The sequence below is a fragment of the Ictalurus furcatus genome, chromosome 25 (assembly GCF_023375685.1).
Source record: "Ictalurus furcatus strain D&B chromosome 25, Billie_1.0, whole genome shotgun sequence".
Lineage (NCBI taxonomy): Eukaryota > Metazoa > Chordata > Actinopteri > Siluriformes > Ictaluridae > Ictalurus > Ictalurus furcatus.
Genome location: NC_071279.1, coordinates 9275128 through 9419306, shown reverse-complemented (window position 1 = coordinate 9419306; position 144179 = coordinate 9275128). Strand labels below are relative to the sequence as shown.

Genomic DNA, 144179 nt, shown 5'->3' with positions numbered 1-144179 from the left:
CGGCTGCAGCTTCTGGAAGGGAGAGAGTGAGAGATGTGTTAGTGGTTACAGTGACAGAGAACATGCTCCCCTTCATATGCTGGTTGCACCCTTTCATATCCTCCTGGCTCCTGCAGGAGTGTGAAGAGTGGCTGCTCCACTCATTTGCTGCCAGCCGTGTGCACGTGCTGCAGGTCCGCCATCACAGTACACATAGAGAATATGTGTATATCTGAATATTTGGAGCCCTAAACAGATAAACATACAGACAATGGCACTGAATTACACCCTTAGTGTATATGCATGCATATGTAATCCATAAGGATGTCTGAGCTCTGAATTTGTAATCCAGCCTTCCTCCAGTCATTAGACAGATTATCAACCACGCAGCCTCCCTTTAATCTGTCGTTGCTGGTGCGCTATAATTTATCATCACCAAATTCAGCGCATTTATAGATCATAAACAAATATATCTACTTCACCCACCCACATAACCAGATCCATCATTCTCCTGACACTTTAACTACAGCCATAAATGAGCTGTATAATTACTTTCAAAATTAACGATACATGTTAGATATTTATTATAGGCTCAATGAGGTCTGCTAGACAAACTGTAGATCAGCAACCAGTACACTGGGACTCAGTGGTTGTAGTATTCTTTTCTCACCTCCAAGTCAAAATGGAGCTTTGGTTGTAAGGTAGTAATAAGTAAACATATTTACATATTTAACATAATGGTAATAATATTACAGTGTGTGTGTGTGTGTGTGTGTGTGTGTGTGTGTGTGTGTGTGAAAGAAATGAAGAGAGAAAGAGAAAGTTTGGCAAAAACAAAGATAACTCTCCCTCTCTCTCTCTTCATGTGCATGTGTGTGTGTGTGTGTGTGTGTGTGTGTGTGTGTGTTTTAATGACAGCCTAATAGCAGCCTAATGGCAGTCTAATAACAGCCTAACGAAGTTTAATGAGATACTATTGCAGCCACACTGGTGAAGCCATGCTGGTCATAACTGCATTCCTCGGGGAACAATTAAAGAAATGCAGTGGACAGTTTTTTTTAACTGTAACGGAAGATGCAGCAGAAGTAATCTTGTTTGAAACCCTATGAGAATGCAATTTGGTCTCGATATTCGACTTGTAAATGGCTCTATTCAGCCACTACAGGCTGGTTTATTTTCTGTAAGACCATACAAAGCCCTTTCACCTTTCACTTTGGTAACACACAAGAGGCTCTGCATGTACTTGCTTCTGTTAATTAAGGGCTTTTCAAGAATAATACAGAAAAGAGGCAGAACAAATGAAAACATAGGAAGACTGAAATGTCTGAGGTGAAAACATGACCTTAAATAAGTAGCAGGCCAACCTGGCAAAAAACAGTACTCAGAACACTGGGAAATATGAACAGACAAACAGAACAAAATTAATGTTAATAAACACGTCAAAATTTTGGCAAAAATGACAAAAATGTCAGCACCGGATTCAGTGCCATACTCCATTTCCCAGAACACACTGCAGCCTACAAATTTTGCCTATTCTGTGTTGCTTGCTGATCACCTGACTCTCTGCCTGTTACTGACCTTGACCTTGTTTCACGTTTTGGATTGTTTGTTTCATATTAATAAATTTCACCTGCAAATGCAACTGTGTCTGCCACCTGACAGGGAGCGACAGAAACTATATAGTACTGTGCAAAAGTCTTAGGCACATGTAAAGAACTTCTGTGAAGCAAAGATGCCTTCATACATAATAAAATAAAATCAATATTTGGTGTGACCACCTTCGCCTTTAAAACTGGATCAGTTCCCTTGGTTGACGTGTTGTGTAGTTTTATAAGGAAATCCAACACTGCTCACCCTGAGAACATCATCCCTGCTGTAAAGCATGGTGGTGATAGAATCATGTTGAGGGGATGTTTTTCATTGGTAGGGACAAGAAAACTGGTCATAGGTGAGGGCAAGATGGGTAGAGCCAAATAATCATAGAATAAAAATTGGTCCAATTTTTTTTTGTTTGTTTCTTTTAGAATTTTCAGAATTCTAAAACAATTTGTTTGTTTCCATTTTTTTTAATTCAATGTGGTGTACTTTTGGACCCCGCTGTATATGTATGTATATGGTGAGGTCCATGGTGGAGTCCATTTAAATTTCAGGCAGTAAGGCTGGCCAAACACTTGAAGATTTTAATCCCGAGTTGCACCCTCCCCAATGATGGGGAGGGGGAGGGGGGGGGGGTGTGGCCCGGATCAAGGTTTGTCGCTACAGACTTTTTATCCAAAAAATCCTCAATTGTGTGGTGTCATTACGATTATTTTACTGCTCTGGATCGAGTCTGGGCCTCCCTGATCATAAATATCAAACTGGGGCTTCCGTAGGCAGGATACCCGCAATAGCCAATGAGAACGAGCAAGCGTCACCACCCGGGTGTTACGTGCTTTTATAATGGAATCATTGCAACCACAAACATGCCACAAACGTGGAGTATGGTTTCACAACAGAGACAATTGAAAATTTTTTAATAGTATGTTGAGCCTAGGACACTGCACTCTTTGGTTCTTGAGAGAGAAAGAGAGAGAGAGTGAGAGAGAGAGAGAGAGAAAGAGAGAGAGATTTGTTAAATAACTTTCTGCTGTGTGAATGAGGTAGCTGATATGCGGCTAATAAACAAAATGAAGTGTGAGTGATATTGTCTTCTAAAGTCACGTTTGCTAAAACGCGAGTTTCTGTGAGATCTCGTGTCTGTGAAATCATTACTACAATCGACAGGGGTGTGGTCTCACGACAGGTGTGCGGTCTTGCGCTCTGGCCGAATCGTCTAGTGTGTGCGTTCGAAGGATTATAATGCTAAAAATCGGTTGAATCTGCCGTTATGTCTGTGCTCTCCCACGGTTTTAAAATCGGTTAAGATATATATATATATATATATATATATATATATATATATATATAAATCGTCTAGTGTGTCCCTGGCATTACTCAACAAAAATTCAAAGATTTAACAAAAATTCAAGGGAGTTAATATTTAAGCCATTGTATGTCTATATATTTGGGTTGACCAGACATTTACCTTTTTTCCCGACATATCCTCTTAATAATGCCCTTAATAAGCCCTTAAATAATGGTTCAGGCCATATTTATAATACACCTAACACACTATGCAGCTAGGAGGAATTTGTTTAAAGAAAAGCTTGCCTGACAGTTTGACACAGCGAGCTTGGAGGATGGAGCAGAGGTGCACCAGAGTTGACAGATAAGCACAAAAAATTGCCTAACTGAATTACAGATTAACATGAGTTAAAACATAAACCTCAAATGGTATTGCAGTGTGTGTCTCTCCTATGCCACTCCTTTTTTGATGCGTTTTTGTCCTCTGTCAAATGTTTGCCCTATACAAGTCAGTACCATCTTAGATCATTATATACAGTATATAGACAGTTATTCATTATCTTACTATTATGTAATCAGAAAAACAAGCATTATAATGCTGGTTCTAATGCATTTCTCATTTAGTGTGTGTGCTTTCCCCTTGAGCATTGCATTTAGCCATCAGACACTGCAGCATGGCAGTGGTTGACATCTGACCTTGTGCATTTACTGAACATAAATAAATGAAAGAAATGTGTGTGCAGCCTGTCAGTATCCTACAGTGTGTGTATAAACAGTCAGCAGAGAAAAGACAGATAAGACAGTCTGTGTATTTCCTCCCATGAGCTGTGTATCATGAGCATCTGCCGTATAGTGGACACAACCGGATAGGCCTTCACGCTACCTGACTCACGGTTATTCATTTAACCACTGCTGCCTCAGACATTTAATCAGTGTGTCATTACCATATTCTGTAGTGCTGTAATAGGTAGAAACATAACATACGCTGCCAGTCTTTGTGTCATTGAATTGGGTTTATGAATATGTGCAGTCTGTTTCATTAGCCCATAATGCTAGGCGGCGCAGGTCCCATTAGCACAGCCTGTCATGCAATAATAGAGAAAATATTCCAACCATTAGCATGCTCTTTTCTAACAGTGCCCAAGAATCATTCAGGCAGGAAATATACAATGTTAGCTAACAAAAACATTCGATTTGTTCAAACAAACAAAAGCATCTATCCATAGAAATCAGGGCTTAATTCAGGACCTTAAAATCAAGAAAAAAGATTTAAACCAGTTAGAAATTGACCTCTTCCTCAGCAACAAATGATAAAATAAATTTAAAGCATAAAGGCAGATCCACTGTTTGTACAGAGTGCTCTCTGACTAATGCATCATTCTATCTCTGGGAGCTGCATTTAAAATATGTCTTAAGATATGTTTTGTAATTATCATTTCTCATAAATAATTGTCCATGCTCCTAAAGTGGTCTTATGGAAATCTGATTTAAAAGAGGAAGACAACCTGGCGTCTGAGGCCTTTAGAGACACTGAGAATGTCAACGGAATTACGACCTTGTTATCCATCTTAGCCTTAACACAATCATGTGAAGCATTGAAGCAAAACAGAGACAAAAGCTCATTAGGATACAAACAGAAGTATACAGCCACTCCTCTTTTTCATGTGAGGCCACTCAGCCTACAGGATAAATGAGAGGCTGCAGAAGGATTACTGCATCTTTAAGACATGAAGAAAATGCTGCTTGTCCTTGTCTACTGTCACAGAAAACCATTGCCAAGTATTGTTTTTCTTTTTTCCCCATCTAAACTTATTTGGCTCTTTTAAATCCATATCTTTATCTCTGTGCACATGTACGGAATGTGCAGGAAGTGGAGGGTTATGTTTCCTTTTAATGGGCAGAATAAAGATAAAAGGTTGGACTCATACACTGATTCAGAGGGGAAAAATTGAGGCTGCTTGTGTGCACTGAAAGTGCTGTATTTGGTGGGTTACATCAGAGAATTACTCCTTATTATTACAGCTGCTTTCAATTCTTAACATTATTGTTTCTAAGAGAGAAGGAAGATGGGAAGGTGATAGGGAGGGGAAAGCATGTGGAAGAGAGTAAAAGTAAGTGAAAAAGTACAATTATCTCTGTAAACATTGGTGTAGATCTGTATAAAATAAACTGTGACTCCACTGTACACTCAGTGTTCACTTTAATAGGAACACATGTACACCTTTTCTTTTATGCAGTTATCCAATCAGAAAAAATCGTGTGGCAGCAGCACAATGCATACAACTGAAACCAAAACTGGACAGTCTGGTCTTTTTCTCAGCTTCATCTGTTCAGTTTGGGTGAATCTTTGCCCATGATAGCCTTAGATTCTTGTTCTTGGCTGACAGTAGTGAAACCCACTGTGGTCCTCTGCTGTTGTAGCCCATTCACCTCATGGTTTTATGTTTTGTGTATGCTGAGATGCTTTTCTGCTCATCACGGTTGTAGAGAGTGACTATATGAGTTATTATATCCTTCCTGGCAGTTCAAATCAATCACTTTTATTTATTTCCCAAAAGAAATATTCTGTTGTCCATTTTTCTTGGAATATACAGCATTCAGAATCCACCTTCCATTTCTTTGGAAGAGACATTTTTCACATACCCACGTTTTCACATTACGTTGGAAATACCCAAAGATTACAAGTAACCATTAGCAACAGTAGGCACATATAGCCTAAGGATGCAGACAAGAGGACCTCTAGGGAATATATAAGTAACTGCATCTGTGTGTGGATAATTCTTTACATTTCCATTACATTACTGCATTACATTTCCGTTACTTGGCCTACGGGCCGCATGGAATCATCATAACCCGCAGGCCGTATGCACTGCTGTCATAAAGCTTTTGTAGTTTCAACGGGGACATGAGATGGAGCCAGTTTCGCAAAATAAGAAGCTTGTCAATATTTTCATTGCATTTCATTGCATCATTGCAGTTCACTTTGCAGGCAGCAGATTGTTCTAAACACTGCAAACCAATTCTTTTAATTCAGTTAGAATTAATACAGAGTGCCAAAGTGTTTAGAGAGACAAACAAATTAACTTTCTTCTGTTCCCATCATGCAACTCAACATACACACAACACTACCAACCACATTATCAAATAAATGCATAACACACTTTGTTAAAGGGTGAGATATGGTTGTACTTATATTTGTATGTGTGTTCGGTGTACAATTGAATATTTTGGCACAGCTACCAGGCTAACTCATCTACTTGCCTTAGCAGTCTAGATCCAAGTTAGCATGTTGAATGATTGGACTGATGCTTGCTACAGGCTGCTTTGGGGGTACATGAAAGCATGCAGTGGTTTGAGAGTTTCTTTTTTTAAAATGACAAGGTGGTAGGGATGTCACGAGAACCGATACTTCGGTACCAAGTCGGTACCAACATTCTTAAAACGTAATGGTACTTGTTTTTCTGCAGTAACGCAGGTATCGTTGGTAATGAAGGTACCCAGGTTTGATGGGGGCAGCAAATACGCGTAAGTATTTTAGTCGGTCCACAAGTGGTAAAGAAGAAGAAGAAGAATGCCTACAAGCACACGGGAAAAACTACAGAAGATGGTGACAAGTTTAGCTCCGCCCCGACTCGTTGAGAGGAAAGGTTGTATGGGATATGGAAATACTTTGCATTTGACAACAAACATATAATTGATGCTCTGAAGCCGGTGTGCAACCAATGCTATCGTTCAATTCAAACAAAGCGAGGAAACACCTTGAATTTGGCGAAGCACCTGAAAGAAGGACCTGAAAGTCTTATGTTTGTTTGAGGCAGCTGGCATTGTGGCCGTGAAACCAGCTAACATTATGGTCTATGTAATGTTTGCGATAGCCAGTTATTTGTTGACGACACTAATGCATTGCAATGTTATAAACTACCTCCTAATGGGCCACCATGCATCGCCATTCAGCCCGTGTCCTGTCAGCAAAATGTAGCCTAATGTCACTAATAATTATTCAAATGTTCATGCTTTTAATAAATCTTTTTGGCTTGCCACCATATCAGTGAATTTAAACTAATGCTTGCATTCAGAGTATAAGGGGTGTGCATGTGTGTGCATGTGTGTGTGCTCACATGCGTGCGCGTTTAGGTGTGCACCTTAGCGCTCGTAGCGTCCGCTGTTTTATTAGTCATTGTCAGACAGTGTTTGATAACTAAAAGCGCTCTCTCTCTCTCTCGCTCTCTCTCTCTCTCTCTCTCTCTCTGCTAGTATCAGCCAGAGGAGGATGTCCTTCAGGAGAGTTTTTAATTACATTTTTTAAATTTTATTTTTATACCACACCGTGGTATCGACACTGGTATCGAGTATCGTGTACTTTTGGTGGTATCAATACCGACTACTAGATTTTTGGTATCGTGACATCCCTACACGGTGGTGCATTAAGGTTTCTCTCTTTTTCTCTTACCCCTTTTCTTTTTCTGCTGTTTTGCTCGTTATATGTTTAGAAGGAGTTCCTTTTCCCCACAGCGTCATCAATTATCATATACAACACACCAGTGGAAATGCAGCAGTCCAAAGGGGTAGGACAACTTCAGGTAATTTTTTATGAATTTTGGTTCATGTACCTTTGCTGCATAGCTCATGTACCCTTGCTGCCTACCGGCTTATCTAATAATAAGCAGGCATAAAAGAGTGCCTTGGTCCTATAACCACAATGTGTGTGTGTGTGTGTGTGTGTGTGTGTGTGTGTGTGTGTGTGTGTGTCCTCCTACCCTTAGGGAGACAATCTCTCCCCTGGAAATGAAAAATATTCGAAATGTGCTTTATTGCCATCATCCCTGCTCCCCTCAGCACTTGAATCTAATGTATTTCCATTGAGCATAGCAATAATTTACCACATACACCCCCTCCTAGCTTGTTTTGTGTTTATTTTCTTTGGCAAGTACAATAACAACCAAAAAAAGCATTCTTGGAAGAACCATTATAAAGAGGCTTAATCAGTTTTCCCTTTTACCTGCATCGGACAACATGGATATCAGTACCATTTACTTCCCTTGTAAGCATATATATTTTGTGTATATGTTTGGGTTCTGTGGACAAATCAACAAGTCTGAAAGGAAATTTAATATTGGGGAATGTACTGTAATGGTGAGTGTATGGATTGCCTGTATTCATTAGTATCTTACTAGTAATAGAGATAAGAATTAAATACTGCTAAGTGCTAAGTCACTTCGCATAAAAACATATGCCAATGAATGTTTCTAAATAAAATAGAGGAACTTTCTGTAATAAAGTACATATTCAAGGATGACCCATCTGTAAAGAATTGTTCATACCCAGTGGAACAACAATGGTTCCCAGTGGGTGTGAATAATTCTTTACAGATGGGTCATCCTTGAGTATGTATTTGATTACACAAAGTTCCTTGCTTGTCAGTGATTTAGGCGTAATACCCACCGAAGCAAATTGCCCTCAAATAAGAAATATTGACCAGTTGAGCGCTGTGGGATGGGGTGCAGTGTAGGACTCAGACAAACTGTATGATAGAGAAATATTGAGTTTGTTTCCCCAGATTACCTGTCAGGTTAGTCTGTGGCATTTCTCTCCTCTGCTCTGTGGCATTACATTATGTTCCTAGCAAGCACCCATCAAGCACCTGACAACCCAATCTTTCCCAAAAGAAAACAAACAATAAAAAGCCCTGAAGAAAAATGCTTTTCAGAGACCCCATTCAAAGAGAGTAGTGAACTAAACAACATGACTAAAGCCCTTTACCTGGACTTGGGGCCAGCCATTTGATTTGTCTTTATGGAACTCATTCTCCATCTCCATACTCGCTTGCCTCCCTTTCCACCTTTTCTACCTGCTCTTGTAAAAGTTAAAAGGCCAGTATGTATGAAAGAAAAGGCACTTCATGCTGTAAATCTTCCCACAAACAGCAACACTCTGGGTGGATGTCCTTCTGGCTTCGTGAGGTCCAAGAGTAGATATAACTGTTTTAGTTCCTTACAGGACCTCCTTATTTGTCATCAAATCTCCAAATGATCCCCTTGTTTTGCCTGCGTTAACATTGAGAAATGGTCCACTGGAAGATTGCAGCCTGGTCCACAAATCTAACTCCAGAGGCACTATTCAGAAGAAATTCAGATGCATGTAAAAGTTTCTCTATCCCAATTATCAAGTAGATAAACTGCATAACCAACATTTCCAGCCAAGGCCTAGTACCTTGTCTTACTTTTCTTTATGGCTTAAGACCCATTATGGCACAGACGTGCAATGGGTAGCATTTCCATTTCACAGCTCCAGGGTCCCCAGTTTGACCATGAGTTTTATGTGCTCTCCTGGTGTCTGCATTTGTTTCCTCCAGATTCTCATTTTTCCTCCCTGGGAGTACGTGTGAATGAGTGTGTGAATGCGTGAATAGATGATGCCCTGCAATGGACTGGCATCCGTGTGGTCCTGCCTCGTTCCCAGTGTTCTACTATTACTCTGACCAGGAACAAGAGGTAAGTGAAAATTAATGTATGAATGAAGGCCTATTAATGAGTTGAACCTATGGAATTACCATTTTGTTGATGCATGTTGTTGATGGATGTCTGGCCCACATGGTAAAGGCTTTCCTGAACCCTCACCTTGAATCTTCACTCATATTTGTCTGTAGAGCTGTATCCAGATACCATACAGTATATACAGTATATTGCCAAAAGTTTGTGAATGACTGACCATCACACTCATATGTTCATTTTGAACATCAAGTTCCAAATTTAGTCCCCTTTGCTGTTATAATTACCTACATTCTTCTGGGTAAGGCTTTCCACTAGATTTTGGAGCGTGGCTGTGGGGATTTGTGTTCATTCAGCCACAAGAGCATCAGTGCGGTTAAGCACCGATGTTGGGTGGGGAGACCTGGTGCACAGTCTCCATTCCAGTTCATCCCAAAGGTGTTCAGTGGGCTGAGGTCAGGGCTCTATGTAGAACATTCGAGTTCTTCTACTACAACATTGGCAAACTATGTCTTCATGGAGCTCCCTTTGTGCACAGGTGCATTGTCATGCTGGAACAGGTTTGAGCCTCTTAGTTCCACTGAAGGGAAATTTTAATGGTACAGCATACAAAGACATTCTATACAATTGTATATTTTCAGTGTTTTGGAAACAGTTTGGGGAAGACCCAGATATGTGTCTGAATGTCAGGTGTTCACAAACCTCTGGCCATATAGTGTACCATCATATTGGACTATATAAAAGTGCTAATACTTAGTAATTTGAATTATGAAGACTTTAGTCATTCATGGATTTAATTTTTGAAGACAAAATGAATGCTGAAAGGATAATAAATTGTTTTGACCCCTAACCTTTTTCTACACTACAACATCCACATATTATAGCAGCTGTCCTTCATGTAGCTCAGAAGGCATGTCAAATATCTGAGAAATATGAACTAATTAATCCATAACAAGAGATGGATGCGCAGTGGGAGCAGCTCTATTCATCATCTCAGTAAGACTTAATTAATATGTCTGGCTTAAGGTACACACAAAAGCTCAGCCTTCACAATTATAGGCCTGGCACACTGAGACTGACTTGAGGAAACCAAGTAGGCAAAGAGGACAACAAGAGTCAACCATTTATGCTTACATACATTCTCTATGATTACAGAGGAGCACACAATACAAGACTTTCAAAGACTGAGAATATCTGATGCTACATGACACACACTACATGACTTTAATTTCGTGCGATCAGTTGACTGGTGAATGTAGGGGTGGGCAAACTACACAAGCAATCACATGATGCTGACACACTACACAAACTTTCACCTGGCAAGGGCAAGTGTGTCTGATCCCCAAATCCCTTTTTCACATGAAAATATAATATGCTTTTGTGTTATTGTCACTATTTTGTTCATAAACAAACAAACAAAAAAAGAATTGGGAAGAATGATGAGGAAATATTAGGTGGTAGAGATGCAAGCAGCAAAGATTGTCTGCTCTGAAAAGACAACTGGAGGTGTAGTGCAAAATACGTAGCTATTTTTTACACTGCACGCCACCAGTCATCATGTCACATTAGTTTTTATTTTTGCTGTTCCTAACAACCATTTGGATATGACATGCCAAATTAGTTCGTATAGAAGCAATATGCCCTCCCACACAATTAAATGGAATTACTGGAATGTGTTCCAGTAATTTGTTAGCAATTTGATTTACTTTTGGACTCTGATTGGCTGTTTCTCAGTGCTGTTCTTGCTTCTAGTTGCAGAGAGGTTCACACTACACAATTCATCACCAAGAATATCAAGCATGCATGAAAATATTGGCACCTCTGTGATTGCAGACTGAGAAAACCGTGTCACTGAACAGTGGACAGTACACAAGCAATTGCCACGGGTTCATGCAGCAAGTAGTCTCAAAATTAGTCAGTGAGAGGTAAATCGGGGTTAAAATCATGTTGTGTACACTAGGCCTAATTTCCCTAGACTCTGTGGGGGTTGTCTCACAGAGTGAACTTGGAGAGGAAGTTCTTGAATTACACAGTGCAATGCTATTCATCAGATGCACCTAGATAAGGTCAGACTCACAGAAGATATTCAGAGATGTGGACCCAGTTTGTGACAGATATCAGCAAGCACTGGCTACACATATAGACGCACATGATTTTGGTCCTGTCCATATTTACACCTTTTTTGGACAGAACACATTCTAACATTGTCAGAGATCTAGGAAATTAATTGAACTATATTCTGTGGTAGCTTAGTTCAATGTCACCCCTCCTATATTATCAATATCATCTTCAGAGTTTGACATAATTGCATTTGTCACTCTGTTGGCCAGATGTCTAATTCTGTTAAAATGTAAATCTTTAAGACCATCTTCCCACAATTTTCATGTTATCAGTTATATGAAACTTGAGAAACTCAGACTTGCAATTGAAGGTTCAACTAATGGTTTAATAAAATGTGGACTCCATTTCTTAAAGTAGTGGGAAAGCAGCATGAGTATACATTACCTATCTTATAATCTATATTTATTTTGTTCTACAGGGTGCCCCAGAAGTTTCCATACACAGCGGAAATTAACACTATTTTTAGCAAAATGTAAATTTATTTTAAAAACATCCTCTTCATAATTACTATTTCTTTGTAAACACACATAGTATTCTTTGACATTCTTTGTCTCTCCCACTCATGATGCTAACTCATGTTAGTACATCTGGTGTTATGCATGTAATTGCATGTCCATCACAACCTTGCGTCAGCTTCCAGATCCAGCCATGAGGATGATTTCAATATGTTCTTCTTTTGTCAAAGGTATTTTTAAAGGCTATCTGAAATAAAACAAATATAATTTGAACTAAGTATGAAGAATTTTGGGAAACATTTTGCTAAAAGTTTCCCTATGTATGGAGACTTTTGGGACACCCTGTACTCTATACATTACATATGATTCAGCACTGTATAATTTTATGTATTCTACATTATACTATTTAAAATTCCATATGCCACTAGAATGGTTGGTTAATGGGAAATAGGATATTTATTGTCTGTGGAGTGCTGTGAAAAAGTTCAAACAGTGCACAGTAAATGAGGTGTACTGCTATTTACATATTGTCTTATCAGTATTGTTTCTGTGTCGTATTGTCTGGCCCATAATTTTCCACCAACAGAAACTGTTGTTTTGGTGTTTGTTTGTGAATATTTTATTGGGGGAAAACAATGAACAGAGCTTGAGGGGGAAGAGAACAGCAAAAAAAGGAGTACAGAGGGCATATGACCACAGAAGAGACCAGAGTAATAATGAGAAATAAGGAAGCCAACGCTGACAAGGTCTGGTACAACAATGATCTGGAACTCAGTTCACGTCAGAGTCTGAAGCCAATAAAAGCGGGAGCCATCTTGAGAAATCTTCTAGGATCTCACACACCTGGTTCTTCCTCTGTTAGGGGTTGCCATGGCAACTCTTTCTACCAACAATGTGAAAAGTCTGAGTAATCTGAGAGCCCACAATAAGAAGCAGAGTATAAAATATGCAGAGAGATGAAAAGAAAAGTTTGTCCTTTGTGCTAGCACTTGTAATTACAAAACAGTCCCCCAATCAAAAATGTGTTGGTCTGATACGGCATTAAATTCAGCCATCATTCTAGAGAGACAGAGAGAGGCAGACAGAGAGACAGGGAGAGACAGACAGGAAGGGAGAAGAAGAAGAAGGTAGGAAGGAAGGAAGGAAGGACTTATTTCTAAGGGACCTGAGGACTAATGCATTACAGTTCCCTTTACTCATTGCCAGAGTTAATAATTATTATAATTCTGACACAGAATACAAGACTGATATGTATATACAAGTTTAAATGTATGTACTGTGCAAAAATCTTCGCCATCCTAATTATTTTAATACTAATTTTGTCTTAGATTGTTATTTTATTTTATGACTTCTGTATTTTGGCTTAATAAAATAAAAAAGAAGATGTCCAAACATTACTTTTCCAACCAAAATTAAATGTTACAGACATTTTTTGTATGTCACTAAAGATGGTAACACTTTTCAGACAAAAAATAAAATGAATACTGGCTGTCAGGAATTACCTGCAAAAACAGAAGCAAGCGCGCCAAAGTCAGAAAAAAACTGTCAGGTTCTCCAAAATGCTAAGAAAAACTTCCCAGTCAATTTTCTCATAAAACTGCACAAAATGTACCTTAGACAACCGATGTGTTAAAGACAAACGGTTGTCATGCCAGTATTGAATTTGTTGAGTTTTGTGCTGTTTACTACCTTTCATCTACTTATCTATCCATCTACTAATGATATTTAATTGCATTATTTTTGAAGGCATCTTTGCTTTACGGCATTTTTTTTTTTTTAATGTGTTAAGACTTTTGCTCAATGCTGCATGCACTGTATATATTGTATATTAACTTATAGTCTATGCATACTGAACAGAAATTTGAATATCATGGAAAAGTAATTTTTTCCGTAATTTAATTAAAAAAGTAGAATTTTCATATATTCTAGATTCATTACACATAAAGTGAAATATTTAAAAAAAAAAAAAAAAATCCAGTATCTCAAAATATTAGAATAAAGAAATACAGAAATGTTGAGCTTCTGTTTTTGCATGAATTACTGCATCAGTGCAGCGGGGCATGGAGATAATCAGCCTGTGGCACTGCTGAGGTGTTATGGAAGCCCAGGTTGCTTTGATAGCGGCCTTCAGCTCATCTGTATTGTTGGGTCTGGTGTCTCTCATAGATTCTCTATGGGGTTCAGGTCAGGCGAGTCAGCTGGCCAATCAAGCACAGTAATACTACGGTCAGTAAACCAGTTACTAGCAGTTTTGGCACTGTGGGCAGGTGCCAAGTCCTGCTGGAAAAGGAAATCAGCATCTCCATAAAGCTTGTCAGCAGATGGAAGTATGAAGTGCTCTAAAATCTCCTGGTAGACACTGCATTGACTCTCGACTTCAGAAAACACTCTGGACTAACACCAGCAGATGACATGGCACCACAAATCATTACTGACTGTGGAAACTTCACACTGGACTTCAACAACTTGGATTCTGTTCCTCTCCACTCTTCCTCCAGACTCTGGGACCTTGATTTCCAAATGAAATACAAAATTTACTTTCATCTTCCCCGTGATTGTGGTTATGTGTACTGAACCAGACTGAGAGATTAAAGGCTCAGGAAACCTTTGCAGGTGTTTTGAGTTAATTAGCTGATTAGAGCTCTTCTCAGGTTAACATTTCTGTATTATAAATTCTTTATTCTAACATTTTGATATACTGAATTTTTTATTTCCATGAGCTGTAAGCCGTAATCATCACGATTAAAACAAAAAAGAGGCTTGAAATATTTCACTTTATGTGTAATGAATCTAGAGTATACGAAAGTTCCACTTTTTAAATTAAATTATGGAAAAAATGAACTTTTCCACAATATTCAAATTTTTTGAGATGCACCTATATATATATATATATATATATATATATATATATATATATATATATATATATATATATATTAATTAACTTTTTATATAAAGCCCCACATCTAATGGTCAATTCCATCTTGTACAGTGAAGCACGGTAGTGGCAGGATCATGATGTGGGGATGTTTTTCAGTAACAGTGACTGGGAAGCAGAATCAAGGGAAAGATAAACAGATGAAAGTGTAGAGACATTGTTAAGGAAAGCCTGCTTAAGAATGCACATGACCTTAGACATGACAACTACCTGCAATAGACAACCAAGACAATGCAGGATTGTGTCTATGTCCTTGAATGGCCCAACCAGAGGCCACATTTGAACCCCAATTGTGAAGAGGCTTAAAAACAGTGGTACAGCAATGTTCAATATCCAACCTGACCAGAGCTTGAGACTTCCCACACAGAAGATTGGAACAAGACACCTGGACTTAGGGGACATCATCCCTTATGGCAGCATTACATCCATTACAACCATAAGTTTTCTTTTTACTTTTTTTTCTTCCTTTTAAAAGAAAATTTAAAATTTAAGGCTGTAATCTCTGCTGTGTTTCAACTAGCATTGAGTAAAAGTAAAAATACTTGTGTAAATGTGATATTTCAGTTTTGTATTTTTTTTATTTACAAAGCTTTGTGTAAAATGTACTGTTTGTTTATGCATTTGTTTGTTTGTTTGTTAGAATCCAGTAAGTCACTGCAATATATGTATGTCAGTACAGAAAGTGGACGTAGTTACATGTTAGTGTAGTATACAAAGTTTCTGAAGACACAGGTCAGATGAATGTCCTTCATCAGCTGTGCAAAGTGCTTAAGTCCTCTTAAGAAAATACAAAACATTGTATTATAATTAATTAATTTATTCATTTATTTAGGTATTTATTTTGCGCCAGCAGCACATTATAATTTATTTTGATACAATTGCATTTGGGGAGTTTTGTATTATGTTGTTATAGTATGTTGAAGAGCTGATAGGAGGCTCTGCAAGTGATCTGAATTTTGTACACATTTAGAGGACAGAATGTCTAATCTTTCAAAAGGTTATTTTTTATAATCATGCTGTAATTCACAGATATGAATGAAGCACTTCAGTGTTATCTGTTATCAACAGAAGCGGATACAGACACACATGGAGAACGACCACCAAGCCTTGACAGAAAGAGAATATGACAAATGTACCGGATGTCACATAGTGACTACGCAGCTGTTCTGATTTGGTAACTTCTGCAGTTCTTAAGTCAAACCCCTTTACATATATATATATATATATATATATATATATATATATATATATATATATATATATATATATTTGCTGCACTCCAGTCATGCAACAGTTCTGCCATCAGTCTTTGCAAGTGTTTTCATTGTCTCTCTCTCTCACACATTCCAGTCCATCTCACATCTAAGGTTCCATTAACAGTCCATGATTTAAAGGTGTCTGGCTGTGTTTATCTTCTTTCCTTTTCTATGCAAGTAGAACTCAAATGAATAACACACACACACACACACACACACACACACACACACACACAAATGCATAGCCTCAAAATTCTTTTGCAGATGCTCTGAATGCAGATGTTCCTTCTGCTCCTGACAACCCACATTCCATATAAGGGTTTCTATACTAACTTCATCTCATCTTCCAAGTACAATTTTAGCCTAAGCATGGTGTATTAATAAAAATAATAAGAATGCATAATGACATAAACCTTAACTACATTGTCAAAAGGAATAAGGAATAATATTAACAGAAGTCTTATTGATAGTTCCTGTTTCATCAGAAATAGTTTTGAACTTTGCAATAGTTTTGATACTCTGGTTTGTTCATTTTAACTAGATTCCTCACAAGGATTTGCTTTCAGCATGTGGTATCTTTAAGAACATACGTTCAACCCAAGGAGTCACTGAATAAAATATGAAGTCCTGTTTTTGCATCTTTCATCTTTAAAATCCTCAGCTGGAAGCTGGAGCTGCTCTACTCTCCCTCCTGACTGTGTTAACACATCACATGGCCATCATCACAACAAATTCTCTGCATGGAATTCTACCAAATTAGCTAATGCAGGCACAAATCCTTGCACAAATCTGTAGTTCTTGTTTTACAGGCCACTCATCCTTACTCTCCTACATCTATTTAACCTACAACTAATTGTTACAAAACAAATGAGTTGCAATGAGCAGGGTTGGCAGAGAACTTCAGTAACAACTAATCTCCATTTTCACATGTTTAGGTCTCAATAAGCAGTAGCAGCCCCAGGCTCTCAGTCTCATAATTACACCAAGCTTGTGTAATGTAGCACTGTTGGGAAATGATCATTTTTAATTATTATATCAAACACCAATTATCATCCCATTACCTACAATGCTGCCATACATTCCCACACAAGGTGAACCTAAAGTCCTAAAAATTAGCTTTTCTTATTTAAGAAAATGACTTGAGCTGCCTAAATCCATGTTGAGATGGATTAGTCTCACTCCATAAAATGGAAGTTTCCAAAAGCCTTGAAATCCTAAAAGCCAATGACAATTATCTCAATTTTCTGACAATACAACCAAGGAAGAAAGTTTGAAAAGCTTTTATAAAAGGGTCAGAGTAAGTACCTACATTGCTCCTATCCTGCGGCACCCCCTACTTTTTTTTTCACGCTTCATGAGTTTTGGGAGAGGCCCATTTATTCTGCTCCTCAAATCACTCACTCATCTGGTAACCATGGTTTCAACTGAGTATCCTTCATTTAAGGCCAGAGATAGTCCATCACTGTTATGATGGCCTGTCAGAGGAAGAATATGGAAGCGTATGTCTCAAATTGAAATAATAATAATGCCTGTCAATCATCATCAGCCTCCTGATGAGCATCAGCGGTTTCTGGATTTCGGTATCCCACAGTGCTTCTCGGTTACACTTCCTTCAGAATTCTTCCTGAACAAACTCTGTCTGACTACATGAGATCAAATGCAAACATCAAACATTCTCTGATTACCTTGTGTATATGACCTTTCATTTTAAGACTTCTACATTATCAAATCAGTACAAAAACATTTTATATTTATATAACATTACTTTTCCAGTACAAAATTAAATGTTACAGAAAAATGCTTGTATGTCAGTAAAGAAAGCAACACATTATATAAGAGACCACTTTTCAGACAAAAACATAATGAAGGCTGCTAGGTTTTGCTGAAAAAATAAGAAGCAAGTGTGACAGTCAAAATCTTCAGAAGAACTGTGACTGGTTCTGCAAGATGCTCAATAAAACTTAAGATCATTTCCTTATAAAACTGTAGAAAGTGTACCTGAGACTACTTTTTTTTTTTTTTTTTTTTAAAAAGCAGAGTCGTCAAACTAAATAGTGGCTTTGCTTCATTTATGACTGCACTTTATAGTATTTTTAAAAAATGTAGAAACATTTCATTTCTTTATTTATGAAGGCATCTTTGCTGTACAGCATATGCCTAAGACTTTTGTACAGTACTGTAGATTATATTTACCTGGATCTAAGACCCTTGTGAACATACACAAAAAACCTTTGGAGACTTTTCTCATACATGTGTACCATAAATGCTTGAAATGGGACAACAGTTGTTCAGACTGAATGAATAAATGATAATCTGCTCAAAATGCAATGCACATTTCCACTGGATCTTAATATGCTGGCTTTGGTAGCCGCTGCACTATAAGTCGTGTTTAACGTGTCTATTACAGGTACATGTTCGAGACGGAGCTGAGAGCTCTACTGTTTATACTGAATATGTGTCCTGGTCCAAGCACTTGCCCTGTAGGCGAGCCTCAGGGAGGCAACGTGTGAGGCAGAGAGCATGTACCTTCCGGTGTTCTCACACATGCATTAAACATCAGCTGCCACTCAAACTTTAACTGCAGGTTCACAGTGTAATTGCTTTCTATTTTAGTGGGACCAATGCCAACTGCATAGCAATGAGACAACAGCTGCAGACACACATTTTGACAAATAGACACACATATATGTATACATACACACACACACACACACACACACACACACACACACATTGAAATGTTAGTGCACTCATATGAAGGATCACTCTCTCTCTCACTCTCTCTCTCTCTCTCTCTCTCTCTCTCATGTACACTCAACTTATAATTAGAGTGTACTTTCATTAAATTTGATTAATGTAATTCATCTGCTACTCTCAGAGTGGGGATATTGCTGTCAGGCATACAGATGGACACATAAGACATAAATGGTTTATTGTAACCAATCAGGACAATCTTTTTTTCCATGCCAGCAGTTTCTCAACTACATTCTAGCAAACTGATCCTCTGGGTTAATGCGAAAGTAAACACTAAAGCTGATGTAATATCTATTATAATATTAATAATTTATCTAGTATTATGTTCAATAAAATGCCTTTTTAAAATTTTAATTTAATACATTTATACAGTATTACACATTTTACAGGCTTTACTTTTTAAAAGTTCACTTATTAAAGATGGGCACTTTATGTTAAAATACAGTATTTCAAAAAGTGTCCAATCAATAAAATAGGTGCTCAGAGGAGAAACTGTGGGAATCACAGACTCTGAAAATGGGAGGAACAAACAAATAATTAAGATCAGGAACATCCCAGCAATCAGGATAAAAGGGGTTCTCATCTCATCTATCAATAGTGTTGCCATTCAATTCCAATAGCAACCCCACTACCAGTGCATTAGCAAACAGGAGTGTGACATGTTTTCAGGGTTTAACTGCGGAACTGTAGTACACTACATGGCCAAAGGTTTATGGACACCCCATCATAACACCCATATGTGTTTTTTGAATACCCCATTCCAGAATTAGTCCCTCCTTTGCTGTTACAATATTCTCCATTCTTCTGGGTAGGTTTTCCACTAGATTTTGGTAGGTGTTCAATGGGACTCAGGTCAGGACACGAGTTCTTCCACTCCAACCTTGGCACACCATGTTTTCATGGATCTCACTTTGTGCACAGGGGCATTGTCATGCTGGAACAGGTTTGGACCTCTTAGTTCCAGTGAAGGAAAATCTTAATGTTACAGCATACAACGGCATTCTATACAATTGTGTGCTTCAAACATTGTGGCAAAAGTTTGGTGAAGAACCACATATGGGTGTGATGGTCAGATGTCCACATACATTTGACCATATAGTGTATTTCCAGTTTGTTTTCCTAGTCCTTACATGTTCTTAATTGTTTCATGTATTTCTCATTTCCTATTTGTCACTATTCTTGTTATTTCTTATTTTTTCTCTTGTGTTAAGATCTTTATTACAGTTGTGCCCAAACGTTTGCATACATTTACATTTACATTTACATTTGCATTTATTCATTTAGCAGACGCTTTTATCCAAAGTGACTTACAAATGAGGAATACCCCTTGCAGAATCTGACAAATCTTAATACTGTTAACAAAATAAGAGGGATCATGAAAATCCCATGTTGTTTTTTACTTAGTTCTGTCCTGAATAAGCTATTTCACATAACAGATGTTTACATATAGTCCACAAGACAAGATAATAGCTGAATTTATAAAAATTACCCTGTTCAAAAGTTTACATACCTTGATTCTTGATTCTTAATACTGTGTGTCGTTACCTGGATGATCAACGACTGTGTTTATGTTTATGTGATAGTTGTTCATGAGTCCCTTGTTGGTCCTGAGCAGTTAAACTGCCCACTGTTCTTCAGAAAAATCCTCCAGGTCCTGCACATTCTTTGCTTTTCCAGCATCTTCTGCATATTTGACCCCTTTCCAACAGCGACTATATGATGTTGAGAGCCATCTTTTCACACTGAGGACACCTGAGGGACTCGTACACGACTGTTACAAAAGGTGCAAACATTCACTGATGCTCAAGAAGGCAACACGATAAATTAAGAGCCAGGGGGTGTAAACTTTTGAACAGGATGTTCAGTGTAGATTGTTATTATTTTGTTTAAGATCTTTTATTTAATGAGTCTTTATTGATCATATATACATTACAGCGAAATTATTTTCTTTGCATACCCCAGCATGTCAGGGGGTTGGGGTCAGAGCACAAGGTCAGCCTGATACAGCACCCCTGAAGAGAGGGTTAGGGGCCTTGCTCAAGGGCCCAACAGTGGCAGCTTGGCAGTGGGCTTGAACCACTGATCTGCTGCTCAGTAACCCAGAGCCTTAACCACTAAACCACCACTGCCCCGTTATTTAGTACTGATCATCCTGTTTATTAATTTTTCAATATTTAAGCAAAACTATATAAAGGAAAAAAATTGTATTTTGAGTAGTTTGTACGTCCGACGCCATATTCCTCTTATACTGCAGCAATTTGCCTACGATTACAAGTTTTAATTAACTAATGAAAGATACATTGCTTGTTTATTGTTTACAGTTACATATAATATCATTTAATGTTACGGATTGTCTGCCAGATTGTCTGTCTTCAAGACAGAGGAGTTTGCACTTTCTGGTACCTTTGAGAAATAAGAAGAGAAAAGAGGCTGGTAAGGGAACAACTGTACTGTATATAGCTGCTGTTATAGAAGATTAATCACTAAAACACTTTCTGATTTGAGGACCGCATGTGGTATAATTGTAATCAACACATCTTTGTTAAAAGTAAAAAGATTTGACTGTCATTGGGGTGTGACTTCATAGCTCACACCACATGTGTGCTACTTAATATTTCAGCACAACCAAGGTAAAATGCCTTCCTGTGTCCCTGAAGTGAGCAAATTTGTGAGCTTTCTAATTCATTAAAATTAGCTAAATTAACCTGTATTTAATGAGATAATTTGGGGGTGATAAATGCTAGCTAACATTAGATATCAAATTTGAATGATTTTGGATAAGCATATCGCTTCTAGTCTGTAAGCCTCGTAACCACAGATCAGGTTTATGGTTTATGTTTTCACATTTTTGCTTGTTTGATTGTGCTTTACTTAATTAATCATCTGGACTTGTATCCACCTCCTTCTACCAATTTGTGGGTGTGTTACATAATGTTATCTATCCCTATGTTTATTGGGACCAGTTCGTGCATAATGTAAATTATACACAGATATATATTATCTCTAATTACTTTACAGACTTTCTCTCAGTCGTGATGCGTTCTGTCTCTTGGTGGTGACTGACTGAGAATTTCAGCGGCTTTGTGTTCTATCCAGTAATGTTGCAGCAACAATAAAAGCGTTTGGGTAATATAAGAAATTTGAAACAAATCAAATAGGAGTGAAGGAAACCACTTTTGTGTAGATTATGTGAATATTTAATGGATAAAAAAAACCTTCTAGATAGAGATATGTGCCAGGCTGTGCTTCAAAAGCATCAAAAGCTTTCAGGGGGGTTTAAGAAAAATTAAATCGACTTAAAATAATAATAATAATAATAATAATAATAATAACAATATAGATAGTAGGTGAGAAATGGATTGTCTTTTAAGCAAATGTATGTGTGTGTGCGTGTGTGTGTGTGTGTGTGTGTGTGTGCGTGTGTGCGCGTTTTAGAAAGATGCGTCAGCATGGCAGGCAGGCTGTCAATAAAGCAAATGAGGAGTTGATGCTATTTAATTTCTGTTGTGATAGAAGTCTCCATTATCTGTTCAAAATGCCTTGACACATTGTTATCAAGATGGTGCAATGAGCCTATTTAATCCATTATAGTAAAAGGGGTCTGTTCTGCTGCTCTCTCATGAAGTGAATTATTACAGGATGTTAGCACAGCAGAGGAACCAAACTCTTAAAGATGCAAATGGAACTCATGGATCACTCATGGAATTTATCTATCTATCTACACTATAATGCCAAAGGTATGTAGACACCTGACCATTACACCTACAGCATGTGGGCCTTCCCCAAATTGTTGCTACAAAACACTTGTTCCAGTATGACAATGACCTTGCGCACAAAGCAAGGTCTGTGAAGATGTGATTTGTCATGATTGGAGTGAAAGAACTCAAATGGCCTGCACCGATCCCTGACCTCAACCACACTGATCACTTTTGATCACTCCATGCCCAAGATGGTTAAGGCAGTGCTGGAAAATAATGGTAGCCACACAAAATATTGACACTTTGGGTCCAATTTGGACATTTTCACTTAGGGGTGTACTCCCTTTTGTTGACAGCAGTTTAGATATTAATGGCTGTGTGTTGAGTTATTTTGAGGGCACAGCAAATTTACACTGTTACACAAGCTGTACACTCACTACTTTACATTGTAGCAAAGTGTCATTTCTTCAGTGTTGTCACGTTAAAAGATATAATCAAATATTTACAAAAACGTGAGGGTGGCTTAGCGGTTAAGGCTATGGGTTAATGATAGGCAGGTTGGGGGTTCAAGCCCCAGCACTGCCAAGCTGCCACTGTTGGGCCCTTGAGCAAGGCCCTTAACTCTCTCTGCTCCAGGGGCACCATATGGCTGACCCTGTGCTCTTACCCCAACTTCCTGACATGCTGGGGTATGTGAAGAAAACAATTTCACTGTGCTCTAATGTATATGTGAACAGTAAAGACTCATTATAATTATCATTATTCCTGGTCTCCTCCAATATGGTAGGGGGGTGCCACATGATGGAGGAAGCTTGGGGAGGGCTTTAGTTACAAAAGGTTGAGAACCTCTGCTGTACATAGTCCAAATTTCCAAATACTCCAGAGCTCTCCAATTCCGATGGTATCTGCTGAGCTTTCTTCAAACCATTCTACAGGTTTTTGATAGGATTTAGATTTGGGCTCTGACAGGACTTTTCCAAAACTTTGAACTTCTTCTTCTGAAGCCATTTCTTTTCTTGACTTGGATTTGTGCTTTGGGTCATTATTGTGCTAGAAGGTGAAACTCTTGAATCTTCAGGTGTCCAACAGAGGCTGCAGGTTTGCCAAAATAGATTGGTATTTGGTGCAATCTATGGTTCCCTCTATCTTAACCAGAGACTCAGTCCCAGTGCTCTCCACACTAATGCAACCAGTTTATTGTATGTTTTTTTCTTTCCTTCCCTCTATGTTGCTCTTCACTTGAATTTTGTTGGTTTCTAGATAACATTAAAGCTGGAAAAGGATCCAACATGATTTATCTTGGTTCATTTTTTTCCATCACAAAAACCTGAAATTTTAACATTGTCATGTATCAGAGAAGGAACTCTGGACTTCAGTTCCCAGCAGCCACTGCACCTTACTCATCAGTCACATGACCACCTGCACCTGAATCACTTTCTTGTTAACGAGCACTCATCTGTATATAGCCACAGTTTGCACTGCTTTCTTTGTGTCACGTTAGTCTTTCTATGCCTTGTCTGTGTTATGGTGTTTTGTTTCTTTAGTTTAAGTTAATCTTGCCACGGTGTTTTTGCCTCATAGTCTTAGTGTCTTTTGTATTTGTGTGTTGTTCTTTATTAAATGTTTGAAATTCTGCACCTGCATCCATCTCTCAACTTCATAACATGACAAACAGGGGTGTGTAGATCTTTTATATTGACTGTATCTAGGCAGTTTGTATTCTGACAGCATGCTATTAGCAAGCTAATTAATTTATATTATCAGAATTATGATGCTAGCTAATGTTTGAGAGCTACGGATAGCTATTGTTAGTTATCTTTAAATAATATTTGCCCACATACTTCTTGGCAAGAGGCAAACTAATTTATGATCAGTAGCTAAGGTGGGATTTAATTATATTTGTATAAGAATAAACTTGTGTGACTCTTTCTTGTACTATTATTATTATTATTATTATTATTATATATTTTTTCATACTAAATTTAAGTAATTGTGAGCTTGTGTTAATGTTTTTTGTTTGTTTGTTTGTTTTTAAAAAAAGTTCTCCCAGGGCATTTATACATTAATATTTGTACTTTTACCTGAGTAAGGAATTGGAATTAAGAAATTATGTCACTGGTAAATGTTTACACATGCACTGCACCACATGTTTACTGTGAGTACCTTCAACGTGAATTATATTTCATTTCTAGATTTAGGAACAAATAATTTTATCGTCTATAACTGGTTTCAATGAACAATATTTTATATTATTTGTAATATTATATTATTTGTAGTCTTATCACGCTGCAGTCTCCATCAGTCTATTCTGCATTCTGTTCTGAGAATTTGACTGTGAAGGAATTTATGCTGAATCTGCTTTTGAAAAAGTTTGAGCAATTGGGTATTCCAAACCTAGATAGAGCATGGAGTAAACAGACACACAGAACACATAAAGCCAACAATAGTTTTACATATGCATGTGCATTTGGCACGCATTCCAACACATTCTGCAAGACAACATATTCAACAACTGCTGTAAAAGCATTAGATATGGACTGAAAGAGAGGTGGGGGAGGCTGAGAGGTCAGAAAGCATTCATTCCAATTCTATACAGTTTGTAGTGTGTGGTGGTTTTAATTTTAAGTAAAATGTTTAGGGAGTGGATGATGAAAATGCTCTTTACTTTGGCCCTGTGTCTTTTGAACGGCATGTCTCCTGTCAGATAGACATGTGAGATAGCTTTTGTGGTGTCAGGCAGAATGACATTTTAATTGTCTTCAACATTATTAATAGCAAAATAGTATGTGTTCACAAACATCTGATCAAAGATGTTTCTTCATGAGATGTCTTTTTGTGCCAGCTGAATTAATTCAAAGCCCTGAAACAAGCAATTGAAATTAATATAGCCTGGCAGGTTTTGCTTTCATTTCATATGAATGGATTTTTATTACATGTTTGTCATGTGAAGATAATGTTTTAATTGATATATTCCTCTATTAGAAACAGGTTATACAATGCAATTTAGTAAATAGTATTACTTGACATTAGTTTTCTTTTGTTATTTGCCTAGCTGTAACGAGGGAATTTCCCCAGTGTGGGATCAATAAAGGTTATCTTATCTCATCTTAGCAGTAGCTGTGAATTCTGAGGCTTTTTGGTTATTGATTGTTAATTTTGCACTTCTTCGATATACTGTAAAATGTCTGTAACCATAAAACCTCAATATCATATCTGATCTGAGTCGATAAGACAGCCCTATTTACACCTTGTATTTTGTATGTTTAGAATGTCTCAAGTAACCACCCATGATACACTTGACTCCATGATACTTTGATGTTGTTAAGCAGAATGCATTAGCATCCACTCTACAAGTGTTTTGCGTTAATTTAATGCTGTCCACTTGAGACAGTAGGGCTAATCTTCTGCACCAAATGAACACAACTAATTGATTCTGAATTAGTTTTTGCTTAAATTAAAAATGAATGACCTCATTTAACTGTAATGACAGTCTGACATATTCCAGGCATCCTTTATAAGTAATGTTGCTTATGCTGTTTTTACTGATGGGATGTGTGACTTTCAATATACATCTTGTACATATTGTACTGGTTGTTACACATTGACATTATATATGGTATTATACAGCAGTTACTACACTTACTATGAGCTGTCAGTCAGTCTGTGGGCTGCATGGCAACGCAATGCTCTATCCAGCTGTGGCTTCTTTTTTTTTTTTTACTGTATTTGTTCTTGGAGCAAAAATGAGCAAAATATTTGGCGATATTGTGTCTGAAATGTCAGGATCTCAATATTCATTTCTTGTTTACAGAATTGTTGTATATAAGCAATATTACACTTGCAATCATGCTGTTATACTGCATATAAGCACATGCTGATATTCAGTACAACTGCACTCTTGCTTTCCAATAACTACTGGTTTCACCACTAGCACATCAACATTTTGCTTTACACATTTGTCTGAAATGTTATATAGTAGCAATGTAACATAATGGCATAATCTGTATCTGTTTATTGCTCAAAATATTTGTATTCATTGTTGTATGCAGATTGCAATTGTTGAATGCAATTAAGCATTGTCTGTAATGGGAATACTATGTACTATGCCAAGAAACATGGAAAACACTGGAGAAACAGGGCTTTTAACAACAAATATCAATTTGCAAAATATGTCTGCATTCAATTTGTCCGATAACAGTCATGGACACAAGTGCATGTACTGAATGGTTTTAATAAATTTTGCAAATAGAACAATGATGTAATCCAAGACTGTTGTCAGAAAAACTGGCATGGTTCATCCATCCATCTTCTACCACTTACTCCTTTTCAGGGTCACGGGGAACTTGGAGCCTATTCCAGGGAGCATCGGGCACAAGGCGGGGTACACCCTGGACAGGGTGGCAGTCCATCACAGGACACAATCACATACACAGTCACACACTACACACACTTTAGACACACCAATCAGCCTACCATGCATGTCTTTGGACTGGGGGAGTACCCGGAGGGAACCCCCGCAGCACAGGGAAAACATGCAAACTCCGCACACAGAGGGCCACAGCAGGACTCGAACCCTGGCCCCTGGAGGTGTGAGGTGAACATGCTAACCACTAAGCCACCGTGCGCCCCTAGCATGCGTCAGGTGATGAACAAACAACATAAACTAGGCCAGGCAAGATCAAAAACAACCAAAAACAAAGAGGTCAAAACCAAAATATCACACAATATACAAAATGGCTTGATATTGACTGGTACAAGGAGACGCAGAGTGTATACAGTGCCCTCCACTAATATTGGCACCCTTGGTAAATATGAGCAAAGAAGGCTGTGAAAAATTGTCTTTATTGTTTAATCTTTTGATCTTTTGTTAAAAAAAAAAAATCACAAAAATACTATGGATATCAAAATGCTGTCATAGATATCAAACAATTGCAAACACAACACAGGTTTATCAAAAAAAAAATTGTTAAATATAGGTGTGCAACATTTATTGCCACCACTATGAATTCATATGAGAAAAATATATTTGAAGTATATTCCCATTGATATTAAAAAACAAATTTTGTACACCTGGGTGACTAGGAACAGGAAATTGTTCAACCATGACTTCCTGTTTCACAGGGGTATAAATATGAGGTAACACATAGGCCAAATTCCCTTAGTCATTCATAACAACGGGTAAGACCAAGGAATATAGCTGTGATGTGCAGCAAAAGGTTGTTGAGCTTCACAAAATGGGAAGTGGCTATAAAAAAATAGCACAAGCATTGACAATGCCCATTTCCACCATCAGGGCAATAATTAAGAAGTTCCAGTCAACTGGAAATGTTATGAATCAACCTGTAATTGGACACGTGTCTATATTGGCTCAGTGCACTGTGAAGAGGATGATTCGAGTGGCCAAAAAATCTCCAGGGATCACAGCTGGAGAATTGCAGATGTTAGTTGCATCTTCGGGACAGAAAGTCTCCAAAACTACAATCTGAAGTCACCTACATCACCACAAGTTGTTTGGAAGGGTTTCAAGAAAAAAGCCTCTACTCCCATCCAAATACAAACTCAAGCTTCTTCAGTTTTCCAGACAGTACTGGAACTTCAAATGGGATCGCGTTCGATGGTCAGATGACACCAAAATAGAGCTTTTGGCAATAAACACCAGAGGTGGTTTTGGCGCACACAGAGAGGTAGCCATATGGAAAAGTACCCCATGCCCACGCTTAAATATGGCGGTGGCTCTTTAATGTTTTGGGGCTGTTTTTCTGCCAGAGTACCTGGACATTTTGTTAGGATACATGGCATCATGGACTATCAAATATCAGATATTAAATGAAAACCTGACTGCTTCTGCCAGAAAGCTTCAAATGGGCTGTGGTTGGATCTTCCAGCAGGACAATGATCCAAAACATACATCATAATCAACACAAAAATGGTTTACTAACCACACAATTAAGGTCCTGCCATGGCCATCCCAGTCCTCTGACTTGAAACCCATAGAAAACCTGTGTGGTGAACTGAAGAGGAGAGTCCAACAGCGTGGACCTTGAAATTTGAAGGATCTGGAGAGATTCTGTATGGAGGAATGGTCTCAGATCCCTTGCCATGTATTCTCCAACCTCATCAGGTGTTATAGGAGAAGACTCTGAGCTGTTATCTGGGCAAAGGGAGGTAGCACAAAGTATAGACTAACCTGTGTTTTGTTTGCAATTGTTTGACAACCATGAGAGTATTTTTGTGCATTTTTTTAACAAAAAATAAAAATGTTAAACAATGAAGATATTTTTTTTTCCACAACCATCTTTGCTCATATTTCCCAAAGTTGCTAATATTAGTGGAGAGCACTGTACATCACACTGAGTGAGTGAACTGAATGTCCTTATATACTGTGAGTGTGGTGGGATGTGATTGAGTCCAGGTGTGTGTGATCAGTAATCAGGTGAGTGTGAATGTGAACGTGTTTGGGGGTTGTAGTCCTTACCGGCAATTTCTGTAGGCTATGCTGTGTATCATGAAGTGTAGCGGGATGCCAATTCTGGCGTTGACATGACACAACTCCTTAACCTAATGCGCTATGTACCTTTCTATCTTATATCTAATGTAAGCATGCTAACTGTGTTTAAAAAAAAAAAAAACTTGGGAAATGTCTTTCCCAAATCAGGGAACTGTTATTTAAGCTACAGCTGACAGAAATAGCCATTTAATAATATTTTATCAGATTGAAAAAAAATTTTTGTTACATTCCAGAAATAACAAATCGTTGGCTCGACATACTATCAAAATCTATTTATCTATTTACAGTGCTGTTGTAAGTCAAATGTGCTCATATGATTTTCTGCAAACATTTCTTTTAATAACATTGAAGAACGATAGTTTAAGAATGACAGAAAAACAGATGCAATCAACGTACAAGTTTCACAATTTTAATTCATTAAATGATTATTTTTGGTGAGAGTTCCGCAGAGATATGTTGCCTTGTGTGACAGTGTACAACCTGTGTTCTTTTGTTTGTACAGATATATGGTAGAAATATGGCTACTACAATTCAGGAAGAACTGTCTACAGACCACAGGTGAGCCCTCCAAGGGACAGACATTCTAAAGCGTTATGCTGACTTAAAAGATGTATTTAGTAAAAGCAAAGCCAAGCATTGTCCTGGACTATACCGTAGAGCCATGTGAGGGCATAACACCTACTTTGGAACTGAATTTACCCAAGAGGCTCAAAGATATCTAAGAGGCACTCACACAAGGTTTCATTTCCCTTTTTGTTCACTGTGACAATTGATTCTGGCACAAGTTTTATGCCGGATGCCCTGACGCAACCCTCCCCATTTTCCATACTTGGGACCGGCACTGGGTTCCCTGACAAACCCTGGCCACAGTGATTTGAGAGCACAGAGAGCACTGCATGCTAGCCACTAGTCCACAAGGAAATCAGGAATCGAACCCCGGCCACGGCGATGAGAGCACCAGGTGGCCAGGCCTCGGCTGAGAGAGGAAATCTGCGACAGCCATTCACACTCCCATTCTGTGGAACATCTCAAAATTAAAAAAGCTATTGAGGCATGTACCAACAGATAATCCAAACAAGCCCATCCCAGTAGATAAATACATCCCCAAGGTTCTGTAGCCACTAATCTCTTGATAATTGCCAAAGCTTGTGTGACCATATCATTATAAGACAAATTCATCATAGGTTTATATAAACAAGCATTATTTAACTGATTTAACTGTTACTATCAACAAGTATTTTTAAGCAGAATCTAGAATACTCAGTTACTCGCCCATGCAGGCAAGAAAGATAACAAGTGAGAGAGAAAATTATTCATCCAAAAATTTTTCAGGCTTATGTAGACACATTAGTTGGGAATGGGTGAATTCACCACAGAAATGTGGAATTCAGACTGGGTTAATTAAAAAGTCAGGCATTAATCTTAATTTATGAGCTATCTGAAGACGGAGGGAGTGCGCGAGAAAAGATGAGCAGACGTTTGATCTCCCTATTAGAAGTTAAAAGTGAGCCCTGTCAGACAATTTCACATGAATTAATTTGCACTGGTGCCTGAGCTTTTGCTTCTGGGGGTTATCATTGGGGATGTGATAACCCCTTTCTCTCTCTTTCAGACTCCTTAGAAACACACACACACACATTTCTGACTGCCTGAAAGCTGCTCTCGTGATAAAAGTACAGCAGTGTTTGGGGAGGTGGCTGAGGGAGAGAGGGGAGTGCTGGGAGCTTTGATCAGCACAAAAAGAGAGTGACAGTCACTCGCATGCGGCACTGTGTGGGAAAAAAGGCAACAGCATGCGTGTTAACGCTGACACCGCAGTGATCTACTGAGCACAGTCTGACTCCTTAACCATATTAAACACTCTCGCCAAGCAAGCCAAGCTGCAAACCACACATACACACAAGACAGGGCAGTATCTACCGTACTCAGCTGCACCCTTTCTCACTCATCTCTTCATTTTGAAGCCTCATTTTCAACAAACTCCACAGTGAAATTATTTGGCTCCTTCATCACTTGACACTCACAGAAGAGTTTCTTCTGCAACAATTATACAGTAAAAAAAAAAATAAAATAAAAAAACAAACAAGTTTTGCTTACACATTGGTGTGGAAGTACAAGTCAAAATAGATCAAACACTGGGAAAGTGAAGGGAAATCCAGGCACAACAGTGTTATGTTTTCCCCTTTAAAAATAAATCGTTTGTCCTGGAAGGTCTGTCAGGGGCCCCATATGAGCCCTTAGAGTCAGCCTCTGAGAAGCTTCTGACTCTAAAGGTAGCTCTTGTGCTGGCCCTGACATCTCTCAAGCGAGTAGGAGATCTACAAGCTCTCTCTGTTGCCCCTTCCTGCCTTGACTTTGCTCCTGGATTAGCCAAGGCCTTCTTATATTCCTAAGGTGCCTACATCGGCTGCCCACCCTGTGGTGTTGCAGGCTTTCTGCCCTCCTCCATTCCCCACACCGGAACAAGAGAGAATGTACCTGCTGTGTCCAGAAAGGGCTCTCTGTACATACGTCCACTGCTTCGGCCAGTGGCATAAGATGGAGCAGCTGCTGGTCTGCTTTGGCGGTGATAGTAGAGGTGATGCTGTGTCAAAGCAGCGCATCTCTAATTGGACAGTGGAAGAAATCTCTATTGCTTATGAGGTGCACGGTCTCGCTACGCTTCTGGGCATAAGGGCTCATTCCACTAGGGCGGTCACCTCCACGAAGGCTTTGTCCAAAGGGGTATCCTTACAGGATGTGTGTGCTGCTGCAGGGTGGTCTACGCCACACACATTCATTCGTTATTACAGCCTGGATATTCATTCCACCCTGGGCTCGAGTGTCTTGCAGTGACCCTCGGGCTTGGGTCTTTTTGAACAGGCCGTATCCTCGGTATGACAGAGTGGGTATTCTCGTTCCCATAGTGTTATGCTAAACGCAACGTCGAAGTTCCCTTTGAAAGGGAACATCTGGGTTTCGCATGTAACCCTGTTCCCTGAGAAGGGAATGAGACATTGCATAGCTTTGTCATACCAGGGCAGGCCTGTGAATTGCATCTTCGCTTCAGATAATAGAGGCTGATGGCGTGGGTCACAGGTGCCATATTTATATCACGCGACGCGCTTAATTGCCACGTCACCTGATCGTGGCAGGCCTACAAATAGGCATGATTTTACACAAGCTTCAGATGCCGGTCATGCGCGAGAGGCATTCCCCATAGTGTTATGCTAAACGCAATGTCTTGTTCCCCTCTCAGGGAACCGGGTTACATGCGTAACCCAGGCGTTTCCTCTAAGTTCTCTGGTTTCCTCACACTTCACAAAAAAATGCAGTAAGTGGATTGGCTACATTAAATTGCCCCTAGATGTGAATGAATGTGTGAATGTGTGTCCTATCCAGAGTCTATTCCTTCCTTATGCTTAGTTCCCAGGATAGGCTCTGGCTCCACCACAACCTCGATCAGAATAAAGCACTTACGGAAGATGAATAAGGAAGAAAACAATTTAATTCATTAGAAATATTTTACAGTTTTAAAGACTAAGTACAATATTTTGACATCAGATATTCTGCTCTCAATTAGAGAAAATATTTTTAAAAGTTTGAAAATGATAACACACCTGTGATATCTCAGAAAAGCAAATGATATCATCCAGCCTTACAAAAAGAGAAGTGTGAAATCTTAGAACACGCTGAAGAAAAGTGTCCTGAAGACCCATTTCCCGAAGTAATACAGATGTGTAAGTAATTTTAAATATGTAATGTGACCTCACTTTCGTATCATAATTTGAATTTCCTCTATGGGGAATAATATAATAATACAATAAAGGTACATATTATCTTATCGTATAAAATCATGAAAACTTTAAGTCAGTGGCTTCTAGCTTATTTTTTTAAGCTAATGTGTATGCCTTCATCTGTCTTGAACTCTATATGAGGGGTCTTACAGGCACCAAGGCACACTATTCTACTTATTTTTCTTTTTTTTATCAGAATGTATCTTTATATTCTAATGTTAAAGGTATACGCCAGCATTTTTTTCTATATGCTGTATCAGTGTATACATGTAACATTACCACAGAAAAGACTTTTAACACATTTCCCAGTACTGAGAAAATAATGGAAAGCCCTAATTAGGATTGTAACTGTGGTTCCACATTGTATAATCACCAGAAGAAGTGTTTAACATAAATACCTCCTTGTAAGTGTGCACGTGCATGCTGAGATCTTCCAGCAAAGTCATGTAGTCCTGTAATAAATACCACTGTCTTACAGTGGTTTCATACCATAGAACTTTCTAGCTGAGCCATGACAAAGAACCTTGGTAGTTACTTTGGTTTATATGTATGATTTGCTACACAGGCTCACCCTCATTGGGACAACAGATCTGCTTGGGAACAAAGCCACCAGGGTTTTCCTACAATTAAGCCACTTTTCCACTGCACAGTAAGGCTCGACTCGCTTTACTTTTCTGAGCTTGCTTTTCCACTGCAGTTTAGTGCCGCCTCAACGTGGGTGCCATCTTCCACTCAGCTTCACGCAGGAATAATGTTGTATTATCGAAGCCCTGTACAAATGCACTGTCAGGCCGTATTCCAGTTTTTGACCAACAACAGAACTGCCTTTCTTCACCAGCTTGTTGAGTCTGTCAGCCTCCCCAGCCTTAATTCCACCTCTCCAGCATGTAACAGCAAAGAACAGGGTGTTGGATACCACAGACTGATAGAACATCTGCAGTAGCTTGCTGCTCACATCAAAGGGCCTGAGCCTCCTTACAAAAAAACAGTCTGCTCTGTCCTGTCCAGTAGAGAGCTTCAGTGTTTTCTAACCAGTCCAGTTTGTTGTTAATGTGCACTCCCAGGAACCTGTACGAGTCCACCATCTCTGTTTTCTCCCCCTTGATGGTAATACATTTTGGGTGCTTTCTGTTCAGACAGAATTACACTACCAGTTCTTTGGTCTGGCCGATGTTGAGCTGAAGGTGGTTATCATCAGACCATCTGACGAAGCTCTCCACCACATGGCATGTTCCAGAGATGAAGCTAACGTCAGAGGTGTAGCTGGTGAAGAGAAAAGGTGAAAGTACGGTTCCTTGAGGTGCACCGGTTTGCACATCACCACATCTGACAGGTTGCTCTGCAGTCGGATGTACCGTGGTCTGCTGGTGAATTAATCAGTGATCCAGGGCATCATGTCATGGTCTACGTACATGACTGAGAGGGGGGTTGATAAATGCACTGAAAAGTCGAAAAACATGACTCTCACTGTGCTTCCCGGCCTCTCCAGGTGTGAATAGGCCCTATGCAGCAGGTAGATGATGGCGTAATATGTAATCCGTAATACAATGGAAGAGTCCTTCAATGTCCTCTAGGAACAGTGGCCTGTCCAGCTCTTCCAGGGATTATCACAATTAGCAATGTGTTGATATGGTGCTGGGAAAGAGGTCCACTTGCACCTTGACAAACCTCTCCCAGATCTGGGCTACCACATGTGGGTGCAGATGGCACTCCTCTGTATGCATGTGCCATTTCAACAGTGTTCCCACATCATCATTGTACAGTATCAGCAGATGGTTCTTGGTGAGGCCAGTCGTGCAAGAGAATGTAAAAGCAATATGATGTTGTGCTGTTCTGTTGGATGATATGGCTGACCATCACAAAACTGTCTTAGTGAACTAGTACACAACAACATCTGAGAACCATAAAGAAGAGCTTCAGGGCAAGATGATCCCCCTTAAGTAAAGTTGGTTGATGTGTTCTATCCTTACACTAGTGGGGGGGTTAAGCGACACATGCCCCAGTTACCCTGCTCCTTGGGCGGCTCTAAAGGAAGCTTGTTAAATCCTCCAAGATGCAGACTTGGATAACAACTATTGTCTTTTTTTGTGAATATGAAGGTAGGTTGGATAGAACCTCTTGTTTTTAACTGTGGAGTCTCCCCTTTAAGTGGTCAGTATCTGCAGATTTGAGGGACTGCAAAAATGATACTAACAAAATAGTTAACATACTGCCAGTGCATAAAATATTGTACATCCTCACCAGGGAGCTATCAGTACATGTGCACAACTCGGCTTAGTCCCACCTGTGTCATAACACAATTATTAACAGCAAGTCCTCCAACTGTGGCATAACAAATGTTTTGGGTTGCACTGCACCATTTAACCTTACTCAGGCTGCCACCATCATTAGCATGGCTGCCACATCTAGTTCAGTGCCTTTCATAGGCACCTATGAGCTGGCAGAGGCTGAATTGGCTCCGTCCCCTGACAATGGCTAGAAAATGGTGGAAGAACCTCCCAAAAGTGGCTTTAAAAGTGGCATCCTCACACTCCACTCATACGGGACAAAAAGGATGAATGGCCATTTAGCCTTAAGGAGGTTAGCAGGTTTTCATGCCAACCAAGCAGGAGCTACACCTGATTCCACTTGTTTAAAGCATTCATCTTAGTCTCCAGTCAAGTGTACCTTCTATTTTACTAGAATAAATGCCTGTAGCCACACTGGCCCTTTGTGGATAAAATTTAACAATACTGGTCTAGAGAGTAATTCTAGTCTTTTTGTTGTGCTTGTCGATTATTTCTGAGTCTAGATGTGTGCAACTAACAAGATGTTTAGACCAATCCACTTGGGATGTGCCACATTCTGTTGTGCACATTCATCTGTATAAGCTTTGCCTGTGCCAAGCAGTTTTCTGTTCACTCTAAGGTGAGTGGTACTTGCACACTGTTAAAAAATGTCGTGGCCAGTATCTTACAATGGTTTGGTAGTTAATAGGGTTATGACTAAAGGTTAAATCACTATAAATATATTTGGCAAATGATCTAAGGTGGAAATTTAAATTATTCTTGGTGAACTGTCTGTGCAGAAATGGGAGAATAATGAGCTGTATGCTAACAATGAGTGGCAATTCATGGGCTACATAGAAGCAACTGCCATTATCCACAAAATAAACTAGATCCAGAGCATTGAAGATACCAAAAAGAAAGTTTTTAGTAGCAGGTCTACTTTACTTAATAATTCATGCGGAAGGTTTAGCCAGGAATAATAGCTCTAGCCTAACACAAGCTATCTATATCAAAGGCTGTATGTCAATGGAAGAGATGTAAAGAAAAAAAGGTGGGTGGAAAGGAGAGAGAAGGGCTGAAATGGAGAGAGAGGGAGGTGTGGGTTTTCCTCTTTGATGGAAGAGAAGTGTCAGAGATTTAGGCCATTTTAAGCACCTCTACTCAGTACAAAGTGCAGTATGCCTTTGAGGTCAAAAGGCATCAGAAGAGTCTTGCTTCAATCCACACAATACATAAATAAGTGAAATGGCAGACCAGTGGACGAGATGTGTGTTCAAGCCTCAGGCGACTTCAAAGCCAGGGTGAGAGAACGGGAAAGAAAAGAGTGAGAGAGCAAAAGAGAACAGTAAGAGGACCACAGCCTTTGCAGAGCACACATGACCTGGTTAGTGTTTGCTTGTTTTGTTCACTTAGTCACACACATACATACACCTGCCCTAAAATAAGTGTGCATATTTACATAGTAACTGTCTCTGCCTCTGTCTATATGGTGATAAAATGACAACTCAGAGCTATTGGGCACTTTTTCACACACACACACGCACTCACACGCACAAACAGAATTTTCAGCAATCAAGACTGTACCATTTATAGTTAGAGGTGCAATTACTGCCTTACACACAGACTGTACAGATTTAAACCAATGTAGAGCCAAAGATATAGAAGCCACTACTATGATATTACAGTTAATATTGATGTGGATAATTCTGATTGAAATTTTTGTTTCTTTCTCCATGACCCTTTTTTCATTTATTACCCCTGTTTGCAGATGGAAAGTGTTTTCCATTTGTGTAATTGGATTTGTTTGTGGATTTGAAATTATTTGCAGATCAGAGGGGTGAACCAGAAACAAATTCCACATCACTGAATGTGGAGAAGATGAAGCAAATTGGAAAATTGTTACAGACCAATACCACAAAAAAAATCCAGAAAGGTCGACACACACACACAAATGTAATGCTTTATCACATTCAAGTTTGACATTTTTGTTGTAAATCTTTTTTTAGCAGCAAAAACTGAAGGAATTATTAAACAGCTCTTAATACTTTTTGACATAGTTCTACAGTTTATATAATTTTTAAATAAAAAATCTGCCCATTTACCTGTTTTTTGGCAAATCTAAATTTTGGAGTTTGACATGCTTTGGCTTTTTTGCTAAATCTTTTCCGCACCCTTCCTTTCTGTGAATATGCACTGATTAGTGAAAAGTGTTTGTTTGCTCCAGTGTCATGGGTAGGAAAGTCAGATACCCAGCAGCTTCTCTTTAATTACAGTAAAAGTCAAGGAGCCGAGGTTATAGCATGGAATTCAACTTTAATCTGTCTTCTCATGTCTAGCATTGAAAGTTCTGTGAGCTTTCTTGGTGGAAATGTACAGTACCCTCCACTAATATTGGCACCCTTGGTAAATATGAGCAAAGATGGCTGTGAAAAATTGTCTTTATTGTTTAACCTTTTGATATTTTGTTTAAACAAATCACAAAAATACTCTGTTCTCATGGATATCAAACAATTGCAAACAAAACACAGGTTTATCAAAAAAATAGTTGTTACATATAGATGTGCAACAAATATTGGCACCCTATGAATTCATATGAGAAAGATATATTTGAAGTATATTCCCATTGATATTTTACACATATTTTTTAGTACACCGGGGGTATAAATATGAGGTAACATAGGCCAAATTCCCTTAGTCATTCATAACAAAGGGCAAGTGTTAGATTAAACTGCAACTGGCTTCAGGACAAGCCAGCGGGGTCTGTGTTAGCCAGTGGTTCTAGTATGGCTCTCTCCACTCTTCAAGGAGGGCCCCACCACAGATGGATGTCACATTGGAGGTGCTTTGGATGGCAGTGGCCCGTCTTGGCCTGGATGAATGCCCTGCGCACCTTGTTCAGTCCATTGTATTTTTTAGCAGGCCTTTGCCTAATCTCGAGTGCCCTCAAAGGGCCAGGGATGGCCAAGAGGCATATCAAGACCACTCGCACCTTAGCTTTGATGGCAGAAGAGGAGTCCATTGGGGTGTGGTCGAGGAAGCCAGGTTGTCGGAGGATTATTAAAAGACTCTGAGAGACCTTCCCATTGTTCCAGGATATCTTTTTTGTACAGACATATCTGAGGTGTTGTCCACGACCACTCAGCAGTTAACACAGGTGGAACATGCTACGAATCTTAAGGCGCCAGCAGCACCTGTTCATTGTCATTATGGTGCAGCCATGCTTTCATTATATGCTCTTCACTCCCTGGTTCAGAGGGATGGGTTCTACTCCACATATTTTCTGGTTCCAAAGTGGGATGGAGGTTTTTGTCCAATCTTACATTTGAGGAGACTCAACAATTCTTAAAGAAGCTCCCCTTCCGAATGTTGTGAACGACCGATGTTCTTCAGTCAGTAATGGAGGGAGATTGGTTCACGAGTGTCGACCTGACAGATGCATAGTTACATGTTCCTATTGCTGAGCACCCCAGGAGTTTTCTACGCTTCAACTTCAGAAATCAGCCTTACCAGTTCAGGGTCCTACCCTTTGGACTTTCTCTAGTAGCTTGAGTATTACAAGGTGTATGAAGGCTGCCCTGTCACCCCTGTGGTCCCAGGTGTCGCAGATTCTGCTATATCTAAATGATTGGTTATTTTGCGCTCAGACAAGGGACCAGGCTGTGCATGATGGACCCATTCCGTCATCGTCATCCGGGGTGTCAATGGTGAATGGTCAAGGAAGCGGTCTATGGATCACATTTCTTCACATTTCACATGGATCACATGTGCTTGTACGCTTGGACAACACTTTGACGGTTTTCAATCTGAATCACCAAGGGGGCATGAGGTCAGAGAGCCTGCTATGGCTCACTCATGATATCCTCATCTGTTCACTCCTTTGGTTTGTATCACTGAAGGCTGTTTATCTGCCGGGGATAGACAATCAGCCTGCAGATGCTCTGTCTAGAAGTTGGCTTCATCCGGGCGAGTGGAGGCTCCAGCCAGATGTAGTTCAGGACAATTGGCAGGAATTCAGTGTGGAGAAAGTGGATCTATTTGCTTTGGAGAACACAGCTCACTGCCTGTTGTGGTTTGTCCAGATGGAAATGTCCAGTCTGCTGGGGCAGAACCTGCGGTCACACGACTGGCCAGATTGTCTCCGGTATGCATTTCCTCCAATTTCTCTGCTGTGGGATACACTTCACAGAATTGCTCAAGGCAGACACAGGGTGCTTCTGATTACACCATGGTGGCTGTCCAGACCGTGGTTTCCCTTGCTCCTAACCTTGCTGAGGGACAGACCGAGGCAGCTTCACCTCAAAAGGATCTATTAACCCACTCTCTATATTACATCATGGTGAACAACTGTAATGCCAGGTTATCATTAACTCTCAAAAAGGTAATGGGAATGTCTAACATTACCATGAGCTGTATGCTACAGTAATGTTATCAACTCAAGTGAGCGTATAGGTTAGCATCACTAGCTAACCCTAACTCTGAGCCTCAGATAAGATGCAGACCCAGAGAATTATAGAATAAATTCAGTCTATTTTTCACAGCCAACATAAACACAAACCACTAGTAGTGTAACGCCAACACTGAGGAAGCAGTACATGATGTTAACTTTTGAAGCCATCGCGATAGGTAAAGTTAATTATCACTTGCTGAGTTACTGTTTTCCACTGAATACATTTTTGAGAGCTCCCTGCCTAAATATCACAAACTCGGCCAAGCATTTACAGCAGCATTAACACTAAATGGTGATGAATGCTAACTTACCTGTGGTCATTTGGTTTCCTCGCCTCAGGACTCTGACTCTGCTGTCACAATAAAAAGCTCAAAGCAATGAATATTCACTTTGAGGCAAGTTTAGAGTTCAATTATGACGTTGGCAGCGCAGTTCGCAACATGATTGGACGATAATTTAACATGTTATGTTGGTCATTCGTGAAATATTTTTCTTTTTTTGACACATTTATCAGATAATGTAGAAGAACATGTGTTACACAAAAAGTGTGTAGGATATTAACATATCCTTTCTGAGAGTGTACAGTCATAAAAGTAATAGGTAAGTTTTGTAAATTTGCTATTTTAAGATGTAAATTGAGCTTCGGAAGCTTTGAAACAGATGGTCAGGAAAGCCACTTAAGGTTTTAAGCCTTTGTTTGTGTGTCTACACACTCCTTGATTTTCTCCTTTCTAGTCTGATGGGATGACAAGTTGTTTTACAAAATCTCTATATATGGCTTCAGCTGTCAAAATAAGTCTCTTGGGTTATAAGTAGCATGCCATTACAGTCAAAAAATATGCAGTTCAAAATACCAAAGTTTTCCTTAACAGGGTTCAGCAGCCAATCTGGATCCTGCTTCATTAATGAGTATACTTCTGTGTGTGCAACCAATTAGCTTTGTTGAGGAATTTTACAATGGATTCCCAGAATATGACACATCTCTATGATCACAACACAAGGGTTTGTCTATTTTACACTGCACCACAGAAACCTTACATACGCCTCAGAAGTACAGGAAATAATACTTTCTATTAAGCCTATATTTATAAAGCTTATTTCCTGTGGTGCCCAATAAATATTAGAATCAATCAATTTAACACACTGATGCCTGCCAACAGAGTCAAAAATGGACCAGTCCCTACCTACCTGAAGGCACCTATCACACCCTGCTCTGCTCATGACTCTTCTCCTTACTGGCACCCAGGTGATGGATAAACCTCCCTTAGCAGGCTAGACAACCAAAAGTTCCTCAACTTCCTCATTAAGCACAAAAATGTTGGTGTATAGCATGAGGAAGGTTTTTATTTTTATTTTTATGGAAACCACAAAGTACTTCTGTAAGTTGATCTGATAAGGGCATCTGCCATAAATGTAAGATTATATTTACATGTCATTATATATTGATTTAGATACAATATTTGATACAGTGATTGACAATACAGTGTATTAACTTGTAATATAGAAATACAGATACATTTTTAGAACTTTATTTAATTTAACAAAGACGTTCAATAAGAACACAAGTAAAAATAAAATGTCCAAAAATTGCAATAATATTTTTGTAGCACCTGTCTGCAAGACTCAATGTCATGTCAACGCTGGAAGTGGCATTAAACTACAATTCCCAGAATACAGCATGGCCTACAAACATGGGCACCAAGGACTACATTTCACAGCCATTATAGACACTCTGGCTGTTTCTCAATTCTAAGAATGCAAAGAAAGAACTTGCCAGGCTACCTTGAAAGAACGAAGGACAGGAGGACATAGAACGCATCTTTGTGAGAATGGAGATGTGCTGTGCGCTTCCTGTTGAGTAGTGGACCGTCCCAGTACATTTCTAGTAGTGGGACAGGGTCCTCATCTTCTTCTCTAAGTAATATGTTTTTCAGAACGAGTTCGCATAAGACCGCATATTGAGAAATGGCCTCTCACTTTCACATTCACCCGACTACTGATTGCACACACCTGGACTCAATCACCCACACACTACAGTATATAAGCACACCTAGTACACCTTCACTTTGTAAGTATATGCTCTGTGTTTGTTTACCAGTTGTCACCAAGCTGTTCATTTATTGATTGTCATTCTGGTTTTCTGATCTCGTTTCTTTTTCTTTTTTGTTTTTTGCTACTTGCTCTTGCCTGCTCTAATCCATGTTGATTGTAGATTGCCAACTCCTTAACCTTGATTTTGGATTGGTTCATTGTATTGTTTGCTCTGATCAATAAAGCTCTGTATACCTGCACTTGTGTTTGTAACTGCATACCTGATACAGTGCTGTGAAAAAGATCTGATTTCTTCTGGTTTTGTGTATATCTCTCACTAATTTTTTTCAGAAATTAAAACTAAATCTAAGATAAAAACAAAGACAACCTGAGTAAGCACAAAATATACTTTCTAAATGATAATGTTATTTATTGAACTGGGCCTGTGTAAAACCAGGCCTGGTTACTGCAAACCCTGTTCAATCAAATCAACACTTAAATAGAACTTTTCCAACAGCATGAAGTTGGTTAAAATGTCTTACCCACTAACACACTATTCCAAAATGTAAAGAAATTCCAAAAATGAGGAAGAATAAGGTGATTGAAATAAATCCACCGGGGGAAAGGTTAGAAAGCTATTTTACAGACTCTTAGACTCCAAAGAACACAATGAGAGCCATTATCTCCAAACGGGAAAACTCGGCACAGTAGTGAACCTTCCCAGAAGTGGCCGACCTTCCAAAATTCCTCCAGGAGCTCAGCAACTACTCATCCAGCAAGTCACAAAAGAACCAAGGACAACATCAAAGTACCTACAAGTCTCCTTGCATCAATAAAGGTCACTGTTCATGACTCCACTATCAGAAAAACACTTGGTGAAAATGGCACCATGAAAGAGTGGCGAGGCAAAAACCACTGCTTACCCAGAAGAACATTAAGGCTCGTCTGATTTTGCCAAAACACACTTGTATTATCTTCAAACCTTTTGGGAGAATGTTCTGTGGATTGATGGTTGAAAGTGGAACGGTTTGGAAGACAGGGGCCCCGTTACATAAAATCAAATAAAATCAAACACAGAATTCTACAAAAAGAACATCATACATATGGTCAAGCATGGTGGTGGAAGTGTGGTGGTGTGGGGATGCTTTGCTGCTTCAGGGCCAGAGCATCTTGCAATAATAGAGGGAAACATAAATTCTGCTCTCTAGCAGAAAATCCTCAAGAAGTATGTTCAGTTTTCAGTTGGTAGGTTGAATCTGAAAACTGTATTGTGTGTTTAGTCAGGTTGGCTTTGTTTTAGGTTGTATTTTGTTTGAAGATCTAAAACTATTTAGTATGAGGTATACACAAAACCAGAAGAAATCAGTATGCAGGCAAATACTTTTTCACAGCACTGTACAAAGATGTTATGTGCCACATTCTTGTTCAATTTTTGGCAACCTGCATATACAAAATAAAAAAGATTTTCTGATGAATAGTGACACTTTTGACGAAGTGTGACACATGACAGAATTAATTTCAGTATTTTATTAAAGTTGCCGTTTTATGAAATGAGACATCACCAGAGTTTATAAAAACTCTTACAAAGCATTATGACCATATTTCAAAGTATTAGAAACACAATGATTTATGAATATGGGCTTTATAGAAAACATTATCACACTGGACTGTTTCCAGAACTTTAGAGAACATTCCACAAATACCTAAACTCATACATACCTAAACGTTATGTGCTTTGAAACTTGCACATTATCTATAACAAGCAGTGTTCTGAAATGTGTGTTACACAGTTCTCCTAATGCAGCAGGTGTAACAAAGAGTGCTAGTCGAAACTATAAAGCAGACTCTGTGTCATGGGAATTCAGATATAAATTGGTTCCCCACTTCAGTGTAAAATTCAATTAGGATATGTTCCAGAGATTTGCCAATGTAATTTCTTTCCTTCTCTCATATATATATATATATATATATATATATATATATATATATATATATATATATATATATATATATTTTTTTTTTTTTTTTTTTGTCAAAAAATAAAAGGTATGACTATCATAGCATCCTGTGAAATACTCGCTAGTAGGCCTCATTCGAACACTTCAGTGCCAGTAAACACAGAGGGACAGAGCAAGTGCAGGCTAATTGCTCCAGTCTCACTGTCAAAATGCCTCCTTAGCTTTAATGAGAATCTCTGCAGCCCTGTGGGAAACAGTGCATCTGCATGTCAGGCACTCACAACTCACTCAAACTCAGCCACACACACACCTCATGTGCCATACACTCACAAAACATGCAGTATATTAGACTATCTCTGAAACACACCTTGGTCAGATCTTGTACCCATCATTCTCCCTCATGGTGTCCTGCATACATTACCTTTTTCTAGGTTACACTGCTAGTTCAGGGAATCTTTTTAAGAACTGGCTCATATTCCATCAGTTTGCCAAACTGTTATGTAATCAGATATGGAGGGTTTTTTTTTTTAATGCACACCATTAATTCAATTAAATTATATTAAATTTTATTTATATAGTGCATTTAACAATGGGCATTGTCACAAAATAGCTTTACAAGAATCAGGATGTCGATTTAGATTCCTAATGAACAAGCCAGAGGTGAAAGTGGCAAGGAAAACTCATGGAAGAAACCTTGAGAGAAACCAATAAGACAAGAATCCCACCAACTTCCTTTGTGCCTTAACACACAGTCACTGGTTTCATAGTTTCAACCTCAGAACAGTTGTGAAATTTCAAACCTGGGTTTGTTTAAGGGGAAGCAATTTCCTATTACAGGATGCCTATTGTTAGGTAGTAAGTGGGGCATTCTTCATATTTGAAGGTGCTCATTAATCACATCTGAATGAAAGAAATGAGAAACACAAGGACAAAGGGCACTGATGAAATCCCATTACAGGCATCAGCTTACAGATTTAGTCATGAAATATGAAGCAGGACAAAACATGGCTTATGGTTTGTGTGTATGTGTGTGTGTGTGTGTGGAGGGGGGGGGGGGATTGTGTGTGAGGTGAATGTTTACCCAACATGTCAGTGTCACTTGTTTCAAATGCTTAACACAACAAGAAGTTCTGCAACATTTATTCTATTTAAATTGAACCCTGGTGCATTTTCCCTCTTTCCCCTTTCACACTCAGGTGCAGACCAAAACAACAAATGGACCAAGACCATCTGAGTGAGGTGGTCACAATCCTGTTTCAAGTGAACTCTAGTGCAGTTCGATTCTAGTGAGAAAACAAACCCTGAATCGATTGGGGGAAAATCATGATTTTTTTTTATTTTGCAGCAAACAAACCAAAAGTATAAATTTCACTCTGATTCAGACTCGGCAAGCACACTACTTTGTGTGAAAGCACCGTAAATTCTGAACATTGCTAGGAAAGCCATTCCAAAGTTTATGAGCCTTATAGAAAAAGGATGTAGCACTTAAACAGTGTTATTTCTGCTTTGAACTCTTTGGGTAAGTATAAGCAGGTCAGTAAGGAAAGCATTAGGGAAGCTTCTTAAAATCCTCTCATGACATTTAGATGTTATTTTAATCACAGTGTGCTTTCATCTAAAACACAGTGTCTTAGTGCTCTCCCATCTGTTTTTATGTTTCCAGAGAGATGAACAGGAAATACAGCTAAAACTGGGACTGGGACTGTCACTTAACAACTAGAAGTGAATTATTATGATCTCCTAATGTTACTACAATATCACGCCCAATACTTTTACTGCTTATCTTTCTGTATGAATTGGAAAGCTACATTTGACACACAATAAAAACCAACTGTGCACTAACTAATTGGTTTTGAATTGGTTTTCTCTAATATCAAGCAGTGAATTAAAGAATTAAACTCAGACACCATTTGCATAGTGTAATATGAAGCTGGCCTCATGCAGGGGGACATGGGGAGAAAGCATATGTGCTCATTTGAATTTCAACTGAGACATGTGTTTTGTGAAGAATGTGTTTTCAGCAGACAGAGGCTTAGGAAATGCTCAGGTGTAAATGTGATGTTTTAACCTCTGGATGAGGAGGAAATCCATTGTACTTAATCTTGAGGAGAGGTGACAGCATGGCCGACCAGGAGGAGATTAAAAAATTTGAGATTTACACCCTCATGGCTTTTATATTATTCACACTAGCCTGCAAAACAGTATGCACAAAAATGTCACACACATACTGGTACATACTGTACATGTGTCATGTAAAGGAGACAAATGTGGATGCAAGGGCAGACTTTTATTGTGAATAGGGCAAAATAAATGACTGACACATTGAGTAAACACAAAACAACAAAATTTAAAGACTATGGTCAAAACTATGGTAGGCAGAGCAATATTCAGACACAACAAGAACAGCAACAGAAGCTTGACAAACACATACAGAAAACCTAGAACTTAAATAGAGGTGCTAATTAATGTGAAGCAGGAAACAAGTGTGCATGAACAAATAGGACTGCATGTATGTGATCATGTGAAGTGCTAATCTGACAATATGCATGTTGCATGTTGCATGTTGTCAGAAAATGATGCATATTGATGACTATGTGGACTACTTCATCTGATCCAGTCTCTGTATGAGCACAGTATGAGTGACACACACATTATTGGATTGAAGTCAAAACTATGTTTGACTCCATTAAGCATATGTCTTGTCATCACTCCTGTTTATGACCGTCATGGACAGGATATTACGATGCAAACAAGTTTGGAGACATGTCCAGTATAGGGCTTAGTGGTAACCTCCCTGTTATTTGCAGATAATTTGCAGTCTTTCTCAAAGTATTCAGAGTGAACCTATAAAATTTTGCTGCTGAGTGTGAAACAGCTGGGATGAAAACCAGCAGAACCTCCAGTACCTCAGAGCTGACCTTTTCAGTTTGCTGCCACCATGAGCCTCACTAAGAAAAGCAGAAGGAAAATGAATTATTAATAAATGAATTAATTAATTAATTAATGAAAAAAGAAATCTGAGGACTTATACAGTATATGCATATATTGACCTCTATCAACATACACGCTCACTCACACAAGCACTCCTGTTTGGTAATGAAGGAGACTGGGAGATGGAGAGTGTCCCTAGAAAACAAAACACGAAAAGAAATGAGATAATAAGCAATGATGAAACGTAGACACAACGTACAAAGATAGTGCCACTCTACTGACAAATCAAGAAAAAGAGTTACATTATCACTCCATCTCTCTCCTTTTTCACACTCTCATTTTTTATGTGCATTTTTTTCTTTTTTTCAATATTTCAGACATTTTGTGATCTGGGATTTGCTGCAGATTCAGCAGCTTGCATCCTTCCATGGATCAATGCATTAACCACTCTGGGGCCCACTGTTCATATACAAGCACAGTATGGTCATCCCATGTGCTCATGAAATATTTACAAGGGTGTACAATATAGATTTAAGAGGCTTGATAACACCTTGCTTTTATACTGACTATCAAAACGTACAGATTCAGTGTTTATGGAAGGTTGTGTTATACAATAATACTACCGGTATGCTATTTATTTAATTTCTGAAGGCCAAGTATGACGGTGTCATATGATATATAAAATTTTGAAGTGTATGCTGGGAAATCAAACACACACTAATACCACTACTTTATGAAAAATAGGTGACATTGTTTCACAAATCATATACAGTATGTCATATAAGAAAAAGAAGAAAAGGAAAGAGCACAGATAAAGAGCACAGATAAATTTAACTTATGGAATATTTAAAAATAAATAAAATAATTCTATAGCACCACTGTAGTCTTCCCTTGTCCAAGTGGATTTCCTCTGGGTTCTCTGGGGGCCTCCAGCCTCCCAAAAACATGCTAGTAGGTGGCCTGGCTATCCTAGAATGCAACTGATTAAGTGTGTAAATGTGTTTGAATGCTGGCTTACAATGCAATGGGACTAGCTTGCCATCCAGTGTGGATTCCCACCCCATGCCCTGTGTTTCCAGTGTGGGCTCCAGAGCCATTGTGACCCTGGCCAGGATAAGGTGGTTACTGAAGATGAATAAATGAAGGCAGCATTCTATGCAAACATTAGACTGTATGCCATACTGCTTCAGAGTACTACCAGAGTAGGCAGTATTTTTTACATTTCAGACTAGTAGTTTGAAAGTACACACTATGCACTCTATGTTCTGTGAAGTGAAGAACATCTATGGTACTGTTGACATTCTGCAATGCACTACAGAATAATACAGGGTATCCCAAAAGCCTCCATATTTAAGGGAAATTAACACTTTTTAACTAAATGTCTTCCAAAATTTTTCATAATGAGTTTATATTTTCAGATTAGCCTTTAAGAATGCCTTTGACAAAAGAAGATCATATTGAAATAATTCTCGTGGCTGGATCAGGAAGCTGTTGAGAGGAAACATGGCGAGCACATCACACACTACACTGTTGCCAAACACTTAACAAATTCAAAAAGACTGTAAGTGTTGTGGACCAACCAAGAAGTGGACATCCACAAAAAAAAAACTAACGAAAGCAGAACTGATGTGGTGCTGGCATACATAGTCCCTGATGTATGGAGACTTTTGTAACACCCTACAGTTTACACTTGGTGTCACCTAGCAGCTGCAGAATACCTATAATACAGTTTGTAGGGAATAAGGCACTATTTCAGGCACAGCCCTATCCTATCGCCACTGTAAGGTATGAATCCCTACTCATACTCATGCTACTCATCCATTGCCAGGAGTCCTAGAGAGAAAAACCAGTCATGCTGTCTGGGTGACTAGAGGGCTGGCATTACTCTCCCACTGTCAATCAGCCACACAGACTAATTGTGTGTTTCTGTGAGCTCATGTATACATATTGTACCCTAAAGGGTTCAGTTTATCCATCTGTGGGAATCCTTTAAGGTTTTAAGTAGATTTATAACCAAGAATTTCTGTTAAATAAATAGTTCCAAGTAGAACCCCTTTAGCAAGCTAGAACCATTAACCATTCAAAGAACCATTAAAGAAGCCTTTTCCCTAAGAGCTCTTATATTACATTTTGAGATTTCTCCATAACACTCAAGAGTACTTACCACTTTTATCATGGTGGAGGAAATAATCTCTAATTAGGCAATAAATGCTAGTGTATATTACTAACAGTTGGACATATTATGTACTTTTTTATGAGGAAATGTTAAGTAGAAACCAAATAAAATCAAACTAGCTGTCTAGCTAACGTTGAACACTTAATAATACTCTTCAGAAGTTTGAAACAGGACCATCCGAGGAGCATTTAAAATCAGAATTAGGCCTCAGAATTTCCTGAAGAGGCTGTAATAAGTCAAGATTAATGTCAGTCACAGTGAGTGAGCTGGAGGGGCTGAGCACTCAGGGACAAACGGACTAGTGGGAAGTGAAATATGACCGTAACTACAGCAGAGAGCCCAGGGCTGGAACTTAACATAAGCACTGTGTATCACCCTCCATTCACCTAGAGATTAGCCTGAAGTGGGGTTTAACTAATACACCTGTCAAGCCACTTAAAACACACACACACACACACACACACACACACACCTGTTCATGCGCTAGAGTGAGTAGCTCCCTTGACATTAAGATTGTGCAGCTGTCACCAACAACTTACGTCACTGTGATATACACACTGTGAAAATCTGCCCAAGCCTTTCTATATGTACACACAGTTAGTCATTTCGCTATCAGGTCAGTGATTGGGGTTAAAACATTATTTAAAAAAAATACTAGAACCTATAAATTTTTTAAAACGTTATGTTGAGAAATCAAACGCACACTATTTTGGCTGCTGCTTGTTACATTTAACGAAGCTACAGGCCTAATTTAGAAATTTCAGGTTGGTCAGTGTTTGACGTCTGTTCCAATTAATTACATCTTAAATCAAAAGGCAGGCACTGACACTGACACAAGATCTGAAACTTCCTACAAGGAACCTGATTAAAGCTTCTCATTTTGTGTGTGGGAGTGTGAGATTTCATCAAACCTTTGAGGTGAACACACAGACACGCACATAAAATTGGGGAGAAGTCAAGATTCTCTGTCGGAATCAACATGCCCTTTAACAGCTGACTTGAACAGACATGCACATGCACTCACACATACACACTGACAGTAGAACAGAGGGAAATGGCCGGTTTAGGTTTCAGAGCTTATCCTCTGGGCTCTTTGATTGGCATCAAGTGATGAAACAGGCCCTTTCTAACAAGCAGCTCCTCTTCTTTCTCTGCCCTCCCCAGCCTCCTGTCTCTTCGTCTCCTCCTCCTCTCCCCTCCCTCTACGTCTCTCTGTTTTTCTCTGTCACAAACGCAACCGCATATATTCACAATGTCACATACATATACCCAACAAATAAAGCCCAGACAAGCAACAACACAAGGATGGCTGTCATTTAGGAGATGGCATCAGGGTGCGTAGGAGTAGGGAAGAGAGTTGAGAGAGGCTAATGATGCCCTGGGTTGGTAACACTGAATCATCAACCCATTCTGTCTCCCTGCAATGACCACAGAGAGAAAAAGAGAAATATGCGAAGCAAGTTTTTTTTAAAAAAATTTTTTTTATAATAATAAAGTCCTCTCAAAGTATAAGAATTTTTTTTACTTGTTTAGAACCATTTTTTTGTTTGTTTGTTTGTTTGTTTTGTTTTTAATTTTCTCCCTTCAAGTGTTTATCAGAGAAATTCTGATGGTCTCTTGCTCATCCTCTCCGGAAGTGCTGACATATTTAGAATGTTTTCGGTTTTCCCATGAATGCCGTCACGTCTTGTGTAAATTGCCGCGTCCCTCACCTTAGACAAACTGTCCTCTCCTCTGCAGAAGCCGTCTCGTCTGCAGTAAGTGCAGGTGTGGCACTCAGATGCACTAGATTGATTTTCATGCAAAGAGAGATATTGCTTGATGTGCTCTGACAGGACTTCCTCAAGATATTCACACACACACACACACACACTCACACACACATCGGCACACAGAGTGAAAGCCTTTTGACAGAACTTGCCAATCTTTTAGCGGTGAACCCAGTGCAGCAATGCTGTCATTTCCATCACTCTGTTGTCATCGTTCTCTTCCATGCAGTGTGTAAAGATGGCATGGCTAAAGCCCCTAAGTTGCTCTTCTTCTTAAAGTCTTACAGCTGGGATTCAGGTTTGTCCAGGATTCAGAGTTGCCCATTGTATACAGGATATGTTTCTGGACATATGTCATTATGTAATGTTACCAATGGATATCTGTAAAGATTATAAGCATTTTATAAATAAAAAAAAAAAATTACTGAAATGATAGATTCAGATTAGGACTAAATTTGCAGAGGTACTTTAATAATAAAATAACCCACTACCTTCTATGCTAAACTAATTCCATCCAAATAGGGCTTAAGACTCCTCATGAACATGTGAATGATTATGTGACAGCTCATGTTCAATCTTATTGTAGTTCAAGATATATGAAATGTATCAGATCAGCTGTAATCAAACTGTTTTTGCCATGTTTTTGGATTTAAAATGAAATTATTGAATAGTTTTTTAAGTAAATAACAATCAGTTGTGTATTGTAAACAATTGCTCATCTACATTATTGAATGTTCTTCGGTTATGACTGCTCATATAAAAGGCATGTATGAAAGTATAGTTAAATGTTACCTCTGAGCATGTCATTTTAAGGATCCCATCTAACTACTAGGATGACTTTTAGACTTTTAGAACTGTACAGTTTTCATTGCACATTAATTAATTTAATTTAGTTAAACCTTGGGTTACACTAGACATTGTATAGCTAGACTGTTCAAACTGGTCATAACTTGTAATTAAATTAAACAAACTGCCTGTAATTACCACTTCTCAAATACATCCTGCAGATGCAAGCTGGGATACATCCTAAGTGATGTTCCTGGGGTCTGCGGGTGTTTCGGGTCTTTCAACATAAGACACCCTTGCCCAGGTAACCTGACCGGGGGTGATTACTTCCCCGCTTGCACCCCAGCAGCAGCAGACCATGAGCCTGCCCTCTTAATCCACCTTGTGACTCTCGCTCTCTCTGTGCCATCAGTAATAGATTTTAAGGTCCTCCTTTTTTCCAACCCCATTATGCCCAACTTGAGAGTTGAGTAGACTATTGAGACAAAAACAGCATCTAAATTAAAATGGATGAAATATGATAAAAATGACTGCCTTATAGGATAAAAATACACTGAACCCATTGGTGAGTCGTAATATCATAACATTATCAAGACTAAAATATGACCTAATTTAATAAAAATCAGGGACTGGTCAACATAAGAGTTTTATTTCCTCAAAGCAATTATACCTCTAAATTTTTAAAAGGTCAAAAAGATAGTCTCAGTCTTTCAACTGTTGAACCATTAAAATAGAGTGAAAAAAGAGTGAGCTTCATTCTAAATTAGCTTGCAAAGGGCCAAACACTCACAAAACCGACACAACCCAACCCAATAACAGAAGAGTGGAAATCAGAGATTGACCACACAGACACTAGTCATGGAAAGCTTGCAGAGGAGGACGAGACCTTACAAATGAAAGATGAACTTTCTTTGTATTGCAGAAAAAAGAACCGCTTATGCTAACTGCAGAATACAGCGCCAAAACCTCTCATCTGCCCAAGTAAGCATTCAACCAACCACTGGAATAGAAAATGCACGTTTGTTTTTCTGTTAGTTTAGCTTGGTGCTTAAGTTCTCATTATTTTTCATCACTCATCAACTCTGGGGCAGCCAAAAACTTCATGGGTGAGGAAATAGCTGATAAATTGAAAATCCCTATTTGGCCCACTGAAAAGTCATGTCCTGAATGGAAACCTTAGGGAAAAGAAAGTGTAACACTAAGCACAATTCCACAAGCCATGTACACAGAGCTTTTATACATTGAATCCATCTCATCACAAAATCCTCTCATAATCCCATTGTGCTAGATATCACTTGACTTGCTGCTCCATAGTATAGAGCTAGAAATGTCACAGCACCTACTGCTCCTTGTCCTGCAGAACCAAACAAATAGAATTCCCAAAATACAAATCTCCTTGCTCCTTACTGACGTTACAAAACAAAAGCATCTGAGTTAACCCCACACACCTCACAGGACTACAAGTTGACCCCACACCACCCATGGGACCTTATGACAGGCACTTCACCCCCACAAAGTCAAGTTTACCCATTATTGGTCACAGACACCTGGGCTATGGAAGAAAATGTGCAGATGACACATTATTTGGGCTGCATAAGCCCTTCCACTTCTCCAGTAGCTGCATGGATTTTCTTTGGACAGAAAAAAGGACAAGGGACTCCAGCTGTGCATTGATTACAGGGGCCTTAATGCTGTGCCAGTTAAATACCATTATTCTATGCCCTGTTCTAATGATGGTACCCTCAGAATTAGAACAGGTGCAGGGCAAACAGATTTTCACAAAACATGACCTGCACAGTGCATATAATCTTGATCATGGAACAGGGCCAGTGGAAAACAACATTCATTATTGCATCTGTGCACTATAAGTATCTTGCAATGTCTTATGAACTGGTCAATGCATCAATATTAGTTTCTAAATCCTTTTTTTCATCATTTACATAAATTATATAAAGATTGTGCTACTGGTTAGCTTGTGCAACTGGTTGTCTCACGACTCCTCAAAAGCGCTTTGTTAAAGTAGAAAAATGTGAATTCCAAAACCACATAGCATAAGAATGAAGCAGTCACTTCCTAACCATGAACCATCAATTTCTATAGAAGATTCAATTGAGGACTCTGTGGCTGCTCACATTTCTACAAGTCTAGAACCCTAAGATGGGAGGACTCAGTATCAAATACCTTTAAAACACTGAAAGAATGTTTAACCAGTGTCCCCATCCTCCAACATCCAGACCCATCTCTGCCTTTCTTGCTCATATCATGGAAATCACCCAAATATGCATCCATATATCTTTTATGCCTCAAAAATGAACTCCACAATAAGAAACTATGATCAAGAGATCAAAACATGTTGGCCATAAAAGCAGCTGAAGAGGAATGGAGGCACTGACTGGATGGTTCCTAATCCTGACCTGCCAATGCAATATAGAATATTTGAAATCAGCTATTACTAAACCCCCAGCCAGCATGTTGGCCCTATTCTACATCTGATTTAAGACCTGTTTATTGTCAAGAATTCATGACAATAACCTTAAACCAACCTGACCAAATCCTCCCACCTATTCAAGGGGAAATTATAGGGGTCTTTTATGTGCCTTTTTGTATAAATTGACTATTGTGGTGTACTATATTTATGAGCTAATACAAAAAGTCCAAAGGCTACACTGGCTAATTTCAGATTCTAAAACTATGAACCTCAAACTGACTGAATTTATAAACATTCATTAACTGTTGATGTAGCAGAACAGTAAGTTCAGATATCGTATTGCATTTACCAATACCTTTTTGCTGCTGTACCCTACATAACATAACACTGTACCCTACATAACATTAGCACACTGCTACTAACTAGTAGACTGTTAGTAAACAAGCTTATTTTTGTCACAGGTAGACATGAGTGGGATTTCAGTATCTAAGACTCTATTTGCACTGTCATTTTCTTACTGATTCCTTTCACAGTAACCTGTCAAACTTGTCAAAATATTTATGTTTATGAGTACAGGGTATTTCAGGAAAAGGCATTTATAACTTTCCTAATGGATATACACAGCCGTATTCTACAGAATTATCTCACATAGAACATAAAAGTAATAAGCAACGCCAACTCTATTATACCAATTTCCCTTCTTTCCTTAGTATATAATAGCTGTCTCCTGTTTTTCTTTCTAACAAGTGATAAGATGTGGAATGTTTATTCTCAAATTGGTAACAGGTGGTTTGTAATTACTGCGATAAAGGATTATTGTTCTAAATTGCTCTAATTGTTATTCATTTAATTACACTCAGAGTGAAAGAATGTGAATTGAGCACACATAATTTGATGTGATAATTGGGGATCTAGCCTTCAGAATAAGTTCTATTCTTTTAATGCTGTTAAAAAAAATTGCTCACTATATAAGACATTTTTAATTTTGAAGGAGCAATTTTCTCCACTCTCCGTCTGATTTAAATGTAATTCCTCCAGCTATTACATGCAACATATGGCAATATTGTTTAAGACTGTTTTGCATTTGGCATAAGCCATGCTTCACAAAAGGTGCTAGTAGGAGGCAGCAGGTGTGTATATCAACTTTTCAGAATCTCAAACTCCCAAACAGTATGTGCAGGTAAGTTATATAATGTAAAATATAGAATGACATCCTCATTCCCATTACCGTATTTCTTATATTGCACCTCACAGCTGTATGTGTTTGGTATCTTAACCACAGAGAAAGAGAATGACTAAAGGTGGTACCTTAACCATCCCTCTTGTGTTTTACTCTTTGTTTACAAATGTGTGAGAAGAGGGAGACTGGTAGAAGAACATATCTATCACCGCTCCCTCATGCCTACTCTCCTATGCCAACACTCCAAATGTCTAAATGAGGATAGAAAAAAGAAAGAAAACGTGTACAACATTCAAGCATTAGATGCATGGAGGGAGGGAAAGGGATAAAAGAGACAGAAATGGGTGAGAAAAATAGCAAGACATGGAGAGTCACTGAGAACCCCTGCTGAGATGTTTTTTTAAAGGATAATGAAAGTGAACAATTACACAGAAATTACAGTACATAGTAAAGTTGTCTGTCCAGTTGCCTGTACATTTGTCTGTCTGCACTCAGACACTCTCTCAATGTCTAATTCATTCATACACTCTGGAAGAACAGGATTTTGATACAACCCCAATTCTGAAAAAGTTAGGACAGTATGGAAAATGCAAAAATTTTTTGAAAATATACACTCATTTAAAATCTGATGACTGCAATACACTCCAAAAAAGTTTTCTTTTAATAACACTTATTAAGCATTTGGGCACTGAAGACATCAAGTGGTTAAGTTTATCAAGCAGAATTTTCCCCTATTCATCCATTATGCATTTCCTCAGCTGTGCAACTGTACAGGGCCTTCATTGTTTTAATTTGCGCTTCATAATGTGCCACACATTCTCAATCAGAGACAGGTCAGGACTGCAGGCAGGCCATGCTAGCACCCGCGACTCTGCTTACAAAACCATGCGCTTGTAATCCAGGCAGAATGTGGTTTGGTGTTGTTCTGCTCTGGATGGCAGCATATGTTGCTCCAAAATGTGTACATATCTTTCTGCATTAATGATGCCCTCACAGATGTGCAAGTTACCCATGCCATGGGCACTGACACACCCCCATACCATGACAGACACTGGCTTTTGGACCTGACACCTTTTCATCTTTGGCCCGGAGAACATGACGACTGGTTTATCTAAAACACTATTTGAAATGTTGACTCAGTGGAAACAAAACATGATTCAACTGTGCTTCTGTCCATTTCAGATGAGGTTGTGCACAGAGAAGTCGGCGGTGCTTTTGGACAGTGTTGATGTATGGCTTCTGCTTTGTATAGCTCCTTAACTTGCATCTGTGAATGCAGCGGCGAATGGTGTTGACTGACAAAGGTTTACCAAAGTATTCCCGAGCCCATGTCAGGATATCCATTACAGACTCATGACACTGTTTATGACACTGACGTCTGAGGTATCGGATATCACGAGTATTCAGAAGTGGTTTTTGGCCTTGCCCTTTACGCACCAAGATTTGACTGGTTTCCTTGACGCTTTTAATTATATTATGCACTGTAGGTGAAATGACCAACATCCTACCAATTTGTCTTTGGGGAATGTTGTTCTCAAAGTGTTGGATTGTTCACTGATGCATCTGTTCCTTATATACTATGATTAGACGATTACCTCACCTGTTTCACATCACCGTCTTATTTCATCTTGTCACATCGCTATTAGTCCTAAATCGCCCCTGTCCCAACTTTTTTGAAACGTGTTGCATGCATCGATTTCAAAATAAACGTTTATCTTAAAAAAACTATGCAGTTGATCAGGTAAAACATCAAATACCTTGTCTTTATATGTTTTTTGTTTAAATACAAGTCAAAGTACATTTATAAATCACTCCTCTTTGTTTTTAAATTCTCTTTTGTTCTCTATGCTGTCCCAACTTTTTCAGAAATGGGGTTGTAGAAGATTTAACATGAAGGCCATTAAATAACTTTCTGAATATCCTCATGCATAATGCAACATTTCAGAGGTCATTCCTATTCCAATTTATGCATTATTGTACTTAGAGCCAAATCCTAATATAATTTCATTTCTAAAGTGAACCTTGTTCTATGACTGCATTAATATTTACACTGAAATCAGTGGATATTTGAATCAGTAATACTGTATCTCAAATTCACAGAGACTCTTTGTATTAAAATGCATTTACTGTGCAAACACAAGCGCATGGAAACCAGATTATTCAAAAGACAACACATTTATCTGAATAACTCAGGCTGCTGTTTCCTTCTTTGCGTTTGACCACAGCTGCACTATTTCAAACTAATGTCTGTTTGTTGTTAAAACCCCTTCCTATAACAGCTACGAGAGCATATTACTAGTTAATTTCACTGACATAAGCTGTGAGGTCAATGTTCAAATCTATAAGTCATGTTGTAGCTTGTGGTGATAAATACACACTTGTTAGTAGATCATCTCTAGCCTTTTGTATATAAAATCAGAGGAAATTGTCTGTTATTTTAGTTGCTTTTTTTGAGGCATTTTATTTTTAATCCTCTACTGGCATGCCTCTTGTCAGATCGATCAAAACATAGAGAATTGGATTTTATGTTGTATTGTCTGCTAGGAAAGTCAAATATTCACTCACTGACCATTTTGTTTTATTATTAAAAATACAGGTTTAATAAATTTGTTTTTAAAATGGAATTTGCATTTTTAAAAATAATTTTCTCAAATATTTTCTAAGGATGGAAAGGCTACTAGGTGCTATATGAAAGAGATTACTATTACCACTATGAGTAATTTGAAGTGTGAAGCAACTGACTGATTTTAAAGTACCGTATGCCTCACACCATGTGTTCAAGGAAAGTCCAAATTGCTTATGACCTTGCATCCTAACAGTGCCTCAGTGAGGGTGTTATGCTAATAAATCTAAATTATATAATTGACTGTTTCAACTGAAGTAAATTCTGCGTCTTGTATCTTTAAATCTAGACATTAAATGCCAAGACAGTGGAGGAGAAAGGAAATAAATGCACAAAGTCAAAGTTCAGTTGCAATCTTACTGTCAGAAAGGTGTTGCATTACACCTCACTAAATTAGATTCAAGATCTTGGATAAAGGTGAGGCAAAGCAATGCCTCTGAATAAAACATTTCCCTTTTGCAAGCTTTTGCAGCACAAGAAATTGTCTGAAAGAGCCCAAATTCAGTAGTGAAGTGGTGAGATGCAGAGAGAAAGTGAGGAATAATGCGTTATGGATTGAAGCTGTCACTCCTGTTTCTGAGGAGGTGAATCCATTTGCATTGCAGTAGATGAACGACTTGCAGAATTTTGACCAAAAGCACCACAGATGCTAGGGCTTTATGTCAGCTGCCTGCATCTTAATACAGGCAGCTGACATATCTGAGCTCCAGATCGAGAATGCCAACAACATGAACGTTCACTGTAGAACTTTCCAAAGCCCTTCTCTTTGTAACAGCCTAAAGTGAACAGTGGTCTTAAAACTGCAAATTAACTTGAACATCATCTTAGAAAGACTGGATACTTTTACAGGAGTCATTTTAGGATTAGTATGCAAACTATGCACATATTAACTATTGTGCAAAACTTGTAAAGAGCATAATAAGATCACTGTTGATGCTATCACTCATGTTGCCCATATAAAAATGGGTTATTTTACTACCTTGATTTAAAAAAAAAAAAAAATAGGGCCCTGGTTTATTGATCAGAAGGTCAGGGTTCAAGCCCCAGCACCAACAAGCTGCCACTGTTGGAACCTTGAGCAAAGCCCTTAATCCTATGTGCTCCAGGGGTGCTCTATCATGACTGACCTTGCACTGTGACCCCAGCTTTCTAAAAAGCTGGGACATGTAAAAACCTTGATTTTCCCCTATGGGGGATCAATAAAGGTGCATCATGTTGTATCTTATCTTATTCCCTGCCATCATTTCTGCCAAACTTTAAAACCATTTTCTGAATGTATTTGCAATACAGAACCTGTCTCTTCATTTAATTACTAAACTCAGTTTGTACTTCCTACATTGTTATTGTCTTATAAGTAAGCAACATCCTGTTTCCAGTATTAATCCTGAATGTCATGGTGACTGTTCAAATGACTCAGTAAACCTAAATAAATATTTGACCACCCTGAAACAAACCCTCAGGTGCACATTGTTGTAACTTCACTGCCTGAATTGAACCTACCAGTCAATTTACTGGTAAGAGCAGCCATACTGGAGCTGTACTGATAGCCTTGACCTGTCACTGAAATGTAATATGATGGGACATGCTGCATTGTTTGGTTTGCTGTGTGTGATGTGCTGTGATTCTGCTTCCTTTGATCATTAAAGCAAACTATGCCACAGCCCCTACATTTATGAATTATAATGGACTTTGATCCTGACAAATATTTTGACTAGAGATGCACTGAAAAGGCAATTTTTCACGCTGTTGGCCATCAGCCAATAGTTTAAAAACATCCGATAATCAGGGCCGATATATTATATCCTGATATTTTATATCCTGTCAATCAAAAGAGGGCGGGAAAACACGTCGAATTCATGCTGTGTGTAAAGAAGATGTCTTTTGTGTGGAATGATGACAAAACTGTAGTTTGTAAACTCTAAGCTCTGCACTACTAAAATTTTACACCGGACGCTGCAGCAGTGAAGTGGGAGTTTCAGCGTCAAGTATAATTTTTTTGTAGAGTAGTATATTTTATATCCAGTTGATGTTAATATATAAAAAAGTTTATATTATATAATACCAGTTTGATGTTCAGTGATGAAGCAGAAATACTTTCGTTAGTGGTGAGTGAATGTGAGACTAACAGGAGGTTTTTAGAATTCAGTCAATGTTATTAATTCAAATGTATGAATTAATAACATTCAATAAATCTTACTTTAATCTTCAGAATTTAGTTCATGTGTTAATGTTAATTTGAGAATGTGTTTTCTGTTTATGAGACCAGTTACTGTGAAACAACTTGTTGAAATGGAGAGAATAAAGTTTTTATTTGCATTTGCTTCAGAATTGTTTAATTAATTATTATTAATTTAATAGAATTCATAAAAGGCAGAACTATCAGTATCGGTTATCGGTACCAGCCGATATTACTCTTGTTACGACACGTTGGCGGAGACAAACGCGGACTGGCGATTGAGATAACGTGAGACAGACAACAGACGGAACACGGAACGAGATCAGAGTCAAGATAAATCAGGTAATCAGGTTATAAGTGGCGTAGGCAAAAGCGTAGTCTAAGGACAAGCGGATATCGACAACCAGGTAAACGTATATAACAATAAGGCTTGGTAAACAAACAGAGACGAGGCTGCTGAGCTGTTACTTTGCAAGCGTCTGACATTAACAAGACCCTTTTATAACTGTAGATGTAGTGCAGGTGTTCATAATCAGAACTCCGGCGAACTTGAGCACGGGCATGGCTGGGAAGTGTAGTCCTCTTCCGCCATGTCCCTGGCGGCACTACACGTTGTGAACTGCAGCTGCAAGTTCGCCGTGGTGTAACAACTCTGAATAATTGTTTATCGTATCGGCTGAGAAATTTAGTATCGGTGCATCTCTAATTTTGACTTTTCTCTGCTAGATAGACGATATATTACATTCCCTTACAAGACTGGAATGATGTGAAACAATGAATAATTCAGTTTTAAAAGCAGCGAGGTCCAGAAGATTTGTCTATATAATTACTTTCCTCCAACTCTCTACCCACTCACTCCCCACTCTTTTCATGAAGTGATATTAAGTACTTGGTGGACTCTTAACATTTGGTATTGGGTTATTGGGATGAAATTCGAGCCTTGTCTCTTATGTTTCCAAGAACACTTTGTTCTTAAAAGTGCTAGCAATGTGTCTGAGCTGCTCCTGGCTAATTCATTTAAAACAGAGCAGCATAGATGGTTGGAGAATGTCTAGAATGTCTGTCTACAGCGGAGAGAGGAATGAGTTGCACCTTATGACCTGATCTGTGAATCTGAGTGTGCTGTGACCTTCACACTACGCTATTGAGATTAGTAGATCAATATCACAAGTGTAAGTGTAAGTGCATACACACATACCAACAGTCCTCTCATTACCACTTCCATGGCCTCCGCCTGCACATTACACCACTTTGTAAATGTGGGTCAAACTAATTGTAAGTCCATATTCATACGATATAATTGGCATGCACCCAAGTGTTTGACCTGAGCAATCATGTAGCAATATGCAGTCATGTCCACTTAAGCCTCATTAAGTAAACTTGTCAAAGTTATCGTCTTTTGTCACCGCTCAGAAGGAATTAGCTAAAGCTTGGAGAACTTCATCTGTGTGTCAGTGTTGATCTCTAAGATAGTGCCTGATATGACAGTTGAAGAAAATTAAAGACATTAGCTCAGCTCTGCAGAGCGAAGCCACAGGTTTGAATAATGCATTACGTTGAGATGGCTCCTGTGTTTAAGTGATAAACAATCCCAGATAAATGCTCTCTAATGTAGCATTAGGGGAATTATTGCCTCTGCATTTGTCTAGCTGTCAGTATCGAAAGCAGACTGTGCATGAAGAAGATGTGATCTGTTAAAGCCGAGATGAAGCTAATACCCTCTAGCATTCAGAGGCTCTAACGGATTCTCCAGTGGATGGAATGCCTCAAGGCTTACAGTTATTTACTGAAACATTCTATCATAGGGGTGACAAGTGAAACTCTAAATATGTATCCAAACACATCAATAAAAAGTTGCAATGATGATGCAGTAGCACAGTTTTAATGGAAGATGAGCTGGGTTTGCTGTAGGGAGGCAGTGAACCCATTTGGCAATTTTGAGGAAAATATCCAGCTCTGAATATTAAGCAATACTGACACCTTTATAATAAATCATATACCTCTATAACTGTTACAGACATTATGTGCATGGTTTAAAACAATGTGTCCTCTGTCCACATGTGTGCAGGATCTGCACATTGATAGTCAACATCACACAGCATCCTCTTTCCTCTTGTACCTCTTGTATCTTCTTGAACATAATTAACTCTGTACCCTGAGTGATTTCCCCTTGTTTGCAAACGTTAACATGAAGATCCTCATCAGCAAAAGAAATAATCAACATTAAAATTTTAACAGGTTGACTATTTTCATATAACAGTATGTCCCAAAGTGTTTTCTTCCTCTCATACCACAGAAGTTTGGTATGATTACAATATGTTATTCATTTTATTAGTTTAAGGTTATGTTTAATATAGTGGAATGACCACAAAACAAGTACATTTCTGTTATCACTTATAACAGCTATAAAATATGTTTCTTCACTTTCTTTTGAAGCTAATACCACAAAAAGCATCTTGTCATGTTGCCAAGAAACACTAAAGTCTTCCTGAAGACTTCTCTGGGTTGGAAAACTGAAACAGCTTTACCTCTGACTGTTAAAGTGCAGACACTGGAGACTACTTCCAAAAAGAAACATCTACTCTCAAAGAAATTCACCATATAAATAATTGAATCCAGTTTTTAATCCTTTTTATGTGCAGTGTCTACCATACAGTACAATCCCAGTTAAAGACTTGTTACTATAGAAACAATAACATGGTAGAAAAACATATTCATTTAAACCTCGCTGCTAGAACTACTATCAGAGCTGTTGTTATAGAAAATTCATTAGCGTCTTCTGACAATCAGATTCAAGAATTAAAAAGAGCTGGGGTATAAATATTATTAATCTACTGTTTGGAAAATTAGCCCAATTCTTATAAAAAGGAGTCCAATTCTGGAGTAGAATCAAGCACCTGGCAGCCTGGCAAGCACCTGTTTATGCTGCTCCATTGTTGGAAAATTGTTGGAAGGCAGTGAAAATTACAAGCAGAAGTGGCTGTCGTGAGCAGCATATACAGTGTTAGCCTAAACCAAGTGTTTAGGCTCATATGCCAGTTTCAGGTTAAATGTGTCCTAATTGCACCTGAAACCTGTACAGATACTGTATATAGGGTTGACTTTATCATTGATTTAGCACTTACCGCTCAAGATGGTCTATGCAGCTGATTTGACTATATCTCCAGGGCAAATATATGCAAGCACACAAACACATGCAGAATTTTGGACTTTACCGGGTCAGCAGCATCTTTGTCCAGCTTGAAGACAGCAGAGATAAATCACCACTGCCAGATTAGAACCAATAAAATGGAGAGCAGAGAGTGAATGGAGGGGTGGGGGGTAGGAAGGGACAGAGATAACAAATAGGAAAAACATTAGGAAACAAATGGAGGCCTGTGAGTTTGTTTCACAATACACAGACTAATGATTTGTTTTGTAAAGGATGTTAGTACTTGAAGGTTTTAGCAAAGTTTGGCCCCCAAAAGAAGACTGGATCAACACAGCTGCACATACAAACCAAGAATATTTTATCTTCCTTGAGACACAGCACATTAGATCTTTTAGGACCAAACAATAATGATATATGTCATAATATCATGATATTAGTTTTCATCATCTGGAATAATCACTGCTACCCTGAGAAACTAATAAGGCGAATATGAACTACAGTGATATTTTTATTTTTTAAGTTTGGATCTTTTTTTTTTTTTTTTTTTTTTTTTTTTTTTTTTTCTTTTTTGCTTTCAAGCTCCAAAATAAAGATTTCAAACAGCTACACTTGAAAACTGGCAAGGGCAAAATGAAACATATCAAACAGTGTTGAATCAGACCTAAGAATTCATAAGAACAAACACTTGACCTGCATCTGTACACACAATACATAGCATACACGCGACACAAAAGATACATTACAGGGGTTCTCTAATTGGGTTTGCTTTGGGAGTCTAATGGGCATCATTAAAATGTTTGGAAAATATCTGAGTTCTGGGAATGCATATACCACATCTAATTAATAACCTTGCAAGCTGTTGCCAAGGTCCATCTCCATGGCAACAGGACCAGGAAGTTGCATGATGCAGCTCTTTGGAATGCCATTCCTGAAATATTGGACGTCAAGTAGACCTTTGGTTCTAGTCAAAAGCCTCCAGCTGTTTTATTAGTGCAAGGGCAAATAAAACATTTCAGCAATGTGCCTATCACCTAGCAACTAGTCCAGTAGTTAACAGCCTGCACCAATGTCAATCACTCCCCTCAGTAAAATGGAAGGAAACGTGATTACAACGGCAAATGAATGCATGCCTGGCAAATAGCCCATCAGATGAGTCGTGGTTCTCGATATGTTAACTGTTGCAAATGAGGGGAAATCACCTAGGGTGCAGAGCTAATGATGTTCAAGTAGGGGGATGACTGGCTGGGAGAGGGGAGAGGCAGAAAAACTTTTCCTCGAATTTGAAGTTGTAGCTAATATGTAGAGTAATGGACTTTGTATTAGTTGCCCCTCTCTCTCTCTCTCAAGTCAGTTTTAAAATATATATATATAGACTATACATGTAACCGTGTGTCCCCCCAGACGTGATCAAGAACTTGCAAATGCCTTGGTGGAAGAGTGGAGTAACATCTCACAGCAAGAACTGTCAAATCTGGTGCAGTCCATGAGGATGAGATGCACTGTAGTACTTAAAGCAGCTGGAGGTCACCAGATACTGACTGTTACTTTTGATATTGACCCCCATTTGTTCAGGGACTCATTATTCCATTTCTGTTCCTCAAATGTCTGTGAAACTTGTTCAGTTTATGTCTCAGTTGTTGAATCTTTTTGTGTTAGTACAAATATTTACACATGTTAAGAAATTTGCTTGGAAAAAAAATCAGTGGAATGTTAGAGGACATTTCTTATGTTGCAGAGTATATATGTGTGTGTGTGTGTGTGTGTGTGTTTTGTTTTTTTCTTGTTGTTGTTGTTCTTGTTTTGTTTTGTAGTTTTTGTTTGTTTGTTTGTTTGTTTGTTTGTTTTGGGGGGGGGGGTGTTGCATGTAAGAGGCAATGGTAATCAGTGTCAGAATAACCACTGATCCCAGCTCATGCATCATTACATAAGGTTGTCCTGTTGTATCATCAGTAAGGAAGAAAATCACACACAATTAAATATATCTATACACTATATGGCCAAAGAGTTTGTAGACACTTTACCATCACAGCCATATGTGAGCCTTCTCCAAACTGTTGCCACAACCCCACTACTCACCTCAACCCCACTGATCACCTTTGGGATGAAGGGGGATGCTGACTGCACCCCATGCCTCCTCACCTGACATCAGTGCTTTAAATATGTGGAGGTCACTCATCTACACAGCACCTTGTCAAATCCTTAAACTATAAACTTCAGACATCCAGCAGATAAATCCTGCTTTTTTTATTACTTATATAATTACCATACAGTGATCTGCATTATACTGTTACTATAGAACTATAATAGGATTCTTTGCACAGCCAATGAGGAGGGCAAGTCACAATAATTGAAAGGTGAGAGTAATGCATAGGGTATGAGCCACTGAGCAGTAGATCGCCCGTCAATGACACAGACACTGTCTGGGTCAAAAGTCTGACACACACACACACACACACACACTCACACACACACACACACACACACACACACACACACACACAGATACTTGCAGAGAAAGAAGCAGGTGCACAACAGGACATGACAGGGCAAGTGACACACAGGGACATTAGCCTGGCGCCATGGCAATAAGGTTCAGAGCTGAAGTGAACTGAGAGAGTGCAGTACAAGATAAGTGAAAGAGATTTAGTTCCTTGTGGGAATCAAACGTTCCTGAAATTATAGGAAATCATGATAATTGGGAAAAAAAATCCTTGTCAGCTCTACTGTGGTTTTATTGTGGGTGTGAAAGTGTGTGTGTGTGTGTGTGTGTGTGTGTGTGTGTGTGTGTGTGTGTGTGTGTGTGTGTGTGTGTGATGGCATGTAGGAGGCAATGGTAAGCAGTGTAAGAATAAGTATTGTTCCCAAAGGATTGCATCTTTACTCAGATGATCTGACTTCTTTATTATAGACAAGCCAGGAGCTCATGCCTCTATAGCTGTGAAAGAATAAACAAAGAATTTACGAGTAATACACTGCTGTAATTTAATACCTGCTCTAATTACAGATCTCATTACACTACTAAATATAACTTGTAAATTATATAAGTAAAATAAATTCAATAAATTTATACAAAATAAATTCATATGTGATAAACTTCAAGCACATGAATTCTGATTATTTGTGGATTATGTATAATAGTCTTCTGTCATTGGAGGTTTAAAATGTTAAGAATGTAAATACAGGACCTAAGCTTAAAAATAATATAAATATAGTGTAGTATTAAAAAAATTAATAAATATAAAGAAATGGAGCTTAGTCTTGGCTCTAACACTTTTACTCTCCTCTGGTCCAGGGTGGATTGAAATTATGTCCTCGTGAAGCAGCACCATGTCTTGCTCCTCCATCTCGCTCTGCTTCACTCCCTAAAGGTTCTTTGTTGGTTAGGAGCCCAGATATCTGGTATCTGTTTAAAAAACATCAAAGTACATTATTTAGCACGCATGTTCACAAGGCAGTGAGAGTGAGTGATAGAGGGAGACGTGTGCGTGCTGAAATTTCCACCGAACTGCTTTTGAAGAGAGAGGAGTGAATAAATCTTGCAAAGCAGAGAAACTTTTTTAAACTTAATCTGGAGTTCTTCTCTGAGATCCAGTGAGAAATGGGTTTCTGCGGTTCACCTCCTCTCAGGCTTTTAATAACAGTCTCTCCGCTCAGTAAAGCTCTGGATGCATTAAGCAGATATGACGAGCCAGTCTGCTATGAGCTTGCCAAATCGCAATGGCGTTTTTGCAAACAAATCAGTGCAGAGATTCTGGCCATGCACATCCATTAATTGGCTTGCTATTGGTGCTTCTGGTTAAGAAAGGAGGATAAATAAGTGTCTGTTAGCCTGAATGAATTAGATAATCATTACCAATATGATTCAATAACTAATTACTCTTGTATTTGTATGTGTAGCATGAAACACGTTGCTCAGAAACACTGCCAAATGTTCATGACAAAACCCTATAAAACTTAGGGTATTACATCACACCACTATTTCCTGCATTCTTGGAGGTTCTCAGTAGGCTAAATGATCACCTAGAAGAATTACTCCTCCAGAACACTCCACAAACCCAGAGCTAAAACCACTTCTTGTGCTGATGAATTTTAAATGTTTAATTATGAAACTAGGTAGCATCGATTGAGTGCACTGAGGAATGTTTTATTTTGTAATGTTTAGCGTTATCTATTTGTTTCTGTTTTTGTCTTATGTTATTTTATAGATTTAAATAATTCAAATGAAAGGAAATAAATTGAAATGAAGTGAAGTAAAAAAGTCTTTGGCTATCTGGTTAGAATCATATCATTAACATTAACTGCTTCATGGATAACCAGTTCATATTTACAAATAAGCCAGTTATAAACAATTACTAGGGACACATAGTGTGCATCAGAAATGCATTTTGGAAATCATCCACTCCATAATCCCTCTTTCCCGCTCCAAATCTACGCAATATATTTTGCATTATAAATACTTCTTTACACCACATACACACTGTCTCCACTTTTGGTGAAAATACATTAGATTTAATTCCAATTATTTGTAATAAAACAATATTTTGGAGGCCACAAAGCATTTAAACTGGCCTAATCCAGCAAGCCTGAAAATCTTCATAGAGTGACTAAGGGGCAGTGTAAATCTTTCCGCCGTTGGGCCTCAATTAGTGCTTGTTGCAGCTCCCATTTCGTCCACTAGGTGCAATAATAACTCTACGGAAGCTAACACACACACACATTCCCAATCACACATAAGGTACCGCCCTAATAAGTGTATTACTATATATTAGTATGATAGTACTAGTATAATGTTAGCATTACTAATGACAATGCTATTAGTAATGCTATTTGTATTATGTAGTTTTTTTTTTTATTTGATTTGTGAGACAGAGGATTCTTGACATGTACAAGATTTCCTGTTATTTACTTATCATCCGTTCATTTTCCATACTGCTTAACCTACGCAGGGAGCCTGGAGCCAGGGAATTTGGGGCAAAAACACGGGACACCCTGGACAGGGTGCCAACCCATCACAGGGCACAATCGCACACACATTCCCATACCCATTCACACACTACAGACAATTTGGAAATGCCACTGACCACTAAGACACAGTGCCTGCTTATTTATTTATTTATTTATTTATTCATTTATTTATGTATGCCTGGATATTACAGAAAAAATAACTAATCATTCTGTTATTATTACAAGCACTTACACTGAATTTGATTTCCTACTTAGCCCTCATTGCATTTCTCACAACTACACTTGAGGAAACAGCTCAGGCAGATGGAAAATTGTGTCCAATTTTCAACACAACAAGTAGTCAGAATAGTTTACGAGTTACATAATTGACTACAATTGCCATGAGCACTAGAACAAGAAATGATATTTGGATGAAGATATGTGCACCACACACACACGCACGCAGTTACTTTTTATTGGTGCTGCTACAGTGATCTTTTTTGTATATCAGCATACATTTCTAACATGTATAGAGTAGTTGCAGGTTGTTGAATAGACAAATCTAGGTAGTTGCAGTGATCAGTCATTGCAGCTTACATTTTCTCTGTGTTTCAGATCAGGCGTCTTGTGAACCATTTGATAGAGTTGATATCTATAGGGACGGAGATGTCTTCTGCATAACCTCACAGTAACACTGGTAATTAGGACAAAGGAAAAGAACATGTGAGGAGAAAAGCAGATCTGTTCCTATTTTCTGCTCTTTACAGCCCCAGGTGTAATTACTCTCTCAAAGCTACATATCTGTCCAAGGTCACCTGTGTGTGTGTGTGTGTGTGTGTGTGTGTGTGTGTGTGTGTGTTGAAACACTTGTTAGGATTGCCTGAAGCTATTACTTAAGTGTCACATCTCAGGGTACTAGTTACTGCAGTCGATCACTTTGTCTGCACTTGATGATCTGGGCATCATGGGCTCTATGTGTCAGAGTGTGAAGGAACTAAGCAGTTCAGTTCAGCCAGATAATCGATGGAAATCTTCTTCTGATGCACAGCCATATGTGCAAATTTTCTAAATTTATCTATGCCTTAACCAATCAGAATCATTCAACCTGATGTAATGACTAGCTTAGTGATTGTGTGAAAGTATAATTGATGATGTAATGAGTGTGTACGCAGAGCAGCCTACGAACTCCTTGCTGACTGTTGACGCTGACTTTTTCTGATGAAACTGCAAACTATTCTTCAGTAAAATTTTCTTCATTTGATTGCATCTCTTGACTCCTGGCCTTCATTGATCATATCTGGTCCCATCTGGGTCTTTAACTGTATATTCCCCGTCAATGTTATCTTACTTACGAGTGCAAAGGCATAATTTACATTGGGGATACTTGGGTAACATTCCTACCACTTTTTGAAAGTGTAGTATGTTGAAAAATCAATTATATAATATCTTGCAACAGAAAAGTGTCCAACTACTTAATACAAATGTCAATAAGATAAGGCAGAAAAGTGTTTTCAGTCATCTCAGGACCTATTCAGCTCAAATGTGCAAGGATATCATGGCAAAGCTAGTGCACATGCAATGTGCTGAAGCACCACTGATACTTTATTACATAATAACTGACATAAAGATATAAATGTGAATCATGGGTTGCTTCAGTTGGCCACTCAATAAAAGGTCTTTTTTAATAAAAGATATGATTATTTGCTAATATTGTGATAGTTGTAGTTTCAGGTCACACTGTATAAATGCTGCCATTTTGAGGACCGAATAGATGATTCACTGCATCCTTGTTATTGAGTCGATGCTTCATTAAGAAGATTAATTTTCATTTATACTGAATCGACTGCCCTAATATACTTGACTACATACAATATATCTTCAACAAGCAGCACTGTAATGGATCCTCCCTGTCATGCTTCCTGGTAACTACAGTGGTGCTTGAAAGTTTGTGAATTTTCTATATATCTGCATAAATATGACCTAAAAGATCCCAGATTTTCACACAAGTCCTAAAAGTAGACAAACAGAATGCAATTAAACAAATGAGACAAAAATATTATACTTGGGTCAATTATTTATTGAGGAAAATGATCCAATATCACATATCTGTGAGTGGCAAGAGTATGTGAACCTCTAGGATTAGCAGTTTAATTTAAAGGTGAAATTAGAGTCAGGTCTCTTCAATCAATGGGATGGTAATCAGGTGCGAGTGAACCCTCTTTATTTAAAGAACAGGGATCTGTCAGAGTCTGATCTTCACAACACTTGTTTGTAGAAGTGTCTCATGGCACAAAGGAGATTTCTGAGGACCTCAGAAAAAAAAAAGTGATAATGCTCATTAGGCTGAATGAGGTTATGAAACCATCTCAAAGAGTGTGGACTTCACCAATCCGTGAAGTCAGACAGATTGTATACAGATGGAGGAAATTCAAGACCATTGTTACCATTGTTAGGGTACAGAAGGAAACAACATAGAATACAAGAGAAAACTGACACTCAAACCTGAGGATATCAACCTCCAATAGTTAGTGGCACCACAGCAATAAATTCAATCCACTCAGATACCAAAAACTCAGTCTGGCCGAGTGCAAAAAGTGACCCACGGACCCCACCCCCCAGGCTTAAAGGAAAAACCAATAATAATGGTAATAAAACAAATAACAAATAATATAACCGACAAAGCAGCTAAATCCACAAGAAAACAAACATCAAAAGCCGCACTACGAACAAATTATATAAATGAAAAACACAAAACAAACAAACAAACAAACAACGAGCATGCTTGAAAGCCGGCAAGAAGGAAACCAAACAGAAATAGTTAAGCAACCACAGTGCCAAAATGCCCAAAACAAAGTGAACACAAAGTAAAACAGAAACAGAACAGAAGCAAAATAGCAGCATCAAAGCTTCAAGCCATGCAGCGACAGAGCAATAAGAGAGATGCCCTAATGGGCTTTATTTATTGCTCTCCAAAAAGAACATTGTTGCAAACTGCAGATTCGCAGCAATCATGTGGACAAGCCAGAAGGCTACTGGAAAAATGTTTTTTTGTTTTGAGACCAAAATAGAAGTTTTTGGTTTAAATGAGATGTTTGGAGAAAGGAAAACACTGCATTTCCACATAAGAAACGTATCCCATCTGTGAAACATGGTAGTGGTAGTATCATGGTTTGGACCTCTTTTTTTCTGCATCTGGAGCAGGACGACTTGCCATCATTTATAGAACAATGAATTCTGAATTATGTCAGCAAATTCTAAAGGAAAATGTCAGGACATCTGTCCATAACTGAATCTCAAGAGAAAGTGGGCCCTGCAGCTAGACAACGACCCTAAACACACGAGTCGTTCTACCAAAGAACGGTTAAAGAAGAATAAAGTTAATGTCCAAGTCAATGGATTGGCCAAGTCAAAGTCCTGACCTTAATCCAATAGAAATGTTGTGGAAAGACCTGAAGCAAGCAGTTCATGTGAGGAAACCCACCAACATCCCAGAGTTGAAGTTGTTCTGTACTGAGGAATGGGCTAAAATTCCTCCAAGCTGATTTGCAAGACTGATCAACAGTTACTGGAAACGTTTAGTTGCAGTGGTTGCTGCACAAGAGGCTCACACCAGATACTGGAAGTGAAGCCACTCACTGGTATTATTGTAATGTAATATTGGATCATTTTCCTCAATAAATAAATGACCAAGTATATTATTTTTGTCTCATTTGTTTAATTGGGTTCTCTTTATCTACTTGTATTACTTGTGTAGAAATCCGATGATGTTTTAGGTCATATTTATGCAGAAATATAGAAACTTCTATAAACCACTGTAAACTGGCAAACAAACTGTAACTAGCAACAGTAAACACAAACACAACTGGTCACAGTGCCACTGTGTCTTTTTAGCTGATGTGTGTTGTATATACGTTACAGTAATACCCTGCTGAAAAATACTATAAATTATTAGGAAAATCTGTGATGGCTTTCATGTCATGACCCTTAATAGAAAATTGTTTATGAATTGCATCTATTAAATTACAGACAGTTTCCATTAGGGATTTAATATTAGGATTTAGTGGTATAAAATGGGGGCACGGTGGCTTAGTGGTTCGCTTCAGATCTCCAGTATTGGGGGTTCGATTAATGCCACGGCCCTATGCGTGCGGAGTTTGCATGTTCTCCTTGTGCTGCGGGGGTTTCCCCTGGGTTCTCTGGTTTCCTCCCCCAGTCCAAAGACATGCATGGTAGGCTGATTGGCATGTCCAAAGTGTCTGTAGTGTCTGAATGGGTGTGTGAGTGTGTATGTGGTTGTGCCCTGTGATGGATTGGCACCCTGTACAGGGTGTACCCCGCCTTGTGCCCCATGCCCCCAGGGATAGGCTCCAGTTTCCCAGTGACCCTGAAGGATAAGTGGTATAGAAGTTGGATGGATGGATGGATGGATGGATGGTATGAAATGGTGTTTACCTATAATGGTTTCATTAGGTAACATTTCCACCACCATTCAAGCTATTAAAGTCTCAGTTTATTATTTGGTTATTTATCTAGTTCTCTGTTTATTTATAAAAGAAAAACAATGTTGCAATGAATTGAGTGCATTATTATTCAAATCAAAGCAGCAATGAATAAAAAACTAAAGGTAGAAATGGAAATTTTCAGTTTTCTAGGCTGGAGTACAAAACTGCTTGCTGTAGTGAGCATAATGACATGATGCGTTTTCCCAACAGAAAGCTGCTGCAAACTATATAACTTTTTTTTTATTTATTACAGCTCAGATTTCACAGCAGCCCAGAGTCTATTTCCACTCATATTCATGTTTTTCAGTGGATCAATTGCAAAACAAACAATAGGTAGGTAAGTGTGCTTAGTGTTTTCATTTGGCGGTAGCAGATACAAGTTGTATTGTAATCATTATTTGATGTGTGCATTATCTCATGTGTGTCATGGAGGACTTCTTGCTTTTAACATTTCTCAGAACAACTGTTGCTGTTATCCTATTGGTGACAGATGTCAAAGTAGTAATGGTATATAAAGTTCACTACAGTATAACACTAACTCTCTGGAGAAAAATATGCAATGACCTTTCTGAACCCTGCATGAGATCATTGTGCCTTCGTCAGTGGATGTTTATGGACGTTCTCCATTGGTCAGCAGCACTTCCACTCTTTTTGAATTTGTTAATAAGTTTGGCAGCAGTGTCACGTGTGATGTGCTTGGAATGTTTCCTGTTAAAGTCCATTGCAACCTTGCGACAGCTTCCCAATCCAGCCATGAAAATGATTTCAATACATTCTTCATTTGTCAAAGGCATTCTTAAAGGCTATCTGGGGGAAATGATAAAAGTGGTGTTGTGTCATCTCTATGAAGAACCATTCAGTCACAGAGAAAAACAAAGAAATTGAGTTAAAATCCTGAATTCCATAAACATACAATATCTTCATCATATCACTGCATTTATTGTCGTCTGCTCATCTGCTCAACATGGTCATTGAGTACTCAATCCACAAGTAATGTAATAAAATGCAGACAGTTCTTGTCTGAAGTACTTCTGAAAAAAGTTGTGTGTGTGTGTGTGTGTGTGTGTGTGTGTGTGTGTGTGTGTGCACGCTTGTCTGCCTGCACCCCCTATGGTTAAAACAAGCTCTTCTTCTATCACCCAATCTCCCCCTCCAAAAGACAAGTCACCTCTATAATGAGTCAAGCTCTGTTACACAAGAGTAATTAGTCTCAACAAGTGCTAAAAGAAAGAGAGAGTATGAAAGAGAGAGAGAGAGAGAGAGAGAGAGAGAGTGAGCAGGGGAGGAGATGGTAAATGTGTGTAAAATTGGAGGGGCATAACAGATATGTTTTAAAGCTTTTAACACATTCAAACTAAAATTTAAATTGTGGCACTGCCTTTCAAGACCACAATATTTATAATCGGGAACACAAGGAGATGTAGACGTGTGAACAGGTAAAATAGTGCATGCATTCCTGGTTATTTTCATTTAACTTAGTGAAGCTCATTCGCCTTCCACACTGGAGAAAGTGGAGAGAGATGAGAAGGACAGTGGTGGGCTATAGGACATTCTATACAGAATCATATGACCTCACTTAGCTTAGCTCAGCACACACACACACACACACACACACACACACACACACAGCATGTGGTGCTTCTCAAAGTCTTAGTGCAAAATGCACAGTGGCATGCTAATGAGATAAGTATAAAAGATAAGAGACAGGCTTACTCATAAGTTGCTCCTCCCTCAGGGACAATAGCAATTGGAAGGAGAGCGAGAGAGAGAGAGAGAGAGAGAGAGAGAGAGAGAGAGAGAGAGCGAGAGAGAGAGAGAGTTGTAGTCAGAATGGCCCCATTTAATTTATTAACTAAAAGTGTTTAAGTGTAAAACAGAGACCTAAATCCTAACTGCACATCCCAAATTACATACATACACGATGCACAAAATACTTTAGCACCTACCATTACAAAAGTCTAGTGTACCAGTCGACAAGTCATCAATCAATGTTGCATTCACACACTTCCCTGTGTTCCTTTCTAAACTCCATCTATCATTATGAATTAAATGAAGGAGGATAATCTCCAGGTTATTCCATCTGGTTTAAAACAAGGCCTTAATATGATTACGATTTGGATCCAGCCACATCCCCAGTATTAACAGTGACTAATGGCTCCAAATGCTTTCCCTATGTGAGCGTGTAACATTTGCATTTTCTTTTAATTCATTTAGCAGATGCTATAATTCGCCGTGACTCATAAGTCTAAAGGCATCTTGGGCACAGTGGAAAATATGACTGTGGAATGAACACTGCGATTCACATACAGGAAATATGACCTGAGCAAAAACAAAATCATTTCTGTGAGTGCCTGAAGAGAGTCTGGAGCTCGGTTGAGAAGATGAGCTGCTCTGCTGCCCAATTTATGAGGAGCAGGACAGGAGAACTGACCATTTACTCTAGAGTTCTGCAGCAGTACCGAAGAGCTGCATAACCTCCTCAACTCGAAGAGACGCTGAATGTTTACATACTTTCACTCCTCATTCTTAGAATATAATAATAGCTTAATGGTTTTAAATTGCTTTTCATGGACTTATTGGATAAAAGCTTAAGGTTTAGAAATGCAAATGAGCATACCATCTCCACTGTAAAAAGAAATTCACTCTTTTTCCAAAAAAATGTTTACACATTCAATAATGCAAATAATAACTATCCTTTAAATTACAGATAATTATCAATAATATTAAATGAAAACAAATATTAAATGAAAATGTTTATCTGAAATTTTACAGTATTTATTAATTAAAATAATAGTACCTTGTTAAAATATAGGCTTGCACATGCATGTATATAAAATGTTTTAATCAAAACAAAGCAACAAAAAATATTTAGATTTAATATATATATATATTCATCTTAAAGCATAAAGAACCAAATAATGTATATTGCAGTAATTTGATCAGTGTTACTTAAAATATGAACATATTCAGGCAGCTTGGTGTTTCTTTCTGATATTACTTTGTTTGGAATGATTCTGTCTTCTTCTGTCTGTCTAAGTAAATAAATTCATTAACTCTGTCTACAGGGGCGGCACAATGGCGCAGTGGGCAGTACAGACCAGGATCCTCGGTTCAATCCTGAGCTCTGGCTATGTCTGTGTAACGTCCCATCCAGGGTGAATTCTCCCACATTGCTCCCAGTGTTACTGGGATTGGCTCTGGATCCACCATGACCCTGACTGGGATTTTTAAAAAAGGTTACTGAAGACTAACTAAAGTAACTAGCTACAAAACATTTTCTTGTGCTAGCTGGTTAGGTTAGCTTGCTAATCTTGTCTAGTTAGTACCAGAGACACATGATTAAACTCATCAGCAAATAATAGTGCTTATCATGTTGACTTCAGGTATGTTCACACATAGTCGTCAGTTGCTGTACTATGAAGACACCATTAGGTGTTCCTACTACTCGTTACCATAGTTACATTTATCAAAGGGTGGTGCAACTAGCAGTCCACTTTTAGCAACAAACCAGTTTTCTTGTCACTAAAATGAAATATTCTGGAGGGAACGCGTTCGTATAGAAAATTCACCAGTGTATACTGTATATGCATAGTATCCTATAAGATAAAGGAGAAGCAGTGTGTGCTCTTTGCCATTGCAGCCATCTACCTGTGTCGAAAGCACAAGTGCCGGACTGTCTGGATCCACAAAACAGTTTGGACTCACAAGCAGCATGGTGGATCACGCATCACGTACACTATACTCTCTTCACTCCCATTGGTACTCGCTGCACAAAATTGCCCCAAATTTGCATAAATTACAATTTTCTCAACTTTCTTGCATCACTGGACACGCCCATATCTAGTTGCTAATGCTCATTGTCGCTCGTGTCACTGGAAGTCGCCATCTGTCGTTGAAAATGAATGGTCCCCTTAACTAGGGTCTATCGCCTAATACCATAATCTGGAATTGAGCTTTATGCTATCGTCTGAACCGTCGCCATCTTGGCTACCTGCCACATTGGCGTTCATTTTCATACATTTATATAGGTATTATAAAACAGTTAGTTCCAGTCCACTAATTTGATTGGACAAGTGGTGTTCCAAGAGTGCTGATATTTAGTGTAACTTCACTGTTCACTGTTCAATGTATCACTTCACTTTTCTGTGTTCACTAAATGAAATTCCAACTCTAGCAAAAGTTTGTTACACTGAAACCTTTACTACATTTCCAACTGTTCATTGGCATGGCAAAATGCAACACTCTATGCAGCTGTGCCTTCTTTTGGAACTATTTTCACTCGCAGAGCAAAAACAAATGAAATATTTGGCTGTATTGTGTTTGAAATATCAGTTACTCAATATTAATTTCTTGTTTATAGAATGTTTGTATTAAAACCAATATCACTCGCAATGATGCTGCTGTGCTGAATATCAGCACAGCTGTAATTACAAAATCATGCTGATATTTAGCATAACTGCACTATTGCTGTTGGGGGGGGAACCCATAGGGATTCAAATCACTCGTCACTGAAGAAATGCAAATCAGTACTGTAGAATTTTCAATTTTATGCTCTTTTTTGAGCTTTAGATGAACATTCAAATTAAATAATGACATTCAAATTTTCTACATGGTATACCAGCATCACCATTTCATTAACACAAAAAATATGTACAGTATGTTAAAAGGGTAACATTTTACTATATGGTCAACAAATAAGCATATACTGACATTGTTTTCAAACACATCCTGCATTATACAAATGATCTTTATTACTACTGCAAATCATATTAATGTTAATTAACATCATGAGTTAACAAGTTACCTTCATGAGTCACCTTCATTAATGCCTTTTCATATATGTCTCAGAGGCTGTTAATGTATATGTTTTATTATTTCCTCATGTTTATTAAGGCACTGTGATTTCAATATGTGACCAGGTAAAGACCCCGCTCTCTGTCTCACTCACTCTTCACTCTGTCTGAGCCAGTGATTCATTCAGACACAAACTCTGTGGACTGTGTGTAACCTTGTGTCTATATGTGTTTCATGTGCATGAGCAGCTGCGTGTTGTGGGTCACGTGTGTGTATGTGTGTGTGTGTGTTGGCTGGCCATTAATGATGAGCAGATGGTGGGAGCAAGCCGCTGACCGGACATACTCTCAGAGCACGTGGGGGACATCTGCTGCATAGACACACATGCATGACAGTCGTGGTCACTTCTCAAGCAATATTTGCTTTCTCTCCTTGTCCTTCAGTCATGTTACTGCACAAAATAACCCAACCCACTATTACAACTATTAATTTACCCTATTATTATTATTATTATTATTATTATTATTATTATTATTATTATTATTTACCCTATATTCATTTAATTATTACATTATGGGATTATATTCATAATGATTTCCCCCCCAAAAATAACCTGTACTAATTGTTTAGTTCAATATTTTGAGTTAATTGTTAGAATTGGTAGAACGTTTCTAAAGCATATGTTTCCTGTCAATATGCTTTAAAGTTATCTACCTCAAACTAAGGTCCAGGGGACAGTGAAGACTAGCCAAGCAGTCCCTGTTTTGATTCTTCATGTTTTTAATGATGTTGCATGATTGTAGGTCATGATCAACAACTATTAGAGTCATTCTTAATTTTGTATAGACACAAGCCTAATTGGCCATTTCAGTAGATTGGCTTTAATCCAAACATCAGTAATTGAAAACATATTTAAAACAGCATAACTGATTTGGGTTATTCTGGGTGGCAAGTGTAGAAATACACTTTGACAGAAATTACTCTGTCAAAGAAACATGATTTTACACACTTGTGCTAAATATTTGAATAGTTATAGTACGTTACTTAAATTCAGTCACGACACACTTGCCACTAGTAACAATAAAAATGTAAACATGCTTTAATTGGTGACTTCATGTAATCAATATACACTTCAAAGTGTAACTACATTATCATCCACATCACTTCCAGGTTTCATCCACAACAATGTTAACACTGATAACACTGATATCATGGAAATGTCTTTAAAACAATGGGTATAATTTATCAGTCTTTATCTAGTTGTATGTAAATGTTTTCGCAGGCAAAAACAAACAAAAATATCTTCTGTCATATTTACAAAAGCTCAGTACTGCTGATTTTCTTTATACCCCTGTGTGTATGTTGATTAAGTGCCAATCAGCTAATGTGTAAAGCACATTAGTGTCACTTAGTGACACTTGCTGTACTTCAAAAACGGCAAAGCTCACAGAGAGCTATAAATGACTAAATGAAATAACAAACTCATGATCACAGGTTACCAACCCTGATCCTGAAGTACCATCTGTCCTGCAGGTTTCAGTGAAAATCTAGCACTGCTCAGTCAGACCCACCACCTCTTAGCATACAAGCAACAATGACAACTAAAGACAATGACAACTACCTCTTCATGAAGGAGTTAAAGTTGCACTTTGTTATATGTAAAAAAATAAATAAATGAATGAATAAATAAATAAAACACTTGTAGTTTTTAGACTGATAGTTCTTAGTCCCAGACCTAGTGAACCAGTATGAGGATGTGTGACTTAGAACCTGCAGAGCACTTCTGTAAGTCACTCTGATTAAAGGCGTCTGGCAAATGCCATAAACGTAAATGTAAATATGAAATACTAAAATATGGGTTAGATATGAACAGGTTGGTACTCCAGGACCAGGGTTGGGAATCTGTGGTGTAAATGCTTCTGCAAACCTTCTACCAAGCAGTTTATTTCATATCCAGTTTGATACACTGTGATTATTTCCTGGCAAAGATTCATGATACAGAAAACCATTTAAACTAGCAAAATGAATTCTGATATTTTGCTTTAATAATAAGATGTTTCTACACAGTATTGCCTTGGCTGGAGGAATATTTTACAATTTATAAAGCAGTGTGAAACTGTAGTGTTCGTAATGCCATGAAATTATAGTTCCTCTTGGAACGATATTGTGGACGGTACGAGTTAGAAACCACGAAGATGGCTTTGGATTACAGTTGCTATAATAGCTTTAGAACTGCCATTGCCATGAACGGTTTTACACTCAACTCTCCAACAATGAACAGTTGATAACTTCAACAAAACAGACTTCAGGTGACAACTGTCATGAGTTTCCTGGTTACCCAATGACAATTTTTGTCCATGTAGTACACACTTATTGAAGGGAATTATTAATAATCGCACTATCCGGTGTCACCTAGATGAGGATGGGTTCCCTTTTGAGTCTGGTTCCTCTCAAGGTTTCTTCCTCATATCGTCTCAGGGAGTTTTCCCTTGCCACCATCAACTTTGGATTACTCATTAGGGATCAATATATACATTTAATATATTTATATACTTCTGTAAAGCTGTTTTGTGACAATGCCCATTGTCACATAAAAGCGCTATACAAATAAAACATTTTATTAAATTGAATTGATACCTAGGTATCAACATAAACCAGTGGGGGTTCAGCTTTTTTAAAAATAAATAAATATTTGTCACATATACATTACAATACAGTGAAATTCTTTTCTTTGCAAACTCCAGCTTGTTGGGGTCAGAGCGCAGGGTCAGACATGATATGGAGTCCCTGGAGATAGGAGACAGAGTTGGACCCTTGAGCAAGGTACTTAACCCTATCAGTCTTACCTGTCATACTGTCTATCTTGTATTCCTTTTAGTATGGTATAGTGTGCAGTCTGTTTGGAGCTGTCGCTCATCAAATGAACTTCCGGAGGGGCCGATTCCTGGAGGACACTGTGCTGAGAGTGGATGGTGAGTGTCTGAGAGTGGATCGTGCGCCGCTAGGTGGAGACACTGAGTAATAGTATAGCAGGGGAGCAGGCGGAGCGGCAGAGGCAAGCGCACGAGCGCAGAGAACACAGTGACACACACACGCACACACACAGAAACACATACACACACTCAAACGAACAGAGCACCGAGCGGATCAACGCTGTCGCTTCATGCCGCCTACACTGCAGCTGCTGGACCAAACACTATAACCATCTAAAACAGCAAACGAGGGAGAAATTACAGAAAATCATACCATGTACCATAAGGGAGGTGTGGTGCTGACGCTCGTCGCTGCTTTGCAGGTAAATTAATTGCAATGTCCGCATGCATGGTGTGCGCGCGCAGGAGGATGTGATGGTCGATCAACTCAACGATGCTGTAGCAGCCTTTTTGTAGGCAATTTGTATGTTTTTATCTACTTGTTTTCCGCTTTGAAGTCGGAAGCTTTCGCATGTTGAGAACACAGACAGGGCGCTGCTCCTGTGCTCGTGCATTTGCTATAGCGGATTTCTCTCGTGCCAGAAGAGGTGCCCCGGTTATAGATTATGGCGCATGCAGTTATGCTAAACATATAAAGCTATTATACTCAGGCTAGCAGTAATGCAGCTTGGTGCTTTGCAGTTTGAGTGCATGTATAGTTGTTCATTCACCTGCTCTGCAGCTTTTGTTATAACACTCCTGGAGTAATGCCGGTGTGCGCTCGTGCTAACGGATTAAACGTCCCGTGCTGAATGTGAAGGGAAGCACCTACGTACGTTTAGTCCTGGACGTGAAAGTTTTGCAGAGAAAGCACTTGGTTACTGTTGTGCTTGTTATGAAGAACGATACTATGAAGGTTTCAATAAGCATGTAATGAAGAGCTCGTTGAAGTCGCCGCAGGGCGTTAATGCCGTTCCCTGAATGGGCTCCATGCTGAGAGCAGCTCAGTCCTGCAAATGAGATTTCTCGGTTGGGTATTGCATTTGTTATTTACTTATTTAGTGTCACGATATTCAGGAGAAACGGTGGTTAAATGCATAATATGATAGTCTACTTTAGTGATCAGGGTCCAAGCATCCTGTACAGAGATGGAACATTAAATGAACACAGCACGAGCACTATTCTAAAGCAACATTTCTGCGTCATTATTTTAAGAAAATATATACATTTACATGATTAGAAAGGTACATTTATTCCTTTAACGTATCGAAAAAAGCCACACTTGACGAAATAATACGAATAGCACCCTAAAGCCTTCTTCTGTTTGCTCCTTTGGGGATCCCTTAAAGGTTCTTCCAGGGTTTCCCTTCGGAAAATGTTCCAAGAACAACCGCATTAGAAAGCTGGAGATGTTGACCGTTGAAAGATCCCACTCAGAACCACCATCACAGTGTTCTTAGTTGTGAGTCATCTTGTCAGTGGTTTTGTTTGTTATTAGTTTTGTTGATGTATTATACTATGTGTGCCTGTCTTCTTCTATGTACAGTAAATGAGTATGTTTAACAGCTCCATGTGTTTAAATCCTGCTGATAGGGACCTAGGGTGAGGGTGTGTTACGCACCATGCAGCCTGGCTCCAGGTTATGACTCTGGAAGGTCTTGATTAAGGGGAGATGTGATTAAAGGAGTATGCGCCGATGCCTCGCTCTGCTCTCCTATGTCACTCCTTTCCTTCTTCCTCTTTTTGTGAATCTTAGTGTCAGCAGCATCTCTGCCATTCCTATCCATCTGTACAGATATTTGATATGCATGGTGTTGTGCAGATGCTGACATCCGTGTTTAAACTCAGATTTCAATCCACTGGCGATAAGTATACGTTGAAGAACAAACATCTCGCACACAATCTGACCACCAGGACGTTTCTATGGAAATCGGTGCAAAGTGTCTTATCAGGCATTGTGTGTGAAAGCAAGTAACAGGTCACTCAAGCCCACTTTGAGGTAACAAGTAATTAACATGTTTGGTGAATCAGCCGTCTCATTAACAAACAAGGCAGCCGTCTCCTCTCCTCCTCTGATCTCACTCCAAAACAAAGAGGCCAGTTCACAGTGGACATCAGGAACCAAATACTGCCTGTCTTTGATCTTTAAATTCACCTCCAAGAGCCAGAATAGACGTTTACCCACACCGAGGGTACAGAGGATATGTCGTTCAGCATCTGAACTAGATTTTGCCGTGTGGCTTTAGTAGTTTTTGTTGCTGTGTAAAGTGAAGAGAAGCTTCGGCTGTTAGTCCTTCGTTTGAGTGTTGCTTTGTCAAGCACTAGGCGTGTGCCGATATGAAATTTACATATAGTAATTGCCAAACGTTTTATCACAGTATATAACAATGCCACAATGTTGTATTTAAAAGAAAGATTACACATTTACTACAACCTGGCTAATCAAGCTGCAATTAAACTGACAAAGAGGCTCAGCGGGCATTTATCACACACAAAGGCTGCCCAAAATGCTGTCTACCTAGGCAGCCTAATTCAAGCTGCTTATCAGCAGTAGTGACTATACTTTAATTAAAAAAACCAAAACTTGATGATGCACTATATCGTAGCAGATAAAAAAACGACACATACCAGTTATGTGCAGTGCATATAGGACTTAAAAGAGGACTTGCAAAGCTTTGAGTGTGTGCGCGTGTGCCTCCAGACCTGGCTTGTAAAGCCGGACCATGTGTTGGACAGTCAGCCCCGCTTGGCAACGTCTCGCCCTCGTGACCTCATCAGTCTAATTACACCCCACTCCAAAACAACAGATGCTTCAGAGCCATTGGGGGGTAAGGAAAGAGCAGTAGAGGTGGGGGAGGAAGAGAGAGGAAAAGAGAAGAGTGCGCATGGCAAGCCCCCGGGGAATACGACACTCATGAGATACTCTGAATAATTTAGCAGACAGAAGAGAAGAAGGTTATTAATGTTTTTTCACCTGGAGCTGCTAAATCAATTGATCGATGCCCAGTGGCACTACACAATTAAATGTACCCAGTATGCCAGGAAGTCATCATGAGCAGAACCGAGTTGCGCTTTGCTGTGATATAGGTCAATTCAAAAGCATTTTGTTTTATACTGCGAGACTGACCATCGATCAGTGGAAATCGTCAGACTGTTACACTGGGGCTGTCAAAATGCTCCAATATTAATCATAATCATTTCATAATACTTATATATTTTGAAAATTATAATCCACATCAGTATGTTTTAAACCATATGTTATACTTCTAATATACCGACATATGCAATTCCCAAATTTATGGCCAAATGACGTTTGTTGTTTGACATAAGACAAAGAGCTCTGAATGAAAGCATGTCACATATATATTATTATATATATGCCGTTTTTAAATTAAAACACACTTATTTTATATGTTATATTACATGTAAATATTTAACAACGTAAGCAGGCACTTAAGTGAGTTCCTTTTTTTCTGTGTCTGAAAATGAAATGGTGTTTGTTAAGGCCCGTAGTGCAGTATGTAATGACCGTATATAGCGAAGACTAAACCTGGGTAGCATACAAGATGTAAAAATCAAGCTAAAAGTCAGGACTACAAAAACTATTAATAAAAATAAAATTTTATGATTATATGAATAACTTTCGGTTAAAATTAGGATATTGCCTCCTTGGGTTTCTCTTTGCAACACGGTTTGGTGCCTGGGTAAATATATTTTGATATCAATGCATAGTTCAGCACTACCGCTAATGATCATTCTGTCTGGTAGGCTCTCACCATATAGTTCTGGCTAGTGTTCATTAAGTATGTAGTTAATGGTTACTAAGCGAAGTTGTTTGTTTGTTTTGGCAGGTGGTTTTGCAGGCTGCGGGGGATATGCCATGCCAGCCAGCCTTCACCCAGCAAGAGTACAGCGTTGTCGTCAATGACATCATTACCGAGGGACAGGCCCTGCTAAAAGGTGAGTGTGGAAGCCCTTTGTAATCTGTGGATTCGGTTCTTCCAGCATTTGCTGCTTGATGTTACAGATGGCTGAGGCAACTGTGGCGGATTGCAGCAGGATTCTCTCTCTATCTTTCTTTCTGCCTCTGTACAGTCGGCTGATGAGAAAATAGCGTGTGTTTTTGTGTCGGGTGGGGGAGGATGCGCAGTTTGTATGCCTGTGTTTGTGTGTTTATGTGAAGGCAGAGAAGGGGGAGGGCTGTGCTTAATCAGTGGGGTGTTTATAGGCTAGAGTACCTGTGTGTGTGTGTGTGTGTGTGTGTGTGTATGTTTGTGTATGAAGTAAGAGTGATGGTTTTCCTTTGGTAGGAGTATGTTTGTTGTGAGCGTGAGATATTTGCAGTTTAATATCAAATTGCTTGGTTTGCACACACGGCTGAAACATCCACTGATCAATAGCCTTGATTAGCCAGACCCATCCGAGGAGGCCGTCAATAGCACGATGCCTACTCACCCGTATTCATATGGTCATTTAATCACAGTTCAAAGAACCACAGGAGCTGACTTCAGCAGGGAGGAAATGTGAATGTGTATATGTTGCACTTGGAATTACCCTTGATGCCTTTTGTTCGGGGCTTGATTTGAAAGAGGATGCTATTCAGAGGCTAACAAAATGACAAAACCATCCCTATTGTAAAATATCTATCATCCCTTTCCTTCTCCTTTAGAATTTTTTGTTTGTGCTTGACATCAATTAAGATGTTAAGATCATGTTAACTGCCCTTAAAAGAAGTTAAAAAGTAAAGATAACTACCGAGTAACTTACAAGTAAAAACATGCCCAGAGATAACACAACAAAAAAAACAGATAAAAATCACAATCTTCTAATACGTGTTTAATTTGAATTAATCTGGAATGTTTGCATATTTCATTTTCCTTTGTATTTCATTTTTCATTTAAGATGAGTATTAGGGCATTTTTAGTATCAATTTAATGTATTTTTTTTTTTGTTTGTTCTGAATGGAGGAAACTTGCTAACTAGGATAATCCTGAGGTAAAACATAAGTATTTAAAACATATCTTTCCTCAACTCTTTTAATTCACAATGCATCGCAAAACTTATGACATCTTTTAGGGTAAGATAAGTTTGCCTTTCTTACTATAAGATGTGTGGTAGGGCATTTACAGATCAATTTAATGTTTTTTGTTTGTTTGTTTGTTTGTTTGTTTGTTTGTTTGATTTGAATGTGGGGGGGGGGGGGACTCGATAGCTAAGATAATCCTGAGGTAAAAAATAAACATAACTCTCCTCAGCTCCTCCATTGTTTAATTCACAATCCTCTCTGAAAATATTTCATCTACATGACTGTTAAAGGTCACATTTACTCACAGTGAGCAGTGTGTTACTAACTGAAAATTAATACTCCAGACCTTCATTAGAGAGGCATTTTCTTTGGTGAAATAGATAAACCTCCATGAAAACTGGATTTCTTTAACCATTGAACACATATATGTATTTATTTCTTGAACAATTTGTAACACTTGTGCTGTACCTTTTTGAAATACAAAGACACATTTGCAAGCTGTTAGCTTGTCTTTACTTTTGATCTGTGGGAACGCACAGCTCTCTCTCTCTCACACACACACACACACACACACACACACACACACACACACACCTACACGGACCTAGAGCAATTAAAACAGAAGTGACAACCATGGCTTTAGATTTCACACAGGGAGTTTACATTTCACAGCCTGGGGGGAGTTTCCAGTATTCATTTTACATGTGAGTGTGAGTGTGTCTAGTAAAACTGCCCTTGGTAAGTTATACACTTACAAAGAATAGCCAGCTGATATCCGGATTGACTCACAGATTTGCTTCCTGTGTTCTTTCAAGTTGAAAGATGGAGCAGCATGACATTCTTACACACACACACACACACACACACACACACACACAGTGACTAAAGCCTGTCCTGTACTGCAATCTCATCCCTTGTCTCTGGACTCCTCTGCTCAGTTAATACCTTTACTCACAGTATCTTTTTCTAATGCAAGTGTGAAAACCTCATCCTTTTCATTTATCTCTCTCTCTTTCTTGGCCAGTGTGTGTGTGCCTCAGGGGGTTTGACCCCTGTATGCGGATTAGTGGGAGTCTCTTGTCTAACATGAGGAGGATGTTTTGTTTCAGTAACACTCATTCATCACCTCCTTTTTAAAGCAAATGACTCAGGAAAGAATACTTTCACCACTCCCCCTTTCTCTCCTTTATTCAACTGAGGAGTATACAGTTAGAGATGTCTCACTGACCTCCCTCAGTGATCCACACTGATAAAACGATCTCATGAAGCAGCACTACTACCCCATGAGAGAGGATGCAGACACAAGAACTTCCTGTGAATCACCTGTTTCATCCTTATTCATGTTCCCCCTTTCGTCTGTATTTTTCCACTGTCACAGCTCGCTCAGTAACGTTTTAATAACATTTTAAATACAGTAAGTAGTAGCTGATTCGAAGTTGTGTACAAATTCATTTTTGCGTGGTAATTACACTGAAATCACAGTTATGTGTTTTTAAATGTAGTACTCAATTTTATTAGCAACACACAAATATCCTGATACATATGTTGTATGTAGAGCTGGGCGATATATCGATATAATATAGATATCGTAATATTGTGAAAGATTACACTTTTCTGAGATATCGTTAGTATGGTGAGGATTTTAAAAATGTTTTTAATAATTAAAATTCAAATGGTACTGAATGGATGACATTGATTGCAGGCCTTAAAGAAAAGTACTATCAAAGATAATTTAACGTTTTTTTGTTTTGTTTATTTCGCTACTGTTTTGCGGACAGTTTGTTAGCTAAATTATATATTGTGATATTCATCGTATATTGTAGAAATTTCCTCAAGTATTGTGATGTGATATTTTTGTCATATCGCTCAGCTGTGGTTGTATCGTCAAAATTGTGTCTTCGAGTATAGGGCTGCCATATTGCACACCTCTATATCACTTTGTTATTATTTCTTTTTTACATTTCTCATTTCTAAACCTGTCTTTCAAAGCGATGCAGCCTGAAAATTATGACAGTATTTTAACCTTTATGTTTGTCATGTGCTTTGATAATCTTTCTCTTCTCTATTTTTCATCTTTTGAGCACCGAATACAAATGCCAGATTTGCTTCTAACTTTTCTGTGTTATCTTTTTTGTTTTTTTCTGCGTCGGAGGAAGATAACACAGAAGGAACTCACTTTGCTTGTTAGATGAGAGAACGTGATCACAAGGAGATGCAGAGTTTGTGAGGTGATTACATTACTGATCAGAACCCCACAAACATACACACAGAGTGCTGCTCCAAAGGTGTGTGTTTGATCATTTCTGATGAAAGGACATGAGAGAACATCGAGCTTCAAGTTTTTTGTGTTTCAAAACTTACACAAACCCAAGTGAATCTTGGAGAGAGAGAGAGAGAGACAGAGAGAGACAGATAAAGAAACAGAAGGCCATTTTTGGCCTGGGACATGGGGATTTTCTTGCAGTAAGTTTGTCCAATCAGAGTGCAGCAGTGAGGTCATCAGCATGCAGGTCAGTGCTCCTCTATGGGCTGACTGAACTGGAATGAAAGGAAGAACAGACTGTGTGTGTGTGTGTGTGTGTGTGTGTGTGTGAGAGAGAGAGAGAGAGAGAGTGAGAGAGAGTGAGAGAGAAAAGGGGTATGTTGGGACCTTGCTTTTGTGGTGTTCTTAAATGATAATATGATCTCTAATATAATATGAAGTCCAGCCCCTAATTAACAGGTTTGGACCGGATGAATAAATGGGCAGTTGTCCTTGAACTTCACGCTATAGTGCACAGCTGATTGTGATTTATTTCTATTTGGTGTAGTTCATTTATTCAGTCAGACTAATACTTTGCATGAGAAAACCTTTACTGGGTTAAATGATTAAATTATTATTCTATCACAGCAGGTAAGATCCACTCATGTGAATTTAAAATGAAACTATTAAATCGTAGTAAAATGTGTAAGTGGCATGGAAGTCCATTACTTAGTGTACATTTAAGAACAAAATGTCAAGTATACGTTGAGAAACTATGCATAGCATCCCAATGTATTAGGATAGCTGATGACATCATTTTATACATCATTATCTGTGTGCATGCATGTGTGTGTGTGTGTGCATGATTGGCTGAGTAGAGCTGCTGTGTGCTGCAAAAAGCATGCACATTGTTCATACATCAGATCGCTGGTGGCTCTATCTGAACAGAGCACGCAGACAAGCTCATGCACTCATCCCCTTAATTACTGAATTATTGAATTGCAGCAGTCATGAATAATTAAGCGTTTTGTAGAAAGGACGCCTGCATTAAACTAGGATAAAGAAGCTGAAACAAAAAAGCCGTAAGCAAAAAACCTTTACTCTGGCGTCTTCATGCCACAGCTCAGAAACAACAAAAATAAATTCATTTTGAGCAGAACCAGTATTCTAACGTTTCCAATCATGTGTTCCAGACCCAACATAATATTCCTAAACAGGTTCGAACTAATTTATAAAACTGTTTTATTCCATTGCTTTGTTTTGGGGTTTTTTTTTGTTTTTGTTTTTTTTTACACAGGATGTATGTTGAGCTCATACAATAAAATAGTAAGCATGGAAAGCTATTAGACCTGGCAGCTGTGCATGCATTCACATGGAATGTGGAATTTTAGTGCTTATGCTCCATCTAGCAGTGAAATAGCCCAATATAATTTACCACAGGTTGATGTTATCAAATGAAGTCCAAATGCAATGTTAAAAGTTTGTCAATAGAGCGAGCAAATTCCTAAATCTCTAAACATTTACAGATGCTTACGGGTTGTGCTTTTGTTTGTAGCAAAATACCATTTGCTTCTGGTTTTCATTTTTGTTCCATGAACTGGTTCAGAGCTCAGCTTCACACTGCTAATCACACATACACACACAAGCAAACATGTACACACATTGATGTAGTGATCGATGTTTCCAGGGTCCTTATTTTGCTAAATCAATATGACATAATGAAGTCTGCGTGTCAGAGAGAGAGACAGGAGAGAGAGAGAGAGAGAGAGAGAGAGAGAGAGAGAGAGAGAGAGAGCCAATGAAATAATTATGGATGAAACATGCAAGAGAATTTGCAGTATTTTTAAAGCATCAACATGATGAGGTATTGGCAGGTACATCAGGATGGGATAATACAATATAATAGGTGCAAGAAAACTAAAAAAAAAAAAATAATAATAATAAACAAATAAAAAAAATCTGATGAAATCAGGGATTGGAGATAATGCAGATTAGTCAAGTCTAAGCTTATTGAGCAACATAAAAGCTAATCAAAGCCATAATATAATTTCAGCTGTGATGGCAGCAAACGATAGGAAAATCTCATTTAATATTGATATTCTACTATGCCAATGGGTATGGTGGCATGGTGGCTTAGTGTTTAGCACTTGCACCTTCAGGGTTGGGGGTTCAAATAACGCCTCTGCCCTGTTGCCCCCCCTCTGATCGGCATTTCCACATTTACCATAGTGTGTGTGATTGTGCCTTGTGATAGGTTGGCACCCTGTCCATGGTGTCCCCTGCCTTGTGCCCCGAGTCCCCTTGGATAGGCTCCAGGCTACCCTGTAGGATCAGGGGTATGGGAAATGAATGAATTCTACCATGCCTACAATGTCAATGCGCACACTGATGACATCTATGCATTGCCATAATTGAGTTGTGTATATATGCGTAATTCAAGATGTTAAGTTTTATATCAGTTCAAGATGAAATTCTTAACTATTTTATATCTAAATACATATTATCAATATAAAAATTTCAATATAAAATTCAATACCATACCAGTACAGGTAATGGCTGCTTGGAAGATTTGTTGGAAATGAATGTAAAACATGACAGTGACAGTGTAAAGCCTCTCCCCCTCCACATTTCTCCATCAGCTCAAAGCTAAGGCACGTTGAATAGCCCCAAAATAATCATCTGGCTAGAAATCCTTATTCTCACCTTAACTGTCTGTGTGGGTGTCACATCTTATTCAGGTGTCATGGCTGTGTCAGTCATAGTACATAGCCTGGTCTGACCCAGGCTAAGAGATGTGTGGACTCGGTGGAGTTTGAGGCTGTTTGAGTTGATCTACAGCAGACAGTGCCTTGGGGAAGCTCAGTTTTGAACACAACAAGTATAGTGTGTATGTGTGTGTGTGTGTGTGTGTGTGTAAAGGTGCAGCAGGTCTGAGCCCTGCCTAACATCGCTCATCTGTGAGCTCCAGCTGGTTCTCATCCTGAGCTGATGGAGCAGCGTTATATATTTGGAAAAGTATGTATTGGCTTTAGCTACAGGATATGTTTTTCTTTTTTAGATAAGTGCTTTGCTCAAGATCAAACGGCGAAGTTGTGTTTGCACTTAGTACTGAATTATATTAGACTTGAACAAAGCCGTGAGAGCTGGCACTTATGGATGCTTTTAGACACAGGGCTGCTGAGGTTCTGGCATTTCTACAGAGGAGACGGGGAGACTGACCCAGTAATGCACCATACACACAACAGTCTATCTCTCTCTCTCGCTCTCTCTCTCTCCCCTCCTTTCATAAGCCTCTTTTGAGTGTTAAAAGATTATTACAGGATGCCCTGTTGTCATGGATTCTGTTCTTTCAAGCTTATTGTTAGAGGTCACACTGATTTCTTCTCTTATTTTCAGTGTGTATTTCTGAAAGAATGTATGAAGTTTGTCTTTAAACTGTATTTCTGGACCTTAATATTTTGTAATAAATTGCTTCATGTTCCCTGCTTTTCCACATTAAGTGATTAAACTCCCAGGACCTGTTAACGAGTCAAGATTTCTGACTCATAGAATAAGTCAAAACATGTAATACATGTTAATAAGCTGTGATTAAATACTTTATTTATTTTAATATAAAGGTTTGTTCAAATGTGATGCATGCACCTAAGCAATTTTACATTGAAGTGCTTAGGCCACTATGGGAAAGCATCAGGAACAAACGTCTGGAGAAGTGGTGCACCCAGAAAATGGATCTTGCACCCTGACAATGCACCTGCAGACACTGAGTTGTCAACCAATGAGTTTTTAACCAGATACAATGCAGTTATCGCTTCACATCCACCGTATTCACCAGATCTCACTCCTTGCGACTTCTTTTCGTTCCCGAAATGAAAAATGAGACTGAAGGGGAAAACGTTCGCCACAGTGGAAGAAATACAGCAAAAAAACAGAGGAGGCTCTAGACATGATGGCAAAAGATGACTACAGGAAATGTTTCCAGGAATCACATCAAGTGTATCACATCACAAGGAGAATACTTTGAAAGGGATTAAAGGAGAAATGCTGTATTCATGTAGCTTTTGAACATGTATGGTAACATTTTTGGTTAAATGTCAGGAAAGAGTGAAGAAATGTGTACTGAGAAATGCTTGTGACTTTTAATTTTGTTTGAAAAAAAAAATCCTATCTGGATCACTCTAACTATTCATGTGTAACACACAATACTAACACTGTCTGGTCTCAGACAATTAGATTTATAGTAGCTTACATTCGTACACTAACAAGGCCACCAAACATGCACACTTGCCTAATGAAGCACTCATTTAGAGTCTTGAGCATGAACAATGAAGTTCTTAAAAACAAAGAATTATCAATTTGATGGAACATTTGTTGTTGTTTTGTTCTTATTTAATTACCAACAGTGGATAAACTGACTGGCAGGGGAGTGTATGTATAAAAAATGACTTTGCACGTAATAATCAATCGAGTATCCTGACACTGCCCGTACATGCAGTGTTGCTAATAACCCTGTCTTGAATTGAGCACAAGAGAGTGTTTGACAGAGAAAAACGCAGTGAATGTTGGACGGTTAGACAGCACCTTGGGTAAATATTTCTGCACAGCTTGCATTTTTGAAATAACACACACCCTCATAAGGCCAGCCCTTAAATTCATTTGTATGTGATTGCCCTGGTTTCCAGAGTATGATGGATCACTGCTTAGTGTGCTGGACTGTGCTGTATGTACTGTATCTATCTTAGAAAGAGAGAGAGAGAGAGAGAATTTTTTAATTGCGTGTGAATGTGTGTAAAAGTGTATGTCTGTAATTTAATGTTACCGATGCCTTGGCAATGTAAAGCCTTTTACCATCCAATAAAGCTACTTGAATCTTGAGAGAGAGGGAGAGAGAGAGAGCGAGAGAGAGAGAGAGAGAGATGGGTGTGGTAAGTATTAAGTCAAGGAGCATTTAATGGCTGTTGAGCAGCCATAAACAAATATTATGAAGTAATTTCAACCATAATTAATGCAGTAATAGCATTTAATTACAGGAAACTTATATGCCGGCTTTGTGTGCCTGGTTGTTTTCTTATCAACGCCTAAAACTACAAAGGGGGCTATCTCATATCCGTTTATCTCTCTCCTCCCCCCACACCCCCCACCCCCTGCATCTCTCTGTTCTGGCTGAATGAAGGCATTTTTGTGTTTGCTCTCGCTGGTACTGAACACTGCGACCGTTGGAAAAGAGAGCCCGCGGTCAGAAAGCAAACTCTCATGCATAGCGCACACACTCGAATGGCTGTCAGTAAAGCTGAGGCACCCAGAGGTCAGACTTGTGTGTGTGTGTGTGTGTGCGTGTGTGTGTATAAGAATGCGGGGGTGGGTTGCAACAGCAGAGCCTGGTTTCAATCATTGCAGTTGATGGGATTGTGGGGGGAGGGGTCGGTGTGTGTGTGGGGGGGGTAGCTATGGAGACAGATAAAGCAGAGTGTCCTAGACTGCCAGAGAGGGTTACTGCAGGGGAGGTGAACTCTGAGTCCGAGTCCACAAGCAAAGGCAGGAATTCAGTGAGAGAGTGAAGAGAAGAGAAGAGAAAAGGTAAAGAGAGGATAGAGGAGCGTAACGGCTGGAGGAGAGGAGCGAGGAGTGGGTATTGTGTGTGTAACGTGTTGGTGCAGTCTGCTATGTTCGTGGCTTATTTTAAGCTCTACCAAATCTCTGAGTGCCCTTTTGTGAAGGCTGCACACTTTTAGTGGTGTGTGTGTGTGTGTGTGTGTGTGTGTGTGTGTGTGTGTGTGTGTGAGGGATTTAGGTTGCTCTCCAGGAGCTCTTTGCTGTCGGAGTATTACTGTTTATGTTGAACTCTTGAGATGTGTGTATCACTGAAGCAGACCTAAAGAGTACAGTGCTGTTGGTATCTCCCCCAGCAGACACAACACTCCTACCTTCCCCACACTTAATCTGAGGCTTAAGTCTGGTTTATGTTCGCTTCAGAACAAGCCAATGAAGCATTCAGAAGGCAGTAAGAGCATATAAAAGAGGGGGAACATTCACTATATGAAACATTGGAATGTGCACCTTGGCAATATTTGGCCAGTGTTCATGAATAAAAATTGGAAATTTCCAGACGTAGTGCTGCTGAGCACTTAATGTAACTACATTTTAATTCAGTTCAGTTTTATTTGTTAAAATAACAATAGGCATTGTCACGAAGCAGCTTTGTAGAAATCCGGATGAAGATTTAGATCTCTAATGAGCAAGCCAGAGGCGGCACTGGCGAAGGAAAAACCCTTGAGACAAGAGGAAGGAATTTTTATATGAGCCATCCTCTTATTAGTGACACGGGGTAGTGTGATTATAAATCATTACCGTGTCGAAGAGTAAAGGCAAACAGAGTTCATGTTGAGAGCCTTGTGAATAAGAGTCCTGGGATGAGCATTGGACAGTCTTTATGATAACAGCTACAGGTCCTAGAAGATACAAAGCTAAAGTAGATTATCCACTGAAGCAAAGGACATAAACTTCTTAGGCGTAAATCTTTCGGGTATCCATGTAGGACCACCCGTAGTAGCAGAAGATGAGTCAAAAGTGCTTTGTTGTGTAAAATACAGTAGATTGTAAAAGAAACAGTTTGTAAAGTACACTCTGGAAATAGCAGCCTACAACGCATGTCTTTGGACTGGGGGAGAAAACCAGGGTACCTGGAGGAAAACCCCCAAAGCACCGGGAGAAAATGCGAAGTCTGTTCACACAGGGTGGAGGTGGGAATCCCAACCCCGGGCGTGTGAGGCAAAACTGCAAACCTGCTAACTACTAATCCACCATGCATCTCAAATAAAAGGTTTTAACTTGTAATTTCCAACTCCCGACTAGGAAAAACCAAAAAAACCCCCCCTCAGCTTGGGAACTCGGGATAGCCTCCTCAAATCTTGAGTTCAGCAAGTGACGTCGAATCAACATGGCTGCTTATTTACAGCATCAGCAGTAAATTAAAAAGAAAAGGTAGCACTTCTTAGCTTTAAATGAGTTATGTTGTATATACAAGTCTTTGGATCAATCAACAAACAGACATAATAGCTTTTTAAAATGTATAATATTGACTATACAGTTCAGCATTTTGAGGAGAAAAATATACACGACATTTCGTTGGCTAGCTTGTTCAAACAAAAGACGAACATGGTGGTGTGCATGTGTTTTTCCACTTTGTAGCTCAAACGCACTGTCGTCCAAAACGACGTCATTCTGAACTCTGACTTCCCACTTCTGAGGTAAGTCAAACGCAGCATGAGCACTGTTGGGACTGGAGGCTGAGCTAATTTCCAGGATGGAAATATGCTGGAAAAAGCCTGAAACCTGCCGAATGCATTGCAAAATTGTGACTCAAAGTTAGTTAAAGTCATTAAAAAGATATGATTATTCTAGGTATAGAAGCACCTTTTAACATTACAAACTTTGTTGCAGCCACTAAGCTCACTGACGATGAGTCATTTATTGTATGTAAGTCGATTCTGGATTCAAAATTGTGTTTTGAGTCATGTTTGGAACATAAACATCACTTTGGTGTTTGGTTTAATAGAAAGAGCTAATGGTCCAGGTAAGCAGGAGTAGTTTGGCTCTCACTGTTTGACTTGCTAAAATACCTCCTGTGCAGGAGACATTTGGAATAACTTAAAACTAAGATGACCTCAGCCTAGTGCAATGGAGCCCTGCTGTGTTAGATCTGAGTGCACACACACACACACAATTTTTTATAGAGCTGCTGTAATGAAGATGTTTTCTCTGGTGTTTAATGAGAGCAGGCAATAGCTTGTGCAGAAGTTAGCGGGTGCAGAAGGTGATAATTGGAGTGAGTCATGTGACTGCCACTGTTAGAGAGCTAAATACAGCCAGTGGCACGATCGGAGTATGCAGTCACTCACTCACACACACAGCACTAGAATACACAGAGGTGATGTCATCCTATTGGGCCTCACTTGTGCTTCTCACTCCTCTGTCCTTTGTTCCTTCCCTCTGATATGCTGTCTTTTGAGTCTGCTCTTTGAAGCGCTTCGCTGGTGTATACTTTCACACACCTCCATGGCTCAAAGCAAACCTGCTGCCTTTTTCTTTGTTTTTCACTCATAACTCATCCTCCTCCCTCCTTCCCTCTCGCTATACCTCTTTCCAACACCCTCGGCGCTTTCTTTCACACAAGCAATACGTTCCTCAGCTCATATAACCCAGGCTCACCTTAACATTTAGGTTCATGGATTTGGTATTAAGGCTTGGTGTTGTTTTTGTTTGTATTATTAAGATGAAAGAATATTTCTTGTGTCAGCAGAGAGGTCAGAGGTCATGCTTCCTTGGAACCAGATTTATTGGGCCCATATTGATGTCCTTGGGCGTTGCTGATCGATTTGACACAGCTGACTTTTTGCACTGTGAGATTGGGGGAAGTGCAGTGTGTGTGTATGTGTGTGTGTGTGTGTGTGTGTGTGTGTGTGTGTGTGCCCAGCCAGGGTTGCCAAGTCTGTGTCACAAAAGAAGCAGCACAGTGCCAAACCTTGAAATGTGCCTCTCTAAAACTTCCTGATGATATTTACAGAGTGACATCATAACACTTTTAAATGAAGCAATATTACAAACAGACTTTTTATTTTATATACTGTCATAAATAATATATAATTGATATTTTCATACATTTGTACTTTATATGATTTACCCTAGTTACAGTACATTACTTCTGATACTTCCGCTCATGTACTTTAAACCTCTGAAAGCACAATAGCTTGCGTGTGTAATAGTCTACGCATTGACTCCATTTTTTTTAAACAATTTGACTTAAACTAATTTATGCAAAATGACCTTTAGTTGAAAAAAAACTGTGCTGGGAGTTTAGGAGTAGCTTCTGCAGGAAAACCGTGGATAATGCCAGGCCCCTCCCTCTCCTTCTCCAACCACACCCTCCCCCACCCGAGGCATCCATAGCAACTCGTAGGTTGTCAGGGGTGACCGTTGTAGAAGCTAGGCAACCTGGCCTACTTCGGCGCTTTGGGATTGTGTGGGGAAAGAAGCTGAGCGTATTGTTGTGTAGTTGACGTGCACAAAGACAGTGCTGTTCCACCGATCTGATTCACGCACACATCCACTCGGGTTGCACAGCACATACTTTTGTGTGTACGCGCAACAGAGGGGCACATTGTGTGTCTGTGTAACCTGTGCGCTCGGCTGCACTTGGCACAATCTTGTTTGGTCGCCGCTTTGAGTGCAGTGATGTGAATATAAGCCGCGGTTCATTGTAGATTGGAAATGCTGAACTCTCTCTCTCTCTCTCTCGCTCTCTCGCTCTCTCTTCTTACTTTTCTCTCTCAATTTTGCCCATACTGTATGTTCTCCTATTCTGGCCTGTGCTTCTGCTTTCGCCCCAGCTATCCCTGAAAAACAGTAGAAACCCTCATAGAATTTCAAATGGTTTTAATGGTTGTAATGGTCCCTGGGGGTCTGTACTGGTAATTTGTTGCCTTCTATAGGTGGCATGTTATGTCTAGTGGATACCATTAAGGACTAATAATGGTAATGGTTTTAATGGATAGCTGATGGTTTGTAATGGAATTTGTAGTGGATGGTTTATATTGTTTTTGTCAGCAGGGATCAAACTCTCTCTCTACAACTGGTACATTCTGCAAAGCTCCAGCCAAATACTGTATGCAACTTTCCTCTGATTTGCCTACCCACACACCCTTTCTCTCTCTCTTTCACACTCACACACACACACACACACACACACACACACACACACACATTCACACACATGCCGCTGTAGGCAGGAGTAACTGGGTCAGGCTCTGCAATCTCATTACACATCAACGTGCCTCCCTAAATGCACCATGGGTACTGTAGTGGTAACCCAATACTTCAGACTAGACCTCAGGCATAAGTGTAGATTTTTAACCGAGTTAAACTAAAGGAAGGTTCACCCGAGCTCTCAATACCTCTATCTGTTTAATGTTAATGCCTGGTGTTAAGTTTCTGTCGAAGGAGGTAATAGTCAATAGTCCAACAACTTCAACAGTGTAAGCCCACACGCTCTGCTCATTTCGCTAAGGTGTGAGGATGTTGCTCTCCGAGCTGTACTGTACGCTGTATGCATCCTCGTCAGATTAGCAGGTGTCATCTTTCACTTGACTGCATTAAATTGCTGTTACACCTGAGAACCTGCACTCCTTCCTGAAGTTTTTATTTAATCACATACACATACAAACACACACGCTTGTTTTTCTGTTTGTGTGGACCTTTGATAGAGATAATTAGAGATAATTATTGCAATGCTACACCTATCCCTAACTGTAACCTTAACCACAACAAACAGAATGAAATATTTAGTCCTTTTTTGTTTTTCAAATAAAAGCTGTATTTCTGTGAGGAACAGTAGATTGTGAGGGTGTTTGGTCCTTTTTGGTCCTCACTATACACTGACACTCACGTTCACTTAATTAGGAACACTATACTAATACCTCCCTTTTCTCTCAAAACAGCCTCAATTCTTCATGGCATGGATTCCACAAGATGTTGGAAACATTCATTTGAGATTCTGGTCCATGTTGACATGATTGCTTCATGTAGTCCCAGCAGATTTTTCAGCTGCACTTTCATGTTGTGAATCTCCCATTCCACCACATCCCAAAAGTGTTCTACTGGATTCAGATCTGGTGACTGGGAATGCCACTGAAGCACACTGATTGTCAAACTCACTGTCATGCCAGTTTGAGATTATTTTGCTTTGTGATATGGTGCATTATCACGCTGGAAGTAGCCATTAGAATATGGTAAATTGTGGCCATAAAGGGATGCACATGGTCAGCAACAATACTCAAATAGGCTGTGGTAGTCAAGCGATGATTGATTTGTATTAACGGGCCCAGAGTGTGCCAAGAAAACATTCCCCACATCATCACACCACCTCCACCAGCCTCCATTCATGCTGTTGGCACTAAATTCTGATCCTACCATCTGAGATCTCAGCAGCATTCGAGATTCATCAGACCAGGCTACATTTTTCCAGTCTTCAACTGTCCGGTTTTGGTGAGTCTGTGCCCACTGCAGCCTCAGCTTTCTGTTCTTGGCTGACAGAAGAGGAACCCGACAAGGTCTTCTGCTGTTGTACATTCTGAGATGCTTTTCTGCTCACCACAGTTGTACAGAGTGGTTATCTGTGTTACTGTAGCCTTCCTGTCAGCTCAAACCGGTCTGACCATTCTCCGTTGATCTCTCTCAACAACAAGTTGTTTCCATCTGCAGAACTGCCGCTCACTGGATGTTTTAAATTTATTGCACCATTCTGAGTAATCTCTAGAGACTGATGTGCATGAAAATCCCAGGAGATCAGCAGGTATAGAAATGCTGCACATGCCCTGCGCATTTCACTTTCGCTTTACAATTAGCGGCAGTTCGGGGGCGGCAATTGCTTGAATGGTGGGTTCCTTAATATTCTTAATGAAAAACACAACAACTACAAAACAGTACAATGACAAACTCACTTATTTTAAACATAGAACTTTTGAAACCAAATCTTCTGCCATCGTGTTGTCAGTCAGCTCGCCTCACTCTCGTCACGTGATAAATGAAATCTGACTTTTGCTGATCTGTGCTGCGACTCTGACTCATTCGGCTCACGCTGAATTGAGCAGACGCGTTCAGTTTTTAACTGTAGCGTCTGTTCTCTAACTGAACTAAATGGTCTTTATTACTATAAAAAGGCAAAACGACAGTGGGGGCGGTGCCGCGGTGGGCAAGTGATGTAATCGGTGTGTAGCACCAACACCGGGAGTAGGAGGAAGATGATTTGGCCAGAGAATTGTTCTGTATTGTGTAGCACTTTGCACACCACAATGTTTTCATATGAAAAAAAAACTCTTTTGCATAATCACCTGCACGTTTGAATGATTATGTGTAATATTCTGCTATTTTGTGTTCAGATGCGTTGTTCAGTACTGACTGAGGAACATAAATGTTAAAGTGCACCTATTATGGTTTTTCAAATATTACCTTTCATGTAGTGTGTAATAGAGCTGTTTGTGAATGTAAAAATGCAAAGTTTCAAAAATCAAACCGCACGACAAATGGAGTTCCCAAAAGAAGGAACCGATTCTGAACAGCTGAAATGAGTCGTTAGTAATTCCAGACTTATTTCCTGTACATACCTACGTGATTCGGTAACAAAAAACCCACCTCTTGTCTTCATTGGCTGCTCGGGAACAGCTTTCACCCACCCTCAAGCACTACAGTTGAGGTTGTGTCCTGAAAGACTTGGGTTCATGTCTAGAGAACGTTGTTTTCTGCACTGCAATAGCGTCAGTGGTTAGAACCACAATACCACAGTAGTTCAACTCCGACCTTTGCCAGTGCACAGCTGTTAGCCTGTAAGCTGTTAGCCTCTGCTAACCGATGTTATTGTCAAACTACATATAAACTTACCACTGAGAAATGTACTGTTTTCACAGTGCTTGCGATGGTGGTTCGGGTTGATCTTCCGATGTATCATTACCGGACTCGGGCTCAAATTGATATTGTTGTATGCGTATACAGCCAGTGCACAGCCGTTAGCCTGTTAGCTGTTAGCCTCTGCTAACCAGGTAGTGGGCATTTCCTTTTTGACATGTGCTGTAAGACCAATCACAACAGACTGGGACATCTGACCAATCAGAGCAGAGTATGCTCTCTGAAAGGAGGAGTTTAGAATGAATCCTTTAGAACGGATCATTGAACGCGTCGTTTGTGACACTGGGGGAAAAAAGGTGATGCCGCAATTTAAATTATGAGCACATTAAAGTGTTTTTTGATCTTAGATGCATGTAAATCTATTGTATGAGACCTTTAAAACCAAATTTGGCACGTTTCCAAACCGTAATAAGTGCACTTTAAGGTGTGTGTTTTCAAAAGTATCTTGTTCATTCCCTGAGCGAATATTTAGTTGAGACAGTTAACAGCATTTTTTTTCGCTTCTACATTCCTTCTGCTTGAAATATTAAAGTTGATACATTCCATTTAAATTGCTCACCAATCAGATTTCTCCAGAGTGCTCCGTAAGCATTTATTAAAATGTACACACAGCTGCAATTAATAATCTCAGTCCAGTATCAGCATCACTTAGGAATATAGCATTCATCATTTCTGTCAAAACTGTGCAGGATATTTGCATTCTCCTTCTGATGGATCCTGGTGCATCCTCGCAATATTCGAGTATCACTGATCTCCTTCCATATCCCGTTTGGCGTAATGCGTCTGTTTGTTTTGGCGCTTCTATCTCGTCTCAGTGTGGACACACCTGTCTTGACACCTCTTTCATCTGCAATAGTCGAGTGCACCATCAAACACTTATGATATATGACCATGTTATCATTCTTGCCGAGAGTCTCTGGGGAGAGAGAAGCTGCCAGATAATAGTTTTTTTTTTTTGCTTCACTGTCCTTTGTACACACACACACACACACACACACACACACACACACACACACACACACTTTTGTGTAGAAAATGTTGATCCAGGTTTGTCTAGTCATCTTGAGACAGCACTCAGTATTATTCCTCGAAAATCCAGGATTGAAATTATAATCCCTGTCTTTGTCATATTTTTATTATCAGTCATCTGGATAGAGATTATGATGATAAACATAATGAAGACGCACAAACTCGCACACACACTCACACATGCACAGGGATATTTTGGAAGGAGATAATGACAACCCAGGCTGTCAGGATACTGCTGAGATTGTTGTTTGAAAGATCATTTGCGACACAGATATTTGCTACTGTGGTTCACAAATTGCACCATTTTACTGGTGTTAATTCACAACATGGTGTTTACCATCACCTCTTAGTAAAGCTTGTTTGTTCTGCAGCATGTTTTTGCACATTTTAAGGCTGCAGTTTGTTACATTAAAAAGTGCCTCCAGACCTGTAAAAAAAAAATTCCCATCATATTCGAAAGATACTCCGGTGATTTGCATTGTTATCATACAGCAGATCGTGTTTCACCCTCAGGATCTTTTTCCCTAAAAAGCAACCCATGTGGCATACTGTATGTAGTTATGCCAGAGTGAGGGAAAAAAAAAATGGAGCACTAACAAACCGTTTCTTTAAGCGACTCCGTATTTCTTTGTACACCCAGAGTGCAATTCTAGTGATCAATGACATTAACCTTAATGCGCTTCCAATCCATCACTTTTTTGACACGTGTGCATTTGCATACCTCTGCATGCATAATACGTGGCATACATGAATACAGCCACATACCAGCACCACTCACTGATTTGATTTAGTGACAGCTTTCGTAATCCCCTCCTTCTCCTGTCACCATTCAATCTGCGATTACTGCAGCTTTTAACACTGCGTTTCCTGAGAGACAAGCAGCGAGTGAGCAACTATATGTTTATGTGCGTGAGGGTAAATAATCACATATACTGTGTGTGCATGGAGATAGTCGAGCACAGCAGTGGAATGCATTCGGCCCGGTTCACGGAAAAAATCAGCGTGACGGCTTTGCCTTATGTTGTGTGAGTGTGTGTGCGTGTGAGTGTTTGTAGGGGGTGATAAATCTTAAGTCCTCACAGAGTTCAAACAAACAAGGTCAAATGTTAAAGTGGGGCGTGCACACAGACGCATACGGGTGTCATTATTTTTAACCCTTTCTCACAGTACGCTGGCGTTTCATTCCTGTGGCGGAATGGAAAGCGACTTATCAGACATTTTCAATCACGGTAAACAAATGAATTATTTTATCGCCGCAAGTCTGTTATAAGATTAGTCAGGACACTAATCAGGACATCAGGTTTCTGTGTGTAGAGTATTGTGACCCTGTGTTTAGCTGCAGGTAAGCAGGGTGATGGGAAAGGGGAGGGGTGTGAGCCACCTGCTGGCCAAAGAGTTCACACCTCTTCACAATAACATTGGTACAGAGATAATACAGACAACACTAAAGCTTTTTTTGATAGTAAAACACTGTATACAACAGCCACGGTAAAATTATAATATGTAAAAGTAGTAGGCTAGGCGAGCCCTTCTTAAAGCCCTGAGTGTCTATTTTCATATGAGTCATTAATCACTACTGTGGAGTCTGATATCAATTAAGCGCGACTGCAATTTCGCCAATTCGAGCAGTTTTCTGGGGGAAAAAAACCCTCAAAAAAAAAAACACAAAAAAGTTGTATCACAAATTTTGAAAGAAAAAGAAAGCCACAGCAAAATCACGTTTTTGTCCAGAAAAATCAAAATCACAGTGAAATCCTGTACAGCAGTGGTCACCAACCCTCTTCCTTGAGATCTACCTTCCTGCAGGTTTCATTTCCAACCAAAATCTCTTTTGGTTTATCAAGAACTCCTTAAGGCAATAATTAGATGGTCAGATGGGTCAGGAAGGTAGATCTCCAGGAACAGGGTTGGTGACCACTGCTGTACTGACTGTCATATGTTCACATCATTCAGCCTTACTATGTCCTGGCATTTACTTCTTCCCCTAATATATACAATTAACACACACCAGCTGCACTTTTAATATGGAAAAAAAGCCCTTTTATATGTTTACCCAGCCGTGTTCCAAAACACACTTAGACACACTTCCATCATGCTAGCCCAGGTTCTGTAGGGGCACATCTCTACAGTTAAATGTCTTTTCACTTTTTAACATGCCACATTCAGCCCATAAAGGTATTGGCAGTTAGCTGGTGTTTGGTGCTTTGCAGCGCTGTGGACTACAGGTTTGGAGTGTGACACCCCTGTCTTAGCATAACCAATGAATGTTATGGCAAAGTTTATATTAACAGACCACCCAGTGTTTTAATAAAGCTCCTGTAGAGCGTGCACATTTCCGGGAGTGAATCAAAACTGCACTGTTTCTTCCTCCTCTCGGCTAAAACTAATTATAGCGCAGCCAGAAAAGTTCACCACAAGAAGATGAGTGTAATAATGGTCCTCTCACTCTGTGTGTGTGTGTATGTGTGTGTGTGTGTGTGTGTGTGTGTGTGTGTGTGTGTGTGTAATGGAGTCGTTTAACAATTTGAATTTAATCAGGTGTGATGTGCACCATGTTCTTGGGATCTAAATTAAAATCTGCACAAATGAGGGGTGAAGTGAGGGAGAGGAAGACAAGGAAAAGAGGTGATACCTGGGGAATGTCTATTTTCTCTCTCTCTCTTTCTCTCTTTCTTGTTTGTTATGTCTCTCTGCGCATTGCTTCTGAGCACTGAAATACACTATGAGCTGGGTAGATAAATATGTACGGTTGTTAGCTGCCATTTTGGATCAAAGGCCGTGCTAATTTCCATTAACAGAGAAATATGTGAATCAGCAGATGCCAATACTAAACACTATAACACTTTGGCAACTAATCAATGACTAGCAGCTTGTTAAGGGCTTTACACATTGTTCTGTTTTTCAAAAGAGATAATGAGTCTCTTTATGACCTGCTGTTTTCTGATGTTAGCTTTTATACCTTAATGTGCACTTTCCCGTCACTATTGAACTGAAGAGTGCACCAGAGGGAATGCTTATGTGTATGTGTGTGTTGTGTGAAGTTCAGATTCAGATTGCCAAGCACTCTGAGGGACAGCTTGAAGAATGGGGACCATTACAGCGGACTGACCTTTACATCGCATGGAAAAAAAAAAAAGCCATTACAGACAGGCAGTGCTCTGGTCAGCCCTGTGCAGTGTAAAGTGAGGCCCTAACCAGCTCATCATAGTCTACAGAGGTACATATTAAAGTGATGAAGCCTGTGCAGGGCTCCCGGAAGCCATTTCTGGGGTCATTCCAAACTGAAGTGATGAACATTTACTGAAACAATTACTTTGAGGGGTTCTTCTAAATGAAAAGGGTCAATACATGGACTCTGCTTCCAAGATTCTGAGGTATTACTACTCTGAAAAATGGCAGCGGGAATAGTGAACTTATGCTATGTTCAACTGAAGGTTACAACTTAAAAAAATTCACACCCTGGACAGGGTGCCAACCCATCGCAGGGCACACTACGGACAATTTGGAATGCCAGTCAGCCTACAACGCATGTCTTTGGACTGGGGGAGGAAACTTCCAAAGCACAGGGAGAACATAAAAACTCCATTCACACAGGGTGGAGGAAGGTATCAAACCCCCAACCCTGTAGGTGCAAGACAACGGTGCTAACCACTAAGCCACCATGCCACAGAAATAAAGACATATTTACTTGTTAAATCTAAAACACTGACTATACAGTTTGCTGTTTGAGGTAGAAAATATCACTCATCACAGTTTACCTGACTAGCCATAGATATCCTTCTTTCCCCATTTCGTTTGTCGAACATGCCATGGTTGAAAATGACATAATTCTGACTAGTGAATAAGGTCACTTATGATGTGATTTGAATGCAGCATTAATTATTGACTCATTCATTTTCAGTAACTGATTTATTCCGGTCAGGGATGTGATGGATCCAGAGTCTATCCTTGGAACACTGGGTGTGAGGTGGGAATAAGTTCACCGACACTATAGATCAGGTTTAAGTACATAATAGTAACAGTCTACAGTTAATGATAGTAAAGTGTAAGCAGTAGTGAGACAATCCATGGCTAAATCTATTTCCCATTAGCTACACTATAAGACCAAAAGTTTGTGGACACCTGACCATCACACAAAGTTGGATGTCTTTGTATTCTGTAACATTACAATTTCCCTTCACTGGAACTAAGAAGCGCATACCTGTTCCAGCATGACAATGCCCCTGTGCACAAAGTGAGCTCCATGACGACATGGTTTGCCAAAGCTGGAGTAGATGAATTGGAACACCGACTGCACCCCAGGCCTCCTCACCCAACATCAGTGTCTAACCTCACTAATACTCATGTGTCTGAATGAACACAAATCCCCACAGCCATGCTCCAAAAATTTCCCAGAAGAGTGGAGGTTATAATAACAGCAAAGGGGGAATAAACCTGGAATAAGATGTTCAACAAGCACATGTGGGTGTTATGGTGAAGAATTTTCCAGAATCTTTTGATATATATAGTGTATTTTAGCCTGTCCTCATCCTATTTTAGGGTAACTATACTGTAGTTATATAACTCTTTATTGTACAGTAATTTGGGCAGTAATATGTTCCCCTGGACAGACTTCCATTTGGTTCTGTTTTTCCATTGCTGTGTCCCATCTTCCCATGCCTTCTCAAGTGCTTGCAAGGTAAAAAGAACTACTGTTATTATAGAGCAAACCGTTAAACAGCAGAACAGAACGTGATTGGGTTACATGAAGTAAGTGTTATTACGTGAAACAAGTGTACAAAGGGAAAAGATTTCACTATAAAACATAATGCACCGTAATAACATATTTTCATTCTATGTTAGCCTAATGATCTGAGACACAGTGGTGTTACAGCACTATGATTATGTTGGTATGAGAAACCATATATTATAACCATATATTAAACTAGATCACAGCATCACAGTACGCCATTACTGTTTTCTGTTCCCATATTTGTTTCCATTTTCATCTTGCCAGGTTGTAGAGTTCAGGTTATTAGTTTAGAGCTATTAAACTTGAATCAGCTTAACAGCAAATAGACAATTTTGCATTTGTGCCTCATGAACAGAAAACAACATAATTTAAAATATGCAATGTGATACTAGCTTATGTTCCAATTGCTTTACAAATATAATATAATGTTGAATATATGGCAGATGTAAGAGCTTTATATCTTTATACTGTGGCCCAGGGCAGCATACTGGAGCATTTTAAGCTTTGAAGAGATAAAGATAGCGAGAGCTGATTGTCACACTGCGTTACTGCTTAATGCTAATATGAGCAGCCTTAGTGTTCTTCATCAGCTATTCTCATCAGCAAGCAGCGAAGACCTACTCATCAAATCACTTAACAAATCAGCCCTTCCTGCATTGCGTGTGTGTGTCCTCATTTGAGCATTGTTTGAAGCAAAGGTCGCTTAGTTGTGTTCACAATTCTCCTGTTAGTTGTGATTCTCCTAGTTGTAAACAGTTTACTCTGAAGTGGTAAGTCCTTAACATTTTAGTTCTGTTTAAAGTCTGCATCACAAGTAGCTTTCCAAAACAAAAAAAACAAAACAAAATTCACACGCTTTTGCTCCCTTTTCCCCCACCTTTAACCCACTTCCAACAACATTGTGCTTGTGCCTAATCTAGAACCCTAATCTAGTGCCTAATCTAGAACCCTTCTGCACTTTCCCACCACACAAAAGCTGGTTCTTGATTTAGTCATCGAAAACATGAATGGTTGACTTCAGGGGCTTGCAGGTCACCTTCCCCAGGTAACCTACAACATTATTAGACCATTCAGTAAGACCACAGCAGTTCTTAAATCATGCCTGTTCATAAGGTGTTGATATAGTTTCTATAAATTCTCTGCTGGCTAAAAGGCAAATCACGGGGTTAATATTAAGCTGGTTAAGTTATATGACGCAATACACAAATATTATAAACCAATGCATTCAAATTCTTCCTGCGTACATCTTCTATCTAGAGAAAAGATTTGCATAGCTGTGATACCAGACCTCTCTCAGAAGCTCGTCAAGAACTCTTTGTCCTTGGGATCAGTGCGATGTTTAGAAAATGTTAGCGAACCTAAATTTGTTAGCTGTTATGACATCACTTGAGCATGCTATTTTAATGACCACCACTGAAATAAGACGTAAACAAGACGTGAAATCTGCAATGAACTAATATGTTGTTATATGATATACCTGCTATTCAGGGTATACACTCTTCCTCTAGATCTACCTTCCTGCAGGTTTCATGTCCAACCAAAATCTAACACACCTGTTTTAGTTGATCAAGAACTTCTTAAGGCAACAATCAGATGGTCAGATGAGCACGGTTATGGTTGGAGATAAATGGTGGCCATTTCTAAATATGAGTTCTTATGCCAACTTCTGTCCTTGTGAACTCGTTCTACGTCATCATCCACTCAATCAGCTCCCTAGGTGGTGAATCAGTATACCGTGTACATGAGTTCGGGCACTGGTAAGGAGCCTGGCTCACCACACATTGGGACAACTCAAATTCCATTTAATACTTAAATTAGCAGAAAAATATTTACAGTTTTTTTATGTCATATAAATGTGTATGCTTAATCACATGCGTTTCTGTCATAGTACTTCAAGCAGGATCGTAGGCTAGCTAGTGGATTTTTTTTTAAAAATCATTAAACACTTAAAAGTCTTTAGACACAAACAAACCATATATAGTATAAATGTCAAATGAAATTAAAAATCGCTAACGTAAGTAATCATTTGGGAGCTACAACGATAACAAGCTACTTGCATTTGTAGTCGGAGGTTGGCTGAGAGATCGCCCGCCATTTTTTTTCGATCTGAGATGTTTCAGAAGACATGTCATTTCCAGCTCACATAGTGAGCATTGATGCTCCCTGGTTTTTGCGGTGTATTGTGGGAGTTTTTAGCGAGCAAGGGTGCACTGATTGAGCGATTGAGACAGCACTTAAAATGGCCGACTCCCTGATCAGTGCCCCGACTATTGAATGAGGGAACTGATTGAGACACACCTCCCGTTTTCAGGAAGGTAGATCTCCCGGAACAGGTTTGGTGATTACTGCTATACAGGATATACATGCTAAATGATTTCACACTAAATTTAAATTAAAGGCAAAACGTCTTAAAATCTTTTATTTTTTTGAATTAGGAAACTCCCATGTTTGACTATAGCTTCGTTCTTAAACCAGCGGATTTGCTATCTGGTTTGTAAAAAGTTTTGCTGGTTTTATCAAACCTGTGTAGAAACCTTGTTAGTGGAAAAGACGTGCCTCTCTCTGTCCCCGTCCCACCTCGTCACCCATTCTGGCTGCAGGTGCATATAAATCCTGCCATTATTAAGCTGCTAAACCATGTAATTAAGTTCGGTTCCATTCTGTCTGTTTATTTTCTCCTCATTCAGACCATTTGCTCATCAGGCAGAGGGATCAGCATGCCGATAAACAGTAGTGTGTCCCTCTCAGTGTGTGTGTTTGTGTGTGTGTGTGTGTGTGAGTGAGAGAGAGAGAGAGAGTGAGTCCAGGAAGATAGACGTTAGTCCAGAGGGCGACTCACGGTTATCTCTGTGGGTGCAGAACTCCACTAACACACACACACACACACACACACACACACACACACACACACAAACACAAACCTCCTTTCCCATGGAAACTGCACGAGGAGACATGGCTACATTAAACCCACCACTCGATCAACACACATACACACACTTCTTAGATCCTTCTGGGTAACGGAGCCACCAGGGGCCATGGATATCATGGAGACCATTTTCTTTATGAATCTCCGGTGTGTAAAAACAGACCCTGAGGTGATGGAAATGACAGGAGCATTTTTGTTCATCAGAGGCAGCCCAGTGCAAATAATAGTTTACAGAAATCATTCTGGTCCAGTAGCGTGGAGAGAGAACACATATTCACAATCCAATAAACACAATCCCCCATATCGCCTGCAGCAAATCTTTATCTAATAATCACTAATGAGCACTCATTGCTTGGAGTGGCACATTACGCTAACTGATTTTCGGAGCCTAGTTTATTATCCTTAAAGGTCTTCATATAATAACCGTTGATTAATATGAGTGGTAAGTGGAATTTTTCCAACATGTGTTCTTAATTAGCAGAGTAATTAGCACATGCGCATAAAAACCAAAACCCAGACAATAGTCCCTTTTCACAATGATGTCAGAAACCTTCCGCCTTTCTGAAAAGCAGTGTATACGTACTTCCGTTTTACCTTACGCACGCTGGATACGTCAGGAAAATGCAGGAACTAACAAAACGAAAGATAAAGTTTAGAATAATAATGTTTATGTATATACGGGTTATTATATTCTTATGATAACGTTAATGATAACGTTAACATTCTTTAACATGTAACTGCCTTGTATGGGAAAGGCTAGCTATCAGCAACAAGAAAAATATGCATCGCTCTCAGCCTTTGTTGCCACAAGTTTACAAACAAGTGTTTACTTGTTATATTAATGTATAATTACATGATTACAACAAGAGTCGTGGTCTGTATTACAGCAAATTAATCAAGAATAAGGACTTAAAGACTTTCTATTTGCAGAAGAGAAAGCTAACATCTACCGTTATCATAACTCCTCCACTAACATTAGCTGGGCTGGACAATACAAAAATGCTTACCTTCATAATCAAACAGGTACTGCTCAATGAAGAATTTCTATCATTTATCAAGTTTAGAACGTTTCGTAAGTGAAAAATTTGTCTGCAAGTCACTGTACATCATCTAGACGTATTTCTGGCACTTGTAGAAGGGACTGAGTAAACTCCATAGCGTTCCACTATGATGGTGGAAGTAACCATACACTGCTTTCAGTCAGAACGGAAGTTGCATGACGTCATGTGAAAAGGGTCTATAGCAACATCTTGGACCTTACCTGAGGGCTCGTGTTTAGTCCTAATAGGAAAGAAGAGCAGAGGGCAATAAAGAAGAGAAGGAAATGTAATGGACACACTCAGGCTGAAAGAAAACAATGAAGAAGAGTATACACATAAAGATCATGGTTACACTGTAATATGTTTTCATTAAATGTTGAAGAGAAGCAAAAAAACATTCTCTCTACCTGAGCTAGTTCATTGCTTCTGGGAACAAGCTAAGGGTAACCAACAACTATTATCAACAGTTAACTAGACTGTTGAGCTAATGCTAACCCACAACTAGTATCAACAGCTAAATAAACTGTTGAGCTAATGCTAACCCACAACTAGTATCAACAGCTAAATAGACTGTTGAGCTGATGCTAACCCACAACTATTATCAACAGCTAAATAGACTGTTGAGCTAATGCTAACCCACAACTATTATCAACAGCTAAATTAAACAGCTTATTTGACACAGAACAGAAAATTTGCTGGTTTTGTTAGTTGTGGCATTAGAATATAAATAGACGCTGGGACATGTGTTCCAAAAGTAAACTTTTTTTTCCTGTCAAATCTGTTTTTCCTCTAGCTTATTTTTGGCTTAGCACATTCTAGGTCACATTAACTGTGAAAACACAGAGGTACCTCAGAATCTGAGGTAATTCTAAGGAAACTGCATACAAAGGGGAAATTGGTAGCCCCATGCAGATCACCTCAAATAGTACAAATTATACTGCTACAAAGCATGGTATTTGAACATGCTATGTTTTATACAGTGAAGTATAGAAGTATGGCATTTGTAGCACAGCATTTGTGTAAATGTATGTGTATGCTTGTGTGTGAAGAGAAAGAAAAAGGGAAGGCATAATTTCTGCCCTGCATCCCGCGGCGTTCTTTTGAAAAAGCAGCAGTCTGGTGGTGGTGTGTGCTCTGTAGAGAGAATGATGAGACTGATCAATGTAAATAGCTACTGGTCAATAATCGCACTCCACATCCAACGGCAGCATGGCACACTAATTCATCAATACACGCATTCAACAAATGATGCACACTCCCACTCCATCTCTTCCACCACTAACTGTGTAATTGTTTCGCCTTTAATAGCAGCATAATGAGCGAACGCGCAGCCATTTATTTGTTCTTTGTGTATTTCTAATGTGATTCCCTCTGGTCTTGTAGGCTATGTTCTATCCTACACCCCACTCCTCCTTTCTTTGCATCTCTTTCTTTCTCTGTCTCGTGCCACCTCTGTTTCTTTGTCTCTTCTTCCCTTGTTGAGCACACCTGGATGCCTGCAGGTGTAAGCCTCAGCATAAATACTGCAGGAGAGTGTTAGGGTACCAGATATTCTTTCCTTTCTTCTTCTTTGTGTCTCCCTCCCTCTCTCCTTCACCCTTCCTGTCTCAGTATGCATGTTCTCCACTTCCTTGCTCTGTGTCCTCTCCTCTCAAATGAAACCAGAATTCCCTCATGGTCTAGTGAGGATGTCATTTTGTTGTATGCTTGTGTATCTTTTTTTTAAGATACTTGTTGTCATGAGGAAAACATATGCTGGCTCATATCCCTCTATCCCCCTTTCTCTGTCCTCAGTGAGCTTCATGGACTGTGGCAGAGGTTCCAGTCTGCGCTTTGAGAGTGGTTACCCGGAGGACTTTCGGATAGGAGAAGACGGTACGGTGTATGCCGCACGAACTCTGCGGGTATCAGACAGGAAGGGATGGAGCCTAGAGATCCGTGCGAAAGATAAGGAGACACAGGAGGTGTGGCTAACTCAAGTCATCTTTGCACTACCAGACACACCTAAACAGGTAAGTCTAAGCTTATATTGCCATTTTCCATACCCTCTCAGTCATAAGAAAGCCTTGAAGCTCCATATTTTTTCTGCAGTCTCAGAAATCTTTTGTTTAGGAATTCTAAATCCAAACCCCTTGTCCTTAAAAAAGGGAAACGTCTAGTTCAAGCTAAAATTTCCTATCTAGTGGTAAACATATTACAATTGAAGACAACATTTTCATACGCCTTGCAGAATATTGAAAATGTTAATAATTTTTTAAAAAAAGAGAGAGATAATAAAAACTGCATTTTGTTTGTTATTTAGTACTGCCCTAAATACGCTATTTCACATAACAGATGTAAACTTTCGTAAATTCAGTTATTATTGTGTCTTGTGGACTATATGTAAACATCTGTTGTGTGAAATAGCTTAGTCAGGGAAGTACTAAATAAAAAAATGCTATTTTAATTATCCTTCTCTTTTTTTTTAATTATTAACATTTTGCAGATTCTGCAAGCTGAGATGTGTCACACACCTGACATAAGAAACAGCAAATATAGGCTGTTTTCTCGGTAAAAGTATAAGACCTCTGCTATTGTTTGACTTTAACTTTTAAAAGATGGAAAGTCCCATTGAAGATATGACATAAGAAATAGAAAAAGAGTATTTCAGCTGTATAATAATGTAGGTGTGGTGATGGAAACCAAAGTAACTTCCCATGATATGTGAAATCATTGTATTGCTATTAAAATATTTCTTGTTAAATACATGTCTACAATGGATTCAATATATGTATTTTTTTCCCAAGTATAATAGTTACCTTAAAATATGTTAGGCTAAGAATTTTTTCCCCCCAATGTAATATGTAAACATATCATAAAGTTTCATTCATCAGGAAAATTCAAATAGCTAATAAGGACGTATTCACATCATGTAGTGTTGTGTTTCATTTACAACATCCACAATGTATCTTCATCAATACTCATTCTACAGTAAAGCATTACCGGTGCCCTAGCACCTTGAGAATAGTGCTCTAATTAAGTCTTATGGTTGAGGCAGTGGAGGGGGATATGGTAGAGGAAATCTGCTCCCTCAGCTAGACATCAACAGCATTACATACTCTCTCAGGGCCATCATGTGCTTAGAGAGTGAGAAGAATGCTGCTGCGCACATACACAGGCAGAAGAAGAGAGATGGGGAAAGGATAGAGGTAGCAGTGATAGTGAAAGGAGATGGAGAGAGAGAGAGAGAGAGAGAGAGAGCAAGCCTAATGGCAGGTGTTTGGCAGAGATGGTCAGAAAATGAGCTGGGACAGGAGAGAAGGTGGGTAGAAACAGATAACAGTAAGAAAGAGCAAGTGGGTGTTGGGAAAGATGGATTGAAAGAGGGGAAAAAGATACAGGAGAGATAATAGGTGAGAGAGAGCAAACAAAAATAGAGCGCATGTGTTCAGAGAGAGAGAGAGAAAGAGCTGTATGAGCCTGTTGTTGATCTTCATGTTGTTGCTGTTGATATTAATGTTGTTCCACTCTTTGTAATTGTAATGGCCTGGCTCATCACCCGAGTCATATCTACACCAGCCAGAGACTGGAGACAGAGAGAGAGAGAGAGAGACAGACAGAGAGTCTGCCTTTCTGTCAGCAGTCTTCTGCCCACAGTACTGCACTGCCATTACCATCAATATTTAACCAGAGGGAGAGAGAGATGGTGTCAAGAGGGACTTAGAATCGATACTGAATAGAAATAAAATGCACAGGAACACGCACACATACACACACAAACACACACATATTCCTATCATCATGAGAACATTTGGGCCTGTAATGATAGGTATACTTGACAATAAATACATTCCCATGCACACAGATTTAGTGCCAAAGTAAAAGTGCCTGTGTTCTTACCTTAATAACCGCTTAGTGCCTAGAGGGCATTTTTTATTCCGCTGCCCTCGGAAACCTGACTGCAATTGTACCATTCTAGTCAAACATCTACTCTAGTGTGTCTGGCCTAGAATCACATGCTCACTCTCTCTCTCTCTGTCTCACACACACACACACACAGATAATGGAAAACCTGTACTGTAAGCTCTACAGAATGAATGCATTATATAAAGTTAATCTGTTTTAAGAGTGTGATCTCTGTGAATACATTTCTACTACAAAAGCTTCACCTATACAAATGCTTACACACTTATACACACGTGCATACTCATATACACACGCATTCTCACGTACACACGTATACTCACATACACATGCAGCATGTAGACACATGCACATACCAGTAGTTTTATGCCAGTAGTGTGAAATTTATGACCACATTAAAGAGAGTAGATTTAATGCTGTAAATACTTAGGTCCACAGACAGTAGAGATAAATGCCCTGCTGTGTGTGTGTGTGTGTGTGTGTGTGTGTGTGTGTGTGTGTGTGTGTGTGTGTGTGTGTGTGGAGGCAAAGTGAGAGAGAGAGCAGAGCACAGAAAGTGCAGTACCCAGGGGTGTGTATGAGGATCTAACTGAGTTGTTCATGTTCGCAGGTGCCTGAGATCATGTTTCCATGGCGCAGCGTTGTTGTCGGGGGCAACGGGAGCGTGAGCCGCGTGAAGAGAGACTGGGTCATTCCTCCCATCAATGTCCCTGAAAACTCCCGAGGACAGTTCCCAGAGGAGCTTGTCAAAGTTAGGGCACACGCGCACACACACACACACACACAGAAACATAGAAGCCTGCATAAAAATCCCTGCAGAAATAGTACAAAGTCTTTATGAATTGGTTTTAGTATTTATTACCGTCTATGATCTATGGTTTACTTAATAATAGTGATGCAAAATAGTACATAAAGGCACTATACACTATATGGCCAAAAGTATGTGGACACTCTCCAAAATGTTTCCACTCACAATTTGGAAGCTCACAGTTGTATTGAATGTCTTTGTATGCTATAGCATTATGATTTCTATCCACTGGAACTGAGATGCCCAAACCTGTGCACAGAGCCAGCTCCATGAATACATGGTTTGCCCATAACTCAAGTGTCCTGCATGGAGCACCTATTGGATAAACTGGAACACTGTCTCCACCCCAGGCCTCCTCTCCCAAAATCAGTGCCTGACCTCACTAATGCTCTTGTGGCTGATTGAGCAAAATCCACATATCCATGCTGAAAAATCTAGTGGAAAGCATGGTTTGACATGACCACGGTTTTGTAATGATATGTTTAACAAGCATATATGGATGTGATATAGGTGACATGGGTGCCCTGAAAAAAATGACATCTTAACAAATGGAAATACCTTGTATATAGTCGAATCTATCTAGTATTTCCTATTATAAGATTACAATAAACCAAATATACGATTATTAAACCCATTTCAAGTCATTTGTACTCATTTCAAGCTTGAAATAATATTGTTCTATTGGCAGATCATTTTGCTCATTTTAAGCATTTATTTCTAGAAAGAAGCAAAATTATCTGCTTGAAAGTACTATAAGCTTGAAATGAATAATAATGTCCAGAAATTGGTTTAATGATCTATTATTTGTGTTATTGTAATCTTATAATAAGAAATACTAGATACATTTGACTGTATTCAAGATATTTTCACTTGTTAAGATGACAATTTTTGCAGTGTGTGTGATATGGGTGTGATGGTCAGGTGTCCACATACATTTGGCCTTATAATGTATTATTTTGTTGATCATTATCACAGTATTAGTCTTTGTAATACTGATATACAGCATTGGGCATTGTCCTATTACCATCATCATATATAAGGGTGAGTCTAATGAAAACCTTAAAAGTGTGACATAAATTACAATATGATTATACACACACACACACACACACACACACACACACACACACACACATATATATATATATATATATATATATATATATATATATATATATATATAATTTGTTCCATAGAGGAATACGGACACTCATTAAATGCTGGAACACCTGCACTGAATGAAATGTAGAAAAATGGTAGACTTCTGTGACACCTATTTGCAGTATGGGATGTAAAATAAAAAAAAATTACACCCTTGTATCAATAAACCTTCTACTCTACCACACTACAGTGTTTGTATTGACCGAATTCAGAATGGTCACAGAGGTTCCAGATAAGTCTTCTGCAGGCTCAATTTTTAATTCACACATTACAGGTTCACAAATTAGTTTTACTGTATTGCGAGACATATAGCAAGACTTTTTTTGTATTTTATATTATGGTTTTATGGAAAATAATGTGATTTCCTGCAGATGTTATGTTTCAACATCTATTAATTTTCAGAAAACACACACATACACTCACACACACACACACACACACACACAAACGCATATTACAATGTAATGATTATATGTCTTATAAAGCTACCACAAAAATTAGTAAGAGATACAAGCAGACTAAAATGTGTGTGTTTTTCAGATCCGTTCAGACAGAGATAAGATTAACACATTGCGCTATAGTGTGACAGGACCTGGAGCCGATCAGACTCCTACTGGCCTCTTTATCATCGACCCCATCACAGGACAGCTGTCCGTCACTAAGCCCCTGGACCGAGAACAGATCTCCAACTTCCATGTAAGTGTGTGTGTGTATGTGTGTGTGGAAGGGAGTGTTGGGGCATAGGGGCAAACAAATCATATGCATGATTTTGTGTCTTTGTGAGGAACAAATAATGATACAGGAGTATGTGACAGTCTTGACCTTGTGGGGACATCTATGGGAATAATGGAGACATTTCTGTGGGACATTTGTCTGGTCTGCAGCTTGTGGCAAAATTTTTGTTTTTGGTTACTGTGATTAAGATTAGGGGTGTGTTTGTGTACATTTCTGTGAGGAGCATTTATGTATTTTAGAGGCAGCTCCGTGTATGTGTGTTATGTGTGTGTCCTCATCCCGCAATCCTGCATTCCACTCAGGAGACACTAATACTCCCATTAAACTGCTTATCTTGGTTGCCATGGCAATCTGAGAATGCAACTTTTGACCTCTGTTTAATCCACTCTAAGAGAAAAAAGGGGAGTAGGCAGATTTTTTTTAGCTTAGAAAGAAGAGCTTATCCGAACACACACTCACTCACACACACACACACACACACACACACACACACGCATAATGAGGACAGTGCATATACAGTACACTCTCCCCCATAGAATTAATATTTCACCCCTGCTGAACAAAAAACCATAGAAACCCTCATAAAATTTGTAATGGTTTTAATGGTTATAATGGGAATTGTATTGGTTTTAATGGAGAATGTAATGGTCCCTGTGGGTCTCTACTGGTAATTTGTTGCCTTCTACTGGTGGCATGTTATGTCTAGCAGATACCATTAAGGACCAATAATGGTAATGGTAATGGTTTTCGTGCTTAGCTGATGGTTTGTAATGGTATCTGTAATGGAAACCATTAGAATTTCTGCGATGGTTTATATTGGGTTTTTTTCAGCAGGGACTATATGTTATGTAGATTATTATAGGGCGGGGTAAATGAGATATAACAACAATAACAGGTATCTCTTGGCTTTCATGGTGTCTCAACATTTTTTATATGAGGTTGTCCAGTATCTATCCTGACAAGTAAATTATAAAGCTAAAAGAAATGCATTATGGCATGATTGCATGCATTAATGCATACATTATTGTGTTTTGCTCACTGGCTCCAGCAGCGAATCAAAGCAAACATGGGGGCAGAAACATTTGTAATTGGTTAAGTAGTGCACCTAATGAAAATGGACAGGAAGCCGGGCTTGCCACATCTTCAGTTAAATAAATAGCCTGGTTCAAGCACTGTTTTTGGAAATTAAATGAAGCCAGTTAGCTTTAATGTTTAATGAAACATCTTTAATTCATCTGCAAGTTTTTATTTAATGTGTTTAATGTGTAATTCCTCTTATGTGACAAAAACCTCGGATAATAAAGAGAGTTTGTACTTTCATATTATTATAGCATAACTGTCATCAAGGCATTTTATTTATCAGTTTATTTTCACCCAGTTATTATATATTATATTATATTACATTACATTATATTATATTATATTATATTATATTATATTATATTACATTATATGGCAGTGTGAGCTACTGTTTCATAATATAAGCACAGAGTGGTTCTTTTGGCTCACACCACCGCTGATTGTATATGAACTGTGGTCTACATGATGTGCTGGTTATGATTTGCGCAGGGGCTTCCTGTTCTCACCACTTGAGTCATTATATTGTGTTGTATTACTCTGCTTACTACGACGCTAGCCATTTTTGAGTTGTGTGAATGAACAGTGTGTTTGTGTCTTGCTCCAGCTGCGTGCTCATGCTGTGGACATTAATGGCAATCAGATGGAGAATCCCATTGATATTGTCATCAATGTCATCGACATGAACGACAACAGACCAGAGTTTTCCCATCAGATCTGGAATGGCACGGTGGACGAGGGCGCCAAGCCAGGTACTTAGACACACACACACCCACTTTCCTGCACAGCTGACATTCTAATCCTCACATATATGGTGAGCGAGTTTGTTGCACCTGCTAGTTATTTGTCTGACAGATGGCCATTGTTGTACGAAATCCAAACCAGATCACTGTTCCTCTCTATTTCATGTAGGAACATTTGTGATGACAGTCACAGCACAAGATAAGGATGACCCCAACACAGCCAACGGCATGCTGAGATACAAGATCCTCTCTCAGAGTCCTGAGACTCCCTCCACCAACATGTTCACCATCAATAACAAGACGGGCAAAATCATCACTGTAGCCGCAGGCCTCGACAGAGAGGTGGGCGTCTGTGTGTTTTTGTGTGTGGGAAGGCTTCTTGTGATGCCGTCCTTCACTATCATTAATCTTTATACACATTTTCCCACTATGTGTCTTTGTGTGTGTGTGTGTGTGTGTGTGTGTGTGTGTGGTGAGTAGAAAGTGTCCCAGTACACTCTGATCATCCAGGCCACTGATATGGAAGGAAATCCGACATATGGCCTGTCCAACACTGCTACTGCTGTCATACGCCTGCTTGACGTCAATGACAATGCACCAGAGTTCACCAGAGAGACGGTGAGTTCATTGTAAATGCATACCTACTTATAAACAAAGCGAGAAAGCCAGAAATGAGTTTTCTCTTCATTCGGAAACACACAAAAATGTCTTTGTCTTTGTCCCAGTTGGAAATCAGTTGAATTTTGACAATTGTACATAACATTTAAACTTTTCTTTCTTTTTTTTTTGTACTCTCTGGAGTTGAAATTACAAAATCAGTGATGGGATCTTATTATAAGTGGAAGTTATACCAAACATAATTTCAGCATCACAGGCTCTGGTGTGTACCCAAGGTAAAAACCCAGGACATTATTGACCCTGTTAAACAAATTTTGCCAGAATGCACATATTCCCATGAAAACCCGAGGGATTGTACCTTTCCCACAACTTCCAAATGTCATAGATACTGCTGAATCACAGTATCCATCTGTCCATTTTCCATACTGCTTATCCTACACAGGGTCACGGGGAAGCCTGGAGCCTATCCCAGGAAACTCAGGGCACAAGGCGGGGTACCAACCCATTGCAGGGCAAAATTGCACACACATTCACTCAATGTGGACACTGTTTGGAAATTTGGACTATTTGGACTATTTGGACTGGGGGAGGAAACCGGAGTACCTGGAGGAAACCCCCGAAGCAACGAGAGAACATGCAAACTCTGCACACACAGGGCGCAAGCAGGATTTGAACCCCCAACCCCAGAGGTGCGAGGCAGATGTCAGCAATACTAATCTATAGGGAAATGCTGACAGATTTGGAAGTTAATACTGGCAGTTTGCAGTTAGTAGAAAGAGTTCTGGCAATGGTTTTCAGTCCACAGTAAGAGACTTTTGCCCTCAGAATCTTAATAATACAACATGTAGGAGATATAAGCGTACACTGTGGAGAGGTAAAGTAGACCCGAATTATCATGTTAACGACGGTGATGTTACTGTGAAGCAAATCTATACCATTTAACATAAAACACTGTTGTTTGCACAGTGTGAGAACACTGACTTACTTCCATCTTAATTCACCACACTATTAATGATGAGCATCTCTCGCTCGTTCTCTCTCTCTCTTTATCTATCTCTCTATCTCTCTCTCTCTCATTCCCTATTGTTTATTCTTACCTTAGTTCTACGGAGAGGTGCCGGAGAACCGTGTGAATGTGATTGTGTCTAATCTGACAGTAACAGACAAAGACAAGCCAGGCACACCAGCCTGGAATGCGGTGTATCGCATCACATCCGGAGACCCGACTGGACGCTTCTCCATCCCCACTGACCCCACCACCAATGAGGGCCTTGTCACTGTGGTTAAGGTTAGTTATACACAATTTGTTTGCCATTGTCTAAATTGATTTCACACATGCACAGTCAAATCAGTCACAGATCGAAAACAGTTCCCATAGAAACAAAGCCGGTCAATAGCCATGACCGCCTCTTCATCAGCGATAAACAATTATAAGTGTTTTAATCACAGAAGGAGCCATTCATTAATTATTAGTTCTCTCTGACACTAATATCCTCTTATCTTAAAGGGCATTCAGTCTATTTAATACCACTGTATAACTAGGTTTGTTTTTGTGTTGTGTGTGTCTGTGTGTGTTTTCTCAGCCCATAGACTATGAGATGACTCGTTCCTATTTGTTAACCGTGGTAGCCGAGAATGAAGTGGCACTGGCGGGAGGGATCCATCGCAGCCGCCAATCGACAGCCACCATTTCCATACGCATCATCGACGTGAACGAGAGTCCCAACTTTGAGCCCAACCCCAAACAGATCAAACTGGATGAGGGACTTCCTGCAGGGTCAATGCTCACCACATTTATAGCTCACGACCCTGACAGACATATGCAGCAGAGTATCAGGTATACACACACACACACACACACATGCACATACTCACTTGCTAAAACAAAATTACATAAATAACTGCAGCATGATAGACACATATACACATAAAGAAGAGTGTCAGGCGGAGATAGACGCACTATTTTACACATAAAAATGTGCCCACACGCTCGCTCACTTATAGGCAGTCTCATCCTCAGATGCTTTGAGGTATGAAGTTTGAAGGTGCTACTGAAGCTTTGAGGAATGTTTTACCACAATACTTACCAGTTTCAGACTCTTACTAGTTTTATTCTCATCAGCTGTACACATGTACGTTAGGCCAAAGTTTGAATGCATTGACAGCAATACATTTTTCAGACGAAGATAAGTCACTGGATTAAAGAAAGTTTGTGGAGTTATTGTGTTTTTTTGGCACCAGTCAAGGGGTGATATATATTAGGCAGCAAGTGAACATTCTGTTCTCGAAGTTGACGTGTTGGAAGCAGGAAAAATGGGCAAGCGTAAAGATCTGAGCGACTTTGACAAGGGCCAAATTGTGATGGTTACATTTACATTTTATACATTTTATGGTATTTGGCAGATGAACTTATCCAGAGCGACTTACAGTTATCTCATTTATACATCTGAGCAGTTGAGGGTTAAGGGCCTCTCTCAAGGGTCCTATGGTGACAGCGCTGGCATTTGAACTCACGATCAGTAGTCCAATGTCTTAACCATTAAGCTACCATTGCCCCTCACCACTAACCACTGGTTAGTGTGGGGTGTTCCCCGTATGCACTGGTTAGTACCTACCCAAAGTGGTCCAAGGAAGGACAACCAGTCAACCGGCGACAGGGTCATGGGCACCCAAGGCTCATTGATGCGCGTGGGGGAGTGAAGGCTAGTCCGTCTGGTCCGATCCCACAGAAGAGCTACTGTAGCACAAATTGCTGGGAAGGTTAATGCTGGCTATGACAGAAAGGTGTCAGAACACACAGTGCATCACAGCTTGCTGTGTATGGGGCTGCATAGCCATTCAGTAAACAGAAAATGAAGACAAACTCCTACTCCCAATTGGCTTTCACAAAATATTTATTTTTTTAATTTGGTATGTGTGTTTAAACGTATTGTGATTTTTTACGGTGGTATGACCATACGTTATCACATTGTTAGCTACCACTTTTTAGACATGTCTCTTAGGTTTCCAGGAAACCAAAACATGGGGCTAGGCAACACACTGGAGCTTTTATAGACAAATGGGCTAGCTAATAAATGTATGATTTATGCACCCATTAGATATTAGTACATATATACTCATATACTGTATATACTGATAGATTGTATTTTAATTGAATAGTCATTTTTAGTTAACATTTTAACACATCAGAATTTTAAACAGTGTGTGATGTGTTTCTGTGCTGTAGATACTCAAAGCTATTTGACCCAGCTAACTGGCTGGAAATTGACCCAAATAACGGGCGAATCTCCACCATTGCCCTTCTTGACCGCGAATCCCCGTACGTCAGAAACAACCTCTACAACGCCACCTTTATGGCCTCTGATAATGGTGAGTAATGTGTGTGTGTGTGTGTGTGTGTGTGTGTGTGTGTGTGTATGTGGGTTGGTTGCAACTCAGTTTCAGTCCATTACAGGTTACACAGTGGATGAGTAACTCCATTGATCGGAGCTGTGGGGAACAATTATGACTAATAGCCACAGGCTTACACATAGAAACACCCATACACATAGATACACAAATAAGCGCGCACATGTTCACTCATAAAACGGCAAAATTGCTTATATGTAATCTGTGTTTTTCTCACATTTAAACACACTCCTGTTTGTGTGAACAAGACTGCAGACGTTTGCTTGACTCTTCCACTGTTATTGACATTCTCCTTGAGTCGGCCCAGTGTAAAAAAAAAAAAAAAAAACCCTTTCTCTCACACACATTTAAACACACTCATAGCTCTGTGAAGGAGTGATCCCATCTCTGTAAACACTCTGTTAACCTGTGGTCCCAGAGTGCCTCACTCACAGTAGGCCACTCATGGTGTTGGATTGTAACACTCCAGCGGCGGCGCTTCCTCTCCCAAGGCTCCGTTCATTCACCCTGATCATCTAAAGAGGGCTGACACTTAGTGCTCTTCTCTTTTCAAGCTCTCCCCAAGTGACTGGAAATGTTCAGATGAAGAGGCAGCAGATGCTGAATAGCTCGTGGGCAGTGTCTACTGTCTATGATTGACAATATCATACATCCGCATGTCATAAATATTTCATACAATCGCTTAGTGGTTCAAGAGTTTTGCTCTCACGGTCTGACAAATCAACAGCCGCCATAGTGAAGAACAGGTTGTTTTCTGATCTTCCGCTTTCACTCTTTCACCAGGTATTCCTCCTGCGAGTGGAACAGGCACACTGCAGATCTACCTGTTGGATATTAATGATAACGCGCCACACGTCTTTCCCCAAGAAACCGAGATGTGTGAGAGACCCCAGCCCAACGCCATCAACATAACAGCTGTGGACGGAGACCTGAACCCCAATGCCGGGCCATTTGCTTTCGAGCTTGCCAACCGACCCTCTGACATCCGCCGCAACTGGACACTCACCCGTCTCAATGGTATGACACACACCTGAATGGTGTCACAGACATCTTACCTATAATACTACTCTTCCCAGAGCTGTTATCATTATGTAAAATACCAGAAGGACTGCATGACAGATCCTCCATTTCAGCATTCTGCAAACAACAGCTAATATGGTGCAAGCTACGATTCATGTTCTTGGTCTTTATTGTTGCACAAATGTGATGTTAACATTAAGAGATTTTAAACCAGGTTTTACTCGTCAAGCATTTTCCCATGTGTCGCTTGTTTTGTAATTACTTGTCACTAGACCTGTCACGATAACTACTTTTGTTGGATGATATATTGTGCCAGATATAATTGTGATAAACGATATTATAGTCATTTTAAGACCATTTCATACCAGTGATCCAATGATAATATAATAGGATAATAATGTAAGTGCACCCTTTCAAAAAGCAATGAACTTTTAATGCTTAATAATATTCAATGTCTTTGTCTTCTGACAAATATCCTTTAAATTTAGACAATAATTCATCGTCAATGTCAATTTTACTCAGACTAAAATGGCATCGAATATTAGTCAACAGCATTTCAGTTGATGAGAAAATGCAAAAATTAACCCAAATATTCACACATTTTATATATTCACTTAAACATGTATCAACAAAAACATTTGAAAACTGTCCTTGTGAAAATTTGATTTCCTGATATATTAACATTACAGTGAGTACGCTACTGTAATACAGTGTTGTGAATTCTTTATGCGTTAGTTCTTCATTGACCCTGTTTTAGTGCATTGTTACGGAAAGAGCGTATTCACAACGTGACTTACTGTTCTACCAAGTGCCAGCCTTACTTAAGTTCAAGATCACTTGTGCAGTCATGTCATTTTGTGCAGAAGCGAGTTGTAATATTAGGTTTATGTTGTGTAAATGTCTAATTAATCTCATGTGCATATAGGAAGTGTTTGGGTGAGTTAATTAACCCACTTCACTTTATTGCTGTTCATTCACTGTTCAGTTTCAGCTCATGAAGCTTAAGCGGCTCAATCCCCGACATTATTGACCATGACTGGATTATTTGAAACACTAGAACTATTCTTTCTAAATTCTTCCTCTTCAAAAACCATTGTTAATGCATTGTTAAAATAATTGTGTGTCTTTTTTTGGTAATTTTTTTATTAAAATCGGTGCTAGTGCTTGCTACACATCTGAAATCTTAAATGTGCATTTTTATCTTAAATTCAACGAATATTCATAGTTTGAATTTTAATTTGACAGCACTATAGCAGAGAGGACAGAAAGAGCACGAAGGGCTAAAATGTCGGTGACATACATTCTTTTATGTAAACAAACAAACACGTATGTAAACACAATGGGCGATATCGAGGTCAGCAAAAATTATTGAGGCCATGTCGTTTTGTTGAACTTCTCCACTGTTCACTGATGGAGACTTGAGTGCAAAACTGTTTGTGGTAATTGCAGTCCTAAAGCTATTATAGCAATTGTAGTCCTAGCCATTATAGTATAACTGTTCATATGAATTGCGGTCCAAAGCCATCTTATGGTTTTTAAGTGGTACCATCCTCAGTAATCGCAATGATCTCAAGGCTGCACCATGTGGGGCCATCCTCAGCAGTAGTGAGTGACTTCCAACTGATGAGAACTCCCTACCAGAAGTAGGGAAACAGGATGGATCAAGCAGGTCTGGAGAGATGAAGTGGTCAGGATCACTGGCATCTCAGGAGTATCATGTGTAGCTTGACAGAAAGAGAGAGGGAGAGATTATTAGGTATGCTTATTGTCCCGTAATGGTTAAGGACAATATACTTTGAGTGAGTGCAAGCAGGGACTCCAGCAAGACTAGCTATGACAGCATCATATCAGGGGGGGACAGCATCCAGACATCCCAGTTTACCACAACAGTCTGTGCCTGTGAGCCCTCTAGATCTGCCCCTTTACCTAAGAAAAAAACTGTTCACAAAAGGCTTGACTAAACAAATATATCTTCAGCCTGGTCTTATATACACATAGACTGTATCTGAGTCCTGAACACAAATTGGAAGCCTGTTCCATAACTGTTGGGCTTTGTAAGCAAAAGCTCTTCCCCCTGCTGTAGCCTTCACTATTCGAGGTACCAACAAATAAATGAAAATAAATTAAACAAGTAGTGCAAATTTCATTCCTTTGTTTTACTTATGCTTTAATACATGTTATAATAGATATGTGGCATAGTAATGTAAAGAAAATGTACAAATAAATTTGATTTCATTATTATTTAAACTCATGTGGTGCTTGTGGCTGTTCCTGACTTAGGCGACTATGTCCAGTTGAGCCTGAAAATCGGTTATCTCCAGAGTGGGATCTACGAGCTCCCCATCATCATCACGGACTCTGGAAACCTTCCGATGGCCAACACCTCACACTTGCGTGTGAAGGTGTGTCAGTGTGATCACCATGGAGACTGTGTGGACATGGAGCGCATCATGGCTGCCGGTTTGGGTACTGGAGCCATCATTGCTATCCTCATCTGCATCATCATCCTGCTGGGTGAGTTATTCCCTGTTGTATACATAAAATCTTATACGCCTAAAGTGTTTATGCTTTAGGGAATGAGGAAACAGAATGGGAGTTTTATCACCAGTGAGACTCTCTTTATGCTAAAGGCTATGAGTGTGACTCATTTTGTATCGCATTCTCTCTCTGTATCTGCCTATCCACGCACTCTCTGTGTAGTCCTGGTGCTGATGTTCGTGATGTGGATGAAGAGGAGAGATAAGGAGAGACAGGCGAAGCAGCTGCTGATCGACCCAGAGGACGACGTGCGAGACAACATCCTCAAATACGACGAGGAAGGCGGAGGCGAGGAGGACCAGGTACAAACACAGTACTGATTTTAGGAAACACACAGTTTAGGTATAAAAAGTGAATGAGTGTGGAACTACCAGAGAAAGCAGTCACTCTCTCTTCCTTGTCTTTTCCTCACCATCTGTGTGTGTGTGTGTGTGTGTGTGTGTGTGTGTGTGTGTGCGTGCAGGATTATGATCTGAGTCAACTGCAGCAGCCAGACACTCTGGAGCACGACCTGGTGAAGCCAGTTGGAATCCGCCGGCTGGATGAAAGACCGCTGCACCCAGAGCCCAGCTACCCAATTCGCTCTGCCGCCCCACACCCCGGAGACATCGGAGACTTCATCCACGAGGTGTGTGTGTGTGTGTGTGTGTGCATGCGGATGTGTTCTGTCTCGCCATATAAACTGAAGGATGGCACCAGTGATAAGAGCTAATGGTGATTGATTGGCTAATTGAACCTCAATCCTATTAGTTTAGAAGGACATTAGCCTGGCTTAGGTATTCAGTATCATCCTCAGTGGTCTGTGGATGAGCATGTTCTACACACACACACACACACACACACGGAGACACACACACAGGGGAAGTGAGAGAAAGAGATCCTTTCAAACAGTAAACTGTACTGGGAGCCCAGTAGGGAACAGTGAGAAAATCTTTGAAACTGGAAATGAGTTAAATATCAGATATGAACTTAAGTAACTGCACTTAAACACTAACTCCTCTGTTTAAGCTGAGTAGAAATATATCCGCTGGCTCGTGCTATGGTATTTTTGTAGTGTATTCTTCTACTACTCTTTCATTAATACACACTCGCTGTTGCAGTATTAAATCAGTATTGTGATTGGAGCCATACATAATGATATTCTATTTGCCCTGTAGATTATGTGAGCTAGGTGTGTAGGGTATTTCCTATAGCAGTGATCACCAACCCTGTTCCTGGCGATCTACCTTCCTGAAGACTTATACCATAATCGTGCCTGCCTGACCATCTAATCTTTAGCTGATGAAGTTGTTGATCATCGAAAACAAGTGCGTTAGATTTTGGTTAGAGATGAAACCTGTAGGAAGGTAGATCTCCAGGAACAGGGTCCACTCAATATGTCCCATGCTGATTTCCTGTTTCAGTGGAAATTACATCAACACATCAAATAACGCTGAGTGTTTCAAGGCACTTCACGGGGAATTTAACACCAGGCATAGTCGCACAGTAAAAGTAGAAGTAGTCTCACAGACACGGTAATGTTTCTGTACGACTTGTACAGAGGGAGAGGAAACACTTCATACTCTTCAGGCAGTTGCAAGGTCTAGTGTGAGAACACCTATTAGCTTATTCTGGCTGCTTTTCTATAACTCCTGACTTCTGCATTTTTCCCTGATTCTCTTCTCTACTTTCTTCACTGATCTCAATTTCTCATCTCTCCATTCTTTCTACTGCTCCTTCCATCCTACTTGCCTCTCCTTTTCAGTCCTTTACCATCTTCCGTTTCTCATTTTCCTCCCAAGGCTACAACACTTGACTGCTCTTGCAATATGTTCGTGCCGCACATGAGATATTTCCGGTTGGCTCTCCACTATGAATATTTTAGAACGTTGTCATGTAAGAGGATCGTTTTCTAATATTATGGAAAACTCCTGCATGTCTCTGGTCTTTCTTCTTCAGGGTCTGAAGGCGGCCGATACAGACCCCACGGCACCTCCATACGACTCTTTGCTGGTGTTCGACTACGAGGGCAGCGGCTCCACTGCCGGCTCACTCAGCTCACTGCACTCATCCAGCTCTGGAGGCGAGCAGGACTACGACTACCTCAATGAATGGGGACCACGGTTTCGCAAACTAGCCGACATGTATGGCGGAAACGACGACTAAAGCGTCCAGGTGTTACAGAAAAAAATTTAAATAGAAAAAAAAAAAAAAAGTGGCACTTTTTTTAACTTGGGACACGGGACAGTGTGTAAAATCTGAAAGAAGAGTATTTCCCCCATGAGAGAATGAGACAGAGGGGAACGAAGATCATGATCACCATGGCAACATTACTGGCTCCTTCCAGGCTTTGTGCCAAAGCCAAAGAGCGCAGGGTGATGGAATCTGGACTCCATCTCTGGATCAGGCCAGTTTGTTGCCCGAGTTTGCAGGATCGTTGGTGCAAAAAAAAATGAACGCTGAAGGAATGCTGAAAGAACATTTAACCGAACGCTCAGTTACACTTGAATCTCACAGTACAGAAGCACTGGGATATTACGTGCCTTTTTGTACATTTTTTTTGATTGATTGATTTCCATTCATTGGCTTTGTTGGCTCTGTTTTGGAGTAGTTCTGTTGTGAGCCTGTTTATAGAATATGGTTATGCTTCAACACGCTTCTGTTTGTACATCACAGCATGGTGCTGTTAGACGCCATCACACCTCGCCCCGAAGGAGAAAACTGAGAGAACAGCATTGTACAGTTCACTAAAAATTAGATGTCATGTTTCATGTCATTATTTCTTTTTTTTTATTTACATTTTTTTTCACCAAAAGTTTAACTTATGCAGCTGGTGCAAAAGGGGCGACCCTCATCATCGTTTGGTAGCAGAACTTTTTTGTTAGAATATGTACCTCATTTTTTATTATTGTTATTATTATTATTATTATTATTATTATTATTATTATTATGTGGCATCTTGTTTAGCAAATAAAACTGTTATTTTTATTCCATGTCCTTTTATTTTTGTTCCATCTGCCTTAGTCGACCTATGGTATTCTTTCTTTTTTTACTGCACTGTAAATTAAATGGTGTGTACATAGGTTTTTTTTTTCTCCTTTTTTTGTTGCTGTAGTCTATGAGGAAGTACAAGGAGTATGAAAGAGTTGTATATGTATAATTTGACTACAAACAAAAGGCTTTTTTTTGCATGTTTTTATCTTTTCAGTATAAAAAGGTATTTCCAAAATTGATTTACCCACAAAAAAAAAAACACGTCTACTACATTGGAGTGATACAGCACCAGCGAGGCAGCAGTCCTGATATCCTGATACGTGTACACCCGTGTTCTCTGCCTGTTCAGGCTTTATGAGCCAGCGTAAATTAATTAGATGTAGGGTTATTTTAAATGTTTTTGGCCAACTTGCTCAAAATTTTCTCATTCCAACAGTCCACTGATTATACAGATTGGTGAAATCTGGTGTTTTCTATCAAATGGCTTGAGTCAAATTTTCAGAGATTACTGCTGGAGTAATAGATGGAGATGGAGACATTTTGGGAATCACTGCTGCTGTCTCTCCATAAAAAAACTACAGAGAGAGAGAGAGGGAGAGTGTGTGTGTGTGTGTGTGTGTGTGTGTGTGTGTGTGTGTGTGTGTGTGTGTGTGTTGATTACAAGCTGTAGTCACAGAAGGGCCAAGCAGTATGGAGGTAATTACCTGTCAAAAGTAATTAGAACTAAATGCAGTGCCAAATTAGTTTTTTTTTATATATGAATTGAAAGTCTACAGTAAATTTTTGTAAATCTATAACTTGTACCATTTAAGAATCTTTTTTTTTTCGCATGTATTTTACAGACCCATTTCCTACAATGTATTATTTTACATTCAAAGCATGTTTTGTTTCAGCGCAGACCCTCTCAGCTCTCTGGAGCTATGCGCTTGGTTTAAAACAATTCATTTACAACCACACAAGTTTCAAATGATCACATGCTTTAACAGCATAACCAGCTTTTTTGCTTTTTTTTGTAAATGAGTTCATTAATTATAATTTCATAATTGCAACATACTCACAAAACAGTTACAGGTTTATAGATGTGACTATGGATTTGTGTTTCATCATTGCATTTAAATACTATTTGACAGGAAACTCCATAGAGCAGCCCCATTGTGTGTGTAGTTGCTCAACACACACTCAGGTGACTGACAGCAGGAAGTTGATCAACAGCTGCTGAGTGATTGGCAGCTATGAAGAGTTCAGTGAGCTTGTTTACTGTTACTTGTTGATGTTATGACCCATCGCTGCCCATCTGGCCAATAAAAGTTTAATTTTTGGAAATAGTGCCAGTCCTCTTGGCTTTTTTTTTAATTAGTGAGTTTGTGCTTTTAATATATTTTTTTTCAGCATTTGCCTCTTCTTTTGTTTTATTTTATGTAAACACAGTGACAATATTAAGCTTGAGCATAAAAAGGAAAAATAAAACACATTTCCTCCAATATTCCTAATTATTTATAATTATTCCTGTTTGGATCCCACTCACTGTCCATCTAGTCATTTAGGCAAATTTGTGTATGCCGGTGGCTGTAGCTATTTAATTAGTGAGCGTGTGTCCATGCATCCTTCGTGATACAGTGGGGAAATTAACCCCCCCCCCCCCCCGCCACACACACACACACACACACACACACACTCCCAATCACGCATCTAGAAGCTGTCCTTGGTCTGTCACTGTCTTCTTCTTTTCTGCCTTTCCAGGAATTGGGATTATTGTGCCAACATCAAAGTGCTGTCTCCTTCTGTCCCTGTGCTTGTGTGAGACTGAGCGAGTGACAGTGTGCAAAGGCATGGTCCCAGGCTTGATGCTGCAGCTCATATAAATCAGGCAGAATGAGTAGCTCTCCTTCTCCTTCTGCATCCATCCTGCCCTTGTGCTTGCGACATACCTTCTATAGGTTTTCTATATTTTATAGGCTGTTTCATATTTGTGCCGCTTTCTTCCTCTCTTCTCTCTTTGTGCTTGTTTTCATTAAAATCTCACCACTCTGTTCAGTTGTGCTCTCATCTCCTTGTTAGGCGAGAGCAGTGTGTCCGTGAGTGTACGTGTTAAGAGAGTGAGTCAGTTGGAGTCTCAGAGGCTAAAAATAAGCCATGCTCTGCTGGCTTGAGGATGGAGATGACATTGATCAACTGATACAGCGATAGGAGATCTCTCTCTCTCTCTCTCTCTCTCTCTCTCTCTCGCTCTCTCTCTCTTTATATCCTGCGGTGTTCTCTCCCCCCAGTACGTTCTCATGCCCTGGTTATGTAGACCGGATTTCAACAGCTCCACTGTGGTGTGTATGTAAGACTCTCAAATCTGATTTTCATCCAAGCACTATCTCACACATGAGTGATTGCGCAGTGTTTCCCTGTTGTACTGGCAGTATTATAAGCTAACAGCTAAATGCTCTGGATGTCTGCACACACAAAAAGACACATTCACAGCACCCCATTACAATCATCCATTGCACCTCTAATGACTTTAATCCAGGGCCTTGTCTTCTATCTCACTGTGCCTCTGGGGAATGGGGGATGGATTTCTTTGCCTAGTGCAAGATCTCTATACTTATGACTATATTTAAAATGGAAGAATTTCTACTAATTCTGCAAAGTTTGAGACTACACACTGGGGCATTGCAGTGCCATTAAATATCCTGCAGATCTTCAAATAGTTGTTTTCTTTGCAGATATCAACTCTCTCTCTCAACCAGTTGTCATTTGAGCATGAATTTTCCCAATAGTCTGAAAGTTGTGTTTGCTAACCCTAAGTCATTTACATTTACATGTACATTTATGGCATTTGGTAGAAGCTCTTATCCAGAGCGACTTACAGTACTGCTTTGAAGTCTCTATCAATAAATACATCCCGATGCTGGTTCACTTTGTCATGGACTAAGAATACCATCAGTCTTAAAATTCTGTTGGGAGGTAATATAGTAAGAAAACAGAACTTTTTTAAGTGAAAAGTGCTCATTTAAGTACTTCAGGAAGAGGTAGGTCTTTAGGCGTCGTTTGAAGACCACCACTGACTCAGCTGTTCAGACATCTGGGGACGTTCATTCCACAGCCTAGGTGCCAGAACAAAGAAGAGTCTTGATGCATGCCTTCCTTGTACCCTGAGAGATGGTGGCACCAGTTTAGCAGTGCTAGAGGTTTGGAGGGGCAGTGTGGGGTGTGAAAAGTGATTTGAGGTAAGTGGGTGCTGGTCCATTTTTGGCTTTGTAGGCAAGTATCAGAGTTTTAAAACAGGCAGCATCAGGAAGCCAATGGAGGGAGCGTAGCAATGGGGTGGTGTGGGAGAACTTAGGAAGGTTGAAAACAATTCGAGCAGCTGGATTCTAGATGAGTTGCAGAGGTCGATGTTGCTTAGAGGCAGACTTGCCAGGAGTGAGTTGCAGTAGTCCAGTCTCGAAATGACAAGAGACTGAACCAGCACCTGAGTGGCCTGTACGGATAGAAATGGACAAATCCTTCTGATGTTATAAAGAAGAAATCGGCATGAGCATGTCAGATTAGCAGTGTGAGAGGAAAAGGACAGTTAATTGTCCATGGATACCCCAAGGTTGCATTCAGTAATTGAGGGTGGAATCAGAGAGTTGCCAGGGAGTTCACAAGATCCTGACATGGTGATGAATCAGCTGAATTATGATGAGCTGATGAGCTGCCATCCATGATGAGATGTCTGCCAGACTTGCTGAGATATGAGCAGAAACAAGAGGATCTGAAGAAGAGGATGAGCTGAGTGTCATCCACATAGCAGTGGCATGTGAGGATATGACCTCACCAAGAGATCAAGTATAGAGTGAGAACAGAAGAAGACCAAGCTCTGAGCCTTGTGGGACACCAGAGGTGAGCCTGCAGGGAGCAGATGTGCATCCCCTCCACTTCACCTGGTATGAGCGACCTTCCCGGTATGAAGCAAACCACTACCATGCTGCACCATGATTTCCAAGACTCATGAGTGTGGACAAGAGAGTCTTGTGGTTGACTGTGTCAAACGCTGCAGAAAGGTCAAGGAGGATGAGGACTGATGACAGTTTGACTGATCTGGCAGAATGTAGCTTCTCAGTGACAGCCAAAAGGGCAGTTTCTGTGGAATGTGCCGCTTTGAAGCCAGACTGGTTAGAATCTTGGAGGTTGTTCTGTGAGAGGTAGAGAGACAGTTGATTGTAGACAGTGCATTCAAGGATTTTAGAAAGAAAAGAGAGAAGTGACACCGGACAGTAGTTACCAATTTCAGAGGGATTTAGAGTGGGTTTTACATACATAAGTCTTTTACATACAGTGCTGTGAAAAGGTATTTGCCCCATACTGATTTCTTCTGTTTTTGTGTATATCACATACTAAATAGTTTCAGAAATTAAAACAAAATCTAACATAAAATAAAGGCAACCTGAGTAAACACAAAATACAGTTTTTAAATGATGATGTTATTTTTGAAGCAAAAAAGTTATCCAATACCAACTGGGCCTGTGTGAAAATGTATTGCCCCCACAGTCACTAATTCCCTAAATCTATGAAACTGCATTCAAAATGGAGTTCAGCTGAACTAGACGCAACCAGGCCTGATTACTGCAAACCCTGTTCAAACAAATCAACACTTAAATAGAATTTTTTCAATAGCATGTAGTAGGTTAAAAGGCCTTACCCAGTACAGCATCAAAGGAACTACAGGCCTCTCTTGCATCAATAAAGGTCACTGTTCATAACTCCACTATCAGAAAGACACTGGGCAAAAATGGCATCCAAGGAAGAGTGGCGAGGCAAAAACCACTGCTAACCCAGAAGAACATTAAGGCTCTTCTGAATTTTACCAAAACACACTTTGATAATCCTGAAAACTTTTGGGAGAATGCTCTGTGGACTAATGAGTCAAAAGTGGAACTGTTTGGAAGACAGGAGCACCGTTTCATAAACCAAACACAGAATTCTACAAAAAGAACATCATGCCTACGGTCAAGCATGGTGGTGGAAGTGTGATGGTGTGGGGATGCTTTGCTGCTTCAGGGCCTGGGTAATTTGCAGTAATTGAGGGAAACATGAATTCTGCTCTCTACCAGAAAATCATAAAAAAGTCCGGTCTTCAATCCATAAATTGAAACTCAAGTGCAACTGGATTATGCAGTAAGAAAATGATCCAAAGCATAGGCGTAAATCCTAGTCCTAGAAGTGAGTGAAAGAAGTAAGTTATCGGAAACATTTGGTTGCAGTTATTGCTGTTAAAAGTGGCACAACCAGATTTTAAGTGGCAATTAGTTTTTCATATTGATGATATGTGTTGGAAAACTTTTTTTTTACTATTATAAAAAATAAAAATAAATAAAAACTGTATTGTGTGTTTACTCAGGTTGCCTTTGTTTTATGTTGTATTTCGTTTGAAGATCTAAAACTATTTAGTATGCGATATACACAAAAACAGAGGAAATCAAATACCTTTACACAGCACTGTAAATAAATGGTTAGCTTTAATGCTTTATCTGAATATGATTTTTCCATCTACGTAAACTGAGCATCTCTTATAGAACAGTAGTTCTACCTGATTACAATTCCTCAGCACACTTTTTCAGCAATATGTATGACTGTGTGATCATAATGCAAAGACAAAAATAATGCAGTGACAGATACTGTAGGACTCTAGGACATAGTGTGTATATTTCCTAATTCCTCATGTCTATTATGGGGGGAGGCAGTCTTAGTAGTCAGCACATTTGCCTTGCACCTTCGAGGTTAGGGGATCGAATCCTGCCTCTGCCCTGTGTGCGCAAAGTTTGCACGTTCTCAGTGTGGTTAAGGGTTTCCTCCTGGTACTCTGGTTTGCTCCCCCAGTCCAAAGACATGTGTTGTAGGCTGTAGTGTGTGAATGTGTGTGTGATTGTGCCCTGCGATGGATTGGCACACCACACAGGGTGTTCTTTCCTTGTGCCCTGAGATCCCTAGGATAGGCTCTGGGCTCCCCTGTGACCCTGTATAGGATAAACAGTACAGAAATTGAATGGATGGATGGACTATATAATGTTACTTGCATATCCAGCATATATTCTAAGTTGTTTATTCTTATTTCTTATGCAGTCTGTTGTATGAAAACCCCAGTCAATTTATTTTAATAATTTAGCTTTTTAATATTAGCTATAACTTCTATGGTGAATTTACCACCGAGTTAAGAAATTTCTGATTTCTGATTTGAGCTGGATGGGACTATATTCGGTAGAGCTCATGTCTAGTCTACCAAAGTACCCATCTTAATTAAATCTATTTACTCAACTTTTCCCCAATCACAGAAATGAATGACTTATTTCCTACTTACTCAGCATTTTTGTGCACAAGAGGGATCCAGTTAGAATTTGTACCAAATAATATACATATATGTTTTAATGTAACTCTGCATTGGCATCCCGTTCAGTGTCCCTGCCTCACACCCAGTATTCCCAGGTTAGGCTCCAAATCCACCACAACCCTGAACAGGATAAAACTAATACTGAAGATGAATGAATGAATAAAAGAATATAGAAACAAACATAGAAACTGGGTTACAACATAAAAATATGGCTCATGCCCAACCAAATACCCAAATATGATACTGATACCCAAATGTTATACAAGTAGATGACATCTACCAGAGCCACGCATGAAGACAGGACTGATTTTAAATATTTCCGGCAAAAGAAAAAAGTTAAAAGCACTGCTTTGAATTGTAAGGTTTACTAAATGAAAGCTGGTGGAGATATGTTTCTGCTACAGCAAATGAAGAAGGCTGAAGTATACATTTTATACATTTTACATGGAAATGTGCACATGTGCCTGCGAGCAACACAGTAACAGATTTCAGTCTGATTCAATGTTTCATACATACATGAGTTGCCTTGCCCTCTTCATCATCCTATAATATCATGCTATCTTTCTCTCTGCATTGCACTGGTCTCAGAGTGTGTCATGCATAAATAGCAGGACTGGAACATTACCCGTGTGCTTGGTTTGCCTGTCACCCTTCACTGAATGTCTGCTTCTGGATCTTTAAACCATTACATAGCTGAGCTTTCTCAGCAGGCACTTTCTCTGTGGTGTCTTTCAACCCCCTCCAGTTGGAGGTAATATTAAAGTGAGGACATGAATTCTCAGTTTAATGCTCCTCCTATATCTATCTGGTGGAAGCGCAGGCATGTTATCGCTGCTCTAGCAGCGTTCCACTATTTAATCCCTTTCCTTAAAGAGAACAAGTAAGAGACAGTAAGTAGGGAAAACACAAATGTGCCATACTGTATATATAAAATATGGAACACCTTAGATACTGTCCATGCAGTCAAATATCACTTTTAATTAGCATGAGCCGATAGAATTCACCCTTTTTCATTTGCCCTTCATTGCTTTGTCTCTATCTATTGCCACCTCCCTTGACATTTTTTTTCATCATCTGACTGGGAGCTTTAAAAGCTAGGGATAGAGTGTGGAGTCTGAATTCATTGTCTTCTCTCTTTTCTCAGAATCCCAGAGGACAGCCAGAGTCGATGCTTTATTCATTCCTCTACATGACCAGTATTAGGCGTGCTTTTCTGTCAAAGCTATCCACTGAAAAATTACAAGAAAACCACAGATGACCTATGCCACTCATTATGTTTTGTTCATGCTGCCATTGTATGTCATATTTCAAAGTGGACTTTTTTGTGTGTTGACAGGAGATTATTTCACTGCCAGAAATCAAGAACAACAACAGTTTAATCACTAAGCAAGATTACTTTGGCTCTCACATAGACTTCTTTTGTTTTCCTCGCTCAAATCCATCCTATTCATGCACAGTTTTGCTTTTCTCACTCAAGCTTAAGTTGAACGTTTGAAAATGTGATGTTGCTCTGCTGCTCATCTGTCATTTAGATTGTGTCAGGGGGGTTAGGTCAGAATTGGTCATACACCAGCTCAAATTTGTCATATATGATCGCAGTGTAAAATTAGGCATGTAAAAAGTCAGATGCTGCTCTGACAGGCAAGAGAGGCCAGCAAATCAGGGGAGAGAAAGAGTAAAAGTGTGAGAGTGTAAACAAACCAAACTGGAGTCTGTGAGTGAAAGTGTTAATATGATACTGTAATAGGAGGTAGAATTCAGAAATAATACTTTTCTTGCTAAATGGGTGAAGTGTTTTCTAATTTGTTGGGACGTTATTGAACAATGTCAACCAGTTTATTCTGATTGCAGAATTTGTATCATTACACAGTTGTAAAGTTGTTTAACATAGATAAAGTGATTAGCTGGCTTGTGACTAATGGGAGGTTTGTGCATTTCTCTGTAATTTTTATTTAGAAATCAGTCATATCATGAGACAGTGAAACATTCAAGACTTTTGCTCACCTGGGTGCATATATTTATTACTCTGTGTTTTGGCTAGAGTACTAACCCTATCCAGCTTGTGTACAACATGGTAAACTTGGAGATATTTTGTCAGGCAGAATTGGAAAATAAATTGAACAGTTGTAACACTTGAGTTAAGGTGACACGAGTCTTCCAAAAGTGCTTTGTATGCATCCGTGGTACATTAAAGCACTGTCTAAATTGTTCCCTTACTCAGTGTACATTAGTTACTCTGTAGACTATTACATATAGAGTGCTGTGCAGAGCAGCAATGAGAGAGACAATAGACTGAATTTAGTCCCCGTGCATCATTATAACCTGCCAGAAATGAAACCATGAAAATAGTAATCATAAGATCATTCAACCATTTTCTCTTGCATTTATATACAAGGCTGGCCACTTCAATGTCCAGGGTTGCAAAACCCAGAATAACACCTTTATACAGTATACATCATTTAAATAAATAATAATAATAATAATAATAAATAACTCAGGGAATTAATAAACTAAACAGAGAACCTCTTTCAGCTGGTACTCAGTTACTGTAACTGTGACTGTTTTTACAACAAATATTGTATATATTTTACAAAGCTTCTATAACACTGAGTAAGCGAAAATAAGCTCAAATACTTGTGTCTGTATACCAAATCACGTACTACTATACCAGATAGTTAGTCAGTACACCAATTACTGTCAATATCACTTAGGCATAATACATAGTGTGCAGCATGCGTTTGGGGATGCAATCTTGAATTCTCTCTGAATGTGTAATACCTGGTTAATTTGCTTCTGCAGTTTCATTAGTCAAAACCCATAGGCCAATCTGACTGGTTTATGAACTTTAGTAGCATTGTTGCATTAAACAGTTATAAGACTGAAACCTGAGCATACAAATTCTGCAAGCAAGCTGGATGAATTTAAGTGAGAAACAGTTTAAATCAGAGTGTCTTTAACCCTTAAAGACCTAGATCGATTTGACTCTCCTGTATATTTTTGTTTTTCTAACCTATTCTAGCAGTCAGCATGAAGTGCCATATATCATTTTAAACAGAACTTTAATTTTCCATATAGCTCATTTTTTATTTAAATTTTTGTCTGAGAATGGATGAATTATCCAGAGTGTTTAGAAAAATGCCAGAAACAATTTGGTGTTGTTTTTTTTGTGTTTGTTTGTTTGTTTGTTTTACTGTGAACTCAAACAAAAACTCCTGAAGTTTGGAAAGTTTCTAAGTTTCATTAGAAAGTTATACCTGGATGTTTTAGACTTCCAAATGAAATTTTGTCTTCATCAACACTGTAAAAAAGAAAAGTTGACTTAATTTAAAATTTCAAGGCAACTTGCTGCACAGCTTTTTTACAATACCATCCTCACAGTAAGGTGTGGTGGTGGTAACATCGTGCTGTGAGGATGCTTTTCATTAGCAGGCACTGGGAATCTGGGCTGGTTTGAAGGCAAGATGGATGAATCCAAATACACTGCAATCCTAGAAGAAAATCTGTTCCAATCTGCAAGAGACTTGAGAACTGGATGTAGTTTCACCTTCCAAGAGGACGACAATCCTAAGCATACTGCCAAAGGTAACCAAGAACCTGAATTTGTTAGAATGGCCCAGACCTCAATCTGACTGAGAATCTGTGTAAAAACTTGAAAATTGGTGTTTACCAATGATCTCCATATAATCTGACAGCGCTTAAGCAATTTTACCAAGAAGAATGGACAAATATCAGGATGCAGATGTGCAAAGCTGATATAGACATATCTCAGAAGGACTGCAGCTGTAATAGCAGCCAAAGATGGTTATACCAAGTATTGACCCTGGGGAGAATACTTATGCAACCAACAATTTTGACGTTTTCTTGAAAGCTGAAATGTCATTCAAAATTCCTTTTTCTGTGAATGTAGGAAGTTCTTTTACACATTTACTAATGAAATATACAAAGAATTGAAAAAAAAACCTCTAAAATTTCTAGTGAACACAATGAACAGAAACCTTATTAAATCAAAACAAGGCAAAATGTCACAAGCAAATGTAAAAGAAAAAAAGTAAAAGTATATTTTTTGTACATGAAAGCAAATTTACTTGAGCCAGAACAAAAAGTCCCACCATTAAAGCAACTCTTAATAAAATATGTTGTTTTAAGTTATTGCAAGGAAAAACTATTTTAATGAATAAATATGAAACTTTCATTTAATTTAAGAGAAATTGTCATTTCTTGCCAAGCATTTTCAATAATTATTTGTCTGAATGAAGAGGTCATAAAGTCCCAGACATCATTTTGTGAGGGAACATGCTCAGCAAGACTCTCGGATCTATGCCACTGTGCAGAAGAGAGCACTAATCCAAACAGGCAAACTTCTTCCTGCTAACACACTTGTATTTTCAGATGACACATTTTAAAACACAACACATGAAAAAAAAGGTTTTCTGCCAATCAAATCAGAGTCATGATCTTGGTCTTGTTCATGGTACTTGTTATTTTGACCTGCAAAAAGTGCCATGTCTGATGGAAACCCAGCACTGTTCATCACCTTGAGCATACCATCCCCACAGTGAGAGGTGGTGGTAGCATCACACTATAAGGATCCTTTTCATTAGAAGGGACTAGGAAACTGGTCTGGTCTGGTTTGATGGCAAGGTGGGTGGACCGAAATACAGGGCAATCCTAGAAGAATACCTGTTCCAATCTGCAAGAGACCTGAGACCTGGAAATACAGGTTCACCTTCCAAGAGGACAACAACTCTAAGCGTACTGCCAAAGGTACACCAAAGGAAGGAGTGCTTCATAACCAAGAACATGTTAGAATGTGTTAGAATGGCATAGTCAAAACCCAGACCAGGTTTTCTTACAGGAGAAAGACAGGAGTCTAACTGAAGGCGTAGGAACATTTCACAGGAAAATAATCCATATAAAAGAAAGACCATTCTGATGTAGGGTCTAACATCAAAGGACCTCACTGCTTATATTATTACATTGTTCAATGCTTTATATTGATCATTTCCAAATGTTAGCATGCAACAGAGGAATCATGACATTTCATATTCATGCAGTGTGTGTGTGTGTGTGTGTGTGTGTGTGTTTATGTGTGTGTAGGTGTGTGCGCATGCTCATATTTTGCCCACCTGACCATCTGCACTGCATCATCTTGGACCCACCAGCCATCTGTGCTTAATCCTGGATTCACCTCCATTCGGCTACCATCACACACACACACACACACACACACACGCACACACACACACAGCACAGAACCCAGTGAAAGGTTTAAATTTGATACTGTCACAATCCCTGGAGTAAAGGGAGTTATTGCAGTAAAAAAAAAAAAAATATATATATATATATAACATATACACTTTGACACTATGAGGTCAAGCCAACCTATTGATTTTGATAACTTTTGATAGTGTTGTTTTACTAAAAATCCAAGAGTGAGATAAGTGAAACCTGAATGCACAAAAACTCACATATATACTGTATCATCCAGAATCTTAGAGTCACAGTAGAATCCAAAAGAGAACTGATTTTATTTATTCAGTTATTAAAAACTGTCATTTAGTTAAATTCTATTTCTTATCCATTTTTTTGACCTAATACTTCACTAATATTCAACAGCTAATATAAGGAAAACAAATAGATTAGATTTAATGACTATTTGAGTTAAAAAGCAGTTTAAGAGATGAAAACAATGAACAGTTTGTATTAGTTGTTATCCATCCATCTTCTATACTGCTTATCCTTCCTTCAGGGTCACGGGGAACCTGGAGCCTATCCCAGGGAGCATGGGGCACAAGGCAGGGTACACCCTGGACAGGGTGCCAATCCATCACAGGGCACACAATCACATACACATTCACACCAATCAGCCTACCATGCATGTCTTTGGTCTGGGGGAGGAAACCGGAGTACCCAGAGAAAACCCCTGCAGCACGGGGAGAACATGCAAACTCCGCACACACAGGACCACGGTGGGAATCGAACCCCCAACCCTGGAGGTGTGAGGCGAACATGCTAACCACTAAGTCACCGTGCACCCATATTAGTTGTTATTGGGTTACAATTTGAATTAAATGAACAGGTTATTTAGATTTTATCACCCAAGACATTAAAGGAATTAGCAAACAGCAAGTAAAATTTTTTCTGAAAATGATTCAAGGTATTCTGGTAATCAGGTATTCATTGTGTGTGTGTGTATGTGTGTGTGTGCTCCCCCATGTAGTATCCATGCCTTCCTTGCACCCCTTCCCCAAGTCTCATCACGTCTTCTCTAATCAGCTAGGTTAAAGATAAAAGCCTCTCCAGTGGGACAGTATGTATCTCATTAATAAAACAGCATTTTTAAAGTTCATCCACTGCCCCACAGCACAAAGCTGTTCTTCTAATGAGATGGAGTTGACCTTTGTGACGCAGCCTGCTGTCCTGAAACATGCACAGTGCTTCCATTCTTCATGCAGGCCTCAGGAAAGCACAGCCAGACGCAGCTTTCATCTCCTCTCTGAAGCACACTGTTCATATTTAGAGCAGTTGAGGCTTTCAGCGAAGCACGACATGAGGCTCTGTTTAAATTTAAAATTGCAGGAATCATCAAACGCACACATTTTTTTTTGTATTTTCTTTGAAATGTGCTGAACAGTGGTGTTGCATGAAAACTCTGCATAATATAAGGGGAAAAGTAGACCATTGAAGGGGAATATACAGTTAAAGACCCAGATGGGACCAGAGATGATCAATGAAGGCCAGGAGTCAATAGATGCAATCAATTGAGGAAAATTTTACTGAAGAATAGTTTGCAGTTTCATCAGCAAATGTCAGCTTCAACACTTCTCTGCATACACACTCATTACATCATCAATTATTCTTTCACACAATCACTAAGCTAGTCATTACATCAGGTAGAATGATTCTGATTGGTTAAGGCATAGATACATTTAGAAAATTTGTACATATGGCTGTGCATCAGAAGAATATCTCCAGTGATTATCTGGCCGTCAGTCACATCCTGGTTTGGGCACACTGAACCACTGAGTTTTTAGGCTCCAGTTGTCTCGTCAGATGATCAGTTCACCTCCGAATGTCCTGTGACAACAGAGTGCGCGCACACACACACACACACACACACACACACACACACACACACACACACACACACAGCTCCTTCAAGGTTGGATTTGGTCAAGCCAAGAACCTTTCTTTGACCAGGAACCTTTTTTCCAAAACATACTGATTAGATATACTTTCTCTCAGCAAGAATTTCAGACAATATTCGTCATTATTCTCTAGCAATTGAAGATTGATTGTAAGGTAAATGCTTTAACTAAGAATATTAAATCTCATAACCTTGAAGAAGCCATTCAAATCTGATATTTTGAAAGATAAATGTTGATCAATAACTCATTATTAATCACTCAACGGATATATATTGAAGAGGCAGAGAATTCCAGAATCCACCCTTCAACATGTACTGGGAATCAGGGGAATTTCATTAAAGCGGCTTTGATCTGCTCATTGTCCAGCTAACCAGTATCATTATTCTTGTGTGAAAAAGCTCTGAAAAAACTCTGTCCAAAACCACATACAGCATAGTAGACCCCTGAGGGCTAGATCCATAAACCAATAACCATCAAGAACCTTTCAGGAACCTTTTTTTCTAAGCAAGGATGTTAAAATACAATTCTATTTCACTCCTAAACACCACCAGGGGCTGTGTTTCATCACCTAGCTACCAGCTAGTGCACACAGAGACATTTACCACAAAGTTATGCGGTGACTACATGATTTAATTTTTAGCTATGAGATGCCATCCTCAGACCCTTTATTCTTTTCACCTCATTGGGCCTTTTTGAATATTTTAGAGCTATCTGAGTAACAGCTTGTGACTACAGTTGGAGCTACAGGGGAACCTCTGCTTCAAAGTTGCTCATCAACTTCTCAATTTTTTTTGTTAACTATGAGTATGTTTTTATGAATTTGCATGACATTCAGTTCGGGGCATGGGGGATTAGTGGTTAGCACATTTGCCTCGCACCTCCAGGGTTGGGGGTTTGATTCCTGCTTCTGCCTTGTGTGTGTGCGTGTGTGTGTGCGTGTGTGGAGTTTGCATGTTCTCCCCGTGCTTCGGGGATTTGCTCCCAGTGCTCTGATTTTCTCCCCCAGGTCCAAAAACATGCATTGCAGCCTAATGGGCATTTCCAAATTGTCTGTAATGTGTGTGATTGTGCTCTCTGATGAGTTGGCACCCTGTCCAGGGTGTCCCCCAAGTTACCTGGGATAAACTCCAGGTTCCCCACGACCTTGTGTAGGATAAGTGGTACAGAAAAAGTGATTTTTTATATTTCCTAAAATGATTCTTATTGTTTTTATTTATAATTTATATGTTGCAATTTCACAATAAAGGTAGAAAAGGTCCTGACATGATTTATCTTGGTTTTATTTTTTTACATCACAAAAACCTTCCATTTTAACAGGGGTGTGTATACTTTTTATATACACTGTATAAAAGACAGAAGATACAGCTAAGATACACTTAAGACAGTTAAGTATGTTAATTATGTAGCCACAGACTGGGTCACTTTCATGAGCCTGAGGTCAGAGGCATAAGGGTACTGCCTCCCATAGGCCACAAAGATGCCTGTTGCTTTGTGATGGCCTGCTCTCTTGCTAGTAGACAAAATCATTGCAACGTCCAATTGTGAACTGAGGAAACACTCGTAAATGCAATTATTATACTGCCCTTGTATGCCCTTAGGTAGAAGTTATTTGCAGAGAGACAGCAGCAAGTTCCCATCTGTATGAGGTAGTGCAGTGCATCATAACACCGTGGATGACATATCTGTAAGGGCTGACAAATGTATTACAGACTTTCTTAAACAGTCACGATGCTTCTATTTGCCACAGTTATTTAAGAAGCCAGGGTGTGATCTCCCTTTATGCTGGAGTCCACTACGACCCCTCTTATGCTCTTATGCAGATCTTATACAGATCTGAAATGGGTGGTTTGTTAATGACCACTTCAGCATAAAGAGTGGGAGAACTGCTTATTACTACTCTGTTAATAAGCTCACTTTGCATGTGTTGGTGGTGACATGACTCTGGGATGACCTTGTGGCTGAACCCAGGTTTTCTGCTCAAGCTCATATCAGAGTAAACATCATTGGATAGAGTGGCAGTGTTTAACTGTTTAAATGTCCAGTGATTTTATATTACCAGACTTGCCAGCCTTTGTGCGTTTTGTGTGGGAGCTCTGCAATGCGTACACTAGTATTTGTTAAAATCAAAATTTGACAAAAATACACCAAAAGTCTTCTCAAAAACAGGAGATCGTCCAATTGACACATTCATCTTGTTTAAACACTCCGATTTTAAATAACAGCACCTGGAAAGTCCTGCCACTGTCCTCCCATCTCATGTGCTCATGGGGCACCTAATTGTCCGTCAAGGTAAATGGAGAATGTTCATTA

The 144179-nt window shown here is 39.3% G+C and overlaps 1 protein-coding gene across 1 annotated transcript; it reads left to right on the top strand.

Annotated features, from left to right (window-relative positions):
• The first annotated feature begins 79787 nt into the window (after positions 1–79787).
• On the top strand, positions 79788–129866 carry cdh2 (cadherin 2, type 1, N-cadherin (neuronal)). Its single transcript, XM_053614786.1, has 16 exons — positions 79788–80314; positions 83783–83891; positions 111174–111391; positions 113893–114033; positions 115792–115947; positions 117671–117815; positions 117976–118148; positions 118287–118424; positions 119527–119712; positions 120008–120261; positions 121651–121793; positions 122616–122849; positions 125133–125366; positions 125553–125692; positions 125854–126018; positions 127329–129866. The coding sequence occupies exons 1-16, from the start codon at positions 80267–80269 to the stop codon at positions 127533–127535; spliced, it is 2691 nt and encodes an 896-aa protein (XP_053470761.1). The 5' UTR covers positions 79788–80266; the 3' UTR covers positions 127536–129866.
• The last annotated feature ends 14313 nt before the right edge of the window (positions 129867–144179 follow it).

Coding starts and splice junctions, on each gene's coding strand:
- cdh2 (XM_053614786.1), top strand. CDS start 80,267: ATGTACCATAAGGGAGGTGTGGTGCTGACGCTCGTCGCTGCTTTGCAG. Junction 117,816..117,975: donor GGACGAGGGCGCCAAGCCAG/GTACTTAGACAC, acceptor TATTTCATGTAG/GAACATTTGTGATGACAGTC. Junction 121,794..122,615: donor CTTTATGGCCTCTGATAATG/GTGAGTAATGTG, acceptor CTCTTTCACCAG/GTATTCCTCCTGCGAGTGGA.